The sequence below is a fragment of the Candoia aspera genome, chromosome 5, assembly GCF_035149785.1.
Source record: "Candoia aspera isolate rCanAsp1 chromosome 5, rCanAsp1.hap2, whole genome shotgun sequence".
NCBI lineage: Eukaryota > Metazoa > Chordata > Lepidosauria > Squamata > Boidae > Candoia > Candoia aspera.
The window spans coordinates 64,932,117-65,076,295 of NC_086157.1; the positions used below are offsets into that span (position 1 = coordinate 64,932,117).

Below are 144,179 nucleotides of genomic sequence, written 5' to 3' on the forward strand. Positions count from 1 at the left end.
GCAATAGTCTTAGGAAACTATGTGTGCTCCAGACAATCTATGAAATGAATGGAACTGTTTTAAGAAATAAAGCTATATTTTGCACCAAACAAACTAATGTCTACAACAGCTTCATAAAATGACAAAATGTCAAAATGTACCAATTACATTTATCATATCCTAACTGCATTATTGCCTTAAAATGAGAAATCTATTTCCCTTCTGAGAACATTTTCAAAGCACACCATTGAACAATTTTTCTGGGGTATGAATAATCAGTCCTTTAAGTTTGCCTCCAGTGTAGGTCAAAGCTGTTTTTATGCACTCTGAACAGTTGCATTTCTCTCTGCTTGTGTAATTCAGATGTCAGCCTGCCCAAAATAATCTGTACACTAATTTGACTGCAAAAGAAAAGGCAAATGCTTTTAGCAACATGGACAAGCAATACAGTCAAACAGGCCTGGAAAAAAAAATCATTTTTAAAATATCTTTATAAATGTTGGTTAGATATTAAACCATAACTAAACTATAATACTGGAAAGGAGTATATTATTATTAAACATTTGTTTTCTTGATATGGAAGTTTAAATCACTGCCATTTTTAAAACAAACTAAATACACACAATTTCCCTTCTTTAGGGAGAAGGTGAAATTACTGATCAATTCGTGCCAAAAGAAACATGAGTAAGATTTCTAAATTATAGAGGTCCTGCTCTGTGGTATGGTTTAGTTATCATTACTTACTTACAGTGGACAAATGTTATTACTGGATTCAGCATTTTGCTTTTTGTATTCTAATGAAAAATATTTATGAGGAGCATAATCCATTAGTCTGGCACAAAAATGGCACAAAAAATAAGTTTAAATTCACTGTACAAAGAAGCTGCTTTATTTATATCAGGTATATCAGAAGTAGGCAAACTTTTTGTACCAAAGGATTGTTGACACCCAGATACAAGGGTGTCATGGCCACTGGAAAAAAACCATCCAATTTAAACAATAGTTCAAAGAAGAAGGAGAAGAAGGAGAAGATAAAATAATTGTGATTTTGCCCATGCTGCAGTTTTAATTACAAAAGTAATCATAGTCAGTTTAACTTACCGTATATCAGTAAAGAATAATATGCTGCTGTGTATACTTGAAAGTTTCCTAAGCTGGATCTCTATTGGAACTTTGCCAAATAATCATACCACTCCTTTACTTTCTGATTTATTTATATAGATGTATGATATTATTATTACCACTACTATTATTAGATACAATGTACTTAAATTCACTAAAAATGATATTCAATATCAATAACTGGCATTGATATATTGTTAATATAGCAAGTGTTTTGCTTTGTGAAACCTGATTTCAATTACCTCAAACATCTTATCATAGAATAATATCACACCAATATACAAATTTCAATTATTTCCATTTTCTGTAGAAAAACTATTCCTTCAGCTCAAATCAATAACTACATCCAAATAACGTATAAGGGCTAATCAAGGCTCTTACACTCCAGTTTACCCAAACTCTTTAAGAAGTTTTCCTTGTTTGCATATATTTATACTTAGCAGTTTTTGCTCTGTGGAGTAACTGATGGCTGATGAACATTCATTACAATACTATTTCTTGAATATATTGATTTTAGATGACATCATCAGACAGCTACTGTTTCTAGCTAATATGTATTCTGCAAACTGTGCTCTGGCTGCAACCTATCCTTCTCCTTGCTTTCCTAAGAAATTTCAAATGTCAGCTGACGTTTTTTTTAATGCTGAAAATACCTGGGCAGAAAGTATAACATTCATGCTGAAGCAACATATATTAAAGTTCTAAAATCAATGTGCAATTGAACAGAGAAACAAAATGCATAGTTGTCATGCGCTGCCTGCCTCTGAATAATGCACAGACACTGGTTCGATGGATCAGGCTCTGGTTTATTCACAGCGCAGTTACAGCGTCGGAAGAAAAAAGCTGAGAGTGACAGGAGCGCGCCGGTGCGGGGTTTAAATACCCCGCGCCGGTCAGCGCCCCCTCACTCGCGGTCACGTCACCCCCCTTTGTCCAATACGTTGCCCTGCCGGTGGGTGAGGGGTTGTGAGGCCCCGCTGGCATTCCGGGATCACCCATCATCGGGTTTTCTATTCATCCGGTGATTGCTGTCAGCTGGGCGATCTCCGTTGTATTGGCGCTGATGGCTTGGGTGTGCTCTGTGATCCGTTTAGTTATTGTTTGTTGGCCGTTAGTCGTTGTGAGTTGATGGCTACTTATCTTGAGCCCCTTCTCCTATTTCCTTGCTATTGTCATGTGTGCCATTGCGCTGATGACTTCAGCTCAACGGCACTCATGACAATAGTTCATACTCAGTCTTTCAGTATGCTGCCAATATACTGTCTTGGGTTCTATTCCTTATATTTTGTGACCTTTTAGTAAAATAAGCTTGTTATCACTATCATAATAAGTTATAATATTTAAACCAACCCCAAACTTTGGGGAAAAAACTATGCAACTATTGAGTTGGAATATGCTTGAAGACCAGACTGTTTCATTATAAAACAAGACATCATGCTATGAGTTATTTTCCTTCAGCACTTTTCCCAAAATGGTAAAGCAGATATATCATAGAAAATAAGCTGTTCCATGTTTTGCCTCTAATGTGCTAAAGGGCATGCAAAGCCAGCAACATAACATTGTCCATAACTTTGTTTCCTCTGTAGAGCTTCAGTGAGCTTACCAGTCATTACAAAGACATTTTCCTGAATCAGAGAATTTTTCAAAGGCATGATCAGTCTTTTCTGAATTGTTTATTGTAGGCTTATCCAGAAATTATAACCTAACCTGAGAATCCTCCAGCAATGAAGAACTTGCCATCTTTACTCAGAAGAAAGTTTTCTTATTTGTTTTTCAATCACAATAAGTGTGTGTTTGTGTGTGCACACATTTTTGTGTGATATCTGTTGTCTTTTGCAGTGCAGTGAATAAGCTAATTGGGTATGATTATTCAACCAATTCGGTATCCATCTTTTTTTTAAATCTAATTTAATCTAATGGTGCTATATTCCAGTCCGCTTTTTTGTGTCTTATCTATTAGAAATGTATAGGAGACTTTATCAAATGCATTTCTGAAGTTAAGAAATCCTGTGACATTTTCATGGACAAATAAACTGGTCACCCTATCAAAAATAAAGTGATACATAGGGAACAAGGGGGCAAAATTACAAAAGCAGTGATATCATAAGCAAGCCCCACACCAAGCATCCACTCATTAGGGCCTGACACAAATCATCTTAATCAACTTATCAGCACTGCAGAGAGCAAGCAAGGCAACAATAGCTATGTTTACCAGAACGTGATCTGGCTGTGGCAGAGGGCTGATGATAAAATCCTTCAAGGTCAGATCATGTTGCCACTGATAGAAGCTAAACACTAATTCTAGTGCCACCACTCTTACCAATCAACCAAGGGAAAGCAGCAGTCTCGAATTCTATTCCTGCCCACTTACAACTAACATATCGGCCTGCCAACTATATATCCTAGTAACCCTCAATATATCCTACCACTCAGAAACATATTGTACCTACTTTCATTAGGTCAGTGCCTACTTCCTCTGAGCCTGTTAGTAATGAGAACAGCTACAATCATGTGACACTTGTTTTATGGGCACTGCTTTGGTTATGAATCAAATTCTGGGTAGAATTCAAAGTGTTGCCCTTTACTTATAAAGCCCTACATGGGTGGCATCCACATATTTCTACTCCTTCAACTGGAATCTCCCCTTTGTGTTTAATCAACCAAGCCAAGCAGGGGTGCTTTGGTTCTCCTTCTGTGAGGAGTGGCTAAAGATGGACCCAAAGGCAGGCTTCCAGAAATATTGCCCCACTCCTGGAATAGTCTTTTTCCAGAGATCTGAGTGGCCTTAAATTTCCTGGCATTTAGAAAAGCTGTAAAAACAGTCCTGTACTGCACAGCCCTTGGGATGTAATTTAAACTTGTCCATTATTAAGGGGCACTGGTTGGTTGCTTCTGTTTATTCCTATTTGTTTTTTGATAGTTTTATTGAACAAATTTACTGGCTTGATTGTTGTGTGTGTGTGTGTGTTGTTTACATCACTAATTTTTGGCCCATGCCAGCATATAAAACTTGTAATCAATTAATACAATACAATACAATACAATACAATACAATACAATACAATACAATACAATACAATACAATACAATACAATACAATACAATACAAAGGAAAATAGATCACTTATTTTTTCTCAAAAAAGGAAGGAAAACACAGTAACTACAAAAGAATAGCAACAGAAGAGGGCTGTAGCTCCAGGAGCCATACAGTCAGCTCCTACCTATAGCATGGTTCTCAGAAGCATGATAGTACCGACACCCATTGTGAACATTTCTAACCAGCTACTACATGACAATTTTGAATCCTTTCTAGTTCTGAATAGAGCTTTACTGGTGTTATAAGTATCCTGCAGGGAATTTTTAAATTCTGGGAATGAAGCAATTTTTTTCTCTTTTGGTTGCCAAACCAGCTGCATTGATCGTCTCAATAAACAAGTGCTGTTTTTTTCCACTTTTTTTTTTTTCATAGACTCACACTGTTCTTCCAAACTCAACAGGAAGGGAGTCAGACTTTTTTTTTTTTTTGCCTTTTTGCAGTTCATGAAGATTGCATCATGTTTTCACCATTTTTCCATAGGAACTTCCTTCTAGAATTGTGGCAGGGGAAGGAAATCTTCTGCTATTTCTCAGAATCAGCAATATGCATATTACCTGGAAAGCAGTTTGAAAGGGCTTTCCCTAGACCACAGTGGAAATTATATGGTTTCAACAAGGCCACCCAGTTGGTTTTGTGCAACATCAATAAGCACCTGTTTGCTGAGGGTGGATATTACCCAGATGCAATCAGTATCACAGTATATGCTTATTACTTCAGAAAGCATAATATACTGTAAACCTAACCATTTCTCTTTTTGAATAGTTTCTGGATGATTATTCCAAACAGATGTCATACCAACGTTTTACACAGATATAGGTCTATGTCACAGATTATAATTTCATAGCATCATCACAAAAGACATGGATGATTGGAATTTGGAGCCAAGTTGAAAGTAAAGTGCACCATCACCAAGTTGTGTTTCTATGTACATCCAGTGTTAGATTATTTTGCACTTGGACAAGGAGTTTACGGAGAATAGGACTATAAGGATAGGGTTGTGCCTGAAGGCTTCATAACAGCAACTCAGCCTCCTGACCATAGAAGGCCATCTGATGACGTAGTTTTGGGAAAGTGTTACTCGTTGGCATGGAAGCAGAAGCAGTGTTTCAGAAAAGCTGCTCCTAACCTACCCTTAACCCCCAGTTCCTGGAAATAACCTAAAACAACAGAAGCTCCCATTTTCCCTGATAGAATGCCAAAAAATGGCATTCTAGTCTATCCTTCTAGTCTTGAAATCAGACCACTGATCAGAGAGATGGAAACCTTATCCATAAAAACAACCCCTTTTTTAATCTCTCAAATTATACCTAGTATTACATCTGAGATATACTCTAGTGAATATACTAGAACAAGATTTTAACAATTTAAAATCACACACTTTATCCAGCCATAGTAAATGGCATGTTACACAGGCATGTTCTTTCAACCAAACTTCTTTAATTGAGATCTGTTTAAACCTCTCACTGTATCCACTATGGGAATTGGTATTGGGAATAGACAGAATTGATAGCTTTGATTTTGATTGATTTCATTGATTGGTTATGTGCCATCATCAAATCAGTGACCACCCAGGTAGATCTTGATTACTAGTTTAAGCTTTTTAATAACATTTGTTAGTTGGAACAGATGTTATACTTTTAAGACTGTAGGGCAGGCTAGAAGGGAAAATAGCACAAAGATATTTCACTTGTTTCTCCTCATCTGATGCATTGAGAAGGATGGGGGGAAATAGGAAATAGAATAGAATACTTTATTGGCCAAGTATGATTAGACATACAAGGAATTTGACTTCAGTGCAAGAGCTCTCAATATATTTACATAACATCAAAAATAAACAATAGTAAAGTAATAATGTTATTTACTAAAACTATACAATCAAGAAAAAAAAAAGATTGAAGGAAAATAATACTATGGCTATTAACTAACGCACACTCATATTTAAAGGGAGAATTAAAGGACAGTATACTGCATCTGTTGTCTAACATATGTTCACATTTAACAGAGCATTCCTGGTCACATCTTAGCAGTCATGTCTTACCATACATTATCAATCATTATATAATGACTGATAACGAGTGATATTCCGGCTTTCCAAAACTCTGTTGCAAACCTTTCTGCTAACATACGTGCACATTTATACTGAAACTGACTTGGTGGCCTGGCAAGATCCTAATTTGTCCCACAGAACTGAGGATATAAATCAGGTATTTTTAATATACCAAAAAAGTTCTCATGCCCTTGGCAGAAATGCATGTGCTAGATTCAAATGGGATATTTTTTTTAGTTTGTTAAGATAATTTTTTAATATACATAAAAGTTGCTCTGAACTTTACTTTCTTGGTGCTAAAAAAAGAGCTCCATACTCCATTAAGAGAACATCAGCCTGTCAGTGCTACAATTGTTTATATTTTCCTTCTGATATCTATGAAGGAAAATCTTGCACAGCCTGAAATATAACTTACAATGCATAAGATAAATCTATCCAGTAAAATTTGCTACCTGACTTGCATTATGTAGTATTTTTTTAGGGGGTTTTTTTCTGCGTAAAGAAAGCTGGAAAGCATTTATGAAGCTAATCCACTTCACATCACTTACAATCAATATCATTGGCAGGCCCTGTGATTGCTGCATTTCTCCTTCAGGATATGAGAAGAAGTAAATTGGGTAAAGTCAGACAGTGATTGTCCACTGTCTGGCTTTACCCAATGGAACGTCATCAGTTCATACTGATGCAGCCTAACTAAAAAGAAACAAAACCATCAAACTGAGATGGAAATCACAGTGGCTATATATAAAACATGATTCACCAAGTATTTTTTTTTGGCTTAGAAAATCATGATAATGCTTTGGCACTTGTTTGGATCCATTCTTCCTTATGCTAAAAATAGATATGTTCAGATTAAAATGGTGAACACAAATTCTTTGTTGCATTGATTTCAAAGAGTTTATTTTGAGCATGACTACCTTCACACAGCCATCAGTTTCATTCCCCCAGAATTTCAGAAGCATTTTCATACTGCTTCTGCAAGTTTTCTCCCCACTATCACCTTGCAATGCTCAATACTTCCCTTGAGCCAATCAGCACCCTCTCCAGCTGACCAATGTGAAAACACCCCAAAAATCAGTGCTCTACACTCAACCATCCAACCACTCTTGTATTTATTTTGAAGTGAGGATAGAAAAGCAAAATTCCTGTCAATTTAAGAAGACCACTGAAGCCATGGCAAGAAGCCATGGCACTTGGAATTCAATAGGGCATGTGAAGAGCTAGGGATCTGGGAAGAAGAATAAGGTGAAAGCTCCTGCCAGTGGCAAACTGTATAGTCCACAACTCCAGTGTTAACACTGCAAAGTTGGCTTCATAGCATTAATACTGAAGTTGGAGCTGAACAAAAATTGTCTCAACTACAGAAGAGTTCAAAATTTAATTAATATGGGAGAACAGCAATGCAGATGTCATAAGCACAGATCAGATTTGTGGGAAAATGTTAGATGAAATCTAGTCATTTTGTTGAAAATCGCAACACTTCATTTTATTTTATGTTAATAAGCATTTACTGTATATACAAAGATCAGAACTGAACATATCCTACTCTGTTAAAATTTGCATTCCCAGTAATAAAAATAGTCATAATGTATATTTGTTTCTTTCTTTGTTTTACATTATTTATATCCTCTCCTAAAGGACAGCATACAAAGCAAATAAAAATAAAACATGATGATAATTATATCAAAATCAATCAAATAGATACCACGCATAATATATTATGTGTGGCCAAAAAAAGCTTTAAACCATTAGATAAATAACTTATAAGACCAGGGTATTCTTAACAATTAGCTCCAACAAAATAATTCAAAGGATTATTATTCCTTCAGCCATTCTCATGATCCAGCTGTAATGGTTCCCTATTCTAAAACACTGTCAGACTCATGAACAGGAATTCAAAGATATCTGATTTATTAAAGAATAGTATGCAGGATCACAGAGAAAGCTGAGAATGATGAAAGCGTGCCAAATTCAAACTAAAAACCCTTGGTGCAAATGAAATCCCTCCCCCCGTAGAATCTTCTCAAGTTCACAATCCCAGGTGCTCCTAACGGTTTCTGATGGTCTGCAGGAAAAGGCCTTGAACAGAACATAACCCAAACACTTTCCATGGTAATGAATACAGAGCTTGGTACAAGGTTTCACAGCAGCTCCCTCCCAAACAGAAACGCGCATCAGCGCCATGGCATGTGAAACGTTATGATGTATAAACTACATTGAAACAGTGAACATGACATTCTGTCCCCCCAAAAGAAAGAATACATTAAGCAACAGGCTTCAAAGGGTAAGCAAGGTGGAAATGGCGAACTAAATCAGGAGCATTAACATGGTGGGTAGAGACCCATTCAGGATGAGGAAAGTGTTTCCATCGGACCAGATACTGAAGGGTGCCTCGAAGCTTGCGAGAATCAACGATGTCCTTGACTTCAAAGTGTTGTTGGCTGTCAATCATAATTGGAGCGGGAGGAGGAGGTTGAGGGTGCCACCGTGGTGAGTGTTGCAGAGGCTTAAGCAAGCTGCAATGGAAAACAGGGTGCAAGCATTTCAAATTGTGAGGCAGTTCCAATTTAACAGTAACTGGATTGATAAGACCAACAATAGGAAAAGGACCAATGAATTTGGGAGCAAGCTTTTTAGAGGGTTGAGGTGATTTGATAAATTTAGTAGATATTGATCCCCAACTTTGAAGTTGTGTTGTAAAGAGTGATCCTTATCAGCTTGAGACTTGTAAGCAGCTTGGGCATCAGCCAAAGCTTGCTGAACGACTGGCCAGGACTTAGACAGCTTAACAGCCCAGTCAAATGTAGAACATGTTTGGGAAGGGGGCTGTGGCAGTTCAGGGATGGGAACAAAGTCGTGACCAGAAACCATGCGAAAAGGGGTTTGTCCGGTACTTTGATGCACAGCATTGTTATAAGCGACTTCAGCAAAAGGCAATAAGTCCACCCAATCGTCCTGATGGTAGTTAATGTATGCTCTAAGAAACTGTTCAAGAGTGGAGTTCAAAATCTCAGTAGAACCGTCAGTCTGAGGATGGGAAGATGTGGATAGATGTCATGAGTAAGGATGGCGAGCAGGGGGCTCCCATCCAGACTGTTAAGCGCATGCGTAGCACTGAGGAATTGGTCAGCCATTCAAATAGACACAGATCGGGACCGCCTTAACCTTTGGGGTTTATATGTCTGGGTTTTTCCCATGCTTCTTCAGTTTGTTAGGATTCCTGTTATGTACTAGCAATAAACATTAGAGACCAGTTCCTTGTCTCAGCGTGTTTCCTGGCTGTTAGGACAATAGTGCTTGTTTGGTGCCAATCAATTTTAAAAATGATTTCCAAAACTGGGAAGTAAACTGTGTCCCGCGGTCACTGACCAAATGGGAGGGGCTACCATGGAAGCGGTAGATGTGGTGGAGAAATAGGCGCGCCAATTGTGGGGCTAACGGGATGGATGCACATGGAATGAAATGCGCTTGCTTGGAGAAAAAAATCTTTTACAACCCAAATTACAGTTTTCTTCTGACTGGGAGGAAGATCCACAATAAAATCCCTAGAAATCTTGTCCCAGGGATGGGACGGGCTGGCCACTGGCTGTAGAAGCCCCTGTGGTTTCCCCCCCTTTCGTTTTGACATGGCACAAACAGGACAGGAAGCAACATAGTCTTTTACATCACGTCTCAAGGTTGGCCACCAAAATTTATGATGAACCAAATGCAAGGTTTTGACAAAACCAAAGTGTCCAGCAAGTTTATCATCATGGGAACACTGCAAAATATCAGCTCTTAAAGTTTCAGGCACATAAAGGCGGTGTTCCACCCACGCCAGACCGTTTTCAAAATAAATATTGTCTCTATTAGCTAGCAACCAAGTGTCAGATTTCAGTGCCTGGAGAAAGTCCTTCTGTAACTGATAAGGAAGTTGCACTTTCTACTTGCCAGACTGGGCTGGGGGTGGGGTTGCCTGCGCACGGGTCTGGCTGTCATGTTCATCATTCCAATGTTCTGAATACATCGTAACGTTTCGCATGTCACTTTCCTGATACGAGTTTGCAGAGTGGGAATTTCCAGCTGTGCCAGGCTGTAATCTCCTTACTGTAACTGTGGAATGTATGTTTGGGTTATGGAATGTCTTCAAGGTTACTTTCTCAGGCCGATGTGGGCAACCGCTGCTAACACCTGGGAGGGGGTGGTTGCTAAGCGGGAGCAAGGGTGGAACCGGGTTTGAGGCGAGGGTTTTTAGTTTGTATTTGGCGCGCTTTTGCTCATTCTCATCTTCCTTTGTATTTGCACACTATTCTTTCAATAAATCAGTTTTCATTAAGAACCCACTTGTGAGGCTGAGTATGTCAGAATAGGCAACCATTACATAAAGCTGAGAATCTAAAACTCTTACCACTAACCTCCTTCCAGTGTTACTATGAGGAAATAAAGTTAGTGATGACTGAACCTACTTCCCGCTCGGGAGAGAGTGAGGATTCCAGCGTGGGGGAAACGGATTCCATGAGGCAAAGAAGGGAAAGGACCCTCACGCCGGAGTCGGAGGAGCTGTCGGAATCCTTGGACGCCAGCTCAGCTACTGCGAAAGCGGTAAAGTCCAAGGTGGTCAGAAAGGATGAGGGAGCCCGGTCCGGAACGCCCCAGGCACCTGGGAAGCCAAGGTATCTGCTGTCCCCAGATGTGGCCATAAGGGTGAGGAGTGGGTCGGACGTCTCCGAGGCCAGTGAGAAATCACAGAGATTGGAAGCCTGGGTAAAGTCTCTAGAAGACATGATGGCAAGGATGTCATTTGCGAGGGGCAGCCAGGATAGAGGAAGAAGGGAATATCGCTACAGACGGTCATCTCCATCTGTTTCTCCCTCCTCCCCCTCAAGTGTGAGGAGGAGGAGGAGGTACTGGGGGGGATCGCCACCGCGCAGTCCCCGGCGGGCGTCCCCATCGCCTCTGCGGCGGGCTGAGGATGCAGGGAGGGGACAAAGCAGGGATCAGAAGAAAAGTCCTGAAGTTGGAGTTGCGAGTCCCCCCACCCCTCGGGAGAAGAGGTCTCCAGAACCCAGGAGGAGGACCGGGGGGAAAGAGAGGAAGAACAGCCCACAAAGAGCCAGGTATAGGGATTTCAATGTCAAATTTGATGGGGATTCCACAAAACTGTCATTCTTCCTGACTAATGCGAAAAGCTATATGGAGGAGTTTGGCAGGCTGTTTCCTTCGGAAAGGGCAAAGATAAATGCTGTAGCTACCCAACTGGAGGGGAGGGCAGCTGACTGGTTTGTCCAATTAACTGAAATGGACGCCCTGGAGTTGGATGATTTCAGAGTCTTTCTGTGGGCGCTAAAAATGCATTTTGCTGACCCGTTAGCAAAAGAAAAAGCTAAAGTGGCTCTGAGGGAACCGATCCAAGGATCAAAGTCTGTGGCAGATTATGCCCTAGAATTCCAAGCCCTAGCGGCCAAGGTGGATGATAGGTCGCCAACCACTCTAATAGAAATGTTCAAAGACAGAATGAGACCCAACTTACTGAGATGGGCGTTGGGAAGGGCAGATCCGCTCACCCTATATGACTGGATTCAACTAGCGGCGAATGTCGAGCAAGCCCAGGCTAGGTTCGCACAAACCAAGAGGGGTCCCAAGCAAATGGCCATGACGAGGACGGCGAAGCCACTGGCCACCACTGGCAGAGCGGGATGTACGGCTTGGCAGGAGGAGAGGGAGAGCCGTTTCGCGAAAGGGCAATGCCTGCAATGTGGGAAGGAGGGGCACCGAGCAGCGGCGTGCCCACAGAGGAAGACCGAGGAGCGTCCGGCAAAGCCATCAGGGAAATCCCCCTCCGTGCCCAGGAAGATGAAGGCAGCGATGGCTGAAACCGAGGCTGAGAGCGTTCCTTTCTATGGGGATGAGGGGGAACTTGAGCTGTCTCAGCCGGCGGGAAATGCCAGCCACCTGCCCTAAGAAGCGCCGCTGGGCAGGTGGTAGAGGAGGGGCACGACCACGCTTCGGTGAGTGGAAACTTCCCTACCCTGACCGTGAAGGTAAAAGTGGGGTCACAGACATGGACTGTAGAATTGTGGGCGATGGTGGATTCGGGGTGCTCACGGTGTTTAATGCATCCTGACGTGGTAGCTGCATTAGAGTTACCCACGTTCCCTTTGAAACGGCCCATGATCTTCACCCAATTAGATGGATCTACAGTGGGGGGGGGAAACCGGTGACTCACTCCACAGGGATGGTGGCATTGCAAATGGGTAGCCACTGGGAGAAATTGCCTTTTGTGGTAGCGCCTGTGGGGGGTCCATTTGTCATTTTGGGGATGCCTTGGTTTGTTCAGCAAAACCCACACATAAATTGGGTGCACAGGACTGTGACTTTTGCAGATGGATTCTACAAAGCCCCTGAGGGGGATGAATTGGACAACAGCGAGGTGGAGAGGGCGGCAGCAACAACTCCGCATCTCCCTACTGGTCCGCTAGACGGACTGCCGGAGCAATACCAAGACTTTGCAGATGTGTTTGGCGAAAAGGAGGCGGATCAGCTACCACCGCACCGCAAAACTGACTGTGCCATAGACTTTATCCCTAAGCCAAAAATTTATGCTATGACCCAGAGGGAACTGGCAACGCTAAGAGAGTTTATCGATAAAAATCTAGCCAGGGGTTTTATCGAACCAGCCAGTTCCCCAGTGGGTGCTCCTGTTCTATTCAGACCAAAGAAAGATGGGACTTTGAGGTTATGTACGAATTTCCATGGATTGAATGCAGTCTCAATATTAAATAAATATCCCGTCCCGTTGATCAAAGACATGTTATCATATCTGGCGAAGGGGAAAATATTCTCCAAGTTGGACCTGAGGGAGGCATATTTCCGCATTCGTATATGGGAGGGGGATGAATGGAAAACTGCTTTCAATTGTCCTCTGGGTTCTTTCCAGTATAAAGTGTTACCTTTTGGGCTGGCGGGAGCGCCGGGAGTTTTTATGCAACTGATCAATGAGGTCTTGCATGACCATTTATTCAAAGGGGTCTTGGTGTATTTGGATGATGTGTTAATCTATACTGAAACAATAGAGGAACATATAGAACTGGTCAGACAGGTGCTCAGCAAGCTTAGGAAGGCTGAACTGTATGCTAAATTGTCCAAATGTGCTTTTCATAAATCTCAAATTGACTATTTGGGCTATAGAATTTCTGACAAGGGTATTGAAATGGATCCAGCCAAGATTGAAGCCATTCTGGCATGGGAGGCACCACACACACGGAGGCAGCTCCAAAGTTTCCTCGGCTTTGCGAACTATTATCGGTCATTTATCGAGGGGTTCGCAGAGATAGCGTTGCCCCTCACTGATTTGCTGAAAACTAAGGGGCAAGGGGACACACAGAGATCAAAAAATCCGGGGGCATTACTGAAATGGACGCCTGCATGCCAGGTGGTTTTTGACAAGCTTAAGAAACTATTCACAGCAGAACCCATTTTGCAGCATCCAGACCCTAACAAACCATTTGTGGTGCAAGTGGATGCCTCTGATTTCTCCATTGGAGCACTCCTGCTACAGGCAGATGACTCGGGGTGTTTGAAGCCTTGTGCTTATCTCTCCCGTAAATTCTCTGAGACTGAAAGGCGGTGGCACGTTTGGGAGAAAGAGGCTTTTGCTGTTAAAGCTGCTTTAGACACTTGGCGCCATTTGTTGGAGGGGGCTACCCACCCTTTCGAGGTTTGGACTGACCACAAAAACCTTGAAGCACTCAGCGCACCTTGTAAGCTCAACCCAAAGCAAATCAGATGGGCTCAATTCTTCAGCCGTTTTGATTTCAAGTTAAAATTTATCCCGGGGAGAAGAAACTTTCTGACTGATGCACTTTCCCGCAGACCCCAAAATTCCAGCACTGTACCTGATATAGTAGGTACACTGTGGACGGACCCACAGTTGACTCGCGCGCAACAGCCAGACGCTTCAATTTCACCCCGTCCGGGACGTTTGCCAGTTCCCTCAGACTTGCAACAACAGTTTCTTTCCCAATTGAAATCTGACACTTGGTTGCAAGCAAATTTACACACTGTTACTTTTGACCGTGATTTTGCTTGGAAAAACGATCGTCTCTATGTGCCTGATGCTTTGCGCAAAGACATTTTACTCCGTTGCCATGATGACAAACTCGCTGGACATTTTGGGTTTGTGAAAACACTCCACTTGGTTAGACGCCAATTCTGGTGGCCAACACTAAGGCGGGATGTTAAGGAGTATATTGCTTCCTGCCCTGTATGTGCTAGCTCCAAACGAAAGGTTGGCAAGCCCCAAGGGTTGCTTCAACCAGTAGCCAGTCCCTCTCACCCCTGGGAGGAGATCTCTATGGATTTTATCGTGGATTTACCTCCAAGCCAGAGGAAGACTGTGATTTGGGTTGTGAAGGCCTTTTTCTCGAAACAAGCCCATTTCATTCCATGCGCTTCCATTCCCTCAGCCCAACAACTTGCCCACCTCTTCTTTGTACACGTGTACAGGCTCCACGGGAGCCCCTCCCGTTTGGTGACTGACAGAGGCACACAATTTATTTCCCAGTTTTGGCGGGCTTTTATGAAATTGGTGGGCACCAAGCAAGCGCTCTCCACTGCGTCGCATCCTGAGACTGACGGATCTACAGAGGCACTTAATTCCACACTGGAGCAATATCTGCGTGCTTTTGTGAACTATCAGCAAGATAATTGGGTCGATCTCCTGCCATTTGCTGAGGTCGCCTACAACAATGCAGTGCATCAGAGCACTGGTCAGGTGCCATTTCGCACTGTCTTTGGTCAGGATTTTGTGCCCATCCCAGAGCTGCCGCAACCAACATCTCCTCCTCCTTCCCCTGCAGACTGGGCAGCACATCTGGGAGACTCCTGGCCTAAAATCAAACAAGCTCTCGCCGATGCCCAGGCTGCTTACGAACACCATGCTGACACCAAACGGGCACCTCAGCCACCCTTCAAAGTGGGGGATAAAGTTTACCGCTCCACAAGGTTTATTAAATCACCCCAACCATCTAACAAGTTGGCACCAAAATTCGTGGGCCCCTTCCCTATTGTGGCTCAAATTAATCCTGTTACTTTTAAGTTAGATTTGCCTCATAATCTTAAACGTTTGCATCCCGTTTTTCATTGCAGCTTGCTCAAACCCTTCCACCAATCAGATCGCTGGCACCCGCAACCCTCACCACCTCCTCCCATTATGATTGATGGCCAGCAACACTTCGAAGTCCAGGAGATTCTGGATTCTCGACGCCTTCGTTCTACTTTGCAATACCTGGTCCAGTGGAAACATTTCCCTCATCCTGAGTGGGTTGCTGCCCGCGATGTTCACTCCCCTCTTCTAGTTACCCGTTTCCATTCTGCCTATCCTGCTAAGCCTGCTCCTTAATTTCACATTTTTTTAAGGGGGGCGGTATATCATGTTCATCGTTCCAATGTTCTGAATACATCGTAACATTTCGCATGTCACTTTCCTGATACGTGTTTGCAGAGTGGGGATTTCCAGCCGTGCCAGGCTGTAATCTCCTTACTGTAACTGTGGAATGTATGTTTGGGTTATGGAATGTCTTCAAGGTTACTTTCTCAGGCCGATGTGGGCAACCGCTGCTAACACCTGGGAGGGGGTGGTTGCTAAGTGGGAGCAAGGGCGGAACCGGGTTTGAGACGAGGGTTTTTAGTTTGTATTTGGCGCGCTTTTGCTCATTCTCATCTTTCTTTGTATTTGCACACTATTCTTTCAATAAGTCAGTTTTCATTAAGAACCCACTTGTGAGGCTGAGTATGTCAGAATAGGCAACCATTACACTGGCTCCGAGTGACAGCAACCAAGCCCAGTTGTGGTTCAGTGAGAACAGTCCCAACCACATCTGCCACCTGGTGAAGGTCTTGAGGCAAATGTGACAAAACATCGGCCAGAAAGTTTTTCTTTCCCAGGATAAATTTTAACTGGAAGTTAAAGCAGCTGAAAAACTGAGCCCGTCGAATTTGTTTAGGGCTGAGACGCCGGGGGGTGCGGAGGGCTTCCAAATTCCTGTGATCGGTCCAAACCTCGAAAGGGCGTTTAGCACTTTCAAGGAGGTGATGCCAGGTTTCCAAAGCGGCTTTTACAGCAAACACCTCCTTTTCCCAAACGTGCCAACGGCGTTCGGTTTCAGAAAATTTCCTGGACAGATAAGCGCAGGGTTTTAAGTGATTTTCAGAATCCCTCTGTAACAAAATAGCCCCAGCTGAGGAGTCAGAAGCATCAACGTGGACCACAAAGGGGCGTTCAGGATCAGGGTGCTGTAGAATAGGCTCAGCAGTGAAAAGGGTTTTCAACTTTTCAAATGCTGCCTGGCATTCAGGCGTCCAATTCAGCATGGCTCCAGGGTATTTTACTTTGCGTGTCTACCCCAAGCCCTTGGTACGGAGTAAATCAGTGAGGGGCAAGGCAATCTCAGCAAACCCCTGGATAAACTGGCGATAATAATTACTGAACCTGAGGAAACTTTGCAATTGCCTGTGGGTGCGGGGATGTTCCCAACTTAGAATCGCCTGAATTTTTGCAGGGTCCATCTCAATACCCTTGTCAGACACCCGATAGCCCAGATAGTCAAGTTGGGTTTTGTGAAATTCACATTTGGAAAGTTTGGCATAGAGTTTGGCATCTCTAAGTTTGTGTAACACCTGTTTGAGGAGGCGTTTGTGTTCCTCCTCGGTTTCGGTGTAAATGAGAACATCATCTAAGTAAACCAGGACCCCTTTAAACAAATGATCATGTAAAACTTCATTAATCAACTGCATGAAGACTCCGGGTGCCCCTGCTAACCCAAAATGGGGGACTTTGTACTGAAACAATCCTAGTGGGCAATTAAAAGCAGTTTTCCACTCATCCCCAGCTCTTATGCGAATGCAGAAATAGGCTGCGCGAAGATTGAGCTTGGAGAAAATCTTGCCCTTTTACAAATGAGCTAACATTTCCTTCATGAGCAGGAGAGGGTACTTGTTCACAGTAGAATTTAACCAATAATCCGTACAGAGTCGAAGCATGCCATCTTTCTTTTCCTGGAATAACACAGGGGCCCCAACTGGGGGAGTAGCAGGCTCAATAAATCCCCTTAACAGATTTTTGTCAATGAAGTCCCGTAATGCCTCAAGTTCCTTCTGAGTCATCGGATAAATTTTCGGCTTGGGCAATTGAGCATTGGGGACCAACTCTATTGCACAGTCAGTTTTCCGGTGGGGGGGTAACTGATCTGCTTCCATCTCCCCAAATACGTCTGCAAAGTCTTGGTATTGATCAGGCAAGCCTTCTAAATGTGGCAAGTTAGGGCGCGGCATGGCGATCGCTGCCCTTCCAACCCCCGCACGTGCAACTCTCTCCACTGTAGGAGCTTGGTAAAAACCATCTTTAAAAGTCACCGTTCTGTGCTCCCAGTTTATATAGGGGCTTCAATAGGTCAACCAGGGGATCCCCAGAATTACCAAGGGATTGCCAACAGGTGCTACAACAAATTTCAAAGTCTCACAGTGGCTGCCCATTTGCATTGCGACAGTTCCAGTGAAATGGGTTGCCGCCCCCCCCACCGTTGAACCATCCCACTGTGTGAAGATCAAAGGCTGCTGGAAGGGGAAGCTAGGCAGGTCCAAAGCAGCAACCAGATCAGGGTGAATTAAACACCTGGAACACCCAGAGTCAACTAAAGCCCATACCTCTGTAGTTTTTGTGCGGGAACCCAATTTCACTTTTACTGCTAAAGTGGGACAGTCAGCACTCACCATAGCATCTTCACGCCTATCCTCCTCCACCTGCCTGCAGGCACTCTTCATGGCAGGTGGCTGGCGTTTCCCGCCGGCTCCTTAGAGTCGTCTTCAGCCTCTCCCGAGAAGTAGATTACTTCCTCAGCGTCAGCTGTCCCCTTGGCTGCTGTCATCCGCCGTGAGGGGGGGGGGGCTATTTGGCCGGCGGCTTCCCTGCTCGATCTCCAGCTTTGGCTTTTGGTCAATCAGCTGCTCGGTGGCCCTCCTTTCCGCATCAGAGGCACTGACCCCTCGCGTAGCGCCGGTCTCTCTCCTCATCCCAAGCTCTATAGCTTGGCCGGGCAGCAGTCGTAGCACTTCGGGGTCCCCTCATGGTGGTGGGTGGTTTTTCAGATTTTCTAGTTTGCATGAAGGTATGCTGAGTGTGCTCAGCCTTGCCTGCCAGACAGATCCAGTTGTACAATGATTCTGGGTCATCTCTACACAACGCCCACCGTACGATGTCCTGGTTGAGTCCCTCTTTAATCCGTTCTATTAGGGTTGACTGAGACCAGTCAGGGATTTTCCCAGCTAGAGCCTTAAACTCTAGGGCGTAATCAGCTATGGACATTTGGCCCTGGGTAAGATCCTTCAGCACCTTCTTAGCTCTTGCCTTGGCCAGAGGATCCTCAAAATGCAGTTTTAACACCCACATGAAATCATCGAAATAATCAAGTGAAGGGGAGTCAGCATCACTTAACTGAGCCGCTCGACCCTTCATCTTGGTAGCAATGGCAGTTATTTTAGCCTCTTCAGAAGGGGAGTATGCTCCAAACTGCCTCATATAACTTTTAGCATTAGTTAAAAAGAAAGAAAGTGTTTCTCATCGTAATCTAGAGATTAAACTAAACAAACAGATCAGGGCAATCGAACCACAGTATGATTATCAGATTGTTTTCTGATAAAGTCCTGAAAATTATTATCAACTATTAGGTTTTGTGGTTGCTATGCAACATCATCAACTCAAGCAATGAAGAAGCAGCTCTTTGAAACCTGACTAAAAAAATCAGTCATAACTTGGAAACTTTTATATATACTAGGACTGCTGATATAGAGAGGTTGTTTTACAGATTTCCAAAGTGAAAAAAGAAATTAAGTCACCAGCAGGAGAAGGAAAACAACCAGACCACCTAGTATTAATGACAGGTCAGGCACCTACCTTTAATTGAGTACTTTCAGAAAACAATAAATCTACAGTCTTTAATTTGTAATGAGTTTTGACACGCCTTGACATAAGTTTTGGGAATGGCTAAGGGGACAATTTGTTGAAAATAACCAGCTTGTTCTGTTCAGCATTTCAGTGCTAAACCTGGTGTGCCAAATGAAAGAAAAATAAGAATATAGCATAGTATTTGCTGACAACCTGATCTTAAAACTCAGTTCTTTGTTTTAAACAAAAGACCCATCTCGGAAAAAAAGTATGCTTTTGAACAGTACAACATCATGTTCAAATTGTATATACTAATGCTTTGAATGCACTGCTAGGTAAATGAATTCCACTTCTTAAATTGGAACAAATATTGACAGAAAAATATTTTGTGGCAGCAAAATAATGCAGGGATAATATCAATATAAACCATCAATAAAATTGGTCTGTACAGTACATCGCTCCCCATTAGCGTTTTTAGGCATTGGATGAGATATTGTAAGCCTATAGAAAAAGAGCTTAGAGTGTAATTTGACCTTATATCATGATATATGGGCTGAAACCTAATTTTAAGCCGATTAATATAGCAACTAGGCTGCTAACTGATACAAACTATAATTCTCATACATTAATTTGATATATATTGATTGCTAATCACTTCAGGCTCAATTCATTGAGTTGTTCTTATATTAAGTTGCTAAATAGTTTAGGGATTAGCTATTGTAAAGCTGCCCAGGCATTAAGATATGCCAGAGTAAGGATACTTCTGAAGTATTTGTATTCACAGAGACCCACAAATAGGACATGCAAGTTTATTCTCCTGAATTTGTTAAGGGTCATATTATCAAATGTACTAGAACTAGAATTATTTACTGCATTTCAGAAAGGAATTGAAGCATTTAAGTTTGGCCTTTTAAAATAGAGAGCAACAGATTTGAAATGCTTTTTCCCCCCCAATGATTATAATCTGTGTTTTTGTCGCTCTGTATTCTTCTCATTTTAACGTTTTATTGTGGACTCCTTGGTGCTCTCTGAGCCTTGTTGTTTTGTTTCAGACATTTCATTGCCAGACTAGGCAACATCTTCAGTGCAAAGAGGGAATGGGCCTTGCTTTCAGTTTAGGATTAACACCAGATGAACCATCAAACAGCACAATACACCCTAATCAAGGAACTATTAACTTAGGCAATCAACCAAGCAGCAAACAACAGCCCAATCAAAGAACTCCCAAGGAGAGAACAAATTCTTAAATTGTAAGACAAAGGTGCCATTCAAGAAAAAGCAAAAAAAACACCCCCACCAACACAAGCAGGGCAAGCCACGGTATATAAACTGAGAGCAAGGCCCACTCCCTCTTTGCACTGAAGATGTTGCCTAGTCTGGCAATGAAACATCTGCAAGAAAACAACAAGGCTCAGCAAGCACCAAGGACTCCACAGTTCAACCCTGAGCTGCAAATATTTGCTTCGATTGGTAATGTTTTATTGTTCAATGCTTTGGTAACAAAGGCAATATGTCACAAATAAATATAAGCATACATACCCCTTTTGCTTTTTCTTGAATGGCACCTTTGTCTTACAATTTAAGAATTTGATCAACACAACCACTTTCTATGTGTTTACCTTCTTCACTGTCCCCGTTTTGCTAAGAGAATGCTCTTCCTCCCCACACTTTTCTACTCCATGAAATATCTGTGGAGTCACTAGAGTCAAGTTGACAATATTTGTCTTTAGGGGAAAAAGAAGGCTAATTGGTTGGTGTTTAGCAGACCAGATCATGTTGCTCCATTCTATTGTGTTAATGGAAATGAGTGACCACAGACAGATGTATCAGTCTCTTTTAAAGCATTCAGCTAAAAGAGGGAGAACATTTAATTAATGTTTGACAGTTGATTTGGAAATTGTTTTGTTTCAGGTTTCAAAATGTGGACAGAATCTCTTTTCTCTGAGGGTAATCTTTGTAATGAATTGGAGAAGGTAATATTTGAAATTTGCAGAGGCTTTCCCTAAAGTTAAAAGTTTTCTTTTTCTTAAAAAAATGAGTGTTATCTTACATCTTACTTACGGAGAAAATGATTAAAATGGCAAACTTGTGTGCTCTCTCTCTCTCTTTATCCCTCTTTCTCTTTCTTTCCCTCTTTTTTTTTATGGCTACACATTTTCTTTTAGTAACAACTGGTTGGTAGTATGAAGTTTGACTGAGTTACATAAATCTGACAACCCAACTTACATCATCAGTTATCATACTCTAAGCTATCATGTACAGTGGGGAATAATTCTATTAAGTTTTTAAATTTATTTTATATTTAAAACTTGTTTTCTGCTAAGTAAGTATATTTTTGTTCAGTTTGTCACTACATTGGTAAAGAAATAACTGGAATAGGTCTTTCCTCATATTACAATAATACAAAATCAATACTTTTATCAGAGTCCTGTGGACATTTAGTGTGAGTATTAAAAATAATCAGATATATAATGACATCTATTCTGAAGTACGTTAAAATGCTTTTGTTTTTTAATAGAGGGAAGAAATAGAATCATTTATTTATCATTTCCATTCCACCTTGCTTGGGGTGGAAGGGGCGATAGATTGTCATGGGGTGGCTGGCACCATGATGCGGCCCCTGGAAAATTTAACAAGACTGTGATGTTACCATCTTGGGTTTTAGATTTTATGCTGTATATTTTACAGCTTTTACTATATTTGTATATTTATATCTTATAATGTATTTTTAATTGATATTTAATTTTTGCAGTTTTAATTTGTTGTAAACCACCCAGAGTTGTTTTTGAGATGGGTGGTGGTAAAATAGGATAAATAAATAAATACATTTATTTTTACCTATCCAAATTTATATGGCTACCTATTTCAACGAGTGACTCTTTGCAGCGAACAGAATTAACATAAAATAAAAACAATTACAAACATTACAAAAGTTAAAATACAAAGCAACCAAGAAACAGCAAATCCAAATTACTAACACAAGCAAGAAGTAGGTTCCTGCACACACCCAGGGCCCCAGGTCTGGGCACAGGACAGGTTTTTAGGGCCTTACAGAAGGCCAGCAGAATTGGGGCTATCTTGATCTCTGGCTGGAGAATGTTCCAAAAGGTGGGTGCTCCAGCAGAAAAGGCATGCCTTCTAGGCCCTGCTAACCAGCATTCTTTGGCCAACGGGACCCAAAGAGTGCCCATCGTGCATCAACCTATTGGCACAAACCTAATGCTTGCAGCCACTCATATTTGTTTTCTAAGAATATTATTATAATCTACATATAGCAATAACACGAGAAAGCTTTTTGACAAGCCATATTTCCATTTTTAGAAAATTAAAACATTTTTTTTAATTAAGTCAGAGGGAAAGTGGGACCTGACATATGTGATATAAGGTATCCACAGTCTCATTGATGCCCATAGGGGCCATACTACCTACCCCTAGCTTCTATTCATATTGTGTAAACTTTCTGTAAGAACCTGTATTCAATATTGTATTTTTAAAAAAATCACTTTGTCTAAACTTTATCTTCAGACAGAATTAAAGGAAAACCATGACTATTACTCTATTAAAAATAACAAGTAGATTATAAGATTAAAAGGTACGATTAAAGTACTTTCCTAGTGATGGGACTCAATTTCCAGGGCCACTGCATTTAACTTGAATATTTGCACAGATGGTGCCTTCTGTCTATGTTATGTTGGCTGGTACTATCATTATTTTTTATATAGTATTTTTGGTTTCTGTCTGTTTTGCCATTCAGGTCTTTTGGTGACTGTTTCCTTTTTAACTGCAAAATAAAACTACTCTCTTTTCAAAGATTAAGTTACCATCCAGTGACCCTCCTTTGTTAGCACCATCTGTCTCACAAAGAGAAAGGTTCTAGTAGCCGGGATAAAGCTATGAACCCCAAGAACTCTTAGACCCTCTGACCAGCCCGTTATAATTTCCATTATGTTGAGAAGACTTTAAATCATTCAGGGTTGCGAAGGGTAATTTTGATCTTCCTTTTTCCCCATCTAAAGGGCATTAAAGTAGAATACAATCAAAGCACAACAGTTTCCAAACTTTAAAAGATTCTTCCTTGTTATTAAACTAACTGCATATTTTATTAGCAATGAAAAATTAAAACAATTTATTAACAGTTAAAAATTGTTAATAAATGAATGAAAAAAGTGTGAAGATATTTAGATGAAGAGAATGAGTAATACACTCCTGTACATATCTACTCAAATTTAACTTCCCAGGTAAGTAGGAATAGGATTGTAGCTTAAAAGTACCTAGGAATAAATCTCATTAAATTTGTGAGGCTTTGCCTGAGTAGAGCTATAAAATTGCATTGTTAATTATCAATTGCTTTTTCCCATAAGAATCTTTCCCCCTATGCTATGCAACACAGAAGGTAATGGAATTGATATAGAATTATTCTGTGCCCATTAAATCAGTGCCAGGCCAGAATTCTGCCATTGCATTCTGAATGAACAGACATTTCCAAATGCTTTTCAAAAGAAGGGACTGAATGGCTGACCAGGACCAAATCTAGTTTTTAGAAAAAGGCACAGTTCCTATGTCAACAAAACTCTATGCTTAAGCACTTCTGGCCTTGATTATCAAATTGGAAAAGTGATGTTCCAAAAAGGCATGCACTGTCCATTTTGAAAGTCATGGCTTGTAATATTGAAATCTGATAATTTATAGTTCAGTTTGACTTCTAGCCCACTGAATCCAGTATAACATTATAAAATAATCAATTTTATAAAATAAAATAGATCTAAGGCCAAACCAATGGAATATTACTTCTTATGAGCAAAGATTGTTCAAGACACACACAGAGATTGCTGGCAAAACTGGAAATGGTATGATATTGTATCGTCACACTTTCAGTAAATATTAGACAAAATACTGTTGATCTAGCTTAGAAAAATAGAATAGACCTATTGCACTGAGTGTTTAAAAAACTTTTTTTCCTCAAAAAATGCAGGAACATAGAACATCACAACAACCAAATGTGCCAGAGAATTCTTCAACAATGCACACATTACTTCAGAATTACATATTGTATACAATCATCTATTGGGCTGTGGATTATAATGGCATCAGGCTCAGAGGTTGTGGACGTTTAATTTTCCAAGCTGAAAGAACCTTTGTAGGAGCAATAACTTGTGTGTGAGTTGTAAATCTTGGATGAAACAGGCCTATATAAACGTAAACATATCACTTGAAGGTAGTAAACATGAAAGGAACAATGATTATTTCCCATTAGGTTCAGAGGACTGCAGTAACATTAAATTCTTCCCCTCTCCAGCAGGTCAGATGACAATGGTGGACTGTAGAAAGATACTTTGCTTGGAAAAAAGAAGATAAAGAATAAATGGATTAGTATAAAATTCCAAGCAACATAATTAGGGAAAAGGAATTGTGAGAAATTAAAACAATATCTATACTTTATGCTAGAATTGTAAAATTAATAGTTGGAGTCACAAATGAAATAGTGCTTCTATTTGAAGCATGAAATACACCATATTCCTTACATTGAAAGATTTTTTTAAAGTTTGAATAAGGAATGCTTAATTATTGGAAAACTGCCTAGCGCTCTCTACCATGAACATTACAAAAGATGCATACAGCTAGTTAATATGGTTGATTAAATAAAATTTAAAATTTATCCATTGTATAATGAAATGTAGTAAATATAGGCAGAAACACCTCAGCTGTAGCAGCATTTGCCAGTCTTGTTTGTATTCAAGAGCCAAGCAGGCTTGAACATAGTTAGTACTTGAGGAACCATCATTAGGGAATATTAGGAATCTTGGCCCTCATATTGAAGTTGGAAGTAAAACAAAATCATAGGTGACAGGAATGGCAAATCATTTTGCCCAGAAACCTACAGAATTTGGCAACCTGGAAGGATGTATCTGACCAATGGTCAGACAGGAGAATAAGCAGATAGAAATCAAGCTTTCCACCAGTGAATTTCTTCTAAATAATGTAAATAAAAAGAGATCTAGGTTAGGGAGAGACAGCAATGAAGGAATATATGGCTTAAGGACTCTGTTGACTCATCCTTATAAACACATGTATACTGACATAGGAGTGTATTTTTGTAATGTCCCATCAAGGTGGCATCCAGCCTGGACAAAGTGAAGGTTTGGCAGAATTTCAAGACAGTGATTGATGGGATGTAAGATGCTGAAGTGAAGAGGCTTGCTTGTTCCTTTGACAAATCTCATGTACATTTTCTTTCTTTGATGAGAAAAAGATGGTAGTAAATAAGATGTGCTTGATGTCTCTTGGTTGCCATCACAAACTCTCCAATCTACAATATTTGAAATATGAATGACTGCCTTACATCAAAATTAAATCCAATTAATACTACTGAAGTTGCTAATTTTCAACATGAACTCAATGGATGCATATAATGTGCAGTGTATAGCAAGGTTTCATTATGCATCTTGCTTTTTATTGAGTCTATGATTACATTACCATAACAAAGATACTAAAATTGTGCAGTGCACAATAAATGGAGGTTGAGCTGAATGAGTTATACTGAGATCACAAGTTCACTTCATGTGAATTATGAGCTAATACAGAGAGTTAAGTGTTTTGGCAGGGGTTAGAAGCCAGATCAGTTTGTTCCAACACTGGTACAGAGAGTCTGAATAGAATTTTGGAAGAATTCTTAAAGCTTAATTATGAAACATTGTTTTAATTATGGAATAGGGAAGTTGCATGATTTCTATCACCTTCACTTCAAAGTGAGAATACACAGCAGTTTTCAAAAAGGAATCTTAAACTCAATGGAAATACAAATACATACTGACACAGGTATATAAAAGGAATAACACATGTGTTAACTAGGTTATTTCAATTGCAGACATCACAGATCACCATATAACTGTCTCTTTTTAGGAATAGATTGCAAGCATCTGAAAGTAAAGGCTTTGTTTCTTTGGAAAGGAAGGCATTCCTTTGACACTATATCGAATGTCTTATGCTTCTAGCAGTGCATATTAAGAAGAGCAGGTGAAAACAAAGCACATTTTTTCCATTCTGCCAGAAGTCTGCACTTTATCCAGAGCATATTTGGAAAGTTGTTAAAAGTTCATAATTACACAAAAGCTACCTAGCCAGCTAGCATGCATGAGTAACAGACAAAATATATATGCATGTTGATACGGTAACATATTGCTATTTCTTTTATTTACAAAAATTACTGGCAATATTAAACCAATATCTTTAAAAGAATAGTCATGCAATAATTAAATTAAAAACATTTAAAATAGGAGTTAGCATAAAGACTGCACAAGATGGAAGGAAACTTAACTATATGTATATATACAGTAATTAGCTTCTCTGACAATAAAAAGCAGCTAAATAAATAATTGGACACAGGAGATATATCTGATAAGTCAGAAATGTTTTGTTTATTTCTAAGTTTCATAGAAAATATGTTTCTTGTTAAGTCACTTATTGGTTGAATCTTGTATTCTTCTATGTCCCTGAATCTATTCTGCATTAAAAAAGAAGGAAAGAAAGAAAATAACTATTCTAAAAGTCAAAGAGAAGCCAATCATTAAATTACAAAAGTGTCTGCATGGGAGGTCAAGTGTATGTGTGTGACACAAACACATAAAAAAAAGGTGCAAGCATCACAATGGCACTGTGCTACTATCATCATTTTGATGAAAGAGGTGGATTCTGAAGAAGCCTTTACCTGAGAGCAGAAATTTTGAAAAAATACAGAGACTCTGAGCAACATTCTTGACCAATTTAGATGTGATACACATATGACTCTAATCTTAATATTTGCTGTTACTTAAAAAAAACAGCAGTGCATACTTGATTTCAGTTGAGGCTATGAGGGTGGATAGAGTGGCTAATTACTGTATTTGTGCCATCTTGGTTCCTTAAAAGTTGTTATCAGCTTGATATGGCACAATATTATATATTTATTTTATTTAGTCCCCACAGCAAAGAACACACATGACAGGGATATCTGCAAAGCATACTAACAAAGGAAAACAATCAGTGCTGATTTTTAAAAAATGGTATCTGGGGCTTGAAGACTACATTTTCACCGAGATGCAACTAGCTCAAGAACTTAGCAATTCAGTAGGTTCATGCATTGCTCCCTGTGTGCATGATATATCTAAGCATCTGACTGGCCTGTGGGGAAATACCAAGGAAATTAGCAACTAACAACTTCTTGTCCAACTTCTAAAAATTCATCACAATGATTTAATATTAGAAGTGTGAGCTCAGGCTTTCCTCAAAGAAATAAACATTTTCTTGAGGAAATACATTTTATGATTGATTTTACATACAGTTTTACTTATTTCTTGCATAACTATGCACATTGTCCTGTAGACAGATATTAAAACTGAATTTTGAATATTTGCAATTCATAAGATTGAACTATTTTTTTTTCAGGTTTATTTTTTGTCTACATTTGCAACACTGAAATAAATTGCTAGGTGAAATTGAGGAATAGTGATTGTAGTTACTTTTCCTGTATATTAACGTATTTTAGGTATGCTAGTGTGCAGTAGTTAAAATACACGCTCCCCCCCAAAAGAATGCGTAGCACTTTAAAAAAAATCTGTAATCATTCAAAATCATCCAAACAGAATCTGAAAACACATGGTGTGATGCTCCCTGATCAAACATCCCCAGAACATCTGATTGGACTCGCATGCATGAATGGAGTTAACATGTGTTGGGACTTGCAGGTTAGCAGAATTGGGAGGGGGAACATGCCAGGTGTGTGAAAGCATCTTGTTTGGACTGTCTCTGGTATCCAAGGTCAAGCTGCCAGGCCATTGAAGACATCTGCGTGAAGCTGAACTGACTGGCACGAAGAGGAAAACTGCATGCCTGAGAAAGGGAGGGGGTTTGAATTCATTGGGCTGTTTAACTTGGGGAAAATGCAGGAACTTTCATTCGCAATTTTTTCACTGTTCTGTAGCTACACTCCATTAAAGCAGTTTCTGCTATAAGCACGTATGAATCAAAATTGATGGCATCCTGAGTAATACAGTCATTACACATGGTTCGTGTCCTGTTCAGACTATGAGGCGGCCAGACAGAATTATTATCAAATTCTTTATGTAAAACAACTATTTATAACAGTAAAGTCCTGATGAATAAATAAAGCAAAGCAATCAAGACCACCCAGGCAATGACGGATGAACAGGCAAGGCTGCAGGATCAGACTGAGGCAAACAGCAAGGCAGAATTCAGCTAACTCTCTGATCAAAGCTGACTTGGTGAAGCTACAGTGCATGGCAAGGCAGAAGCTGGAGGCAAGGTTCTGTGAGTTGGCACGCAGATAGGACCGGGCTAACACATGGAGGCTAGAAAAGACTGGACTGGAACCTCTGGGCAAGGCTTGGCTCTGGAGGCTAAGCTGGGCTGGAATGGAGAGTCTAGGTGAGGCTGAGATCTGAAAGCAAGGCTGGACTGGACTGGAGAGTCTATGCAAGGCTGAGGTCTGGAAGCAAGGCTGGACTGGACTGGAGAGTCTAGGCAAGGCCTGAATCTGGAGCATACCTGAAGTGCGCTGGAGCAATACAACGAGGCTTGGAGCTGGATGCGAGACTGTGCTCTGCAGGAACGGCAGGGGGAGGCTTGACTGGAGCGGCTTGTGCAGCAGGCTGGTCCGTGGTGGCAGAAGACACTGGCGCTGGTTCCACGCTGGCTACAGGCAAGGCTTCTGATACTGGTAAGTTGTCCGCAGTTGCTGTGAGCTTGGAGGATTGGTTGTCTCCGGCAAAGAGCACTTGCCTTTTAATGCGTTCCTTTCCGCACCTTTTCTCTTCTGCAGCCAATCGAGCTGCCTTCTGATTCATGCGCTTCTCATCTCTCTGGTCTCGCACACTGATTGGAGGATTCGAATCCCCCTCAAGAGTTTGTCCAATCCATGTTTGCAAATTCTCCCGCTCTGCTGAGTCACTTCCTGGTTCAGCTTCTCCAAGTCCCTCCTGATAAGTTCGTTTTTTCCTTCTGACTCTAGATGAGTTTTGTTTTCGGAGTCAGAAGCTGGCTCAAACCTCACAGTACAAAACCCTATTTTGAGTCAGGAAATATCCCAACAGAAATTATGTAAACTCTATAGTTGATATAAAAACGCTTTTAAAAAATAGATATTCAAGCATCTTGAACATCTTTTAGGGGGGAGATGGGCGGTGATAGAAATGTGAATAATAAATTAATAATAATAAATAAAATCTTATAAAAGATACAGGAGAAAATGGCAATCCCAGTTCTGTCCATATATATGATGTCCAACCTGTTAGGCTTCCTTCCACACACCTGATCTGGGGCCCTTTCTTCCCTCCAAAATGTTGAAGGCATCCCCAACCATGAAATCCATCTTAAACTCTTCTAAATTTGTTAGGCTTTAAGACGTTATAAAATTTGTGGGTTTTATTTTATTTCTTGCTTATTTATTTTTATTTAAACAATTTATATGGCCACACATTTTATGCAACATAACCCTGGGCAGATCACAGATAAGAATAAAAAGAATAGAAAGGATAAAAAAATTCAGAAACTTCTGGTATCTCCAAACACAACACATCTGCACACAACCACAAAAACTTTCCTGGGCTCCAGTCAACACACTACCCCAGTGCTTGTGAGAAAAGCTAGGTCTTGAAGGTTTTTCAGAAGGCTAGGAGTTAGGGGTCTGCTGGGTCTCAGGGGAAAGATATACAGTATACAAAGGGCAGGGGCTGCTACTAAGGATTGCTTATATATTTGAACATGTCTCTGGAATAAGTCCTAGTAGATGGAATGGGACTGATTTGGGGGCAACCAGATATTGGATTGTGATAATATATATATATATATATTCAAGTAGAAACTGGCCAAATGTAATGTGTTACTTGATTTTTGTGCCATCAGGTCAGTCCTGACTCCTGCAGTTTTCTTGGCAAGGTTTTTCAGAAGTGGCTTGCCATTGCCTCTTTCCTAGGGCTGAGAGAGAATGACTGGCCCAAAGTCACCCAGCTGGCTTCATATGCAAGGCAGGACTAGAATTCCCAGTTTCTAGCTTGATGCCTTGAACCACTACCCCAAACTGGCTCTCAAATTTAATGTGTAAGACCCAGTTATTCATACACATATTATTGTTACATTTTTAAATCACTCGTTTCTTAGCCAACAAAAGGTTTTGAGAAAAGGCCAAAGGCCTATCCTATATGCCAAATATTGGCCAAATTCTCTGAAACATCCTTATAATTTATCACAAGTTTATATATTATTTTTTAATTTTTTTTCTCATCCAACCCCAAGGCTCAGAGCAGGTCATACTAAGATATGTCTTCCATTGTACACAATTTTGTCCATGTGATTGCTTTCCTGTGAAAAACTTTTCTCCTGGCTATCCTATATATGTGTTCTGCAGTGCTACAGTTCTACCAAAACTGCACCACTCCACATTTCTCAGTATGTATTGTTTGGTCCCAAGCCAAGTATATATCTAGTAAATCTATGCCATCTGTAGATACAGTATATACATTTAGCAACCATGAAACAGACAAATAGTTTCATTTGCCCTGCTACTGGGCAGAAATGTATGGATGAGGGTGACAAAGTGGTAGTTGCAAAACCAGCTTGCTTCCATCGTCTTTGAAATATGAAGCTGCGCATATTGAAATGGCATGTTTAGTTCTGAGCATATGGAAAAGCTGATGAAGAGAAGCTGACACAATCTTTCAGCTATTACTATGAAGCTCATTTCTTTGGGGAAATATCATTCAAGAGAATTTTAGGTGAGCTCCTTAAGTTTTGGCTTGGCCAAGTCCCCTCATGCTGATACCCAAGTGGAAAAACGGAAGCACTAATCACACTTCAGTTTTCAGCAAAATCTCAAATTGTATAGGAATGCTGATTTTAAAATCAAAATGTATTTTCTGGCAAAGCAAAAAAAACATATACAACTTATATATTAGAAGTGTGTGTGTGTGTGTGTGTGTGTGCATATGTGATGTTTGATCCAAGGGCTTTTCATGTGAAACATGCCAGTGGCCCTTGGACTAGGTCCAATTATTGAACTTGGGGGATTTCTAAAAAAATAGTATTCTAGAACTTTATAAAAGAGATCTCTGACCTTATGAAAAATAAAACCTTTTATACAGCAAATACACCTGGATTTGCTTTTCCAATTTGTCTTTTTTATATAAAAAAGGCATGATTGTTTTTCAATCTTTCTACTACATATGAATCACATTTGAAATCATTAGTTCAATAAGAGAAGAACATGAGGTAGGAAGTCCTAGTTTAGAAGAATAAATGGTCCTCTTTAACATGTCAAGCCAATCATGTTAGCATATGAACAAAAACATGAACAACTTCTCTCCAGGCTGTATAAATATGGCAGCAATAGATAAGTAACAATTTTCCACGACTTCATAATATTCTCAAATCTGCCAACTTTATTTATTACATTCCAGAGCTAGCAAATGTTCCTCATTTCATTTAACCCATCCTTCTTCCAATTAAGAGTTTAGTGTAGAATTTTATATGGTAAAATATAAACTTGGACTTCCTGTCCAGCGAAAGCCATTTGTGAGCTTCATATATACCAGTTATCCGAACAGGTTATTTCTTGCGTTGAGTTTACATTCTGGACAGACATCTAGTCAGGAGTAAGTCTCAGTGAAATCAGTAAGGCTTACTGTGATTAAAATATCTAATTATTGTATCAACAGTGAGGGCTGCAATTCTATACTTAGCTTGGAGCACCAGTGCACCGCTGAACTCAGTTGGACTTACATCTGAGAAGGTATGCATTCTCTCTTTCCCTGCTGCCAGAAAAAAAAACATATACTTGGCAATTCTACAGTTCTTGGATTTTCCAGCCCAGCTCCTGATGCTTTTTCCATGTTCATTTTCTCCCACTCTCTCGCTTTCTTCTTTTACTTCCTCCAGCACACTTATCAGACATTGGTAACTTCTACAGCGCTATTGAGTAGATTAGACATGTAATGCTGTATGAGCAAAATCTTCCCACTCTAAGTCATGTTGGTTGTGTCACTGAAGAGGGAAGCTTCATGGATAGAACAGGACTGTCTGTGGTAAGGAGACCCTACATACCAGTGAGGGCTTCCACATGAGTTGGAATTTAGATTACCTAGCCTGATTCTTTCCTTTTAAGGTTAAATGTTATCTCTCCATTTAAGGTTAAGGGTTAAAACCTTACTGAGATTAGTGAGTACATTTTTTTTCAACAATCACTAATGAAAAAAAAAATATTTTAGTAAAGATTTATTTATTTTTTAGACAGAGAGAATGATTGTTGCAAAACCTGCTTCCTTAACTACTACTCCTGCAAGATTTATGTGCCTGTATCTCCCAAATTTTTATTTAAAATATATTAGAAAACTCAAATTTTAATAAAATAATAAACAAAAGCATGGCTTTAAATTCAAGTATTACAAGTGCTGTTTAAGTTGGATTAGTACATGAGGTATCATATCCCAGTTACACATCTGAGGGTGAATCCAATTGAGTTCATCTCTGAACTGAGGAAAAAAAAAAGTATCACTGGAAGAGTAATGAATGGTCGGAATGAAAAACTACGGGCTAAAAGCCTACTGAGCTACATTCCAAGAGTTCCATCTAGGAAACTGTTAAATGTGAAACAGCATTTAAAAAATAGCTGCCAAGACTTGCTATTTCATAGTTTCATGCAGGAATACAAGAAAGTGATACAAGCTGAGGGGGAAATAATGTAAATTTTACTGGCAGACACTTCTTCCAATAATGTTCAAGTAAACGATTATTATAGGTGGCTGCCACCAGTCAGGTTGAATCTCCTGGTATTCTTTCATGGGTGAGCAACTTGTGGCCCCAAGTTACTTTTTTGAGGACTTCAGACTCACCTCCAACCATAATTGCTGAAAATGATAGTGTAGTGTCCTGACATTTTGAGCTGGGAAGCAGATGAAAATGGGAATAAAAAGCCTCAAGCATATTACAGTTTTAAAAGACCCCTACCCCAACTTACATATAACTCATCCCATTCATACTGTATGATAGAGCAACATTTAATTGTTGTGGTAATTATCAAAGTCTATATATTCCTGCCTTCGAACATAGGGAATGACTTTGGAGAGTCGTCTTTTGATTGTAGTTGCCCTCTGCGGAACAAATCTCTCTAAGAGGCTTATTCCAGATCAGAAGACACTGTATTAGGTTTCAAATGAGCTTTCCTGGTGGAACCTAGATTTGTTATGATTACCTCAATCATAAAGCTGATTTAAATGTCTGAGAAAATACATTAAAAAGATTTCAGGCATTTAAACATCTTAAGCCTTTGGAACTAGGCAAGTTATGTACAGTTCAATCTTATGTGTCCCTGTTTGATTTTATGACTGCTTTATTAGAGCAGGACAGCACTGAAAGCTGTCCTTGGGGTATCTATGTGCTGAATATATAGGGGAAGATCTGAATCAAAATAGAAATAGAATCTACTACAATTTTTTTTAAAAAAAACTGGACTGTAGAAAGATGCTTCCATTGTAGTTCTTGTAATTTCTAGTCTAAGACTGAGTTAAACAAAAATTGGAGACTAAATATTGAAATAGATAATCCTGCCTTTAAGCATAAGGAGATCAACCACATAGGCTGTACATAGTCAGTTGTTTCAGTCCTACATTAATACCCAGCACTGATGGAACAAAAAAGAAAAATGGCTGCAGATTTCCAAGAATAAAAAATGAGGTACACTATTTTTGTATAATTAAACATTTATTAATATTAATCCATAGCTGAATTTCCCAAGAGTTTCAGACAAAAAATTGCCACAGCAGTAGCAGCAGCAGCAGCAGGAAGAGAGGGCAACTGGAAGCTACTGTCTAGAAGGGCTTCTTCTGTAACAAAGCAACTTTCACCACTCCAAATGCTTTCTGATCCCTCTCCATTGTGCTCTTTCATTGTGTGAAAAATGATTTTCACCGAGTCACACCAAGTTAAGAAATAACTAATGACAAATAGATGTTATTAATCTGAGCATGGAGAATGAAGTACATTTTCTCTTCTGTCTTCATCTCCCATTCAGTGAGGAATTAATACATATCTTTATGAATGAAAGAAAACCCAGGCAAAATGAAGCAGTGTGATAACCTAATATCATTCTCTAAATATTGCTTTCTGCAGTGCTGCTGCTGCTGCCCAGTCCATCTGATGCTTAGTACTCAAGCTAGGGCTATCATAACTGGACCACAAAAGTCTGGACAAATATTAGATGGATAGTGGTATTTCTAAACTCTAATTCCTTGTTGAGGTATTGTGGTCATTTGGGTTTCTACAGGCCAGATATGGCAGACCTACTCAAGTAATCATGCAGGCAAAGAAATGGCAAACATGGAAATTGTTTCACAAGTTACTGCTTGCACTGGTGTAGCTGAACGCTAAGTTGGGTCCTGGAAGCCAGGACATCTTCCTGGTTTGGGGGCATGTCCCCAGCCCCTAGAATGCCTCGCCCCAAACTGAAACATCTGTTCATGCTAGGTGGAGTACTCATAAAATGTAACCATAGGGATCCATAGCATTGCAAAAGTATTAACTAAATATATAGAAATGTTAGCAAGATACCCCATTATACACTTATTTCTTCTGAAGCCTGTCTGTGCCTTCATGAGCAAACAAAACAGTGCTCAGATAAATGAACCCCAGAACAACTTTCCGGAGGGGGGGAAAAAAAAATAAAGAAAGAGTATTATGATATACAAACAGCTAACGAAATCAGGGGTAGGAGGAAAGGGAAATGCATGTAAACAGGGAGGTGGCTGACCACAGTATCTGAGTCCAAAGCACTAAAATATATGTGATGGAGCATGAGAGCCAAAGAACCAATAACAACATTCCATAAACACAACTTATTATTGACATTTTATGAGAACTGTTTGTTTGCTGTTGGAAAGTACATCAAGTACATCTTGACATTGTACAAGAAAGTACAACAGTACTAAACTTTTTTTTTTTAATGCTGCTCATTTTCTGGGGGAAAAAAAGTAATTTTTTAAATTAAAAAAAGATTTTAAAAAAACATGAGACAAACATTTACTAACAATACAATCTTACATTGAGCCTACAAAGGAGTATTGGTGATGAAAATCTGAACAATCCACATACCTAGATCATCAAACTGTTTTTGTTGCTGTATTTTGCATAAATTGTAGTTTTTGGATATTATTTTAAAGGCAGTCCCACAAACACAGAGTGCATGAAACCTAAATGTAACCATGGCGTGTGTCATTGAGCTCAAGCCAGTATTTTTTAGAGGCAGCTACACTAATGAGCCAGCTAACTTATAAAAAGCACTTATATCCACAGATCTCACCTAGATCTATACAGTGAGCACCAAATCCATAACAATTCCCAAAATTGCATACCAGTTGTTTTAAATGACATGCTCCATTCAAACAGTGTGGCAGCTTTGGACTTACAGCATTCTTTGGAACTCATTTAGTCAAATATTAAAGGTAGTTTATCAGTGTGGCTATAATTTACAATTGAACAACTCCACTGGACCACTTCCTGAGATATTTTTTAAAGCAGCAATGCCTTAATAAAAAGTCTCTTTGTTGGCATACTAAGTAATATGATATTAATAGATACTAAATTTAGGTATTAGAGGTGCATTGTGAAACAGAACATAATGTCCCAAAGGAAACTAAAATCTATACTAGCCAACATTATTCCCCTACCAAGGTTTGTTTGTTTATTTAATGTATGAGAATGTCTGAGATTTTCTAGGTGGAAAGTATGTACATCAAAGTATGCTTAATTGGAATCTTCCACCCCCTAGTATGTAGTTTGTACTTTTAGATTACTCTCAGGCTCAGATAAAATTCTAAACAGCAGCCCTGAAAAACAATTTACATTTTTTTTAGTATTAGCAAACGAAATGGGAAAGGAATGACATATATACCACTGTATATAAATACTGCTTTTGTTGTTCAGTGTGGGAAAGGTGTTAATCCTAGCCTTCAAAGAAGTATTTTGTGGATTCTTCAGATGTGGCTAAATCTGGAAATTTATTTTCAAAACCACCATTTTGGAATTCTCCATCAGTGGGGTGGATCCTAGAGAACTCCACATGAGAGAGTGCCAAAGGCTTGATTTTCTTATGGAAAATGCAGTTCTGGTAAATGTTTATAACGCTAACTACAGTATAAATCCTGTGGTCTATAGTTTTCTCTTGATTGCTCTGCAACCCAGCAAAGTGTGAACACCCAAGTTGGCAAATGAAAGACATTTCAGCCATTTGAGCTAAACAAAACACCCATAGCTCCACCAAATGCTTTCACACAATGCTATTTTTCCTGTGGTAGGAGCAACACATTTCAAAAATAATAACAGATTTCACTGGGGTTGATCAGAACAAATACATGGGAGATGTTCATAGTTATTTCTGTTAATCTGCCAACTGTATGTGGCTTTTGCAGTGTCTCCTGACTTGGCTTCACTTTGTTCCAGAATCTTGCCTGCCCCATATTATACGTCACATTTGGTGAGAAAGGTGTTTCTAAGTGATAAAAGGTTATATGCTGCACATATATCCCACACCACGAGACCCAGTTTGGTGTAATGGTTAAGGCTCCAGGCTGGAAACCAGGAGACTGTGGGTTCTAGTCCTGCCTTAGGCATGAAAGCCAGCTGGGTGACTTGGGGCCAGTCACTCTCTCTCAGCCCACAACATCAAGCCAGTCAGTTAATTCCTGTCTCAACCAATGACTCAACATTCGGTTGATCCAAAAAAGTAGACCCTGCACCTGCGGGAAAAACACTAGGAAGAAATATATACCACACCACGTTTAGCTACCAACACATATTGTGAAGCACACATTAAAAAGGAGAAAGGCCAATGTGTATTCTTATTCTTCATTCTACCAGTTGCATCACAATTTACAAAAGAAAAGTGAATGTTTTCCTAGCATCTTCTGTTGACCCAATTTTAATTTATGCCAGTTTGGTGCTCTTAATTTTTTCAGATGCTATTCTGGAATGTGTATGTGCATGATGCTTGTTGAAGATACTTCAAATGTCTATTACCAATCTTCACAAATGCTGGATCAAATGGTATGTCCTTTAAATTCCTAAGGCAGCAAAATAGGACATATCATGACTGACTGGCACCACAAATTACAGTGGTGATATCGTTCATTGACTCTTTTTCCAATTTATTTGTGGTAAGGTACAGATGGATCGCCACCTCCTGAGCATGGGAAGATACAATACATGCTCTTTTGCCTCCCATTGTAACATCCAGGAAAGAAACACGAACAATGATTTTACATCACAAATTAAATGTTATAGACCTTTCCATAATGACTCTCATTTACTTAGTTGTATTTATATTGATTGTGGGTGTCCTAACAGTGAGACACACGCTAAGACGAGGAGTAGTTCTCTAATGTTTATTACTGCTACATAAACAGAAAATCCTAACAAACTGAAGAAGCGTGGGAAAAACCCAGACATATAAATCCCAAAGGCTAAGGCGGGCCTGTTCTGTGTCTCTTTGAATGGCTGCTTAATTCCTCAGTACTACACATGCGCTTTACAGCCGGATGGGAGCCCCCTGCTCGCCATCCTTACTCATGACAGTGGGGCTCTGGTTTTCATTGAAATCTGTGCCAGTTACAACATTTGTTCTAAGGCTGTATTCAAATTAATAATCCCATTAGTTCTTGGTTCTGCAAACCTACAACTGTTACGTATTTCTTCCAAACTGGCATTCTTAGCATTTCATAATAAGGTGGCCTTTGTGAAAATTATTATATCCCCAGAGCAATTTGTTAATCACTTATATATACATGAATGAATTATTGTCTAGATTAGTCACAAACTCTGTTATGAATGAATTAATTAATTAAACTATAAGACTATGGTGCAATTTGTGAGCTTGTCTCATACTGTTTTCAGTTGTATCTCACTCACCGGTCCAGTGAAATGTGCTAGGAAGTGTTTGAAGAGTGATTTACTTGATCCAGCCAAACAGATTTACTAACTTCTTGCAGGAATCTACAAAACAATTTATAATCCCTTAATCGATCTTAAAATTGACTTACACAGTAATGTCTTTGAGAATAACTGCTGCATTTGGTCTTTGAAACTGTTCAATGACAATTCATCAGGGGCAAAAGCATATAATTTCTCTTTCTCTTTTTTGACTGGGTTTTTGGGTTAGATGGGAAAATTAGGCGTGCAGAACAATGGAAGAAATGAGCTGGAAAAGATACATGAATACACAAAGTTTCCCCTGATTTGTACATTAAAATGGAGACATGGAATGGAATAGTCTGCTCAGTGGAACACCTGATCCTTGAGGAAACATTCAAATTATATCAATCTGGCTACATGGAACATCCCTATTTTGTGGCTATCATATCCTTCTTACAAACTAAAATGCCTAAGAGAAGAATTGAATACTCCTTTTTTCAATACTATTATGGCAATAACAGGCAAATATTAAGGAAAGTATAAAATGTATTCAGTAGACATCAGACAGCTACTACAATAAAAATTAGGTGCTTACCATGGACTATGATTTTTTTCAGAAAATAGAATTACAGCTGTGATGACAAATGGATGTCGAAGTTTAGGTTTTTATTTTATTTTTCACGAACTCTATCTTATACTTTGCCTTTGCCAAAACTCAGTTATATTTACCCCTGCCTCTGATGAAGATGGAGAGGGATGGAGAGAAAGATGGTGATTCTAATTATAGACTGTTGTTGAGGACATGGGCAGAGCATCTCTTACTGTGAACTCTGAGTGGGGCATCATCAGCTGTGAGGACAAGTGAGAGGAAGAGAGCAACCACAGCATCAACAAAAGTCATCTTCAGCTCACTCACTGCCTACTGAGGCTGCAAAGTCTATACCTTCTTTTTTGCTCTTTTGAGTAAGGTCTCACAAGCTTTTTAAAGGAAGGAGAAAAAAGTACTTCTCTGTTGTAAGGTTTCAGTTGCAAACAAAAAAGTCTCACCACACAGTGTGTTGATCGGACCATTTCCTTTCTTGGAAGTTAAATTCTTTCCTACTGAAGTGTTGGACCAAGACAGTTTAATGATGGGAAAATGTAGGAAAAATTCCAGAAGGAGCAGGAGTTGAAAAATTTGAAAATGTAGAAATAAACAAGCCCCAGGACTGAGGGGATAAAACTAGGAGAAACACCTAGGGATCATCCATACATCCTGCTTTCCATGGGATGAATATGTCTCATTCTTTGTAGAGAATGTATCTTCATGGTGCTGCCTCCCTGTCCTCATTAGCTCTGCTGGGGCAGTCCAAATCAGCTTCAAGTGTTCCAGTGTGGAACTGCTGCTTTCCCTCTTATCCTAGCCCAAGACCTCCTATGCAGACAATCTAGGGTGCAAGGAATAGGATCCTTCTGAGGATGTGCTCTGGTTTGGTAACATACTTGTCTCCAATTAGCCTCTCAGGTTAATGCAACAAATACTAAGGCAAAAATCCACAGGATACATTTTCCTGGATAGTACACAGCTTATGCTATTATTGGATGCCTATGAGACATAAAACAGGAACAATATCAACCATTTATAAGAAATTTTAATATATAGAAGATCATAAAAGAAGGATTTGTACAAGAAAGTTTGGAAGGGAGAATGGAATCAGTACAAACCCATCCTACCCATCCTCCATGTATTTGTATATGTATATATGCACATGCCTTTGCACATGTACAGGTAGAAATCTATATGTTGCACTTTAGTCTACAAAGATATGCTGTATAAATTGGTTTTAAATGATTCCATAATGGGTAGGCTAAATTCACACATTGCACTAAACAAACAAAACACAACACAACAACTGTTAGTTGTGCATGATATGTGAATTTAATCCTCCCTTTAAGGCTTAACACTTATTTTCTTTATGGCAAACTTAAGCATGGCACTAAAAAACATTAGCTATTCAGATTTTTGAAACCGCTTCAAAAGAATAGTAGCTCAAAGGGACATACTTGAAATACTCTTGGCTCAAATTCTATTTGCCCTTTCCTGCATACAGCTGTGCTGTTACCATTCCAGGGGCAGCTATTAAGTGACAGAAGAAAGATAAACATTGGTTCTTATGGTAGGACATTATACTCAAAAGGTTTCAAACTGAAGTTTTGTAAAGCAACAATTGGAATGCATGTCCTACAGAACATATATCTTGTTTTAAAATACTGTAGGTTTTTAACATGAATTCCCCTTCCCTTTCTTTCTTTTTGAAAGAAAGCATTTAACATTTTATTCTTCCCTTGATATTCTTGCTGTGGCTTATAGAAAAGAAGGGGTAAGAGACCATAAGCATCTGATACTTCCTCTAGACAGAGGTCTCCACCCAACATGTGTTTTAAACACACTGCATATTAGGTTCAGTGGTCAAAAATTACCATTTATTTTGCACAGTGATTTGTGTGAATTCAGCATTTGTATTAAAGCTAATATAAGGCATCAAATCTCTGTATGGCACATAGACTTACTGCCAATAAAAGATACATTGAAACTTCTTTTTTTACTATCCCTATTGTAGGGACTATCAACTGATCTTCAAGTACTATGAATATTCACAGCATAAAATTTTGAAAAACCAGAAGAAGACTGGATTTTTAAACAGCATTTTTTCACACTCAGTATCTCACAGAATTCTGCTTCCCCTACAGAATATAACAATATACCCGTTAAACTATTCCTAACCCAACATTAACATTAGATGCGTTTGGCTATTTTCCTTAGTTTGTAGGAAATAGGTGAAACTGATACAGATTTTCAGCCTGTTGACATCTGATACTTTTCTCTCCCTCTCACACACACATGCACATATATACACACACACAAAAGCCACTTTCAAAAACACAAGACTGAAGCCAAAGGCGTTTCCTTTACTTCCCACGCTACACTCTTTCAGGAAGATATCACTGATCATAAAGAAAAGCAAAATCATACTTTTAAACCTTCAGTGTTCTCATGGAAAAGAAGTAAAACTTGTTCTAAAGTAAAGGAAAAGTTAACAATTTTTAGCTGGGATAACAAAATATAGATACCGTAGCATCCATGTTCTGCTTTTCTAAAAAGTTAATTCAAGAGTGTGTTCACATAAATAGTTAAGCCAGATTTTTAATACATTGTTCATGTATTTCACTCAACCAAAAGTAAACAGTCTATGGTTAAGCAAGATGTGTGAACCAAGCCAATGGGTGTGAATTATTCTTTAATTACTGATTTCTCTTGTAGACATATTTCTCACTGGAAAATAAGGTATTTTTATGTATAGCAAAGCACACCCGGAGCTCTTCTGAATGTTATTTCACAAATGCCATTGCAAAAACAGAGCCCCTCAATCAGTTACTTATTTTTTATAAGCATGAAATAGTGTAAGCAAAGATAAATTCATTTCTGTTCAGTTTCAATGAATTTCAATTTTATTAATCCAATCAATTCACAGGCCAATTCTCTAAAAAGCATATGAAACTTCAGTGCATATATAAATTTTAAGCCGACCCTAGAACTCAATAGTCATCCAAAGTTTAGTTCTAATCCTAGACCTCAGGACATAGCTTCTTTAGAACACAGTTGAAAATCTGGCTCACAGAGCAAATGAAGCCATAAGGCCCTTCTGTGGGGGATTTCGGCAGTGCTGCTGGCTCTCAGGAAGAAGGAAGCACATTCCAAGGAGGTGAAGAAGATAAGAGGAGGCACAGTCCGGGAGGCAATGGTGGGAAAACAAAGAGGTTCAGAATAGCCCTTCTCTAGAGCTCTCCCACTCTACCTAACCTAAGGTTATTTCCCCTTAGGTTACGTAGAGAAACTTTAGTCTGGCAAGCTTCTGTCTATACAGTGTGAGCAAATAAAAAAGTTTGAATGGGCTGAACTTCATTGTTCTTGGGCTGGGCCTGACACCTTCCTAGGTAATACCTTTTCTTGGCTCTTCCCTTTTTCTTTATTAAAATACACTAACCATCTTTATTCAGCTCCACTGTATCCTGCTTCTGCTAACAGGCTAAAACTGACTTTGGCAATAAAAAGAAGATGAAATTCCAATGAAGTAATGCTGACTCCATAAACAAACAAAATAACTATAATAAATTTGTGGCATATTTAAGACCATCTATTTCATTACATAATAAACTTTTGTGGATCAAGTCCATATCATAAAATGAATGGGAAAAAATCCTAAGAGAGAGATAAGTACATAGTTGTAACATGTAGAAAGATTGGGGTGGTGGGGGGGAAGGGAGGAGTGACAGAAAGAAAAAGTGATTAAGAATAGGCAGGATTGTTTTGGTGTTTTGATATCTATCTCAAATACTTGAGGATTTGGAACCTTTTATTTTTTAACCTTTGAGTTAGGAAAAGTCAGTCCGGTGATTTCTAACAAAGATTTATTAATATAACGTGAATTATGTTAACAAACTAATGCTATGAATTAAGAAGCTAATGACAAAACATTGAAGAAGGAATTTTATTATGATTATTTGTGATTTGTTATGTTAAATCTAACTAAATGGGTTGAAAGAATATAAATTTCAACATTTATTTTATTTATTTCTGCCTTTCCACCCTAATGAGGTTAGCAAAATCAAAATATAAAAAGTTAAATTATTTCAAAAGTGAAAACACAAGTTACAATTAATGCTAAAATTAGTATTAAAGTGATATGACAGTTATAGATGTTACATAACATCTTTACTGATTTTCTCAATGCTGAGACAGCAGCATTCCTTAGCAAATGGGATTCCTTAGCCCAGAAGCAATGCAGAAGACCCTTTCCCACTTGCCAAAAAGAGGAAAGGTTTCAGGGAGGTGGGAGGTACAGCAGTGATGGCCTGTGTGCAAACACATCATCATGCAAATGCCATGTCTTATGCCCTTACAACAGACATCATGATGCGAGTATGTAAATGCCATTTTTACATGATGATGTCATTGTGCATGTGCTGTCATTTTGATATCATTGTGGTTTGTTATGGACATTGCAGGCTGTGACACTGAACACTTCTTTAAAAGGGCTCTCTTGACTATCTTAACAGCTGGGCAGGATTCATAATGAAAGAGGCATTCCCTCAATCAGGCTCCAAGCTGTTTAGAATTTTGATGGTCAATATCTAAAATGTAAATCTGTCTGGGAAGCATCTGGCAAACATGTAAATTTCAACACAGTCTTTTGTATTATCCCTCATAAATTGCTACCTTGCCTTCTGTGTTTTGCTCTGGTCTTTTAAGACCACGTAGCACATGTTGTAGTAATCAAGCTGAGATGCATCCAAGGTGTGGATAAGGTCATCAAGTCCAACCAGTCTAGAAAAGGTCATAGCTAGCACACTCAGTAGAATTGTTCAAAGGCATACTTTGTCACAGCCACTACCTGAAAATTGAGTGATGAAGGAATATTCCCAGTAAGCGAACTACTCTTCCAGCACAAGTGCAGCCCTGTCCAAATTAGGATGAACTTCAGTTCTAAACTCTTCTATATACCAATGCTCCATAGTGCGTGGATTTAATTTTAATTTGTTCTCTTACATGCAGTCTATTATAAAACTTAGGCAATCTACAGTGCTAAGCACAATAAAGGTGGGTCTCAGTAGTATACAGAAGGCATCCCTAGGAATTTTTCAGACTAAATTATCTGGAAATTTTAGGAAATCATTGTCCCTTTTTAGAATTACAATATCAGGGGAAGTTATGAAAGGAAAAAAAAATGATTATGTTTGTGTACATAACCTTGTATCACTTTCTTGAATTTTGATCTTCCTCTCCCATCCTAGCTTCATCAGCATCTACTCAATATCAAATGATTCCAGATTCATACACATAACTTCAGACCATAGTCTGCTGTTGCACATGACCAAATGCTCTGTATCCTGCTCCTGTTCAGTCATGGAACTAATATAGGAAGACTCCAGAAGGAGAAAAAAAAAGGAAAGAATTCCATCCTTTTTGTTCAGAACTATGTATGAGCCTTTTAGTAATAGATTCATATGGAGGAACTATCACACAGGAGTTTGGCACCCTTGCCCATTGACTATTTGTTTTGCTGCTTGCATTTCTACTTTCCGCTTGCATCACGTTGTGGTTTGTACTGGGATGGTAGATACAGGGTGGAGTCCAATGCACAACTTCACCTGAGAGAAGTTATACTGAATGTATTGGGGCTTGCAGATGAATAGACATGCATGCATAAGACTGTAAGAATCTGGTCTTATGGTAAGGTAACTAACTCCTTTTTTTAAAAAACAAAACTGATACTGGTTTGTATTAGCAACAGTTCTAGAGAGTAGTAAATTGGAAGCTAAGGTTGATGTCTTAGCTGAATTGCCTCATGATCAAAGCCAGTTTTATGTATCACAGATTGTGCTTACTTATGACTTATGAGTCATGAGTCTATAACATTCTTTCATCTTTCCTTAGTCCAAATCTAGATGGAGTGCTTAGGATGACTGTGACAATCATGGATCAAAGCCCTGCCTCTTTTTACATGGGCCATACATGTGACGCACATCAAAAAAAGGTGGGATTTCGTCATACATTCAGAATTGCCATCTTGATTTTTGATCACCCCTGGTTTCAATACAGCCTTATAAGCAGCCTGTGAGATTTCATACCATGGTGATGAAACAGCACACAACTCAATAAAGAAAGAATATCTCAGGGCAGTTGCCTTGGTGGGGAGAGGGTATGAATTCAAATAAATATTAAACTGTAATCCAGATATATTGTGTGCCTTTATATATCAAAACATTGCAAAAAGAGTTAAATCTTCCTAATTTTTTGGTGTTCTTTTGGAAATCAAGGAAATCACAGACCTCCCAAACTGTGACAGATGTCTTGGGATCATGATGAACAACTTGTAGTGTCAAGCTAAGGAGATAAAGGAAAGATTGGATAGATTAGTTTTCCTTCTGTTATACAAAGATGAGATCCTGGTGGTGGTGGTGGTGTTTCTCCATCAAAGCCTAAGGCTCATTTAGGCAAGATGATGCTGTCATAATGGATATTCTTTTCAGAAGAGTCAGCTACTGTTTACAAAAAAGCCCCAAAATATCTTTCTTTTCTGGTACTTTTTGCTTACTAAACTTCTGCTAAGAAAGTTTGAGTAAGAGTCAGTCCTTTTCCTCTACCCACAACGTTGTCTTGCCACCTCACTCGCCTGGATCACCACAAGAGCAATGTCGAAACTGGCGGGAAGGAAGAGGGGGCTGAAGGAAAGGAGAGTGTCCAGTCAGCCTGACTGTTTAAGAAATAGCAGCCTTTCCCGAAAAGGCTGCAGCTGGAAGCGATTCACAGGGAAACTTGGGAATTCTCCCCTTTCTTATTCAAATGTCATCTTCCAGGTTTTCCTTGCCCGCCTCTCTTCTTCCTCTCTTACCTCCGTGACCCGCTGCCCCCTCTTCCCCCCACCCCTCACCTCCCCCTTCCGAAGGAAGCGTGGGAGGGGATGTTTCGAAGCTCTCCCTTTAAGAGGCAGCCTGCAATGACGAATTATTGAAATTGCCATCGCAGGATGGCATTCCGCTATAAATGCATTGTTCCACCTCCTCTCATCTTCACAGCGCTCGCCGGGCTCCTCTGGTTCGCCTCGGCAGACGGGGACTAACTGCCACCCGTAAACTCAGACAGGAGGCTTGCCATTTAACCTGGGACATCTCTTCCCCTCCCGCTCCCTTACCGGCAAGCGAGGGCTTGTTTTCTGCCCGCCCGCTCCCTCTCCTTCCTTCCGCCAAACGATAGAAGAAGGATAACAGCAAGTATAAAACAGGAGGAGAAAGGAAACAAGGGGGGTCCTTCGGTCGGAGTGGCTGGAATTGCCGCTGGCTTCCTCAGTCGGATGACTCGCTGGCTGCGAAGTGTGAAGTCTTTCAACTTCTCTCATGCCCGCGGGCGGCGGGAAGCGCGGCGCCTCTCTCCCGCAAAGCCAGTGAGAAGAACCGAAGCAATTGCCGCCGCCGCCGCCGCCGCCTTTGCAAAGGTTCGCTCCCCGCGCCCGCGCCCCCGTCCCCTGCCCGCCCATCGAATCACCGGCCACGGAGCTCACCACCATGCAACTGAAGATTGTTTGCTCGCTGCTGCTGCCGCTGGTTGCAAGCTTACAAGCTGCCACCGCCGCCAGAGTTTCCCCAGCAACTTCAGCACCTGCCTATGATAAAGCTTTGCAGCAATTCAAAGCGGCGGCAGCAGCAGCAGCTCCAGGGACGGCTGGGATTCTCCAACCCTTTCTCCGGGAGCAGCGACCCAGCGAGGTAGTGGAGAGCATAGATCAGACCTACTCTGGAGGAGGCAAGGTGGGTTACATCGTCTACCTGGAGGGGAAGCGCTTCCTTTTAGATCTGGAGAGGGATGCGTTGCTTGGAACCACCGAGCAGCTTCTTCAGGGCAAGGGTCACTGCTACTATCGGGGCACGGTGGATGGGAGTGCCCAGTCTCTGGCGGTCTTCAATCTCTGTGGTGGCTTAGATGGCTATTTTGCGGTAAAGCATGCCCGCTACACAATCAAGCCTTTGCTCCCGGGTAAAGCTGTGGCAGAAGAGGAAGAGGCCTTCAGGGAGCGGATCTATGGGGATGTGTCTGTCCAGATACTCCATCTGTTCTTCAGGGATCACTTCAGCTTTGAAACACTGCCTTCCCGCCCCAACTGTGAGACTCATGGTTCCTCCAGGACTCCACTTTTGGATCGAAAGAGACTGATTCAAGGGCAGGAGGGGAACCTTGAGATAGATCTGGCCGCCAGGATTGCACATTCCCCTATCACCATTGTCCCTCCTGTGGACTACAGGAAGAGAAGGAAACGGTCTATATCTAGGGCCAGGCAGGTGGAACTTCTCCTGGTGGCTGATGACTCCATGACCAAAAAGTATGGCAAAGGCCTCCATCACTATTTGCTGACCTTGGCCACTATTGCTTCCCGACTCTATGGACATGCCAGCATTGAGAATCACATCCGCCTGGTGGTTGTGAAGGTGGTGGTGCTGGGGGACAAGGAAAGGGGCCTAGAGATCACCAAGAATGCAGCCACCACACTCAAAAACTTCTGCAAGTGGCAGCACCAGCACAATCAATTGGATGATGATCACGAGGAGCACTATGATGCGGCTGTTCTTTTCACCCGTGAGGTAGGTTAGGGAAGAGGCCATAGCTGAGGGAGTCCATGAACACTCATTTCCATTTTCAGTACCATTTCCCTGTTTCACAGCAGGTGTGTCAGATGATTTTCCATGTGGCTCTGTCCTGAGCTTCATGAAGTCAACACTGAGTTGCCGCTGTAACTGAGATTTTTATTTAACTTCTGTTTTCTATTCATGCTAGCACTTTACATATGCTGCTCTAGTGAAATAATAAGGAAAACCTAAATGAAATTTAAATGTCATTTAATTACTTCTGAGAGTTCCAACAAGTATTTCACTTATATGTTGGGAATATGTTGGGCTACTACATAGGTACCTTGTTTATGGGCTTCCTTGACATCTGATTGCAGAAGCATCAATAAGGGACTGGGAGGGTGAGCAAATGACAACAGTATCATAACTGGTGCTGCGAGCCACATGCCTCTTGTTAGGTTTAGTCAGGAACTACTAAGTAAGCTGGAAATTGATCTTTGACTGTGGCATAGAATAGCCATGCCTAATACTTGGTTATAATGACACAAAATCCTGATATATACGTGCTGCACATATCTTTCAGTGGGCTCACCTAGTATTTATTTTTTTATTCCACCTGGAACCTGATAAGATATTCTACACATCTTCTATTCTCTGTTAGTGATTATAAGTGATTCTGCTTATTCATGTTCTGGAACAATTCTGTAAGCCATAGAATGTTTTCCATTTTAAAGTTGGTGTTCAAGAGAGATACATTAAGTTTCTCTTAGGGATCTAATTTAACCAGGTATATTGCCATGAACCATTGCTGAAATATTTTAAAAATTAGCCTAATGAAATAATAAGATATGAATATAAAAATCAATAATCCATCAAATTGCATCCCTATACTTTGTCCCCTTTAAGTGCTTTAAAGTTATTATATAAAAATGGGACATAAATAAGCAAAAGGATTCTGACCTCTTTGGATCAGATCCAGATCTGGATCTGTTGAGATTAAGTGGGAACAAATTGTGTGATATAGTCTTAGAAAGCTCACAATGTCCTTGCTTAGCTGCTGGTGATTTAACATGGCATTTTCAGCATGGAGAGAAGGTAGCAATAAAATTGGTGAGGCACATCATGTGTAGCTCAGGAGAGAAGAACATAAATTCAAACCACATGTAAACACAGCCGCAGAGAAGTAGTGCACCAGGTTAGGTGAAGGGTGGGGTTGCAGTGCCTCATTATCCACAAGATAGAAACTGGTTTCTCGGTCTGCCAAGTCATATCCTTGCCACTTTGGGGATGAGTTCTGAATGTTATTTTGGAAAGATTGGCTGAACCAGTTCAGGGGCATGGCGATGGTGGAGTATGTGGCACTGTTTGTGTAATGGAACCTCTTTATTTAAAAAAAAGAGTCTGAGTTTTTGCTCCAAGTATCTTGTTTGGAGTGTTCTTCTACTTTTCCTTTAATTCAGAAAAACACATAACTTTCCATCAGTTCCCTTCCTCTGCTACATCACTGGAGAGTGCCAGAAAAATAAGGGCTTGGGATAGTTTGTGGAATGAGTTACTCTGGTTGAGGGAGTAAGGAAAAAAAAATATCCAGGCTGTGTACTTTTTCTGTTATTCTAAATACTTGAAATATTATGATGTTCCAGTCGTGCTGCACTTGTGCTATATGTTCTCGAAGTAAATATAATAAAACCTTTTGAACAGGAAATTTCAGGACAGAAAATTGCCCCCATGTTTTGCATGTTTAACTCCAGTTTTAAAAACACAATTTCATGCACAGTTAAATTCAGTTGACAAAAATATCTAAAATTAGGTAACAATTTGTTACCTACTTTACCTCTCTCAGTGACCTATTTCACATCTTGCACCAGTCATAATATGGTTGTTTGGTGTTTTTGTTTTGTTTTGTGGTATTATATGGCCTCAGCCAAATTTTCTACAATCCTGGTTAAGCAAAACATTGTTTAGTAAGATATGTGGATTCAGCCATTCTCATGAACCAAGAAGGTGACAACTATCAATCTGGCTACAACAAAAAGCACCATAACTACTCTAAGGATGATCTTTTAAAACAAAAAAACAAAAATTGATGTGTACTTTGTGTTGAATGAACATGAATGTGGCAAACCGGTCCAGTAAAGAGTATATCTTTCCTCACATATGTCATATTGCACAAACTAGGAATGTAAGCCTGTATTAGTTACCTCATACAACTCCTTTTACATTTCTTTATTAAGTCATTGAAAAGTGGGGGGGGGGATAGACTGCTCAGATGTATTGAAAGAGGAGAAGGATTTTTTTATATCCATTGCACTAATTTGCATTGTAGGGGGCCATATTAGTCTTTTGCAGTAAAAATAATGAAGAGTCTTATGGTACCTTAAAAGACTAATCAATTTGTTAAAAATGATGTTAAAATAAGTTGGATACCATTATATTCTTCATTGTTCCTCAAGTTACATGATTTATTTTATGTGCATCCATCATGATACTTAGCTTCAATGAGTTTTAAGAAAGATGTTGCCAAAGCATGCCTGCTTCATATATTAATGTTTCATTGCTACATTATTGTAGTTATAATGGAATTCATACTATGTACATTCTCTCTTCATTGTTATCTCCTTGTTCCATAGTTAATTAATATTAAAAAGGGTTATAGGTTTGGCAACAAGTGGGTAGTATAACTTAGTTAGGTTCATAGGTCAGATTTCTTTTAACTGTGATTAGTTGAACAAGCTGAAGTAGCCTGATTTACACATAAAACCAAGGATTTAATTATGATTTACAAACCATGCTGATGAATTACACATCATGCTAAATCAACACTGCATAATGGCACAGCACCATGAAATAAAAATACTGTAGTATCTGTTCATTTCAACCAAGATACCTCGATTTGTTTAAGCTGAAAATTGTGCATTTTAAATTCACTAGAGATTTGCCAGAATTTATTTGCTTCAATTGAAAAATTATGTTCTATCTAGAGAGAAATAAATAAATATGCCTGGAAATGAAGAAATATGTTTAGGTCCTCATCTAATGGCATTTGAAGGAGAATGAATCACTGTTCACAGTGCAGAATATAAACATGACTAAGAGTTTAAAGGTAAAAATGTCAAAGAAGCAGCTCAAAGGGCACAGGTTTTTGTTTTTCTTTCTGAAGCCTGCTTTAAAAAAAAACAGCTGTTTTTTTCAATGAGACAAGAAGCATCAGGATGAGTATTCAACTTCTACAACTCTCTTTTGAATGTATGAAGTAGGTTCCTTGGCAACTAGATGTCTATTTTTTTTATGGCTCCAAATGCAGGTCTGTTGAGTTTCTGTACACTGACATGCTTTCTTCTGAACAGTTTGTTTTTCAGTCATGGATAAAATGTATGAAGTGTATATTCCATTCCTGTTCATTACAAAGTTAATATTTGCATATATTCAAAGTAACACATTAAAGTTGAGGCATGCATCATTGAGACAGCAAAAGGTACATATAAAATTTGCAGATTGCTACTGGATTCAATTTACTTGCTCTTGCTATCATATAACAATGCTGTGTCAAAAATTGGATTGTGCTTGATAAATAACTGCTTTTTTAAAAAAAGACAATAATTAAGCACATGATTTCTTTGATCTTTCTTAAATTCAACATGCTTCCAAACTTTACCTTTTGTCTCATTTACTGTCAGATTTTAAACAATGGTCATCAGAGAGCCAGTTTGGTCTAGTGGTTAAGGTGCTGGGCTAGAAACCAGGGGTCTGTGAGTTCTAGTCCTGCCTTAGGCATCAAAGCTGGCTGGGTGACCTTGGGCCAGTCACTCGCTGTCAGCCCAACTCACCTCACAGGGTGGTTGTTGTGGGGAAAATAGGAAGAGGAAGGAGTATTGGGTATGTTTGCGGCCTTGAGTTATTCATAAAAATAAAGGTGGGATAAAAATTAATCAATCATGCAAACATTCATGGATCTTCTTTGGTTGCACTAAGGGCCATTTTTCATGAGAGAGCTGTGCCAACCTGGGACAGATGACCCATTCCCTGTGTGCCTATATTTGTGGGACTTAGAAGCCAATTCATTGTTGACTCAGCTTCTGTTCAAGAAGGAATACTGCAAAGACAGTCTTGCAGTATTTCATCTAGAGGAGCATGGCAGGCAATGTTGGAACTCCTGCCTTATCTAGTTCCTGGGATTTCTCCTTCTTCCACAGTGTCCAGTGTTTAACAAACTTCAGGTTTTGCTTTATCATCCAAAATATTTTCTGTTTATATGCCAGTGTATCAAAGGCCAAGAAGTCCTATTTATTAAAAAAGACCTGGTTTGGTAAAGGAACTGTACATATAATTAAATACCTTCTCCTTAAAATAGGCCATTGATATGTGGGACAAAAACAATGGTTTTATTTTTATAGTGGTCTTAACCCAGGATTACCTTGTTGTTTATTAGTTCAGTCACTTCCGACTCTTCGTGACTTCATGGACCAGCCCATGCCAGAGCTTCCTGTTGGTCATCAACACCTCCAGCTCCCCCAGGGACGAATCCATCATCTCTAGAATATCATCTATCCATCTTGCCCTTGGTCAGCCCCTCTTCCTTTTGCCTTCCACTCTCCCTAGCATCAGCATCTTCTCCAGGGTGTCCTGTCTTCTCATTATTGGCCAAAGTATTTCAGTTTTGCCTTTAATATTATCCCCTCAAGTGGCTTTATTTCCTGGAGGATGGACTGGTTTGATCTTGCAGTCCAAGGCACTCTCAGAATATTCCTCCAACACCACAGTTCCAAAGCATCGATCTTCCTTCTCTCAGCCTTCCCTATGGTCCAGCTCTCACAGCAATATGTTACTATGGGGAACACCATTGCTTTAACTATGTGGACCTTGTTGTCAGTGTGATGTCTCTGCTCTTAACTATTTTATCGAGATTTGTCATTGCTCTTCTTCCAAGGATTAAATGTCTTCTGATTTCCTGACTGCAGTCAGCATCTGCAGTAATCTTCACACCTAGAAATACAAAGTCTTTCACTGCCTCTACATTTTCTCCCTCTATTTGCCAGTTATCAATCAAGCTGGTTGCCATAATCTTGTTTTTTTTCAGGTTTAGCTGCAAGCCAGCTTTTGCACTTTCTTCTTTCACCTTCATCATAAGGCTCCTCAGTTCCTCTTCGCTTTCAGCCATCGAAGTGGTATCATCTGCATATCTGAGATTGTTAATCTTTCTTCCAGTGTTTTTAACCCCAGCCTTGGATTCCTCAAGCCCAGCATGTCGCATGATGTGTTCTGCGTACAAGTTGAATAGGTAGGGTGAGAGTATACAGCCCTGCCAAACTCCTTTCCCAATCTTAAACCAGTCTGTTGTTCCGTGGTCTGTTCTTACTGTTGCTACTTGGTCGTTATACAGATTCTTCAGGAGGCATACAAGATGACTTGGTATCCCCATACCGCTAAGAACTTGCCACAATTTGTTATGGTCCACACAGTCAAAGGCTTTAGAATAGTCAATAAAACAGAAATAGATGTTTTTCTGAAACTCCCTGGCTTTTTCCATTATCCAGCGGATATTGGCAATTTGGTCCCTAGTTCCTCTGCCTTTTCTAAACCCAGCTTGTGCATCTGGCAATTCTCGCTCCATGAATTGCTGAAGTCTACCTTGCAGGATCTTGAGCATTACCTTACTGGCATGTGAAATGAGTGCCACTGTTTGATAGTTTGAACAGTCTTTAGTGTTTCCCTTTTTTGGTATGGGGATATAAGTTGATTTTTTCCAATCTGATGGCCATTCCTGTGTTTTCCAAATTTGCTGGCATATAGCATGCATTGCCTTGACAGCATCATCTTGCAAGATTTTGAACAGTTCAGCTGGGATGCTGTCATCTCCTGCTGCCTTGTTATTAGCAATGCTGCTTAAGGCCCATTCAACCTCACTCTTCAGGATGTCTAGCTCTAGCTCACTGACCATACTGTCAAAGCTATCCCCGATATTGTTATCCTTCCTATACAGGTCTTCCATATATTCTTGCCACCTTTTCTTGATCTCTTCTTCTTCTGTTAGGTCCTTGCCATCTTTGTTTTTGATCATACCCATTTTTGCCTGGAATTTACCTCCAATGTTTCTAATTTTCTGGAAGAGGTCTCTTGTCTTTCCTATTCTATTGTCTTCCTCCACTTCTGCGCATTGCTTGTTTAAAAATAATTCCTTATCTCTTCTGGCTAACCTCTGGAATTTTGCATTTAATTGGGCATATCTCCCCCTATCACTGTTGCCTTTTGCTTTCCTTCTTTCTTGGGCTACTTCTAGTGTCTCAGCAGACAGCCATTTTGCCTTCTTGGTTTTCTCTTTCTTTGGGATGTATTTTGTTGCTGCCTCCTGAACAATGCTGCCAACTTCTGTCCAGAGTTCTTCCGGGACCCTATCTACTAAGTCCAGTCCCTTAAATCTATTCTTCACCTCCACTGCATATTCCTTAGGAATATTAGTGAGCTCATATCTAGCTGATCTGTGGGTCTTCCCTAATCTCTTTAGTCTGATCCTAAATTGTGCAATAAGAAGTTCATGATCTGAACTACAGTCAGCCCCAGGTCTTGTTTTTACCGACTGTATAGATGTCCGCCACCTTTGGCTGCAAAGGATGTAGTCAATCTGATTTCGGTGTTGTCCATCTGGTGAAGTCCATGTATAAAGTCGTCTCTTAGGTTGTTGGAAGAGAGTGTTTGTTATGCAGAGTGAGTTGTCTTGGCAAAATTCTATCAGCCTATGTCCTGCTTCGTTTTGTTCTCCCAGGCCATGCTTACCTGTAATTCCAGGTGTCATTTGACTGCCCACCTTAGCATTCCAGTCTCCTGTGATGAAAATATCATCTCTTTTAGGTGTGTTGTCCAGTAGGTGCTGCAGATCCTCATAGAACTGCTCCACTTCAGCTTCTTCAGCATCTGTGGTTGGGGTGTATATTTGGATCACTGTGATGTTATATGGCTTGCCCTGAATTCGAATTGAGATCATCCTATCGTTTTTTGGATTGTATCCAAGCACTGCTTTAGCCACTTTACTATTAATTATGAAGGCTACTCCATTTCTTCTGTGGTCCTCTTGTCCACAGTAGTAGATCTTGTGGTCATCTGATGTGAAGTGGCCCATTCCAGTCCATTTCAGTTCACTGACGCCCAGAATGTCTATCTTTAATCTTGACATCTCACCAATAACCACATCCAATTTGCCCTGGCTCATAGATCTTACATTCCAGGTTCCAATGGTGTGTTGATCCTTAGAACATCGGATTCGCCGTTCACCACCAGCACCGTCGGCCGCTAGCCATCCGTTCGGCTTTGAGCTAGCTGCGTCATCACGTCTGGGGCTAGTTGAACTCATCCTCTGTTCCTCCCCAGTAGCATTTTGACCATCTTCCGACCTGGGGGTCTCATCTTCTGATGGTATACTGACATATCTCTGGTTGTACTGATCCATTTAGTTTTCACGGCAAGAGTACTGGGGTGGGTTGCCATTACCTTCCCCAAGGATTGCATTTAGTCTGACCTCTCTGTCATGACCTTTCCGTCTTGGGTGGCCCTTCACGGTTTAGCTCATGGCATCATTGAGGTGCTCAAGCTCCAGCACCACGGCAAGGTAATGATCCTTTGCTGAAGCAGGATTACCTATGCCACCACAAAATTTTCTATAGGAAAGTGTTTCTTCTTTGATCTTCCTATCAAGTATGCTGAACACTTTAATCCTGAATGAATATCTGCCTTTTCAGGAAGGCTCTATCTGCTAATGTAATATGCTAATATTATAATGATATAATTTGGTGTTCAAAGCATAAATTGATGTGACTGAGGGTGGTTATATAAAACAAATCTTTAAATACCTATTACATTATCTAAGAATGACAAACAAAAATGTTAGCTTTTTTTTTGCTTTTATAATTTATAATATTTTATAAAATCTAGATTTGGAAAGAACCATTTGGCTACCAAATCTATTGTCCTGTTCAGTGCAGGAATTCAGATTAATGGCTGCCTGACAGAAGTTGTTCAGCTTCTGCTTTAAGACATCCCATAAAGAGAAGTTCATTATCTCCCCCGCAAGGAGTAATTTAAATCACAGGAAGTAATTTATTCCACTGTCCATCTGCTCTCACTGGTAGGGAGTATTCCTAATATTCAATTGTATATGTCTTCCTGGGATTTAAGAACATAATTCCATGTCCTGCACTCTGCAGTTACAGGAGACAGCTCTTTTTAAGTTTTTGACAGATGCAATAATGTCCTTTTTACTTGCTAAACATACCTAATTCCTTTAGTGTCTCCTCATAAGATTTAGTTTCCAATCCCCTTATCATTCTCGTTGCCTTCCTATTTTGTATTTATTTTAATTGGCCTGAATTCTTCTTAAGGTATGCTGTAGTGTACAGAACATGGCAGACTACTGAAGGTGAAGTCTGACATACTTTATTCTGCTTCATCAGAATAATTATTTGCTGTCTTTTAAAAATTATGTCTGTTGATGCAGTCAAAAATTCCCCACTCCTAATTAATTAGACTGTATTCATCATGGAATTATTTAAATGGAGATAATACACCTACAGCATACTCGCAACCTGCTTGGGAAGTTAACCTGATTTTTTAAAAAGAAGGAAGGAAGATTAGATTGGTAAGACTTGTTTTTCATAAATTTGTGCTGACGAGGTACTTAGACCTATTTTTGTAATTTTCCAATTATCAGTATCAAATTGATTGGTCTGCAATTCATCCAATCATTCTCTTCTATCTTTTTGTAGAGAAGTGTTTATCTACTCCAGACATCTTATTTTTCACCTGTTTTCTAGGATTTCTCAAAGATAATTAATAAACATTGTTCCAAACCATCAGCCAGTTCCTTTAGAGCATTAGCATACAATCCATCTGGTCTGGGAGATCTGAACACTTTCCAAGTCAGTAGGCATTCTCTGACTATATTTCTTTCAAGTTCAAACTAAAGTATTACTCCTTCAACCTTTTCTTCTCAAATGCTCATGTACATATCCTTAGAGGACAACCACAATAGGAATCAAGTATCTCTACGTTTTGTTTTATTATATGTTACCTTCAGCCACCTCCACCAAGTGGCTGGTATATTATTTCATTTCCTGTTACTTTGAATACATCTAAAATGTTCTTGATGTTCTTTTTAGCATCCTTCAGTCACCTCAACTCATCCTGACCTCCTCCTGTTGTATTCTGTTGTATTTGTGATTGTACTTTTAGTATCTCTGCCTGAACTAGTCCCTACAGTTTTCTTGGCAAGGTTTTTGGCTTTGCCATTGCCTTCTTACTAGAGCTGGAGAGAGTCTGTTCCAAAATCATCCAACCAACTTTCATGCCTAAGGTAGGACTAGAATTCACAGTCTCCTGGCTTCTAGCCGGGTGCTTTAACCACTACGCCAAACTAGCTCTCAAGTTCTCATTTACTTTCCCTTAAAATCAAGAACTCTGTCATTACATGGACATTTTCTCCCAAATTCCTGATAGTTTCATTTTGTTTCCACTCCTACCCTGGAGTGAACAAGAGCCAGGTTTGGGGCTTTTTGCATGTTTTAGGGGATGTTAAGGGGAAAAAAAGCCTTGCAGATGCTTCAGATACTATTTCACTCTTTAATACTTTCCCAAATCAGTCTGATTTTTCTTGTTTTATGAAAAATCCTAAGGCTTCAAGCTTTCATAGCTGCCCCCAAAGGGATGAAAATACTGGATTTATTCATTCTTTTACCATCTTGATCTTAATGGCCATATTAGCTGTCACCCTTCTGAGATAATCTGTCAATAAAAAAAGTGTAGTCCCTGGCCAGCAGAAAGGGTCCACATTTGTTTTACCTAATACACTTAGAATAGAGACATAAACCTGTTCAGCAGTACTGATTAAGATGAGTGCAGAATTTATTATTTCTTTGTACCTTCCTCCACTCTCTGAAGCAGAAAGTTTTAGGTTGGAAAGACAGGTCAGAGATCTTCTGGAAGGGCTACACTTAGTAGATTTTGTCACCCAGCATATGTTAGGTAATTACATTCCCACAAAAGTGCTATTGTATACCTTTTTGGACAAAAAATGATTGTGGAAAACACCATCCACAACTTCTGTTTGTTGGGTGGTTGGTAGGAGATAACATTTTCCACTTAGTTTAACCATTTATTTTTCTGTTACTTCCATAAAAGTTTTATGCTGCATATTTTAACTTTCTCCATTTTGCAGATAAAAATTTCTCATGCTCTTTTCTAATGAGTGGTTTCTTCTCCCCCACCCCCCAGCCCTATCTTTTTTAACTGTTTCCTCACAATCTGTATGTACACATAAGTTAATTAGGTAACAAAGGATATGCCTGGTATCCTTTAACTGAGGGGGAAAGCAACAGGGGCTATCAGACAACACATATTCCCAATAATCTTTGGAAGCCTCCAGAACAATCTGATTCATTTTGGATAAATGATATATCATTTAGTTTAAACCTGCAAATTAAAATGTCATCCTTCCTGCTTTCAGTAGCTATCAAGGAGCTATCAAGAAGATACCCACTGAAAGCAGGCAGGATAACATTTTGATTTTTACTTTCAAACTAAGGGATATATCTATCATTCATCCAGTCTGCCCACACTGCAGTCCATGCCTGCAACACTCCACGTCTTTATTCCTCCATCTGCTATTTGTATGACAAATCTTCTATAGGAGGCAAAGGATTAAATTCCACAAGAATCCAGGTCCTTACTGGGCCATCTCTACACACATCTCTACAGGTGTGATGTGATGGTTGTAAATAAATAAATGAAAGAAATTCTCCTAATTATACTTCTTTGAGAGCTAAAAGTAAAAGACTTAGGACACTTCTAACATGACATTTGCTGCAGTCTGAAGAGCTCTCAATGATATTGCAGTGTTGGCTAAATTTGAGAGCTGTAGGGTCTCTGCCCCACCATGCTTCCTGTTTTCTAAGTTTGAGGTCTTCAGACTTCAAGGGAAAAACATCTTGATGGTTTTTTAACTCCTTCTCACAGAAACTTGTGGGATTTTTTTTTTTTGCATATGACCAGACAAATGTAAACAACATTGGCAGCAGGAATAGCAAGCAATTTATTTATATTTTGAAGGAGTGGGTAAGGGAGTTTGTTTGTTTGTTTGTTTGTTTGTTGTAGGATCTGTGGAAGGTCAGCAGTCCTTGCTCTTTAATTTGGGAGGTTGGCAGAAGTGAAGATGATTGTGGATTTTCTTCAGATTGCTTTTGAGGAATTTGGGAATTCGGGAGAAGAACCAACAGCAGTGTAAAATTGCCCGTAATGAATTTTAATAAATTATCTGCTCCTGTCCCTAATATGTATGATTAGCTAATCTGGGCGCCAAACACCATAGCAAGCATTTAATTTTTACCATGATTTGATTCTATTCAGACTACTGTTCACAAGAAAAAAATAATGAAATAAGCAATATGAGCAGCCAGTTCATATCTCTAATTTATGTAGTATGACATAAGTGTACTCAATACATCCCATAAATTACATATTACATAATATTTAGTATGTAAGATCACAGTATTAGATATTTTATCTGTTTTGTGAAAGTGTATGGTGTCTGATTTTCCTAATATAGTATGGTGTTACTAGTGTAAACTATATGATTAGTTATAATGGATGCTGAGTGTGTTTTCATGTATATATCCGGTCTATGCAGGCCATCCTGCTATTCCAATTGATCAGCAGATGTATAAAAGTAAAAAAGGGAGAAGACAGAGTAAAGTGTATAAAGTAACTATTCTTCCTTTTAGTGGTAGCTTATTAGAACAGTCCTCTCAAAGAAGTAGTCAGATTGGATACTACCATAGGCAACCATGTAAAAGTCAGAGAATCTCATTGTACTAGCAGAGTCATGGGTAATTTTTAAAGCACACTTAGACACAGCAAACGTGGCACTTTTTTTTTTTAATTCAAATGGATTGTCCAATTTTCCTAATGAGGTCCAGACACTCACTGCTTCCTGAACTCAGCAATATTCCAAATCTAGCACCTTTCTTGAATAAAGTTGAACCAATACAGTTGTAGAAAGATATGGACAACTATAGAATAACAGTAATTAAGAAACGGTATCTGAAAGGCTCTGTATAAACTTTGCAAAAAGATTTTGAGTAAGAGGTTACACATAGGTGGCTAAGCATCCCTACAGGATATTAATAATATAGATTGTTGGTGTATATAATTTTCATGGAAGTGGTAAATTAGTAAAAGGAATCTTTGAATGAAACAGGATAATCTAGGATTTGAAGAAGTAAGGCATCCTGCTGATAGATTTCTTGGCTGGTTTCTTGTAAAAACAACATTATTGAAAAGGCACTTACTTAACCATGTACTCTATAAAGAATGGAATTGGCATGATTGGAATGATTCCTAGAGAGCATCTGAACTGTTTTCACAGGTGCTGCTTTTAATCAGAGTTTTGCCACATTTACCATCATAAGCCATTCTTGAAAATACTGCATAGTGACTCTCAAACATCCACAGTGAGCAATCATGCATTCAGCCATTCACTTTGGTGGCAAGAAATGCCTTGTACAGACATATAACACTGACACTGGTGACATCACTGAAAAGCTTCAAGAGTAGACTCAGTTCTTTACATTTGGGAGGCTTGCAATACACAAAGGCTTCTATTTGAGCTGGACCCCTGGTAGCAGAGTTTCTAGGTAATATGGAAGCATTTGCATGTAAGTAAAGGCTATCTGCTTAATGAACTTTGCTGTTCTTGGGGATAACTATTCACTAAGGTCGGAGTACAACTTAGAGAAGGGAAGTGCTATTTTCTACTCTCTGGCTGTGTTGAAGTCAGCACAGAAATATATTTCCGGAGAAGACTATTGCTAAAGAGGGTTATTGCTAGCCAGTGAGTCCAGGAATCTTGTTTAAAGCACCTTTCAGTATATAGATATCAATTGGTTTCATTTTCAAACCACTTTATTGCTTTGGATTTTTTTGCAGTTTATCAACTGAAACCTGTATTCCAGGTGATCCTATTATTTAATGTTCAGTACTCTGGATATGATAAAGAACAGGATTCCACCTCAATTACTTTTTTAAGAATACATTTACCAACTTCTTTAATCTTTCCTTATAGATTTAGTTTCTAAGCATTTAGTGATCTTTGTCTTTTTTTTTTTTGAACCCGCACCAATTTATCTGAATACTTTTTGAAGTGCGGTGACCAAAAATGGACATGGTACTCGGGATGAGGTTTTGACCAGTTCATAGTAGATTGGAATAATTACTTTATATAACATAGAAATTATAGTCCTGTAGATGCAACATAAACTTGCATTTTGCAGCTACAGGTAGTCCTTGCTTAATAATGGTAATTGGAACCAGAAACTCCATTGCTAAGTAACAAGGTCTTAAAGTGTAACATCACGTGACTGTGCCAACTTATGACTGCAGTTGCAGCAGTACCAGTTGTCATTGTTAGGCACATCCCATGTGATTGCAGTGTCTCCCAGTCACGTGATCACCATTTGCAACCTCCTGCCAGTTTTTCCATGACTTTGTTTGTCAGAAGCCAGCAGTGAAGGTCGCAAATGGCGATCATGTGACTGCGGTATGCTGCAACATTGTAATTGTGAGCTGGTTGCCAAGTGCCTGAATTGCGATCACATGACCGTGGGGATGCTGTGATAGCCACAACTGCAAGGACCAGCCAGAAGCCCCCCTCATTCAGCACCATCATAACTTTGAACAGTCGCTGAATGAGTGGTTGATCACTGAGGACTACCTGTATATTACACTGCTCACTCATACTCCCTGCTAATGACACTTTAAGATGAAAGCAGATTTGATAAATTCCTACTGACATCAAGAAGGCTTAAATCATGACTAACATCCCTTTTTTTCTATGGGTTATAAAGTCAACTAAGTTAATCTATATGTAGCCAAGTGGCAGCACCTTGACCTTTTGGAAAACCATGATTTAGCATGCCAGGAATTAGCCTAGCCTCATGATAAGCCTGTGTGCTTTCCCCCTTACTTGGCATCCTCTGGTGTAATCACAAGATAATCAAAATTATTCACTTTCATTTCAGAATAAGAACTGGTTAGCTGGTCATTTAAATGGGGGAAATGGTACTATGAAGCATTTATTAAATACGTGTCTTGTTTAAAATAACTGAAGTATACTAGTACTTTTTAAAAGGTAGATACTCTTTTTGATATATTGAAGATGGCTTTTGTGTCTTCTTGTTGGCTTTTTCATCTTTGGGTGGATTATTTTTACATTATATTTTCATGTACCGTATGTCACATGAAGGCAAGTTCCATTTGCCTTCATATAGGCTGTACGTCCCTTTTCAAAGCTTTATTAAGTTACTATAAGGATATCTAAAGATATACAGTGCTATGTTGCTACCAAAGTACTATCATGGATTCAGGTTGCCTTAAAGTTGTATTTTTATCAGATCCTTATTTTGAATAAGAAATAAGAACAAGATAGCACTACTGTATGACATTGTTTGACAAGACTATTAAATACAGAATGGAAAAGTTGATTATAAGAAATGAATAATTGTATTATTGTTTATCTTTAAAATGCAGTTAATTTTGCAGCTCCTCAAAATGCTTTTCTTTTAAAGTTTTCCTTTGCTCATTATTATTTTGCATATGTACATTTTTGCATTGAGATTTGGGAATGTGCGGAGGCAGAAGAAAATCTCACATTGTCTAAATATTTGTATAGTACCAATTGTGCCAGAAAGGTCAGATCAGTGTCCATCTCTGTTCTTAGTACCTGAGCTTTACCCATCTGCCATCGTCCCAGAGTGTTTTCCCTGGCCAAGAATATCAGATCAACAGGAAGCATTTCTTTTCCTGCCAGTCAAGAAAAGATACCCACAAGCCAACAAGTATGTTTCATTAAAAGATGCTCACTTTGAAGCAGCAAAAATAAAATCAAAATAAACAGTTTTGCTAACACAGGTGTCCATAAAATATAATTGCTTTAAAATATATTTGGTGAAATAAGTTCTCTCCTCACCCTAACTGGACATTTAATATTCCCAAGTGTACTAGGCAGCAAGAGGTACAGGAACCCCCAAATAACACAAACAGGCATTGCGTAATGGCTCCTAACACCATTAGAATAACATTACATGTTTAGAATTGCCATTTGCTGTCCATTCATTGTGTGAAAGGTGAAAGGTCCCCTGTGCAAGCACCGAGTCATGTCTGACCCTCTGGGGGGCTGCTTTCGCAATGTTTTCCTGGCAGACTATAGCGGGGTGGTTTGCCATTGCCTTCCCCAGTCGTCACCTTCCACTCATTGTACTTGTACTTATAATTGCTAAGTTTCCTTATGGGAATAAAAGACATGATGGAATATACAGTTAAAAGTATGGCATATGATAGGATCACTGCTGACAACTGCTTAAGTTCTTCTATGAATTCATTTGTGCCTTGCCCACCAGAGAGAATTGTATTATTCTTTTCTTCCTATTTTATTATTATATGGAAATTGAAAAGCATACCTGGATATGAGAGCCAGTCTGGACGAGTGGTTTAGGTGCCAAGCTAGAAGCCAGGAGACTGTGAATTTTAGTCCTGCTTTAGGCACAAAGCCAGCTGGGTGATTTGGACCAATGATTCTCTCTCAGCCCTAGGAAAAAACCAACTGCACGGATTCATCCAGGCAGTCACCAGGATTGAAGACTGACTCAAAGCTCCCCCACCCCACACAGATATACTTAATTGATTTAGTTTAATTCATTAATTCCTTATGATGTAAGTTGGCACTAAAGTGACAGTGATTGTATTGCAGTCATGTTCCTACACCATACTGAACTTTGGCCTTCTAGCTGTAATAATCATTAAACAGAGTGATGTCATTTACCTTTCCAGACCTGAAGTTAGCCAGTTTGAAGAAGTTGGAAGGAAAGAAAGGGAATACCCCAGCAAGAAGGATTCCTTTACACTCTTCTAACCTGGTGCTATCCCTGTTCCATGAATGTACAGTACAAGGTTGGAGGCTATCTATAGGAAAGACTCAGAAAGGCTTAAAGTGTATACAGTTGTCAATACTGACCATCAATAATCATCACTGCATCACAAATACATTGTAATACTATTCTCTGGTCTAGCATAGTATACACAGAAAACAGTCTACGCTTCAATTTCAAGTGATGCCCCAATGCCAATGCTACAGTTTACAGTATTAGGAACATTGAGTTCTTAAAATAATAACCTTAGAAATGAAGGCAATTAATTCAAAAGTTGGCATAACTCTTTGCAATAAATGGACAGTTTTTATTTGATTTTAGCAAACAACAAGTAGTCCTTAAATGAAAATCCCAAAGGCAGGTCTTCCAACCTAGTGCTGTCTAGACTGCTGAAATAACAATTCCCTTGATTTCTAGCTAGGAATCTTTGGAATTGCAGTCGCAACATATTTGCAGGACATAATCTTTTGAAAGCTTGCTCCAAAACATAGCTATCAATGTCTTTGTCCTTCTCTTGGCTATAATCCTTATTCGGCCTTACTGTTGGCAATAAGGCTGCAGCTTAAAGCTGTCAGGCCCTGTGGGTGCAACTATGCTTCAAATGCTTTCTTTCCCTTCCCTTCCTCATAGGATTTATGTGGGCATCATTCATGTGATACTCTGGGAATGGCTGACGTTGGAACCATATGCTCTCCTGAGCGCAGCTGTGCAGTGATTGAAGATGACGGCCTCCATGCGGCTTTTACAGTGGCTCACGAAATTGGTATGCAGCGCCTTTTTTTTTTTTTTGTTCCCTTGCCAAATACAACACTTGTAACAGCTGCATTAGTAACCAAAATACCTTACAAGTAATTCCAGATTTTCCCCTGATTCAGATATTCAGTTGGGGATTAAAGCTGTGTACATATGCATGCACTTTGGGGTTAATTAATAGGGAACTGAAGACAAGTAAAGGTACACAAAAGGATCCGTTTCCAACAGTATCTCTTCTAAGAACTGTCTGCAGTGGCAATTGGAGAGCTCCTATCTGTACAAGAACCTTTTAAAGGAGCGTGTGTCCTATCTCTAAAGAACTTAAGCACGCTTATTAGTAAACTGCTTACTCAATATATATTTGTATTCCTGCAAAACTAAGTTAAGCAGTTGGTCTGCTTATGTTGTACTACCTTATTCTTCTGTAGGCATGAAGAGCTAATCAGAAATCTTGATGAAAGGAAACACTTTTTATATAGGGATTCATTATTATAGTAATACTGTATAATGTTTAGGATAAGCTGGGTAAAGGATATAATATAATTGAATATAATTGAAATAATCAGCACTAGTTAATCTGGAATTCTAAATAACTACAAAATAGACCTAGAAGAACCAATCACTAGGAATATTGAAAATATTATCTGACATAAGAGCTTGGTTGATGTTAACTTTCTAAAGCTAAAGCTTGACAAGCATTCACCATACAGTATAGGTAATTATAGTTCCAAGAATCTACTTATGACATTTGTAATTTCATTCCTATCATTAATTTTTAAGGAAAAAGTTTAAAAGGATACAGTGCAGTGATGGGTTGTTTGCAGACATCCTTGGCTTAATTTGGAAGTGGCTCAAAAATAGTGGTTCTGACATGATATGCTCATTTAAAAAATAATCCCAAGGCTTCAAAATTGTCCTATAGTTTGTTTTTTTAACATACATAGAAAGTGCACAGAGAAGAAATGTTTTGCTTTTTTGCATTTGTATATAAAAATTGTTGCTTTTCAAGATCTAGCCTTTTACAAATTCATGTCCTTGTTTTCTGTCATGGAGTACTGCATATGAAAATAGATTTTGTCCCAGTAAACCTCTCCCAGTTGGAAGCAGAAGTTTGATGTAGGGAAAATAAAGGCATTAGTCTACTGAAAATTCTGCAAAATGCTCTAAGAAGACAAAATACAGAGGTTGTAGAGCTGTTGAATTTCCTTCTCACTTCCTGTGGCCATTTCAAGGCACTTCAGGCAATCAGAGCTTAGCTTTGATTGTATCCCTCCACTACCACACACATAAACATACACATGTGACAGAAGGATGGCAGATACCACACTTAACTGATGGTTCTTGGCTTCCTTCAGTGGCCAAACACTAATGTTATTCAGGTAGTTCTATAAACAATCTATATAAGTTCAAGAAAAGATCAACAGGTGGAACAAATGAGTACGATGCTAATTGTGTTGAATGATACGTTCCAGACAGTACAGTAAAGATAACATGCCATGAAAAAAAGCCCTTTATTTCTTCTCTTGTTAGTCTTCTTCATATATTAAAAAATGTACAGAAGTCTATAGGAAACATCTGCTGTAGCTCCATTCCTACCCCCTCCAATGTTTCTGAATTTGTGGAGAAGATTTAAGGGAAAAATGTACATTATTATTTCTGTCCCCATGAACATAAACCTTGATCGTGCAGGATCTCTTCTCCTGTGAAGATTGCTATTGCATTTAATCATAGAAGACTGAACCCAAAAGATTTTGATCCCTTTGAAAAATCCCATCAGGTTTTATATGCTGTTGTTGTTTTTTAGGGCCACTTTATACATCGCTCATAGAATTTGCTAGTTTTGATACATGAACCTGAAAACATGTGACCAAGTGTTTCCAGAATTATTACTGTGTAAGCTCTTTCAAAAAATAATGTGAGTCTCAGAAACCTTTTTTTTTTTAAATTATTGATTTGTTTGATCACCCTGGCATTTTCGTTTGTTCCTTTTTTATTGTTTTTGTTATACTTTGGCATGAAAAGAGCAAGTAGGCATATAAATTAGTCAACCATCTGGTCAGCTTCACTGTTTGTTAACATTACACAATAGAACCCTTAAAATATTAGGACAGCTAGATGTTTGTTTGGGTTTTTTTAGTTGAAAGTGTATCTTCTTTTGAGAAGCTATAAAACAAAACAAAATATAAGACACAGAATATGACCATTTGCTTCAGCAATGCATGCCTTCTTTCATGGCCTACCATCAGTTGCTTAGTCAGAGAACAGTTACGATGAATGATATAAATAATGCAAAAACATGCAAATTCAATTATCTATTTCAGAGAATATTTTGCCTTAATCTAGCTATTTTCACTCATGAGCAAGATGAGCAACTTTCATTACCAGGCAATATAATTTTAATTACATTTGAAATGGAAAAGAAAAAGATAATATATTTTAATGTGTAAATGGAATATCATTCTCAATGTAAGGGAAATATAACTTACTATATAGATCAATCAACCTCAAGCTTTTCTTCCTGAATGAAGCAAATGATGAAGTGATTCATTACACTATTTTATATACTACCCATTTCCATAGGAATCAAAGCAGAAAAGATACAAACAATAAAAACATGAGCAAATAACAACTTTATACCTAATGTAGCCCATACTCCATTAAGTGTTAAACCCTGAATGAAACATCCTGGTCTCAAGGAATTTGCAAAAAGTTTGGGACATTTTTTTTTTTTTTTTGGTTTGCTAGATATCACAGAGCATAGGGGCAACTACAGAGAAGGCACATTTGCAAACTTCACTTGGGCCAGTGGTCATTAATAACACCCCAGGACCCAAGCCATGTATGACCTTAAAAGTGACAATCAGCACAATGAGATGGTCCTGGAAGTTAATTGGCAGACAGTAGAATAGGCATTACATAACAAAGTCCGCTACCACTAGACTGCACTTTGGACCAATTGATGTTTCTTATCTTCAAAGGCAGCCCCAGTGTGTTGCAGTAATCTAACTTTGAGGTGACAGGAGTGTGAGTCATTGTAGTTAGAGCTCCACAATCCAAATAAGCATGCAACTGATGCAGCAGCAGACCTGGGTGACCTCCCTGCCACAGTTACTCCCTACTGCTTCAGTGGGAGCTCCAGGTCCACATGGACCTGTAAATTATGGACTTTTTCCTTGGCAGGAGGAGACAAGTGTCCTAATCTGTAAGGTTTGAGAAGACCATTGTACACTGTTAAATTACATGATGCATCTAATAGAGAGCTAGTTTGGTCTAGTGTTAAGGCAATGGGCTAGAAAACAGGAGACTGAGAGTTCTAGTCTCACCTTAGTCATGAAAGCTGGCTGGCTTGGGCCAGTCTCTCTTTCAGCCCAACTCACTTCACAGGGTTGTTGTGGGGAAAATAGGAAGAGGACGGAGTATTAGGTATTTTCACCACCTTGAGTTATTTATAAAAATAATAAAGGCAGGATAGAAAATAAATAAATAAATAAATAAATAAAATGTAGCATGTAGTGTTCCTTTTCTTTTATGTTTTGTTTTACTGCTAGTGCTGTGTGCATGAGTTGGAGGGTGATCCCATACAGACCACCTTGCCTGCAGAATTAGCCCCCACAAGGCAGCCAATCTGCATCTGTTTTATATGTGGTTAGTTTTTCTGCATATGTATATGTGGAAACAGTGGAGAAAACCATATTTAAAAAGCACTTAGGAAGAGTTACATAGCTACAGAAAAGTTGGACTTCAGCAGAGACCAGATGGCAACAAATGTCTTTGCCCATATTTTTCTTGAAATTTAAGACCATCCAACACTTAAAGCCGAATGAAGTTTTAAGTACAACCATACTTTAGGCTATAGGAAACATTAGTGAGATAAGAATTGTGAAGGTGAAAGGTGTCCTGTGCAAGCACCAAGTCATGTCTGACGCTTTGGGGGGATGCCACTTTCGCGACATTTTCTTGGCAGACTAAAGTGAGGTGGTTTGCCATTGCCTTCCCCAGTTGTCACTGATGAAAATTAGCAACCGCTGAACTTCTTGAGACTTGTGCTATAGGTAATTTAAGGAAGAATAATCTCAAAACCTTGCATAAGAAAAAAAAGGTAAGACCAGGAGAGACTGATGATGAATTAAATATGCTAAGACTGGGACACCATATCTGAAAGCAAGTAGCAGAGGATATTAATTTTATCTTTGCGTAGACTTTGTGATTTACAAACCTAAAAAGTAAAAGGCACTGTCTATGGCAGGACAAGCATGTTCTGACTATGCTTGTTTGCATTCAGTATTAAGACTCCTCCTATAATCTGAACACAGATAATTTATTATAAGTAGAAGTAGCATTCTTGCAGCATCTCCTTATGACAGCACAAGAGAAAAAGAAGACCACCTTGGTTATTACTCTCTTTTAGTTGGACCTTTTCTACTATTCAGAAAATTATTAACCACAAAATTATTAAACATTTTGATGTTTAATCCTTTTTATTGTTGTTATATCTGCAGAAATGCTTGGCTTTTCCGTTGCTGAGTGAAAAACTTTACTGGCATGAGATGTACAGTTCCTACTTACAATTCTTATCCTGCCTCTATTGCCTCTCTTTCAACTCATCATAGTGTGACCAGACTTCTCTCCAAAATAACTGGGTGAAAAAGCTGAAAATATTTTACACACCCTGAAGCTGCCCCTGAATATTGTCAGAATAAGATGAAAATGGTACTTAAGCTTTACTTTAAACTTTCTTGTTACAATTAGTTTATCTTGAAATTCATGGCTAAGAAATGGCTACAAGAATTGTCCATGCATCTCTTGATTGTAGTCAAAATTCTACCATTCAAAAAACAGTTTTGATTTTGTGTGTGTGTGTGTGAAATGCTATACTGTGAAAGAGTGTGATATGCTTATAGTAACCTTAGATATCTGTAGCAAACAGCCAAAGATTCCCAAGTTCAGAACTTTCATTAAATTAATCATTCTGCAATCTTTAATCATGTAGAATGATTTACATCAAGGGGAACTTCATGGGAAAAACATTTAGAGCCTCAGCCTCAAGTTAAACACTTCTTTGTTCTTCTAGCTTCACAGAGGGCTTGTCCACTACAGACAAGAGAACGAAACAATTGATGACATTTTTTCAGCATTTTAAATTTTCCTTGATACAGGAACATTCACATAGCAAGGCCTAAAGAAAAGTGGCTCTGCTCACCAAAATTATTTGTGGTGTTTTATTTTTAGAATGTAGCTCAAAATGGATGGCTCTGCAAGAAAAGTGCTGTAGTGTTTACCTTTTCACCTCTTGCACATTATTCCAGCCATGTTTTTTCCATTGCAAGAGAGAGAAGAAAGAGTGGCAAATACTTGGAAATAACCTATGTGACAAGGCCAATCCTGACATTGGACAGAGCACTCATTGCTCACCCTGTGTCTGAAGAGAACACAACCTAGTGAGCTGCATAATGCCTCTGTTGGTTAGAAGAGTTATCACTGGTTTTAGCTTCATCAGAGTTTCACAGCAGCATCTTTTAAAACTTTTTCCAGAATCAGAAAATGAGTGAAGTAAAAACTCTAAGCCGTTTAGAGGATCATGGCTATTGAATATTAGGAATTACTGTTCTTGAGTGAAATAGAGTACAAATAAAAGGATGTCATTTCATGTATATGGTGTTAGAATATTGCACTTTTCTTGGCCCAGGAAACTGAATGACAGTAGATTTTACTGTACAGTAGAAGCAAGCAGAAACACTCAGGGCAGTTTCCACATTTTCTACACTTAATACTAACGTATAATTTACATTGGCTAGTATGTTGTTTAGTGTTTCAGATGGCTCTCTTCTTCTTTTTCTCCTCTGCATTAACATCTCCCATGTATCCTGAGAATGACATAATGAGACAGCTTTGCTGAAATATTTACCAAATTATCAATATAGTCATCCCACTTCGAGAAACCTATTAAAAGCAGACTCTAATTCTTCATCAAACCAAACACCTGTTCTACATTTTTTCAATTGTCCAACTGGTATCCTAGAATATAGCCTGTAACTGTAAATTGTCATGGTCTTCAAATTTGTCAGAGAGTATCATCTTGGCAATTCCTAAAAATCTTTCTATCCATTACAATTTTGGAGGCAGAAGGTGGGATGGGAAATGTAAATGCAGCATCCAATGTCACTGTGGATTCAAAGTTAGGAACAGTACAACAGAATGCTTTATATAATTACTGACTATGAATATTAGTCCATGGGCATATAAATCCACCCAACTAACTTTTAATGTATTGCATATGAAGTTTAGGGCTATGTAATGGTGTAGGATGGAGGATGAGGCAAATACAAATGGAAAATATATCAGAGTGGCTCAGAATGTAAAGACTAAGAATAAAAGTAGAAGCAATTTAAAATATATTCTAAAAATGCACTGTACATGAATACAAATGTAAAAGGTATTGTATGTGAATAGGAATCTCAATTCTCTATGGGCTTGTCCTTTTTAGTGACAAATCACCCACATAAAAAGGGAGATGGGTGGGCTTAGGGAACCCAGAAGTTTGAAGGATTAAAAAAAGTGGGAGAGAATCCCTGACATTACAAAGAACTGAAACAGGCCAATGAATATTGAACATGGTCAAGGGCTATAAACTGCAAACTTGTGGCTGGGCAGAAACGATAGAAAATGAAGCAGTAAAGGCAACAGAGGACTGTCCTGAACAGAACCATTGTATATTACAACAGTTCATTGCAGGTCCTACTTCTTTATTATTCAGTTACTACAGATTATTATTTTTATTCATAGAAAACAGTCCTTTTTGTAACAGGTTTATTGAAATTTGCGCTAGATGTGTTGTGATTCAGTTTTTTATATACAATGATAAGCTTAATACCAGTGTGCACTACTTTAAGTGTACCCAACTTTCTATATGCAACTTGATATTTGAGATGTGCAGGAGATCAACATTATCTATGTGATTTTCTTTTTCTTTTTTTCTTTTTGCTTGTTCTAAAATCCACAGTTGTGGCTGAGAAGGGTATCTTTTGAGTTGAAAGCTTGTCAAGTTATCATAGATAAGAGCAAGCTCTAGGCTAGACAGGAGCAAATCTTCTGAAGTCTCATGGGAAGAAGAAACTATTGTGAAAGATGTCTAGCTTTCATCTTAGCTTTCCCTGGTAGAGATAAAGTTTGGGCAAATATCCAGGTATATGAATGGGGCTCTGTGGCTTATTTTAAAACATACACATACCCAAACACACAAAACTTGGAGACTATAATTAAACCACAGCTGTTCTGCTGACATTTGTGGGAAGAAAATATTTAATGCATTTGCATTGTTGCTACTTTGTGAAGTCCCCAACTTAACCTCTGATGTGAGCAAGGCATTTGAACTAAGTCCTCATAAATAAGCTTACTTTGGTAAAGGGAAAAGATGAAAGCTCAGCATTTAGCTTGAGTGAGATGTGAACAATAAGACAGGGACTTCAACCTTGAGTTTAAACCATGGGCACATATGCAAAAAACTGCTAGCTAATGCCAGTTCATATCCTGACTACAAATCCTTGGCTTGCAAGGTTCATCATTGTCCCGCCTGCTAAAGCTTTGGTGGTTTAAAATTGCCTTCAACAAATTTTCATCTGTCTACGCTGGGACTGTAACACCTGGGGATTCTGGGAACTGTAATCCCAAGCAACATGGAGGTATCAGGTGGGGTAAGGCTGATCTTTAATATTAACCTTTTAACATGAAAGGTAGCCTATCTTATATTTGAAGAAATATACCCATTTCTTTTCACAGGAAGTTTCTCTTTCATGCTGTTCAGCTGTTGGGGACTTTAAGTGCTTTTGAAAAGCAGAATCTGAAACGGAGGCTGTGAAGTAGGCCATTTGAAAATCATGGAAACAATTTTGTCAAAGACCAAAGGAACGCCTCAAACCTCACAACATCTCCATTTGAGTTTTGGCTGTGGTTAGAGGTTTTATGCAGTTGCACTGATCTCTGTGCACATAGTTTCATGAACAATTAAGAATAAGAGAGACTACATTTTCAACAGTTACACAGCAAAGTTGGAAAGTTTATGAGCTAATACGCAGAGTGATATTGACTTCCAATGTTTTGGCAACATTGTTTTAAAAATCAAATCACAACAGGTCTATCTGAAATGTGTTCCACAAGTTTAGTATCAGTTCTACCAGCCAATGCCATAGGAATTGGCATTGCCAATGCCATAGGAAGCTAAAATGTTTGCTTAGGGCTTTTCTAGATATCTTTTCTACCAATAACAAGTAGAGGCAAAGCAGGGTGATTGCTGGGTAGCAGTGAAATATTAGATTTTGACATTTCTGCAATATGACATGTTCCCTTGTGGCAGAATTCACCAGCAGTGGGAAAAGAGCATGCTAATCCAATAGGCATTAGTATAATTGACTGGGAAAGGAACTATTTAGGATCCTGCTGTGACTTTTTGTGTTCTGAGGCTTTACATAATGACATACTGTACCAATGATTTCCAGTTTGTAAGTTTGAGGGGCCTCTCAGAAAAGTGCCCTCATTCAGCCCCACCCTCATTCAGTAGGTCCTGGAAGGCTCCCTGTGACTGGTGGCTAGACATAGCAATGCCCCAAACAGATATGGGGCTGGGGAGACTGTTTTCTTTTCCCATCCTTCCTAAGAGAGAGGCAGTGTTGGGTGAGTGCTGTGAAATACAACAGCAGTTAGATCCTACTGGCTGCTGCTCCTTGAGTCCCAGACAATTAAAAAAAGCTAACTAAAGAGGGGGTCCAATAATATCAATGACAAATCACTCCAGGCTTCTGGAAACCTGAAAGTTGTCCCAAAAATAGCAGATATCAGTGTCAGCTCTGATTATCCTCAAGATGGTTATACTACCAGGATGATTTGTGTTTGTGGTAGTAGTCCAGCTTACCCGGCTAGGCATTTTCCAGGTGTGCTGAAACTACAGCTTCCAGAATTCCTAGTCAACATACTGGTTGAAATTCTAAGAGTTATAGTCCCAGGACATCTGGAAAATGGACAGTGGGGATCAGGAAAGCTGATCCCATGATATACCTTGTAAAGAGGATGATTTTTTGGTGTGCCAGTTGCAAGGAGCAGTCCAAATGTGTTTATCTTCAATTAAACCAAAGCTGCATTCATAGCAAATGCATTTATTCATTTATTGTGCAGTTACTGCACAGATTGTAGCATTAGAAGGATTAGATAGTAAGTTGCTGACTCTTCTTATAGCCTCTATGATATCTACTGGAAACTTAGGCAAAAACCTGGATGCACTAAAAAAAACCCCAAGTGCTTTATGAAAGCTGTGAGTTCCGAGGTAAAGATACTACTTGACATGCAGCATTCCTAGCATGTGGTGTCACTTAGCAAGCTGTGCTGTAGTTTACATATGTCTGTAACAGGATGATAGATGCAATGGGATAAAATCTAGTAACCTAGTTAATATTCCTTTTCAAAGGTTCTCATGTGATCCTAAGAAACTGTGTTGCTGTTATAGGAGTTGCAGACTGCAGCCCCTCATGTTCCAAAGCACCTTTCTGTTTTTGAATCCAAAGCATACACAGCCCTATGATAATATTTCTTGGATATTGGTATGTATTTTTATAACTATACAAGTCTCATAAAGACATTAGATTACCCTACCTAGATCCACAGAAATTCAGTGGTTAAAGGCACTGAACTATGAGTGGAAAGACCCAAGTTCTAGTCCTCAGGCATGGAAGCCAGTGGAGCAACTTGGGCCAGTAATTTCTCTTAGACCTAGACTGGAAAGTTGAAAACTATCCTAGAAGAAGCTACTGGAAAACCACTTCCAAAAGTGCTATGAATAAAACTACATGGACAAGGAGTCAAATTGACTCAAAGGACCATAACCTAGATGCAAGTAGGGTTTCCAAAACATTTTGTATGACAGAATATTGTGTTCCTCCACAGTCAATTTGCATTAGATTCTGAATCACATTATTTGGTACCTGAAGCAGAACATCTCAAAAGATAATCTTGGAACAGTCAGATCAGGATTATCATATAAGGAGTTCAGCCTTAGAATACCTAGCTGACTTTCTTGGGCTGAGTTTAAAGAGGGCTGGGCCTGGCTTGTGCATGGATCGAAAACTATTGGGTTGTACCAGAACTAAAGGATACAGTGGGAATTTGAACAGCATCCTGGAAGAAGGAAGTGATAACTCTTGTCAGGAAAACTGCATGGATATAAACTGCATAAAGTGGAGGGGATCAAACTCTACTGAAGGGAAATTTTATCGTTACAGGGAAAACAGGATTTTAAAAATCATTTTCTGCTTGATCTGTGGACTCTAGGTAATTGGTAACAAGCAGAACATCACTATAACTTCTCTCTTGTGCTTTCCAAGTTCAGCTCAGCAAAGCATTATGTGCATGTTGGGTTCATACTGTTTTACTTTTCTCTTCACAATACTGTATATGCTTCTCTTCTATTAAAATGCAATTGAAGCCTATAGGGAAAAAAATCTACATAGGATAATTCATACTGTTAGAGCAAAAGGCTATTTTATTATAATTTATTTCTCAGATTTATATACTGCCTTTCCTTCAAGAGCTGATTTTAGCCCTTTGAGATAATCCAGACAGGAAACCAAAACCATGAGTACTAATATTAGCTTTATTGTAAGGTTACCGTAACAGAATCTTGCAAGTCTGAAAGTATCCCTCCCGTCCCTCACTTTTACTCTCCCGAAAACTAGACAGGGTCCCTTCTGAGATGCTTTCTTCACCCCCATTCCTTGTGTGGGCTGAGATATCTCTTGTCTGAGCATTTCCCTGGCTGTGGCTATTCCTCCTGTCTCCCAAGGTTATTCTCACAGCCCATTACATACCACATGGGAATCTCCATTTTAGTTTCACAATTCAAAGTTGTATTCAGTTCGATATGCAGTATGGCCACATTCATTACCACATTTTAACATATGCTGAACTGAAGTGTTTGGCTTGCTTCCTTTTCTCAAAACAAATGAGCCATCAAGCTAGGAAAAAAACTGATATGGGGGACACAATAATTTTTAAAAATATTTTCTGGCCTTGGAGAAATGGGAACCATCATTTTTATGGAGTGCATTATTATAATATAATGCCTTTGAAATTAACCGGGGCATGTTTGTCAATAGATACGTTGATTGGGAGTTCCACAAGTGCACACTACTGATAGCCTGAATTGTTTCAGACAGAATACCCACAACCTCCCTCATCTGGCAAATAAGATCTCATGCTGTGATGGATGTCATGTCTTTGTTACAGAGAACTTTCTTGCAGACTGAAAATAAGACCACATATCTCCACACTCACTTGAAAATCAGTGCTCCCAATCAACACTATCAAATGCCTCTGGTGACAAAACTCAGGAATGTTGCATGGGTTTAGCACACTGGAAGTTCCGCTTCTAGTTCCTGAATATAAGGTCACAGGGGATAATGAGTCTCTATTGCATGGGTACTTATGCACGCTATGCATGAATGCATGCAACAGTTTAAACTTTCAGACAATATTAGTTATGACTGAATCTATCTGGTCACTAAGAATTGACACCGACTTGATGGCACATGATTAGTCAATGACTGAATTGGTTTAAGTTCATTCATACTCCAGTACTAGGAGTATTATAACTTTATTTATTTTGTTGAAATGTCACTATTTTGGTAGAGGGCGTGACAACAAAGTGAATAGAAGGTTAAATTCTATTGTTCTACTATTCACACTCTTCTGCTCCTTTTCCTGGCAAAAATATAATTTCCATGTAGTTGTTTGCTGTTTAAATTTGTTTTACCAGTGTATCATTGTGACTCACTCTGTAGAAGTGATGACAGAGATCCAATCCATCATCTGAGCATAACTCTATGATTATATCATTCTGCTTTTCCCTGTTGTTTAGTTCCAAGCAACAGTGGCTCAAGAATTAATGCTGGAGATGGTTAATTATGGTGTGGTCAGCCATAGTGACCACATCCTTATGGCACTGGAGTCTCTCAAGCTTGCATCTATACCAGAGAAAAATAGTTCTCAGGACAGTGAAAAGGGTTTGAATTGCAGTACATAATTTGCCAATTATCCAACTTGCAAATCATGGGTATATTTCTTCAGTTCTCATCTGAGAGATCCAGTACATTTTTTTCAACACTTGTTACCTGCTTAGTATGCATTTGGGGTGCTTCTCTGTGCCGTTACTTTGCCTGGCAATTATCACTGAAGGAATCTATATACTACTAAAACTCTTGTGTCTGTTTGTTTGTTTGTAACCTTCAGTTGGGCAAAAGAGTGCATCATAGGGCAACAATTTTTGAACCAAAGTACCTCAAATCAGCTAACTTACAGAATGCATTCAGAATCCAGGACCCATTACTCACATGGGATTGAAATTCAGCAAAGTTCTGGCTGCTTCAGCACTACCATGTCTTCTGATTACACTTCTCAGAAACCTATAGATTGCGTGACATAAAGGAAGATGGAAGTGGTATATCCCTGTCCTTTTTCCTGCCTCCCTGTGGGCCCTGCACCCAATCAGATGAAGCAAAGGCCTGACGGGTGAGCAGCAATTGGCTGATTTGGAACCAAGGCCAAAATTTGAAATCTCTTAATGTGGGTGGTGGGTGGTGAGGGAAGGATGAAGGAATGACTTGGATGCCTGCTGGTGAGGTAGGGCTGGCTCAGGGGCACCAGCAGTCCATGGGTGAGCCATCTTCCTCCCTGGAAAGAGAGGGCTGTTGGGGATACACTGGGATAGGGAGCAGGGTTGCAGTTTTCCTCATGGTCTGTGGCTCCCTTTGTTCCCCCTCTGCCCAGAAAAGTGGCAGGCAGTTCTGCAGGTCAGCTGAGCAGGAAGAGTGATTTCTGATACTCCCTGCTGGCTTCCTACAAGCAAAGTCAATGGGGAAACTGGCAGGAAGTTGGAAGTCGCTCTCTCTTCCGCTGCTTTTTTTCCCACTTGTGGTCATTCTGTTTCTCTGTTTAGGAAAGAAAGTATCTCTGAAAGGATGAGCCAACGTATACAGGTTGTCTAGTAAGTGTGAGGTTTGAGCCTGCTTCTGACTCCAAAAATGAAACTTATCCAAAGTCAGAAGGAAAAAATGAAACTTATCAGTAAGGACTTGGAGAATTAAAACCAAGAAGTGTCTCAGCAGAGCGGGAGAAATTGCAGATGCTGATTGGACAAATTCTGGAGGGAGATTTGAAGCCTCCAATCAGTGCTTGAGAGAGGAGAGCAGAGAAGCGCACAAAGAAAAAGAACCGTGATTGGCTGCTAAAGGAAAATGGCACGAAAAGGAGCAAATAAAAAGGCAGGCACGCCAAGAGAAAGCTGCTGGAGACAACTGATTCTTCGAGCTCACAGCATCTGCAGAAGAGTCCTTACCAGCATCAGAAGCCTTGCCTATAGCCAGCATGGAACCAGAGCTAGCGCCTTCTGCCGGTGTGAACCAGCTTTCTGCACAAGTTGCTCCAGTTGAGCCTCTCCTTGCCGTTCCTGCTGAGCACAGCCTCACGTCCAGCTCCAAGTGTCACCGCATTGCTCCAGTGTGATCCAGGTGTGCCTTCAGATCTCAGCCTTGCCTAGACACTACAGTCCAGTCCAGCCTTGTCTCCATATCTCAGCCTTGCCTAGATGCTCCAATCCTGTCCAGCCTTGTCTCCAGAGCTGAGCCAAGCCTAGACGCTCCAGTCCAGTCCTGCCTTGTCTCCAGATCCGAGCCTTGCCAAGACATTCCAGCCAAGTCCAGTCTTGCCTCCAGAACCAAGCCTTGCCTAGATATTCCAGCCCAGCCTTGTCTAGCCTCTGTGTACCAGCCTGGTCCAACCTGCGTGCCAGGGTGCAAATCGGAGTGTCCAGCCTCTCCTTTGTCACTTGCTCTAGCTCCTTCAAGTCTTGCAGCTTCAATTAGAGGATTGGCTGAGTTCTGCTTTGCTGTCTTACCACGGTCTGACCCTGCAATGTTGCCTGAGTGTCCTTTGCAGCCTGGGTGGGCTTGATTGGTTTACATGGTCTAATCTATTGCAAAGACTTTTGCTATTGTAAATAGTTAATTCAGTAAATAATTTTATTAGTAATTCTGCCTGGCCGTTTCATAGTCTGAACAGGACAGTAACGTACAGTATCTACAGCTACTATAGCTTGATCTTTTCCATGTAACCATGTATTCTTTAAAGAAATAATACCCACATGTTTGTGTCTGCATTGTAGTGTTAATTCAAAAGAAGATATTTGTATGTAGAGATCCTATTCTGAAATCATCTCTGTAAGGTATCATCAGATTTGTCAGAGTAAACTGATTCACAGAGTCAGAAAAAATCTGTGATCATCAGAGCATATGATTTGGTGACATAGGAAGGAAAGTTGCAATCCAGCACACACATGCATGTGTTTTAGTCATTTGGATTTCAAAGGCCCCAAGTGTATCCATGCTCTTCCAGAATGCATGGAAGGTATGCAGTGGTATGATTGGTTATTTGTAATTTCAGGGAAATTTCAGGAATGAAAATGAAATGGAATGATTTGACAGGAGAGGGTTTTTTTTGCCAAATTGTGTTTTACAAATGCAATGCTCCCCTAAAATCAGGGAGATAATATAAAAGGCAGTAGGATTAGGAACTGGGAATAAAGTGGTAGGGTGGTGATGACGCATATTTGGGGATGTGCCATTTTATGCTTACCCTTGCTCTTCTCAGACAGAGTCTCTCATAAATCTGGCAGAGTTGCTTTTGAAGCTGAAGTGATGTACTATTTCTAGGCCAAAAGTTTAAAAGTTTAATAATAAACTTATTTGGTAAATATAATTCTTTAGAATGAGTTGTGGTAGAAAAACTAAGAATCCATTATTCAAGTTTCTAAAACTTTCTAAAGCAGCAGTGCACAATTACCTTTTTTTAGGCTGAGGGCCATATTGTATTTCTTCTTTCTACCTGAGAAGTGGTGGGTAGGGTCAGGAGAAATATAAATCTGATCAATTTAAATTTAATTATAATTGATCTGATTATTTCCCATGAACTTCAGAGTTATTCCTTGTTGTGCATTAATTTCTATTGATAATGATTTGCAGCACCTGCATATACTTTCACAATATAAAGTATGTACCTGCCTTAAAGTAATAGGATACAATCCCATTTGGAAAGCTGTAAAATGTAGATTCCAACAGTTACAATAAAAATATAAAGGGCCACAAAGTGTTCACCATTTTTTTTTTCATACAGTACCAACCTACAGTCTAAGAATCTTAAGTAAATGGCTAAATATTTTCATTTGCCAATTTCAGAATGAAAACACTGTCTTGGAATTTATATTTATAATTAAAACATTATAATTGATTATTTCCTTCCCAAAGGGCACCTCCTTGGACTTTCCCATGATGACTCCAAATTCTGTGAAGAGAACTTTGGTTCCATGGAAGATAAGAGACTTATGTCTTCCATCTTAACAAGCATTGATGCTTCCAAACCATGGTCCAAATGTACTTCGGCGACAATAACAGAATTTCTGGATGATGGGCATGGTATGTATTGATATTGGCACTGGATAACATGCTGAATTTTGAGAACCTCCTGAGCTTTAAAAATTAAGTTTACTGTTCAGTTTTAAATAATCTGATAATAAATACGTTAATGTTCCTTCAGTGTAGTATCTATGCTACTACAGAAATGATTGGTATCTGACTCCACTGACTAGGCACAAGTCAGTGTAGCACACTTAATGCTTCATTGTTGCTCTCTGAATTAACAGTAATAGCAGCAGATAATAATAACAACAACAACAACAATGCCAGTTTGGTGTAGTGGTTAAGGCACCAGGCTAGAAACCTGGAGAATGTGAGTTCTAGTCCTGCCTTGGGTGACCAGTCATTTTCTCTCAGCCCTAGGAAGGAGGCAATGGCAAATCACTTCTGAAAAACCTGACAAGAAAACTGTCCAGGTGGTCTCTGAGAATTGGACACTGTTGAACGGATTAAAAAAAATACTCAAGAAGTAAATTGAAACCTTAGTTAAAGTGGGACTTGTCCAGGCATTTGCCAGGTGTCAGCACTGACTCGAAAGCACGCACAAAAAAATAATATAGCACTACCAGATCTGACATGCAAAATCCTGATGACAATGAGATGGCACAAAGAGATACAGAAAACTCTCTTTGCCGCTCCTTAGAAGTTGTTTCAATTTATGCAACTCAGATCTAGTAGCCCTAGATAATATATACTGTAGACGTATTAAACAGATGCAAAGTAATGGTAACAGCAACTAATTATAATTTCCAATATATTAGAAATAAGGAACAGGAGGATAACTGAAACAAAAAAGTTACTCTACATACCTAGTTAAGCAGACATTAGAACCTAGCTTTCCTAGACTATTAATTACATGCTTCATACAGCTTCATGGAGCTCACAGCTTATTATTAGCATACAATATTATTCATCAACTTTTTAACAGTTACAAAATGTTCTTGAAACTCTTCTGTGCACTCATAAAGCAACTTCAGTTCTTAACCATCTTAAATTCCAGAATGCTTAGATAAAAATGACCTAACTGAGAAGTGGATCCAGTTGTTATGGCAACTAAAATGCTTATAGATGAAAAAAAGAGTTTACATGCAAAACTCTAGAAAGCAGCATCGTGTGGGAATATTTGCAGCACTGTGTGCAATCAGATGTTTTATCCCATTATCATGTATTAATTTTTGTCTCTCATTGAGCAATTATTAAACATCAACTTGTCTCAGTCCACATTCTATCTATGAATAAAGAACTTAAGTGCTATTTTTACTAATTACACCTATGGGCAAGGATAAGATTGCTATGAAATTTCATAGCAATCTTATCCTTGCCCATAGGTGTAATTAGTAAAAATGTGGCTATGAAATTTCATACTATTCAATGGAGAAAATTTCCTTCTATATCTTCTCCCCCCACTTTCTTCAATTTCAATTCATTTCTGAACTCCCCTAAAAGACATGGAGGTACTTAATTTAACCTCCTAGTGGTTAAAGTACTTGCTCAGTTTTCCTTCAGATGACTTTGAGCCAGGTAATGTCCCTCAGTTTACATGACAGAAGGATTATGAGGATTGGAAGACAAAAGTGTGTGCCGTATCTTGAACCGATTAAAAACTGGTAACAGAGACTCCAGCTACCAATCGGCCTATATTTCCAAGGTATAGAATTCAAAGCCTAAACTTGGTTTTCCCTTATAAGTGCTTTTCTTCAGAGATATTTAGAGCTTACCTCCTGTGTCCTTGCTATCCAAGTGTACATGGTTCTAAATATATTCCACCTCCCTTGTGAACAATCTTTTTGCCTTCCGCAGACTTCAACACAGATGTACTCAGAAGTATTATATATACTGATATATTGATAGTTTTTTTCCCCCTGGAAAATTAGAATGAGCTCTACAAATTAACAAAGGACAGGATTCTGCTGTTACTGTTTCTCTGGATGGCAAGTCAGATAACAAAAACTGATAGGATTGTAATCAAAAGCCAGCCACTGAGAAATAATAGATAAGTATCAGTATACTTAGAAAAACTTTGACTTCACAGTATCAAATCTAGATTTTTCACTTCTGGTTATGAAATGGTGGAAAGGGCAGGTCCTACTGCCAACTGATAACAGAATTTGTGTTTCTTTGTAACAGGGCCAAGGCAAAATAGAGGTTCGTGATGGGCATACACTTTTGGTGGCCTAGTATGTTTAAGAGGGTTGGTGAATGAATATTAGGAGTGTGGAAAGTTTGGACTGTCCACTGTGCCATTGGAATCACTTTACAAACCTCATCTGTGGTAATGATGGAGGCTGGAATGGTGGGAGAGAACCTACTGTCAACTGGGAGACTCTTGCAGCTTTCAGAGGTGCTGTTTCACAAATAGCCAGATGTAAGACCCCATTTGTGAACTTGGGCTCTAGGGAGTAGATGAGATTGCTGCTACTGTGCTTCCCTCCCTGCTGTGTAGCAGTCTGAACTGCTCGATGTTGTGGCTGGATTGGCACTGGATTTTTCCAGACTCATCGTTCTGGGAAAGTTTCATCTGCCTTCCCTGAGCTCAGAGTCTGAAGTGACTTGGATGTTCATAGCCACCATGGTGACTATGGACTTGACCCAAGCTATTAAAGGCCTGATGCACAATGAGGACCAAGCTTTGGATCTATTTTTGTTTGTTTGTTTGGGGGAATGGCAATGTGATCTGGAGTTGAGAGTATTGCTGTTCGTATCTTGTCAGGGACAGGTGACCATTTGATGGCCCTGGAGTTTTCTATACCCACTCCCCACAGTAGAAAGATAGGAGCCTTTTCACTGGAACACTCCAGATATATGATAGCCTATTCTGTTTCAGAGAATAGGCTATCATATTGGAACGTGTGGAACTGTAATGATATGTGAGAATGACCCTGGAAGACAAGAGGAAGAGAAGGGACCCTCCCTTGTTTTCCAGAGAGTAAAAGGAAAGGAGGGGATAAATACTTTCAGGCTTGCAAGACTGGTGTTAGCCCTTCAGGGTAGTCCAGACAAGAAGCACAGTAATGAATACGATCTTTATTGTAAGGTTACATTAACAGAATCTTACAGGCCAAGGCTGCTGCTGCTGCTGCTGCTGCTGCTGCTATTATTATTATCCTCATCATCATCATCTAATTTATTTATTATGGCTACCCATTCCAAAAGACTCTAAGTGGCTTACAATATCCAGTAATGTATTGAGTAACAATAATATCACAGGTAGACTTAAGCAATAAAAAAACAGAACCATAACCTTCTCCAGTGAGCTATTCCTTGTCTTACTCTCATTTGCAATTACCGTTTATGTTCAGACCTCATTACACCATTAGCTGCTTTTTAAAAATTACAGTAATAATTCTGCAAAAGTCAAGGTTCTCCTGTGTGTGCTGATACTTACCACTTACTTTTCAGTGGCTGTTTTGATTACAATTCTATCAGCCTTCACTGTCTAATTTGCTAACAAAAATGGCAATAACTGCAAAATTCTGTCTCTAATTGGTTCTCTTCTTACTCAGGAAGAGGTTAGACCACTAAGCTCTGAATCATTTTCAAGTGATTTATGAGATCTAATGAAAATGTAGGTCATACATTATAAATAATGAAATAAATTAAAATAACAGAAGAACATGAAGGTTATTTTAATGAATTGGCATTTGCAACTGTTCTTCAAGTTTAAGTTTGGTGGTGTTGTTTTTTCTGTGTGGTTACAAAGGGAGGGAGCAGAAGAAGGAATGACGTTCTTCTTCTTTTTGGGGTAATGTGGCTACCCAAGTCTTCTAGCTAGACAGAAAGCAGAAGTGACTGCTTCTCCCCACTAAGAGAAAGGTTTTCTTCCCTCTCCCCAGTTGGCAGATTGTAGAAGTAATGGATGCCCTTCTATGTGGTGTCTGTAATAAAGGAAAATGTTTTGCTGTATGTTACTAAACATAAATGCTTACTTAGATAGTAATAGGAATCTTTCATTACCTGTTCATGTAGTAGCACCATGTACTATAAGCTTAACATTCTATTTACAGTTGCTGGAGTATTTCTCAACCACAGCCTGCAGGATTGCTTGTGGCCACCAGCTGTCTTCTGGGCACTGACACTTGTCTTGTCGGCCACTGTAGCATTTCTCTGTCCACATGCAGAACAAATGCCAACTTCCAAAGCAGCAGACTTATTTTTCTGTTTATTGTTAGAATAAACAATGTGGTAAGTCAATATTGAGGGTCACATGCTAAGCTACCAAAAATACTGTTTTTAAACCATTAATTGGGTCTTAAAAACAATAAAGATGCTTATTTGTAGTTTCTAAATGTGTTTCTCCAAAAAAAGAGAAAGAACAAGTTGTTTTTTGGGGGAAAAAAGAACTCTGCTCTCAGTTTTAATCCTGTCTTGATAGGTGGCCATTGTTAAGTTTTGGATCATGATGCCTCCTTTAAGTTTTGTCCAGAGGTTCTTCAATCACTTGCTAGAAAAGACAAAAAAGAGATAAAATTTTCAAGAATTAGATCAAATTTTGAATATATGTCTCAGATATTCTTTTTAAACACTCAAGTTCTAAGAGAGATCTTGTGGGATAAAAACTTGACTTTAGCAGCCATAGCCGTTTTCTTTCCCTTTACTATCTCCCACAAAGCAGCTTTGAATACTCAGAGGGCTATAGCGTCATATAGACTTATAGGCCTTCTAAACCAAAACAAGTTCCTTTTTAGGTAAAAACAAATCCCTGAAGAGCAAACCTGAAGGTGCTGTCAAAACCTTTGGTTGTTGTGATAAACAAGGTCTGAAAAAAGGAGGGAACATCGCCTTTTTGATATTCTATGATCTCTCAGCAGCTTTTAATATAATTGAATATAGTGTCTCATGTAAAGTTCTGACACAATTGACTCAATAATGACCAGACTCATGCATTCATGTAAAATGCAGATTTCAGATTTATTGTAGATGTGTACAGAATGGAAGCAAAAAGCCACGACTAAAAATCCCCACACAAATTACCTAATTAAAAGTACCCAGGCAAGCCGGAACCCCCCTCCACATTCCTTTCCCCCTTGCACCAGCAGTCCAGCAGTCCAAGTCCAACCATCTCCGACTGATACGACCTTGAACACCATCTTTAGATTAAACAGTACTCTTTCCCACTCTCAGCAAATCTCCACCTCTCAACTAATTATTGACACGCATTGACTCTGATGGCAGAGAACATGATCAAACGATCTATCAGATTCTGACATCTCATTGGATCAGTTCTTGAGGTTGATTGACACAGCGATACAATGGTTTTACACATACATACCCAGCTGATTTCAGAATGTAGGTGCAAGGTTAATCTCAAAGATGACATCCCATAATGGTCTCATCTCTTGTAAAAAGTTTGCCAGAGAATTTGGAGTGCTGATGATAGCCCGTACTATTTTCTTTTTCACTGATATCTAGGTGCTAAAATGATATCTGGACTTGATAAAGAGCTAGATAGGCTAGCAAGATTTGGAAAGAGGTTCTCATATCTCACTAGTGAATATTTCATTTCTTCAAAGTACAGTTACTTCCTTACTGAAACAGCAGAAAGTTCTTTCATTTCATATGTAGATGGCTTCATTGCCTAGAGTGCCTTTTACAAAATTTGACTGGATCATCAGTTTTCACAATTCCTGGATAGGGATTACTAGGGTAGAGTGGTTCATATCCTAGTACTCTATAACTTTGGATGCTCAAATTCTTGCTTCCTTTTTCTCCTTTTCAATCAAACATCTTTGTTAAGCTTGACATCTAAAACATACTGTAGGTCCTAGGATATCACAGCAAAAAAAAAAAATCAACGGAATTAAGTATTTAATTAAATCTTCATTAGGTTAGGCTTTCAGTTTGTTCCAGTGATATTCTTTCATACTAAGCTATCCACCATAAGTTACTCCTTATATATACCACAGGGCAATGAATTCGGCTGTCTTTTCTAAATGGAATTGTATGCCTTCCTTCCTTTCTGGTCTTCTTTGTGTGTAAAAAAGTATTTGTCTGAGGAGTGATATTGACTGTGGATTTGTTTCACTATCCCAAGGAAATTGCTTGAGCATATAGTTGCAAATGTCATTGGTTGTGAATTTTGTGTGCAGATTCGGTAGAGTGACATCATCATAGTGATATAGCTCTCATTGCAATGTGATAGGTAAGTTCTTCAAGGAAATGTAGAGTTATTGATTTATTGAAAAAGAAAGTTTTGAAGATGAGTCCTTACCTGTATCCTAATTATGTTTCGAAAGCATAGAACTTGAGATTTATTATTTATAGGCTTTCATCCATGATCAAATGGAAGGCAAACAGGTTGTGGTAAACAGTTTTGGCTGAAAAGAAATAAGGATTCACTAAATACCAGGCACCCACATGAGAGTCTTGTAAGATATTTCTCTTATAAGGGCTATAAACAAAGCAGTCAGTCAGATTAGTCATATACTTCTCTTCTTATATAAGTGCAAGTTATGGGGGGGCAGGAATAATTCCCTTTATTCATGATTTTCAGGCTCTAAATGCTGTTGCTTATTTGGTCCAAGTACCATGCATAAGAACAAAAAAAACTATGCTTGGGAACCATGAAGCACAAAACGACAACAAAAACTAATTACAAAAACTAAAAAGTCTATCCCTCTCCCATCATCAAGCAAAAGAAAAAAAAAAGCCCACTATTAACTAGCTATGCTCTGTAGCTTCACAAAAAGAATTGGAAAGAGAATTGTGTATTTGAACTATTCCATAGTGTTTATTACGTAGAACAGAATTCCCAAGACAAGTCTACAAGCTATTTTCAAGAAAGTGACCAGTAAGTCAAAGTCTATCATCATAGATAACAACTTTTCCCATTTATTAAAGATGTGGATGTTTGCTGTTAAATGTTGTGGTTGATCTTGCTTTTCAGTATGCTTAATGAATTCCTGCCATCAATATTCCTGCCATCAGTATTCCTTTTCCTGTGCCAATTGTGTTTGGTTTTTGAATAGAAGATTCCCATCCACTTTTATTCTTAAATGATTTTGTTGGCTACAGTTTTATGTCATGCTTATTCTGGCTTTCCTTTAAAAGCTTTACCTTTTCAGAAGTGGTGTTGCCTCAACATTCTCAAATGGCAGTTTTGGTTATTTTTTAAATGTTTATAAATTCCACTGATTAATATGGAAGACCCCACTCACAGTCACTTCGGGTAAATGGAAGCAAATACACATGAAAAATAAAGTTCCATGTCCTGTTCTGTAGTTCATACTATCAGTTGTAAACTGAAATGTACTCAAAGCAATGGTGTGTGTGAAAGGGTGATATATAGCATAATTTTTTAAAGGGACTATGCTAAAATAAATTAATCATGAATGGCAGCCTATGAGATTAGTTACATCATAAAGGCAGAGATTTTACAATATATAGACAAAATGGGATATAATTACAAGTTGCCATACATTCCACAAATCTGAGTGGTAAATAGATTTAGAAGAAAATCTTGATAATTTTATCAAGTTGGAAAGCTCAGTGGTATGGCAAGTATCTTAGAATGGAACAAATTATAAACAAGGTTGTTGTTTCAGGTAACTGTTTACTGGATCAACCACGAAAACATATCTTAGGTCCTGAGGAACTTCCAGGACAAACATATGACGCCATTCGTCAGTGCAAGCTGGCATTTGGGCCTGAATACACAGTGTGTCCTGGAATGGATGTGTGTTCTCGTCTGTGGTGTGCAGTAGTTCGCCAAGGTCAAATGGTGTGTTTGACCAAGAAGCTTCCTGCTGTGGAGGGGACACCATGTGGAAAAGGAAGGATCTGCCTTCAAGGAAAATGTGTTGATAAAACAAAGAAAAAATATTATTCGGTATGTTGTTACTTTAATTATTAACCTATGTAAAGTTGAGCAAGGCTTAATCACATTAGGCACATTTAATTTAATCGCATTAATCACATTTAATTGAGGTTTCAAATGGAATGACCCCTCGGCAGAATGAAATGTTGATCAAGAATTCCCACTCTCCTTTATTGGGGTGCAATTGATACTGGATACTCTCTTTTGCTCTCTTTATTGAAATATTCAGCTTATCAACCACTCATCATGTCTTCTGGCCATATGGTGTAGCATTCTAAATACTTGATAAGAGCTTCCATCTTTAGTGCAACCAAATTTACTGAAAAGTACCAATTGAAGTGAATACTTGTAGCTCAGGGTTGAACTGTGGAGTCCTTGGTGCTCTCTGAGCCTTGTTGTTTTCTTGCAGATGTTTCATTGCCAGACTAGGCAACATCTTCACTGTGAAAAGTTGAACAATTTCTGAATAGACTAGCATGATTGTATGTTAAATGATTGACTGAACATTCTCCATGCATTCGTTTCTTCTATTCTCTCCCAGTTTCTGCATATCTGGAGAGTACTATCCTAGGCAAATTTTATGAAAAAATGGGAAAGCCTGGAACATTTGTTAAAGTCAGTAACTGACCCAGGATCAAGTGCCTTTATTTTAAAGACTACATTGTTCTTGCCATGCAGAACCTGGTTTTGGGATCTAAAGTAACTTGTACCGTTAATTTCATTTTCTTATTTACTTATTTATTAAATTGCTCTGCCACCCATCTTGCACAGGACAACTCTTATTCATTAGAATGGCAAAAACCTATTATGGACAGTGAAGAAACGGCAAGAGTAGCAAATCCCCTATCTAGGCATCCTTTCCTTTCTTCCATTTCAAGGTGGATATTTTGTCAACTATAAATTATAGCAGATCTCTGTAATTATTTTGACATATAACCTAATTATGACATGTTTTGTTCTTCCATTATATTTTCTTGCTCAAAGTCATCTTACATTTTCCCCCTATATTTTAGCTGGTAAAAAAGGGAGATATCTAAATGAGGTGGCTAAATGATCAAAGGAAATGAGCAATAAACAGTATAGGAGACAAAGCAATTATATGAATATGGAAATCTTGAACAACTTCTAAGTAATATTATTGATTGAGTTTACTCTCCTTTAGCTTACTGATTTATTTTATGTGAAAGCACTTGATAAAATGTTTTTAAAGGCAGCTTCATATACAACACATTTTAGTAATATGGTCTGGATATCCATAGGATATGGGCTAATGTCTGTTTCTTCTAAATCAAGAAACAGCTTTCAAACTGGACACTAATTTCAAATCAGTTAAGCCAATTAGCTTCAGCCAATTAGCTAATTAGTGACACCTGCACTTTCACTGATGAAGCTGACTTCAAGAGATCTTTCAAACGATATGTCTGGCCCTAAAACCACAACTCCACCCAACATTAGTCTCATATCGCAGATCAATTTTCCCCAACTGAGGATATCTCAAAGCTCTTTCCATGTACCCGTCCAATCCGGTCTGGCAGGATGGGCATGCCAAGGAATGCCGGCTGGTGGAGACCAGGACATGTGCCTTTTCTGCCATGGTGCCTGCCCTCTGGAACATCTTCCCTCCTGAGATTAGGATGACCCTGACCCTTTTGGCTTTTTGGAAGGCCTTGAAGACCTGGCTATGTGCCTGGGCCTGAGATCCCAAGTGTGTGAAGGGCCCCGTTTCCTGGTTGTGCTGACACCAACAGTTTTTAATATCTCTTGGCTGCTATTTATATTTAATTCTTTTGTACTGTTTTAATTGTTTGATTGTTTTTTATGAATCACTGGTTTGAGATGGGCAGCTATATAAATTGAATGAATGAATGAATAAATAAATAAATAAATGTACCTGTAAAAGGTTTCCACAGCTTTATAGCTGTATATTTAGCATCATGAATGTTATCCTATATGGCCTGATTTCTCAGACATTATTAGAGCTACAGCAGAATGTTTACTTTTTCTTCTATTTATCTCCTTTTTATCATGCTATAAAAAAGTCAGATGAAGTAAGAAACTCAATTCACTAATGTGCATAGCACAAAAATTAAGGAATATGAGAAGCTTCTCTTTTAATTATAATACTAGTTGAGGAATTTTGCAATAGTGCACACTTAACAAGTTCTATTCCAGCAAGAACATCCATATTCCTTTGTTAAACATTCACATACTCCTACACAGAGTATGACCTAGTTGTATTCTATTCTTATTTGTATGTGTATTCTTATCTGGGAGGGAGTGACAATTCTTAGTGTACTGCAGACTCCAACACATGCAAACACACACAAATAAGTAATATATTCTGGGAAGGGAGGGAGGGAGAGAGGGAAGGAGGAAGTCCAGGAGTTAACCAAGTGATTGGCAAGAGAAGGACTTGGACAACTTCTCTTCATAAATATTTAAAATACAATAATAACTAATCTATATAAATAAATAATAAATCTATAACAATAGGCTAAACAAGTTTCTAAACACCATATAAAGGAATTAGGCCACCTAAAATAATAGAGATCACGCTACATTTGAGCATCACAATAAGCCAGAAACAACACTGGAGTGATCATGTATGCATACAAATACTTTAGCCACAAATAACTTACCATGTCAACTAAAAAATTCCAGAAAAGGGATGCATAGAATTATAAAATAGGAACACAAATATAGGTGACTGATATTTGATTTCTTTTTTCCAGCTGTCATCAATGGCATTTTATAATATGCTGAAATTTATGTTTTAGGCTTCAAACCATGGCAACTGGGGATCCTGGGGACCATGGGGACATTGCTCTCGTACATGCAGTGGAGGTGTTCAGTTTGCCTATCGGCACTGCAATAACCCAGCACCTAGAAACAATGGTCGATACTGTACAGGAAAACGGGCTATCTATCGGTCCTGTAACATCATGCCCTGTCCTGCCAATGGTATGATTTCTATAAACCAAAAATAATAGCACATGTAATACGAAGGCCAGGTTAGGTTACAGCAACACTTGGGTAAAAGGTAGACCTGAATCTATTGGTCCATATCTAAATTTCAAAGGTTTAACAATACAACAACAAAATTAATCTTTCCTCTTCCAATCTTAAACTATATGGCTAAACAGAATAATGAAAAAAGATAATGAAATTAAGATATCAGATATTGAGTTGCTGAGGGAAAAGGGCTATGAGCTAAGTTCATATGGGCATTTAGAGAAAATCCTGGGCTCAGACTTATGAGGGTCTAAATTATTTGCACCAAACTCCACTTGGCAAATATCCAGGCTTTAAGGGGAGGGAGGAGTCCCACTCTACTTCTGTGTATGTAAATCCAGTGTATTCAGTTATCACACAGGTATTTGTAAGGTTATAGGAAGCATAGTTGTGATGGTTAAAAAGAGACATAAAGATTGTCCTTGCCAACACATTGGTAATCTCACCACAACAGATGAGATTACCAAATCTGTTAGCAACAGGCTAAAAAAGTAATTATCCTGTGCCAGCCCTGTATCACAAGTATGCTTCCTATAGCCTGTGAAAGAGGATTGAAGTTGGTAGTAGAAGGAAGAAATTTTAGTGGCAGCAGCTTGGGCATCTATATGGCCTCTATAAGAGGCCTCTGAGGTTAAACGTAGCTTATATGCTGCAGGTGGCTCACGTTTGTTGTAAAGAATGGCACACAAATCATCATAAAATGATCCTGTGGAACATCATTAGTGATGGGTCAATTGAGATTCTCAGTCATCCAGGTGGAATTGTCTGTAGGTTGAGTCATGGCAACTGGATTTCTTTCTTTTTGGTTGAAATGTTTCGCTAGTGATGGGCATGGTAGACAAATGGTTTTTGGTTAGATAAGAGCCTTTGACTTTTAATTGCTTTGTCCTGAAATAGAACCTGAGTCTTCCAGTATTAAGATGTTAGAAATAACACACATCTGATGCGTGCATTAGCTCTGAGATACTGTACTCATACGTATGAATAGTAATGAATGAGTTGTTCTTCTCCAGCTAAAGCTTTTCGTCAGGAACAATGTGAAGCACGAAATGGTTACCAATCAGATGCAAAAGGTGTCAAAACCTTTGTTGAATGGGTTCCAAAATATGCAGGAGTGCTCCCAGGAGATGTTTGCAAACTCACCTGCCGAGCTAAAGGAACTGGCTACTATGTAGTTTTCTCTCAAAAGGTAAAATAGCTGCTATGCGTGCTTATAGAATATCTACATTTCTGACATTTTATGTATAGAATATTCACTAATAATATCAATGAAAGCATATAACTGTTCTTTCAGAGCTTAGCATGTAATAGCCCTGGCTGGCTTTCCTTAAACAGTCAGAGAGCCCAATATTGGGGAAAGCTGGTACAACGTAAAGTTAGATATTTTTATTATTATATTATTATTGGATGCAAAATATTATTAGATGTATTGCCAGAGTTCTATATATATCAGTAATGTTCATGTGTATGTGTAAACTAAAAATGAAAAAAAAATCAATTTTAAACATAGTTATGTTACTAAACAGGTGACGGATGGAACAGAATGTAGGCCATATAGTAATTCAGTGTGTGTCCGTGGAAAATGTGTACGAACTGGATGTGATGGCATTATTGGCTCAAAGCTCCAGTATGATAAGTGTGGAATCTGTGGTGGAGACAATTCCAGTTGCACAAAAATTATAGGAAACTTTAATAAAAAGAGGTAAGAAAGAAATAAACAATACAATCTGTCACTTTTCACCTGAATTCCTTATTGTCTTAGGAAATAGCATTCATGCAGAATTCAGGAAAAATGTGTATTATACTGTGTATCATATCTCAAACATACGGTCAAGAATATTGTATCCTATATTACAATGGTCCCATACTTGCTTATGAACGTTTTAAAAATATGTATGTAGGGTGCACTCAGATATGCAGTGGAACTCAACAAGGGACTGATCTGTTGCCTGAATAAGATTAAGAATTTAAAATCTTTGCTATATCAGGAAAAAGACCCATTCTGTGACATATGGTGGTCAATCATGTAAACCTGAGAAGCTCAAAACAGGATAGGAGAGTTAAAACTTTTGTCCATGTCTACAGCTGCTAATTAAGGTATTCTGCTTATGATTCAAGAGACAGAAATCAAGACTTGCAGCCACATATGTCCTTATGCTAAAAAAAGGTAAATGGTAACTGTCCTATCTGATAGACTGCATGGACTATGGTATTAAGAAGTACCATACTTCTTAATGCCATAGTCCATGCAGTCTATCAGATAGGACAGTTACCATTAAGAAGTACCATACTTCTTAATGCTCTTAGTTTGTATGCTAATTAGTTGATATACTCTACTACCTGTACAGTTTTAATATATTCAGTTGGGATAAATACATTCAAGTAAAAGCTTATTTTTATACTACAAGCTCAGATGGTAATGTAAAACAGAAAAAAAAATATGAGGATTGTAAAACTCATGTTTCATTTGAGGTATCACTATCAAATGGAATTTTAAATTGTCATTTTAGTGGAACCTTGAGATTACTTCTACTAAAATGTAAATAAACAGAGAAGTAGTATATTTCATGCATCCTATTGGTTTTAATTATTTTTTAGTGGAGACAGATAGAGGACCCAAATTCGTTCAAATTATTGAAAGGATGTTAATTTATGCTTGACTAATGTATCCTTCTTTTGTTTCAGTAAGGGTTATACAGATATTGTTAAAATACCAGAAGGAGCAACACACATCAAAATACGACAGTTCAAAGTGAAAGACCAAAGTAGGTTCACTGCTTACTTGGCTTTGAAAAAGAAAAACGGTGAGTATCTTGTCAATGGAAAATATATGATCTCAACTTCAGAAACCATCATTGACCTCAATGGAACAGTTATGAACTACAGCGGATGGAGTCACAAAGACGATTTCTTGCATTCCATGGGACATACAGGCACCAAGGAGATCTTGATGGTACAGATTCTTGCAACAGATCCAACTAAACCGGTGGATGTCCGCTATAGTTTCTATGTGCCAAAGAAGCAAACCCAGATGACAAATTCTGTCACTAGCAACAACAGTAGTAACAAAATTAGCCCATCACTTGCTCAACCCCAGTGGGTAACTGGACCATGGCTTTCTTGTTCTCGAACATGTGATACAGGTTGGCATACAAGAACTGTCCAGTGTAAAGATGGGAATGGAAAATTAGCTAAAGGTTGTCTTCTATCTCAAAGACCTTCAGCATTCAAACAGTGTTTATTCAAAAAATGTTAACCTGTGGTTGCAGACTTCTTCAAAAGGAGTCTTCTTGAATCTTATTCGACATATTGACATAAGATCTACCTAGCAACAAAAGAAAGACAATGTTTCAATATTCTGTCATATTCTTGGCAATTTTTCCTGGCAGAACATGCCTATTTGGACCAAAAGGAGATATGAGCTGGTCCTGTGAGGTGATCTTAATATGTCAAAAGCACTAAGTGTTAGCTGTTACGAGCCCTTTGTATCTGCAATTAAGAGGATAAACCAGTGAAGAGGTGATCATGGGATATCCAGTTACAGAATCATCTCCCTTTTCTCACCTACCTCTAACACAGTATGTCTTTAGACAACTTTTCAAAATTACCCATGATTCTACAATAGCTTATTTTATACTATTTGTAAATATCTTTGCTTTGGTATGCCACTTTATATCACTTGATTTTCTTACAAAGAACAGCAGCCTTTATGTTTAACACAAGTGATTGACCAAAGTACAGTAGATCTGCAGTCACTGTGGACTCATATGCCTTTTTTTAAAAAAAAGTGGCTGTGGGTATTTTACTGGAAGATGAAGAGCTTGCTGCTTTAAAGAAAAAAAAAAGTAGTATCTTTCTGACAACAGGAAATGCATTTCTATTCTAAGAATTTCCTGACAATAGAATTTATTCTATATTAATGCCTTTCTAATGAAGAATTTTGTATAGGCCCACTCTGCAGCAGTAAAAAAAAAGAAAAAGCTGCCAGTATGCTGCTTTAAAATTTGAAAAATAAATGTACTTTATTTTATCCATTTAGAATAATGCACCTCAGAAATTATAAACATAATGAAAGATGTGCCACAAATAGAGATAGAGGGAATTCATTATGTGGAAACAGCACACACAACACAATTTGGGAACTTTTTTCCCCTGTCAACTGCCACATGTCTGTTAAGGGTGATAGCCAGCATAGGATAGGACTAAATCCAGAAGCGGATGAAGCCAGAGTCCAAAGTTCTTGGGACATTAGCTTTTTGCTGTAGTATTTCTACTACCTCTTTCCCTTTCAGCCACTTTTCCCTCTTCTACTCTATCTCCTTTTCCATCTAGCAGTTGCTGTAGGAGAGGCAGATGACTCTTGTTAGAGATCTGTATTAACTGTTGACAGAGAGGTTTTGAAAACAGTCTGAGATTACATGTGGGTTACTCATCCCCAATGTATGGGAAGGGGAAATTTTGGTGAGACACTGGGTCATGTCATAAGTGTCTTCCAGCTCAGATTTATGGAATTTATTCACCTCTGTTTTCCCTGTTAGTTTTGAAGTGGTTTCTACTGGAAATCTAACAGCATGCCATGAATTTGGCTTGTAGGGAAGAATTTCACAGTGGTTAAAACAAAAACAAAAACATTGGTTTTCTTCATGTAGCAATTTTTTTGTCCAGTTCTTCTAATATTTGGCTGCATGTTACTAAGCACCCCAATCCAGAGATTTGCACATGCTCAGATTGGGTACATATATTATGTGCACAAACTGCCCCATAATTTCAAGAAGGATACATAACCTTTTGCACGTGTATATCAGTTCCTTCAATGAAATGAATGGGGTGTTCTTTCAGGAGCACTTCAAAACTCACCTATAATGCATGAATGGGAGGAATACATGAAATATTTTTGTTGCTTTCAAATTGTAGATGTATTTATTTTTTAAGTCATTACATATTTTTTTAGATTAAGGCTTTAGGTTCTACCTGCTTTGGGGGAATAAGCCTTACTGAATTCAGAAAGAATTACTTATAGACAAATTTTTAATTTTAAAGCTGAAATCCTAAATGTACATATTAGGGAGTAATAAACAAAATGAACCTTTTTCAGATTGAACATCTATAGGATTGCACTGGAAAGATCATAAGAAAATCAAGCCATATTTAGTTGTGGGAGCTGTATCTTACTGTCCTAAAATTATTTTCAGAGAGAAAACTATTTTTTACAAAACTAAAGGAAAAGGAATTTTCCAGTTTAGAAAAGTAATATAAATACCTCATCTAAATCAAGAGAAATTGACATTTAATATATAGCATTTGGCTGAAATATTAAAATATAGAAAACAGAGACTATATCTTTCTTACCAGTGCCTTCCACAATATTCTAAGTACAGACAAATCAAGCTGCTTTAACTTCCAATGGAATTTCATTACAAATTTCATTGGAGCCACAATTATATCTTAAATACCCAATTTTTAAATTAACATTGCAATCTAAAACCTTTGCACTTATATACTTGCTTCTATCACCCGCCTTTAATATTGCTGTGGACGGAATGCATCATTTTAAGCATTTGTTTTCTGAGGCAATGATTTTAAGGGGGAAGAAATCTGACTTTGTTTAGCCTATCTAGTTATATAAGCCCTGTTTATGTGAATGAAGCCTACAGCTTTGAGATTTCCTAATTCAGCAGACATTTTAGGTCAGTAATAGAGTTATCACAGGTGACAAATAAATAAACTGACTGAATTAGAGGCAATTATCCATGATGTAAAACAGTTGCATTTTCATATCTTCAAGCCATCAAGTGATATGAGATCACAAATGTAAACGCACTTTCTTGGTGCACCATAGGGATATCCTAAAAACAGTTGTTTTGTGACTGGTTTCTAGAACAGATCTTTAATTCTTTAATCAAATTGTAAAGAAGTGCAATTCTATAGGATTAGTTATGAGAGAAAATCACCAGGAATGCACATTTCAAGGTATTTCAGAATATAAATCCAATCAAAAGTAATGCAATGTGCATGAACATCTACATTCTGTACATTTAGATGAGTAACTGCACATATGGTTTCTGAATCAGAGATCCACAAAGGCACAATATTTCATAGAGCGATCTTCTCTGGATTGTGCCACAAAATAATAATTTTATCTGTTGTTGGCTTGATAGAAATATTATACATACTATAAGACACATAATACAGGTTTTCAAACTGAAAACACACTTTTATACTGAGATAATATGCATCCTTTTCTTTAACTTCCTCAGAATGCAGCCAATTTCTATGATGATGATGATATGGAGAAAAGGCAGTACAAAGTAAAAACAAAAAGCTCACAATTTAGTTCCAATTTTTAAAATTTATTCTTTTAATAGTTAAGAATAAATTGTATTTCATACTTTGTTCAGATTCTATTCTTATTTAAGCATTTCCTGAAATTCCTTGTTACTAGATTTTGGCATAATAGATATATATGGAGTTGTAACAGTGAAGAGATTTTCTCCTGTGCTTGAGGTTACCACATTACAACAAGCATCACACTGTCAGGCAGGAAAGAAAAATCAATGGAAGAATCTTTGAAGTCGGTAGGTGTCATGCGCTGCCTACCTCCAAGTAATACACAGACGCTGATTCCGTGAAACAGGCTCTGGTTTATTCGCAGTGTAGATACAGAATAGGAAAAAAGCTGAGAGTGACAGGAGCGCACCGGTGCGGGGTTTAAATACCCCGCGCCGGTCAGCGCCCCCTCACTCGCGGTCACGTCACCCCCCTTTGTCCAACACGCTGTCCTGCCGGTAGGTGAGGGGTTGCGAGGCCCCGCTGGCGTTCCGGGATTGCCCATCATCGGTTTCCCTATTCCTCCATTGATTGCTGTCAGCTGGGCGATCTCCGTTGCGTTAGCGCTAACAGCTTGGGTGTGCCTCGCGATCCGTTTAGCCATTGTCTCTTGTCCTTCAGTCTTTGTAAGTTGATGGCTACTTATCTTGAGCCCCTTCCCCTGTTTCCTTGTTATTGTCATGTGTGCCATTGCGCTGATGTCTTCAGCTCAACGGCACTCATGACAGTAGGATGCACTCAGATAGTAGTCTAAGTTACATAGCATGTGTAGGATAGCTAGTTTCAAGTAAAAGCATGAGAAAAAATTAGGTTTCAATTCTTTGCTATTTCATGATTAGAATTGTATTAACATGTGAGAGTCATTGTAAATTTGGTAAGCAAAAAGGAAGTTGCAAACTTAAAGAGGTCTGTATATTTCAGCTTTTTCCCATAGGCCTGCACTTTCCTACACTTCTGTTTTTGTTGCATCTTCGCCTCCTCCATATTGCTTTGTTTGTTTGTAAATGTGAAGCTGGTGCGAATTATATTACCTTATAGTTTCAGAATGATTTGGAAGCAGGCCAGTTCCAAGGACTCAGTTCTAGTTACTACTCGATTATTCACATTTTCTCTGAAAATCTTACTGGCTAAATTGGATGAAATTGAATGCTAAAGTCTCAGCTAATTACCAGATTTCGATCATTGGTAAGACCCTTTTCTGTGTTCCTGAACAATCACCTAAGCCAAAAATTAAAATATGTATATACAGTTTCTAAATGTAAATGCTAACACCCAAATCACATGTTAGCATTTCATGGAACACATGAGAAATAGTGGCCAGAATACACCAACAAAACCTACTCAAATTGGTTGAATATGCAGTAACTTTCCCTTTAAGTAATTGCTGTAATAGAAAGGAAATGATGAAAGAATGTTGGCAACTGATGACAGCCATACAAATATGAACACGCAAAAAGAAAAAAAGCAACATAGCACTGAAAAAAAAATAATTTATTGTGCTTTTTTACAAATTGGTATGTGAATGGATGTAATGAATTTATTTATATTATTTAACATGAAATGCCAATTGTAAAAGTTCTGTATTTAAAATGTTTTCCAATCATTACTTTGTCTATTTTTTCCTCTTTCCTTTTTTATTTATGTCTTATATTTGAATGGAAAGCGCTATGTGAATTTACCACACAGCACTGGTTGCTTTTATATTGTTTTTCTTTAAATATTTTTTAAATTGAATGTGTGTAAATGAATGTGGTGCATGCATGTGTGGGTATGTGAAACAGTATGAATAAAGATATTTGGGTGTATGGAGGGGTGGCTGTATCACATTATATGAACATACTGAAGGCATACACATATCAGATTGTCCTATTTTTCAATGGTTTTTACTTCCTTAAGCTTCAACTTTGAAACACACACTTTTCAAAACTTCACCCTGTATAATTTGGTGGAATCAGGAAAAAAAAAAAGATTTAAATCTTTTAAAAGCCTATTTATGTCACCTATGTATCCTGAACAGTTGTTTATATGAAGGAGTTCCCAGGTAGTTTATTCAGACAGTGCCAATCTCCTTTTTCCCTCAAGGAATTTGAAAATGAAAGGTTTCAGCTTTACTCAGAATTGCTTTGTAATCAGAGAATTCCTTAATACAAATGACTTCCCATGTAAACATCCAGGTGGTTTCATTGGCAGTTATATTAATAACGTAACGCATGAAGTTGGTTTTCCACACATAAGTAAGCAAGAAGCAAACTTTTGGCCAGGTAGTATGGGAGCTGGGTTGTGTCACAGTTGGACACAGCAGAAGTCTCAAAATCAGGAAGGTAAAGTAAGTTTCCTTAAAAAAAAAAAGGCACTATTTGCACTAAATATACTGTATGTGTACATCACTAGGGCAGGGCCACTGTTCAGATTCAATATCAAAAAGGAAATCCAAAGTGTACACAAATACAATCATTGCACCTGTTTACAACTCCCTGTTACTCATTTTTCATATCTATACAATAATTTCTTCTTTTAATTTCAAGGTAATATTACAGTCAGTAGGACCAAAGGAAACAGTTTATTATTCAGTGATTTCAGTAGAGTTTAAATGGGCCTATAATTCCAGCTCACATTTCTCCATAGAAAAAGTGGTTTATACAGTTCATTTTGAGTTCAACAGGATATGCTACCAAACAATAATCTCTGTTTATGATTCAGGGTGATCTGTAAGGGTACAACAGCTGCTTCCTAGTGCAGATAGAGATTTTTTTAATTAAATGGCCAAAATCTCACTTGTTTGGTACAAGTCAAAGAGGTCAAAGAAAATGTGAAAATACTACAATCCCTATGCCAATTGAATAGTAATCTTACATAGCTTATAAGGATGTCTACTGAAGTCAGCAAGATAACATTACTAATGCGCATAAAAAATAAAGTGATTAGTGACTTCAAATTCATGATTTGAAATATTTTTGACTCAGTCTTGACACTGCCATTCCTTCCACATCCATTTTTGTTTATTTATGAAGAGATAATCGCCCTATACATATGGTTTCTACATATTACTGATGGATATGGATCAAGACATAGAAAGGCCACTCTTGCTGTATTGATAACTGATGCACATTCTGTGAAATAGCTGAAACAACTGAAATTAGAAGCAAACTGTACATTACAAAACAAAATTTTCAATTCATGTCATCTAAGCAATGCCAACTTTTTCTAAAAACAAATGCCCTATATTTGTGAAGATCAAACATTTCAGAATTTCAGAATAAACTTGAATGTAATGGAAATGGACAAGACTTTGAGCCCTGATATGCAAATATGCACAAATGACCAGGCTGGCTGGTGGGACAGCTAAACAATGTTTATGCCATATATGCTGTATGTATGTGTGTGTATACACACACACACATATACAGTGTGTGTGTGTGTGTGTGTGTATATATATATACACAATATATATATATATACATATATATATATAATATATGTAAATATAAATATTGTGGCATATGACTATACTTTAAATTGGTAAGCAAAATAATCTGTGCAATGCTTGTGGATATATTGTGTACATTTTTTTTCACTTCATTACTCTATAGATAGAATTAGTTCATTTTACAAGACTTAATGTCATCTGTGTAATTGTTTATAAAATTATAGTCATTATGCCACATCTATTTTACACTAAGTAAAACATGACTATGGTGCCTGGGTAATGGAATCTGTCACTCCAGAAATTTGAAACCAGACCATCTCATCTCAGCTAGGTTCCTGAAGGAAGGAGGATACAGAGGAGACTTCAGAGGTCCTAATGGTCACCAACTGTAAACAAGAGTTTGGGGGCAAGGATATATCAGAGTGAAGCTCTGACCCTTTACCTAAGTCTATATGCCAGCAGTCAGTGTGACTGGTTTAAATAACAATAAACTAAAGAAGGCAGAAGATGATAATAGAAGAATACCTGCAGTGGTAACTACTAAAAGTCAAACAGCTGGTTTGACTAGCAGAATACAGTAATATCCCAAAATTAACTGAACTTGCAAACCTAAGCAAATTTCATTTTAACAAATATAAAGCCAAGTCTGAGAGTAGCTGCTACAGATACTCTAAAGCAGACCTGTATTGACTAAGGGCCAGAAAGTAATGTTGTTGTTTTTTCCTGAGCAGCACATACCAGTTTTTATTAGAAAAATTACTATCATTAATGGAAAACACTGTGGTGTCATCAATATATTGCAATATTAAACACTAATGGCTAATGCTTAGTCCTCTAAAACAGATGACTAATATATACATAGACTATTTCAGTCTTAATCAATTCTGTGCTGGCAATTCAAACCATAATCTGTGTCATAGATTTACACAGTTCCCATATACTGTCTATTTTTCTTCATCTGGGGATCACAATCTGTAATGGGAATCAGGGCTCAGAAACAAATTGGGACCAAATGTAGAGTGGAGGGAGAGACTGCCTAAGAAAAAGTTACAAGATATAAATACTCTTTGTAATCACTTCTTGTAAAGGGGTTTGGAAGAATTGCAGAAAACATGCTTTTCCTGCCCTGTTAAATAGGAATGAACACTGAGTATAAAAGGATTACACATACAGAGGCACTATTCTGGGAAGTTTTGCTTTCAATACTTTTAGTCAACAATAAACCACAGGCAAAGGAAGTCCCCTTTGCTGGAAATATGAAAGTGCTTTACAGAACATAATTCCAAAATCTAGGATTTTAGCATACCTGTGACTATGCACTGACATATCTATAGTACAAAAAATGAAACACTGGAATAAAAACAAAAATCATTATACTTACAATATATGCCATTTTATACTCTCCCTCCAATAACAACAAAGCAGCAAGGATATATATGTAATGGATTAAGGGAACTCAGGCATGCTGGCTAGCTGAGGTGTCTTAAGGACTCCATAAACACCATGTCTGTTTCTGCAATGAGCAGCAAGTGGAAGGATATGGGATAAAGGAAGTTAGGAGTTTCTTTGTTCTCAGTCATTCTTGCCTTGAGGCCTTTAGGAAGCAAAGTCTTGGATAGAGTTCAGGCCCAAACCTGAAAAGTCCTGGAAGCACTGGAACAAGTAAGGTAAGGTTGGCAGGGACTGTTTAATCTATTTCATGGCGGCCAATTATTTAAGTGATGCTTGCCAAATTGTAGATAATTTTTGTTCTGCTCCAATTTTCAATCTTTATATGCTCAGATGTTCAGATTACTGAGTGAAATCTTTAGAATGCAAACATCAGTATCATGTAGCTTTTTGCAGTTAAGCTATTTTCTTAAATCCTTACTTCATTGCTTTTAAAACTCATTTTCTTGATTCCTCTGGTCTTGGGTTGTAATATAGGACCATACATTGCAAAACCACTTTGACTAGTACATCTTGGGGAAATAAAGAGGACATTTCTGTATTCAGTACCAAGTTGTAGCAACATGCCTGAATGGAACTCTTTCACTTTGGGGAATAGCTATAGCCTGATAAACTAGAATTCAAGTAGAGGAAGTGAGCAGTAGAGTTATTAGAAAATGGTCTCACAGGCAGGTGTGAGTGTTCATGTTAACTCTCATTTCTCCTCCCAGCTACACTATTATTACTTAGCTACATTCAACTCCAGTACACATTTGCATAACTAGCAAATAATTTGCTTGAAATTAAAAGTGGACTGCCAATATTAGGGAATTAGACCCCTAGATATGAGCTAGATCTGGGATCTGAGCAAGCCAACTTTAACTAACATGAATTAAAGGAAAGGCATTTTAGTTTAAAATTATCATATTGGCTCATATTAGTAACTATTTCATGTATTGAATTGGATTTGGATTCCTTGTATCCTCAATTTCTTTTTTGTCATACAAATCCAAACATTTGGATATCTGGGTTCTGAAAAAATCCACCTGAATTTTTTGTTTGTTTCGTTATTCTTAAAGTAACAGTAGAAATAATTTATGATATATACACACCAGACATTTCTTGTTCTGTATTTGAGCAACTCTTATTCCTAAAATGGCTACAGTGTGGTTAAATAACTAAAGTCATTGACAATGTAATTTCAACCACTAATTGGCTGGAATCTTTTCATGAATCTTAGGAAATCTCCTTTAAACCTGTATTAATAAATCCAGTCCCAAATACTAAACAGTTAAAAATCTTTTGGTTGCTATTTACAAATAGTTGCATCATCTACTCAGGTAAATACAACCTTTTTTTATTAATTAGTTCATTATTCAGTTATCCAAAGTATGTTATTCTTTTTTTATTTTTCTGAGATATATTTTTTCTTAGCATACTATTGTATCTAGTTTGTCTCCAAAATTAAAAAAGATATAAGGCAAATCAACTACAAACTAACTTCATAATGTAATCTTTCCATGTTTCTCAGTTGTAGTTTTTTTAACTTTTATTCCTACCCTTTTATGTGCTTAATTAACCTGAAAATTTATTAATTTAATTAAATAAATAAATCATGAATTTAATTAATTAACCTGAGAATGTTACATTAAACTTAATTCTGACTAGAGAAGTATAAAATTGCATTAAATAACTCTTTGAATGCAAAGTGCCTTACTGCTGAACAGATAAATTTCAGCCACTATTATTCAGCTGTAAAATCTTGTAACCCTTGGTATATTTTTATTTTTTAACTACCAAAAATGTATGAAGAGGCTTTTAGAATGTTTGATAAATAAATTCTTTTGGGGAAAAAATGAGAATTTAAATGTATACTGAAGTTCCCTTTTCATATTAAAATTATGCACATTTTTCAACTATTTTTGTATATATACTATATTTACCTATTAGCCTGAATGAAAAAAAAAATCCTAATGTATATGCCAAACTTCTTCAAAACTTTTATTAGAACTTACGACTGCATTTAACACATGAGTAGTGCTAATTTGTAACTCATCATGAATAAAAAGGTAGCTATATTCTTTTTTCTGTCTAGTGTTTCTTTTCTAGGTACAGATCATCTTTAATTCATCGTCATATTATTTTTGGGTAAATATGGTAGAGAGGGAGAAAGGGAGAGGAAGAGGGAGAGAAAATTTTGTGGTATTGTAATATTGATGTGTTCCAAAAGCCTTTAGTATTTAATCATAGCTATGTATTCCTAATACAGAAAATTATCAATAGCCCACACCCAAACCTTTTTACCAGTTCACATACATATATTCTGTTTCTGGACATCTATCTTCAAATATAAAATTCACCTTAAGATGTAATTTTTACTGTCTTCACTAGGAAGTAGGTATTACAAGTTTGCATTCTAAAATTCTTTCTAGACAAAGGACAATCTGAACTAAATTCTTGATGTTTTATCCCAAATGCTATTAATCTTTATGGAGTTCACTTCTAATTTAGACCATTGCTATTTTGTGAGCCAGCCTTATTTTTCCCTGATCAGTTTCAGATAATGTGGTAATACAAATACAGGAAACACTGATCTTAATCAAAGCATCTGAAAATGCTGCTTCCACCTGAACACACTGAATGAAGGAGAGTTCACAATCTCTGAGAAACTGATTCTACTATAAAAATGTTCTTATTTTATTTATTTATCTATCTATCTATCTACCTATCTATCTAATTTGTCCCCGTCCATCTCCTCCCATCAGGGGACTATTGTTAGGATTATTTTTTTTTTGGTTTTCTAATACTGAACTGGAATCTGCTTCTTTTAAATGAAATCCATTATTTCATGAGCTGCACTTTTTAACAAAAGAGAACGTATTTTTCCTGTGTGAATCATTTCAGCTATTTGACAAATTCCATCATGTTCCCCATCTTTATTTTTCAAGGTAAACATGTTCATCTTCAATTTCTCTTCATAGGATTCAGATTATAGTCCCCTAATCATGCTTTCCATGAACTGATTCGTTTTTCTGAATCCTTCTTCAAATGTGGTGGTGAGAATTGGACACAGTATTCAAATTAGGGTCTGACCAAACCAGAATAAAGGGAAGTATTTACTTCTTGTGGTTTGGAAACTACCTCTGTTGATACAGCCTACAATTACTTTTGCTTCTTTTACAACCATGTCATACTGCTGACATACCCAGTTGCAATCAACCACCAAGATTTTTTTCACACACATTGCTAAGAATCTCTCAACAAAAATCTGGGCTTTTGGTTTTTTTTATTTCCTAATAGAACTTTACTTTTATATAAAATTTAATAGTTTTCAGTTGATTTTCTACCCTATAAATTTGTTTTGAATTTTGTTTGTTTTCTATTAATTGTCCTAATTTTGTGTCAACTGCTAATTTCATTTTCTTCACCTCTTCATTCAGCTTATTAATAAAAATTCTAAACAGTACAGGACCCAGGATGGAATTTGTGGCTCTCAATATTTCAGTGCAGAGTAATATGAAAATATTGATAAGCTACTCTTTAAGTACTATTTTCAAGACAGGTGTGTATCCATTTAATTACCATGCAATTCAGCCCACACTTAACTTGCTAACTGGAATGTCATTGGGTACTTTATCAAATATTTCACTAAAATGAAAAAAATAGGTTTAGTTTGGCAAACGTGTTCTTTAAAAATCAAAATCTTGACTACCTGAAGCTATTAACCAGATTACATATTTTCTTTTCCTTTTATTTTGAAGAAGTGTTTATTTTTAGCATCTTTCACTATCTTCAGCTCATTCTGAGCTTTTCTTGTTCTATCCTACCTGTATATAGCTTTCTTAGTATTCTGGTCCTCTTTCCATCTCCTACAGTAGTCCTTTACTTTTTAGGACATCAAACTAGCCATATTTTTTCCTTGATTTTTTTTTCTATATTGGAATTATAAGCAAATGTACATTTAGTATCTCCTTTTAAAGAAACTTTTCCCCCTGAATTTATTAAAATCGGCTTCTGAAGTCCAATACACTCAGATTTAGTTTCTTTTAAATCAATTACACCTTAGAGCAAATAGCCTCCCAGATGTAAAACAGCCATCAAAATAAAATTCTATAATTTAAGCATAGACTCATGCAACATTATTTTAAGAAAGTTAATTATACTTTGAACAATTGCTTTGAACGATTTTGGGGATCCAACTCAGCTGTCCTGTTTCCCAACTTGGTGTTCCCCCTCCCACTGCTTTGTATTGTATTCTTAGCTGTACCATTTGTTTGAGGATTAACGTCTGAGTAATACAAGTTCTCTTTCAGATGTGAAACTTTCTTTAGACTTAATACTTGGACTGGGAAACAGTAAATCATGAATCAATGGTTTACTGACATATAATAGTCATGAACAAAAGCCTACAAGAATAAAAATTTTGTAAAACATTCTAGTATTTTAATTTGCCATTCATTCAGCTGTTCAATGTGCTATACAACAGAAAGAACCTCTTATGGAGGACGGCCAGAGAGACAATTTCTTCAACTATTTACCAAGCTTGCCATGCCTTCACAATGCTGTTTCACTGTAGAAACAACTGTGCTACTGAATAAAAAAAATAACAATTAATTAGAAACTTATACTAGGCAAGAACTTCAGAAGCATCATCAAGATTTAGTATTTTCTTTTAAAGAAGTACTAAAGCAAGTACTTGCTTTCAGTACTTGGTTTCCTAAATTTTATAAACTGAGAAAGTGATCCTAGTGGCTTGAATCAGTAATTACAATTTTGCATTTACTATTCAGGATTCACCATTATAATTCTGTCATGAGTACTGATGGTGAGCAGGAGGGGGCCCCAATCCAGGGGGGAAAACGCATGCGTAGTACTGAGGAGTTAAGCAGCCATTCAAAGAGACACAGATCAGACCTGCCTTGACTTTTGGGGTTTATCTGTCTGGGTTTTTCCCACACTTCTTCAGTTTGTTAGGATTTTCTGTCTAATGTAGCGGTAATAAACACTAGAGACCTATTCCTTGTCTCAGTGTGGTTCCTGGCTGTTAGGACATCAATCCTAACAAACCCCTACTCCCATTGAAAGAGGGAAGAACAAAAAGAAAAAAGGAAGAGACATTTGGGAAAATGTCTTCGGAAAACCAGGAAATTCGGCAGGCCATCCAACAACTGGCATTGCAACAACATCAACAACAAGTAGATCTCCAGATCAACACATTACAAGCAGCCATGCTACAGCAGTTACAACAACCAGCTCCGATTAACCCACAACTGGTGCCAGCAGCAGCTCTGCCAGTAGTCTTGAGATCCCAGGGCATTCTACCAGAGAAGTTTGGAGGAGAAGCAGGGCAGTTGAGAACCTTTCTCACACAGTGCACAATGTTTTTCGACAGCAGACCGGTAGAGTTTCCCACAGACAGAACCAGAGTCACCTTCATTTTAAGTCTGCTAAAGGACCCAGCAGCCAAATGGGCTATTCCTGTGGAGAACAATGACCCAATTCTCAACAACTACCAGAATTTTCTGGCAGGGTTCCAAGCACACTTTGACGACCCGATCAGATAGGTCACTGCCAGCTGGGAAATTCGGAAGCTCAAGCAAGGCAACAAGAGGGTGGGAATCTACATTGCTGATTTCAAGCTGTTAGCAGGGGATCTGGACTGGAATGAGAGTGCCTTGAAAGACCAATTCAAACAGGGACTGGATGGGGAAATTAAAAATGAATTAGTGTGCCAGGGAACACCAGCTACCCTAGAAGGTTTATATCAGCTGTCTGTGGTCATAGATGCCAGGCTAGGAGAGCTCAGACAGATGCAGCCGGGGAGAGGCAGGGGCCTCAAAGCGCTTCCAAGATTTCTCTCCTCACCATCTCTTTACTCAGGACCAGAGGAGCCGATGCAGATCGGGGCGAGCAGGAGGCTTATTTCAGAGGCTGAGAGGCAGAGAAGGAGAGAGAGAGCCTTCTGTTTCTACTGCGGAGTCCAGGGGCACATGGTAAGAGCTTGCCCAGTGAGAAGCCAAGCAAATTCCATAAGAGCCCCAGGACAAGCAGCAGAACGAAGAGCCACCTCCACTTCGACTTCCAACCAGGGAAACTCCATCGGTCTCCCTTCACAGAGCTCAGCAGGGAGACCATCAATCAATTAAGAAGGGCTCATTCCGAGGATTCCAGGCAATCCTTTTACTACTTACCAGTCATAATGCACGTAAACCCAGAGCACCAGGTCAAGCTAGAGGCCCTCATGGATTCCGGAGCTTCCACCAATTTTATTGATGTACAGACTGTACAAGAGCTCAACATCCCGACCATAGAATTGCCATGTCCCATAGAAGTTGAGACCATTGACGACCAGCCCTTCAAGGCAGGGCCGATTAGAAGTTTCACAGAACCTTTGCAACTAACAACGGGAGACCACGCTGAGTGGATCCAACTTTATGTTACGGCATCACTTAATGTGCCTATAATCCTGGGCACACCTTGGCTGAAGTTCCACAACCCATGTTGAACTGGACTACAGGAGCAATCTCCTTCCCAGCTAAGGAATGCCAGCACCACAAGATTCAAACTGCTCTCCTCTCTCCAGCAACCAATGCAGTCACGGAAGCAGGGGGGGTCCAGTTGCCAGCCAGGTATGCAGATTTTGCAGACATTTTCAGCGAACAAGAGGCCACAGCACTACCCCCTATAGGGACTGTGATTGCACCATTGAGTTGATACCAGGAGCCAAGATTCCAGCAAGGAAACAATATCCCATGTCCCCCAAGGAACTAGCCACCTTAAAGGATTACTTGGATTCTAATCTCCAAAAGGGTTTCATTTGACCATCTACTTCCCCAGCGTCTGCTCCTACCTTCTTCGTACCAAAGAAGCGTGACCCGTTGGCACCGGCAAACCAGGAGGCACCCAAGAGAGTGGTGCATGATTTCAGTTCCCTCAATAAAGTCACGGTCAAGGAAAATTACCCACTCCCCCTAATATCTGATCTGCTGGATCGCTTACAGAAAGCACGCATTTTTACTAGGTTGGACCTCAGGAATGCGTACAATCTGATCTGGATGAAAGAGGGGCATGAATATCTGACTGCCTTCGATACCAGGTTTGGTAAATTTGGGTATCTTGTTTTGCCCTTTGGCTTGTCTAATGCAGGAGCCATATTTTCCCAATTTATGAATTAAATTTTCTCTGATTTACTAGATAAGTATCTGGTCATTTATCTAGATGACATATTAATATTCTCTGAGGATGCTACAACTCATGTAACCCATGTACGTAATGTCTTACAAAGACTGAGAGAGAGCAAGCTGTTCACCAAGCTAGAGAAGTGTGCCTTCGATTTAACTGAATTACATTTCCTGGGCTATAAAATATCAACAGAAGGCATATCCATGGATCCTTCTAAGGTCCAGGCAATTCTCTCTTGGCAACCCCCCCAAAATGTGAAAGAGGTACAACGATTTCTAGGGTTCTGTAATTTTTACAGGAGATTCATAAATAAATTTAGTGACAGGGCTAAACCCCTCACACAGCTTTTGAAGAAAGGATCAAAATTCATTTGGGGGGAGAGAGAGCAAGCAGCCTTCCAAGAATTTAAGCAGCTCTTTGCATCCCAGCTGCTTTTGAAGCATCCTGATCCCACGAAGCAATTCATAAGGCATTCAGATGCTTCAGATATTGCTATTGGTGCTGTTTTATTGCAATATACAAACAAAACAGAGAATACATTGCTCCCTTGTGCATTTTTCTCCCGCACACTCTCACCAGCAGAGAGAAACTATGATGTTTTTAACAAGGAGTTGCTGCCATTTCAAGAGTGGAGGCACTGGCTAGAAGGTGCAACCTTTCCTTTGAAAGTTTGCACCAATCACAAGAATTTACAGCAAAACACCAGATCCCTCACCCCATGCCAAATCAGATGGAGCCAGTTTTTCTCCCATTTCAATTTTGTTACTCCTTATGTTCCCAGGGTGCAGAACTGTTTGGCAGATGCCGTGTCTCGATCCATTCAGGCAACCCCCGCTACTCACCAGGAGGTATAGGCTACCATATTACAACCTCACAACTTTCAGTAGTGTATGAGGGGGAACAAGACAAAGGTTTTAGCAGCAGGCAGACAAGCAGAGGACCTATTTAGAAGAGTCAGAGCTCAGCAGCAACAGGACCCGTATGCCAGGGCCAGGATGGATGACCTCCAGAGGGCCCGCAAGACACTGCCTCCCCCTTTAATGTGGAGGCAGGAATCCTCTGGCATAGCGGGTGATTATACATTCCCCCCTCATTGAGGGAAGAAGTACTGAGACTTTGCCATGACCATCAAACGGCAGGCCACGGAGGTGTTTTCAAAACTCTCCATAGAGCTCTGAAGGACTACTGGTGGCCTAAGATGACTGCAGGCATAAAGGGCTACGTTGCTTCTTGTCATACCTGTAGACAAGCCAATCCTCTCCCAGGGAAGCCCACAGGACTCTTGCAACCCCTACCCTCCCCCAGTAGGCCTTGGGATACAATCTCCATGGATTTCATCACTGATTTACCCCCGGTCCAGGGGCTGACTTCCATACTAGTAGTGGTGGACCTTTTCACTAAAATGGTGCATTTTATTCCTTGCAAGGGCCTCCCATCTGCGCAAGCCACAGCACAGTTGTTCATGGACCATGTTTTTAGGTATAGAGGCATGATAAATCACTTGGTGAGTGACAGAGGCCCTCAGTTCACTTCCAGGTTCTGGAGGGCCCTTTTCCAGTCATTAGGGGTCCAGATCCACCTATCATCATCGCATCATCCAGCTAGTAATGGGCAAGCTGAGAAAATTAACCAATGGTTACAGCAGTATCTCAGGTGTTACACCACTTATCAGCAAGACAATTGGCCAGCCCTGCTCCCCATGGCAGAATTTACTTATAACAACTCTGTGCAATCCTCTACCAAGATGTCTCCTTTCCAAGCACTCTACGGGGTTAACCCTCAGGTGTTGTCCACCTCCTCCCAGCAGGGAACTGTTCCAGCCGCGGCTGATTTTCTTAAAGAGCAACAAGCCACACAGGAGTTGCTAAAGGAGCAGCTGAACAGGGCAAAGAGTGCTTACAAGAGAGCTGCAGATGCTCACAGACAAGAGGGGCCAGTGATTGTAGTAGGAGACAAAGTGTGGCTCTCTACCAAGTTTTTGACCTCTACCAGTCCCTCCAAGAAGTTGGACTCTAAGTTTGTGGGCTCTTTCACTGTGGTACAGCAGATAAATCCAGTGGCTTATTGCTTAAAGCTGCCAGCATCCACGAAAATCCATCCAGTCTTTCACAGAGCCTTGCTAGCCAAAGACCCTCCCCCAAGTACCTTATGATCGCAAATCCCCCCCCCACCTCCAGTAATTGTGGAGGGGGAGGAGGAATACGAAGTCGAGGAAATTCTGGACTCTAGGAGAAGGGGAAGGGGCATCCAATATTTAATACACTGGAAAGGGTACCCTGAGGAAGAGCGCACATGGGAGAATGCCAGAGATGTGCATGCACCAACACTGGTTCATCGATTCCATCATCTTTTCCCTCACAAACCCAAGCCTCGCACTCTACCAGAGATTCCTCACTTGACTGAGCAAGCAGAGGAATCCCAAGCAGAGGAGTTCGTAAGTTGGCAACCTCCACCCCTGCCTGAGGCTCTGAGGACAGAGTGAGAGGAGGAGGGAGAGCCACAGCCCTCCACCTCAGGCTTGCATTTCCCAAGGGGGAGGGGGGAAGAATCTTGTAATTATCTAGCTATTTTCCAGCAGCAGCCACCTGGGCCAGAAGCGTTATCAGACCTGGAGAGCAGCACTGATTCATCCTTGGAGAAATTTTCCTTTGAAGAATTTCCATCGTTGCCCAGTTCCCATGGGAGCTTGGAGGGGGAGATGGACTCTCATGAGACCTCAGGAATTGAGGGGGCTGAAATGGAATGTGAATCTGGAGGGGAGGGTGATGGCATGAGTACTGATGGTGAGCAGGAGGAGGCCTCTATCCAGGGGGGAAAACGCATGCGTAGTACTGAGGAGTTAAGCAGCCATTCAAAGAGACACAGATCAGACCCGCCTTGACTTTTGGGGTTTATCTGTCTGGGTTTTTCCCACGCTTCTTCAGTTTTTAGGATTTTCTGTCTAATCTAGCAGTAATAAAGCACTAGAGACCTATTCCTTGTCTCAGCATGGTTCCTGGCTGTTAGGACAAATTCTATGTAACATTCTACATTAGAGAATCATTAGATAATATGGTGACAAGTAATCTTTGAAAATATACAGTTGTTGGTGGTGGTGTTGCTGCTGTTAAGCTGATAGTAAATGGCCCACAATGGCAGAAACAGAATTGTTAAGGAGAAAAAGAAATGAGATTGCAATTTCAAAAAGATAGGTGACTTCTGAACTTCTGGAAGTCCAAATCCAATTGCATTGACTCTTCAGCACTTCATGATTTACTGACCACAAGGCAGGGGGGCAAAGGTAGTTAAGAATTTATATCCTTTGTGTATTACTGTGCCTATTCATTAAGAGATTTTTCATCTAAGGACACTTCCTTCTATCTTTCTTCCCAGAACACTTTTTTTTGCCTCTCTTCTGCTAGGATATAGTGAGCTAAGCACTAGGTTTAGCTTATGCCTAAAATGTCCCATAAATAAATTCCTTCCTGTTACCATTATAAAATCTGCTTGACAAATCCTTGGGCAGGTTAGATTCCCATTCTTAGAAATGCTCTCACAGAGAGATAATGCTTCAAACATCCCAATAGAGTTAAGTATACCATGAAGAAGTTCCATAAAGCATGGAAAAAGTGTGTCTCCTGAGCAGCTAAATAAAGATTAGAGAAGATTAGAGAAGAAGAAGCAAAAAACGCTTTCAGAAATGGCATCAGGGAAATTTCAGCCCATGGAGAAGCTGGAAGGACCAGAATTCTCCCACTCATCATTCAAAATGAAAATGCTCCTGAAGTCTCAAGGAAGCATCTTTATGCTAGACAAGGAGAGACCCAAAGATGAAGAACAAAGGACAAGGACAAAAAGCCCAGGATGCAGCAAATGGCAGAGTAACTGGGATGATCTTTCTGACAGTAGGTGATTTCTTTATTGTGAATTTAAAGATTTTGATTATGCCAAAGACATTTGGAAAACCCTTTCATATGTATGAGATCCAGTTTCAAAGTGCATGTCTTCAGAAAGTTATGCAACAAGTGTCAAGAGGAATGGGAGGATCTAAATCTGCATATAAATCAAATCAAAGATGTGTTTTTGCCTTTCAGGTGAGCTTGAAAGGCAAAAAAATAATAAATAGTATTATGGCTTTCATTTTAAATTTATTGTCCATGAGTTACCAAGCTGTGGCATGTTCAACAAAAATTAAAGAGAAAGCAAGTATTTTGTGATATATTTCTTGAAAGACTGAAAAAAGTCTTTCAGCAGTGGTTGCACTGCTAGGGAAATTGATGGTGCTGTCCCACAGATTACGTTTTTATGGTTTTTAAATAGTTTTTATTTTTAATGTTTTATTTTGCATTTTTTTCTCTTTTTGTATTGTTTTTGTTTTTAACTTTATGAGCTGCCTAGAGTCATGGAAGTGAGATGGGTGGCCATATAAATTAAACAAACCAACAAATCTGTTAACTCTGAAAACACCGTTCTCAGTCAAGAATCTGCTTGTATGACCAGGAGAAAAATGTTTCATTTGCAATGGCTCAGGTTATTTGCAATTAAATTGTTCTAGGAAAGGCAGAAAAGACAAACCAGTTAGACTGCATTCCAAAGATGACAACTCACTTCAGCCTAGTAAAAAAAATGCCATGAAAAACCCAGAAAACTGGGTTCCTGGGTTTTTCTTCTGAACACTTCTTCTTAGCTCCTACTGACTTCCTAATGATTTCTAGGTTAGGGTTATGCACAATGTTGAGTTGTGCATAACTATCACAGCTTCTGGACAGGAGATCTACCAGTGTCTTCCTCTGAAACAGACATCTGACTAACAGCCTACTGATTTAATAAGGAATAAGCATTATGACAAATCAAACAATCAAAATCTATGCAGTTAATTGTAAATTTGCTATAAATATGCATGTATGTTCTCATTGTATACATGTAAAGATCACTTGACAGACTCCAGATTTGATCATTATCTTGTATTAAATTACCATACTCTTATCTTGTCCATGTTGTAAATTATATATTGACAAACTTGAATCAGGAAAGCAGTTTCGTTTATTTCTGTATGACAACATGCTCTTCATGTGGCAGTGCCAATCACTAAAGCCTGCCTTATCATTAGGCAGAACAAGGTGGACAACTTTGGCAATACATGTTGTAGGGCTGACATGCTGTCCTAAGGTTTGGAAGGTTGAGCTGTAAAGTGCCTTATAGTTTACCCTACATCATCAATGCTAGCTTATTTAGCCATGAATGCTGAAGTGGGATTTTATCAGTCTAACTGGCTTTTATATATAAAATTTTCCACTTATATTTATTTATAAATTTTATAAATATATTAAATGTTATATATTACATTACATTATTATGTTATATATGAAATGCTCCACTTATTTGCCACCGGAAGCAAAATGTTTGAGGCAAACCTGAATAATCATCTCTATGGGACTGAAATCATGTATAAGACACAGCAAATGCATTTGGGCAGACAAGGCAGTAGAAGAACATAAGAGTCTGATAAAATATCAGTGCAAACTCCAGGTGGTACCCTGAGCCTTGAGAGAGATCTATAGGTCTGCAATGTGTAATTATCTAATATAGCATTCATAATATAGTAATAATCATAACATTAGTTATTCTTGGGTTGTATGAGTCTTTGGACTGGAATATTGTCTATCAATTTCAAGCACTATTTCATGGACCTGCATAATTTTTTTACTTTCACTTTCTGACTTGTGAATGGAACATATTAATTCTTCATTCTTGAAGGAGTAAACAACTGTTACCATTCAATAAACGGTAACCTATCAAGGCAATCCATATCTGTAAAACCATTCAGCATATCAGTACAAAATTGGCAAACATCTACCCTCCTTGTACAGTCATATGCAAGTTTTACCACGTTGTTTCTTCATCACAGGGATTGTTTTCCTGAAGTAAGTGAGCCATCTGGTGGTTTAAACCACTAACTTCACTTCTCATTTTTCTTTTTCTTTTAACAGATTTTTCAATTGCTGACCTCAGGATGTTCAGCACATGTTTTGAATAGGTATGCATCTTTAAAAGTGAATATGCTACAATAAACATTAGCATTATCGATGCATTTCTTCATGGTGGCTTGAGTTTCATCAACAGAATTAGAACTCGGTATACAATTCTAGAACTAGCAAGCACTAATAATACAGGAAGAACACAGAGGATTCCAACTGCATGCCAATTATTTTATGGATATTCCAGACATCCCCCAGGAGCTAACAGATATGGGGTTAATTTATAAAACCACTTGATATGAGAAAAAAAAAATAGCCTTACTTCCTCCAAAACAATTCATGTGCTTGTTTGACTGAACAATGGTTTCAAGAGTTTATTTTGCCACATTACAACTAAATGAACTAAAAGAAACTATGTACAAACTCTTTCATCTTGGATGTAACTGCTGACTCAGTGGGTACCTTTCTCACAGTTTAAACCATAATGGGTTTAGAGATTGCACTAATCAGTATGACTCCCTTAACTCTGGCTTAGCACAATGTTTGAACCCAATTATTATTTGTTAAACATGATTTATAGTGTAATATTTGGGTGAACCTTGTAAGTATTTCTTTAAAAATAGGCTGCACTGAATTACAACTGTTGGTACATTTACCTGGAATATATCCACTGGAATTCAGCAGGACTTGCTTTTGGGCAGTGACATAACAGGATTACACGTTATGTTAGTTTTCTATTATTCCTACCTAAATCAATTATTTTAAAATCATGACTCAAATTTAATCTCATAGATTTCAATGGGACTTAAGCATAGCTTCATTTGTAACTAGTTTAACTATGAGGAAGAAAGCTCCTTTAAAAGCATAATCTCACTTTATTAGACAGCCCAACCATAGGCCGGCTAACAGATTACTTGATTATTGAAATGTAAAGTTCTATACTGCATATAAAAATATGCCTCATATATATAAGGCAATTTATACCACAATCCATGCCTATATACATACAAGTACATAATGATTTCATTGGATCTTAATTTCATGTTTATATAACATTCAGTCTTTTAATACCTAAAATGGTATCAATCAAGGTAATTTCATTCAATTTATAAAAACAATTTCTCAGATAATATACACATATTCACAAACATTTATGTAGCAAAATACTGAGCACAAGTAAAATATTAAGGCTTCCAACAGAAGCTAAGTTCATGCAGTTGCAAAAATATTAGAAAACTGATGGTTTTTAATAGCAGAGTGCCACCTGGTGGAAAAACTGATTTTAATCTCAAAATAGTTTTAAGGTAGTCTGTATTTTTCAAAATATCAAGATAGTACCGAGGTTGTATAGGGTAAATGTGATCACCATCTGAAATAAACTTTTATAAATAGAGATAATTAGATTGAAACCACAGTTATATTAATGCTAATGACTGATAAGTTATAAAATATCTTTTTTAGGAAAATCAATACTAGGATTTGGGCACTAAGCTTGAAAAGACTTGCTTCCTATTTAGTATGCTTATGGAAACAGCTAAAACAATCTGTATTCGTTTTGGATTACATTCTGCAGAATTCAAAGGCATTTATTTTCAAGCAAATGTGTACAAGAGTGGGTTTCACCATTTTTCCGAATAAATTAAGAAAATATTTGTTCCAACCAAAACTTACAATTTTATTGGTGGCTCCAGAAAAATAAAAATGATAGCCATCTTTGAAATAAAATTTCTATTTCACTTTTCTTAGACTTTACACAGAACTTTTAGTCTGTTGCTAACATTCTATATTAACATTTTTGGAAAGGAAAAATCCAATGCGCTAGAATTCTAAATTTTTATGCGGATACAAATATACCTTATGAAATAATTCTAGTTTCTCACATTAATATTGCTTGGCTCAGTGGAGAAAAAATAATCCTCTACATATTTAAAATACATTATCCTTGCCCAACAATTATTAAGCAAAAATAACAGGTGAACAAAACTTAGTAATATTATATCTAATCAGGTAACACACTGAAAGAAAGCTTGACAATGATGCTTAGTCAAAGGGTTTTTAATATAGTGCAGCTTTTATGGGCAGAAGAAAAACACTATAAAAATGGTGGAAAAAGAAAAATTATAAGGAAATAATAAAAGATGAATGATTATTGCATGAAAAAGCCTGTTTTACAACAAAAATACCCATACAGGAAATACTAATTATACAACAAACATGCCCAGATATATATTCAACTGTGATGCAAGAATAGCCATGGCCTTTGGATCTAGGGAGCAAATCCTACAAGATGGCAACAGTGAAACATGGTCTTTGTACAAAGGCCAAATGAAGAAAAATCCTCTGAACATTACTCTCGTGTACAGATGATGCAACAAAAAACTTTGGACTCAGAAGCATTACTTATTCCTATGTGTTTGCAGGGAAGAATATCTATCCTAAGTCTCTAGAAGAGGCCTATCTTAACTGGGGTGGAGGTACAGAAAACATGCAGTCAAAACAGAAATCCCAAGCATGATGCATAATAATTAAGTGGATTAGCTGTACTGCTAGAGCTCATTTGGAAAGCTGTTCCTACACAAATGTTTTTGTTTAAGTTATCTAAAAAGCATACATACTTCCCAATTGTATAGGTATACAACAGCCTATACATAGAGTCTATAATAGTACAGTAGACACTATGAGAACTATAAAGGAAAATAACCTACAGGTAACCTGTCTGCTTACAACTAATCAAGTTGAGTACTTGCTATTCCTTTAAACTATTAAGTTTCTTGGAACGAAATAACAGCTTTGATTATTTGAGGTTCAAAACAGACACTATTATGCCTTGCTTCCCCAGTCCTTCCTTCGAAACATTTATCATCCAATGTTTCAGTAAGTGAAATAAGCACAATGGAAAGTTACTTCATTTGGAGGATACCTATGAATGCAAGATATGTAGTGCCCACAAAGTCACCTGTTCTATCGATGGATCTTGAGCAATTGTGCTACTGTTGCCTAATTTTTAGAAATCTTTCCAGAAACTTACAATGACCTTCCAGAAACTTGCAATGTCCATCTAACATGTAAAATATCTTGTACCCTTTCATTCGCGCTCTGCTGTCCTAAAAGCCTTGGCTCTCAAAAGGGCATGGAATAGCCAGGGCGGTGGGGGGAAAAGGATTTGGCACGGAACTGGGTGGAAAGGACTCAAGGAACAAGAAACAACCGCAGTAGGTGCCTCCTACGCGGAAAATCTGAGTTGCAGAGGAGCGCGAGCGGGGCGAGAGAGGGTGAAGGCCGAGCACGCTGGGTAGCTTTTGGGAGGGTACCGTGAGCAAGTAAGGATGAGCAGGTATCTTCCCCCTCCTCAGCCCATCTGCCCTCCCTCTTCGCGCAGGCTATAGCAAGCCACCAAAGCTGGAGGCGGGCAGGCGTCCAACTAGGAGTGTTGCCGCCATGACTTTACGCACATATGAGCTCAAGCCTTGCCCAGGAGGTTCCCGCCTCCCAGAAGAGGGGGCGGGGCAGATGAAAGTGACTACATATAAGTGGAAGCACGCGCCACTTTCGCTGCCGTACTCAAAGCGAACTGCCGAGGTGATTCCCAAAGCCGGCGCTCGTCCCTCTCTAGGTCTCCCTCAGAACTTGCAAGTGAATTCAAGGCGCGGAAGAAGCCCTACAGCGCGCTTGCTCGCCTTGGCCATTACAAGCGGCACATCAGCTCAGCTTTAAGCGGTTCGAAGGACATTCTGCCCGGTGGTGCTAAGGCGCTGCTTGCTATTTTCAACCGTCTTTTTTAAAACTCATATCATAATTATTAATTTCCTTTCTCTAACCGCGCGCGCTTCGTGCAGCATGAAGGGAGCTAAGGCATGTCTGGCGCTGAGCGCGCTGTTGCTCTCGCTGGCCGCTCGAGGCAGCCCTTCGCCGCTACAAGAGGAGCTGGTGGTGCCCCAGAAAGTGGATTCTATCGGGCAGCAGCAAACCGCCGGCAATCAGTTCTACCACTTGGACGCCTTTGGCGAGCACTTCAGTTTGGAGCTGAAGCCCGACAACAGCTTTTTAGCTCCGGGTCTGACGTTCCAATACGTTGGCAGCCGTCCCCAAGGCCGGAGGGAGGAAGAGGAGTCCCACCAATCGCTCGGAGCGAACTTAGCCAGCTGCTTCTATTCCGGTACAGTCAACAGGGACCCGGACTCTGCCGCAGCCCTCAGCCTCTGCGGGGGAATCCGCGGCGCGTTCTACCTGCGCGGCTCAGAGTATCTCATTCAGCCGGCCAACGTCTCCCACGGCCCCGCAGAGGAGCAGCCTCAGCTCCACGTCCTGAGCCACCTTCGGCAAAGCCGTGGCCCCCGTGGCGGCGGTACTAAGTGCGAGGTGCCTGACTCCAACGAAACTTCGGCCTCAGAAGGGTGGCGGCGAGAAGAAAAGCAGCATGCGGAGTACGCGACCCGTGCAGGTATTTATACCCCTGCACAGCACCTCTGTCAGGGAGCTTAGCTTTGAGAACGTCAGTGACGATGCCGCGGAGCACGCATGCGCCCAGAGGGAGAGTTTTCAATACGTTCAGAGTGGTCCAAAACCCACATTTCGACATGCTATTGGTCAGTCTAAAAGCTGAGGTCATAAGTGGAGGGATAAGCAGCATCAGCATTAGTTTAAGCTGAATTTTGGTAGTTTGTGGCTTGTTTCATGTTGGAAAGTGGTGGGAAATACTATTGATTCGGGGTATTTAAATTAAAGAAATGACTTTAATTCTCCGATCCCAGCTACTTGGTGGGAAGTAAAATATTTTGATTGCAATAAAGAAAAATTCCCAGTAGTCTCAGGTTACAGTCTTATGAATGGGAGCAAATCAGGTTAAATACGTGGGATTAGTTTCTCTATAAATACATGTAGGTACTTAAAATGGAGAAGTCTTGGGTGTGGGGCTGCCTTAGGCTAAGTAGTATTTACCATACAATTAGTATAAGACATTCTTGTACAAAACATTTCAGACATCATAGGATAGTTGTTGACAGCTTGTGCATATCTCCTCCACAGTAGCCCTTCTGAACCTGTATTTTGTGGGTTGCACCTAACAAATTCGTTTATGTAGTTGTCCATACTTAATGCAATAAGGAAAATACAGCTGCAAAACATCCTTGTGACAATGCGCTAAATGAAAAAATTGTGTCTGAGTTTGCGTGACAAGTTTTACCCATGGTTTACTGAATTTACAGTTTTCTGGATTCAAACAGTGCAGTGTATATACAATTCATATGGTCTAGGGATTCATATTAAGCTAAAAGGTGATTAGCTGGTTTATTATTCAGTTTGTAAAAAACACAGATACTGTGAATACTGTAGCATATAGCTATTTAAAGGTACAAGTGAAACACACCTGAAATCAAAGGATTTGTTGTCTGGTTGAACATTCTTTAATGTCTATTTGGAATTAAATTCCACTGACTTAAATGCACCAAAAGAAAGAATACATAAGATTCTATATTTATTATAACATCGTCAGGCAAAGGGTAAAATAGCAATTCAGTTAAAACTTGATTTGCATTTCTAGGTTTACCAATGCCCTACTCACCTTCTGAGTAAATAGGATAAAATAAGACTTGCACACATTCTTAATACTTTTTTTTTCTTTAAGTTAACATGCATGTTAGTTTTGAAGTACGTTCTCTGGAATTGCCTGGAACTTAACATTTTCAAGCAAGCTTCTTTAGGATTAGGTTGTAACTTGTAAATAAAAATACATTGTATATATTTTGTATGCAATTTCTGATCAGTTATATGGGCTGTTTCATTAAAATTTTGGTTTATCTTAATTGGGAAATAGTCCCAATAAATATGGGGTTATTCTATTCTCTTGAGTTGCTTTCAGTTCCATTGGTGAGAATAAGTACCTAGAATCTAGGTCCTAGTTGAATACCCCAGGGCAGTTACTTTTCAGTTTTACATTGTAATTTACACTATGTTATGTTTTATATCTATCTGGCTACCGAATAATACTCACTATAGCTGATCTCAAAAAGCTAAGCAAGGTTGGACCTAGTTAGCATCTATAGGCCAGACTGAAAAGTAAAAAAAAAAAAAAAAATCCTAGAAGGCAGTGGCAAAGTACTTCCATATTTTTGGCAATAAAACTACACACATGTGTTCATGTAGTCGTTAGGAGGGCAAGTTCAACTCAAAGAGGACTTTAATGTTTTAGGTTCTGTTCACATAAAAGTATCAAAAACTACAGTATTTGCTATATGACAGCTTCTAATCTGATGTCTTCTGTATGTATTGGATTCCATCTTCCAGAATCTATAGCCATTGGCCCTTGGAATTGTAATTTCCATCTTGTAATTGTAATTAAAATATTTGGAAGATTCCATCTTGATGAATACTTGCAATTAGGGATGTACAATATTTGCCAATCTGGGTACAGGCCATTCTGAAGAACTTCATTCTGAACTTAATTCAGACTATGCTGTTTTGGGATGCTGTTTGGTGCTGATTCAGGGAAAACCCACCCTCAGATCCCCTTGCAATGAATTGTTATAGTTTATTACTTGGCTTTCCATGTAGAACCCCACAAACATACTCAGGATATTAATATGCAGTGTCTGTATATGATAACAAACATGGTTTTATTATGGGAAGGGAGATGATACCTTTCAAGTAATTCTTTTTAAAAAGTGAGGTGTCTTTCAAGTTAGGCTGCGTTCCCAGTGATTTCATGAACACATTTGCGTAGCTACATCAACAGCTATATAGTAGTAGTTTGCCACTGCCATCTTCTGGGATGATTTTTTTTTTTAACTTACCAATCAAATGATATTCCTTGAAGTGTCTCATCCAACTTCAGACCAGGCATCACCTTGCTCAGCTTGAGCCCAGACTTGTAACCAGGTGCTGTTACTGTAGCTGCAAAGACCTTTTTCTTTTTTTACCGTTGTATATTGTACATACAAAAGTTTAATTGTTCACACATCTTCTAGTTTAAAGGTGGGTTAATTGTCATGTTTGTCTTCAGTTAATAAAGCTCACATGGAAGACAACTCTTTGTTCCCAAAGAAGACTAATTTCTCTTGTAGGGCTATTCTATATTCTACATTCTATTCAAGGCAGATAATGGGACACCCACATAACTGCAGTACTTTTAGCTCCACAAAGTTGAAACTCCTTTCTATTTGATTACTGAAGAAGAACTGGAGAAGGAGGGCTGGGATATTTCCCTTTCCATGCTGTTGGGAAGTTTTGGGTCAGATCCAGGCAAAGTCTTTCAATAATTTTGACCTTTGAGGAGGATGGCTATGAAAATTTATTGGCAGCAGCAAAGATTTATGTTGCAAACCCTCAATGGAAATATTTCTTAATATGCCGTCTGAGGACTTAACCCTTTGTAGTATATATTTCATTAACATTTAAAACAAATCAAAAAGAACAGGCTGGTTAGGTCACCTTTGGGACTCCCATTCTGTGTTGGCAGTGGCTTATGATTATGATTTGCCAGTTGTATAAATGCTGTTGGGAAATGGTGATAATATATATTACTTATATTTTACTTTTATTTTTTGAAATACAGAAAAGAGACATATAAGGAAGAAAAGATTTGTGTCAAGCCCCCGCTATGTGGAAACTTTGCTTGTAGCCGACCAGTCTTTGGCAGAGTTCCATGGCAATGGACTGAAGCACTACCTTCTCACACTCCTGTCTGTGGCTAGCAGAATGTATAAGCATCCCAGTATCCGGAACCCTATTAATTTGGTGGTGGTGAAAATAATAGTCATCTATGATGAGCAAAAGGGGCCTGATGTATCTTCAAATGCAGCTCTCACTTTAAGGAATTTTTGTAACTGGCAGAAGCAACATAATCCTCCCAGTGACCGGCATGCGGAACATTATGATACTGCAATTCTTTTTACCAGACAGGTAAGGAAAAATACTGGAAAGACTAGGAATTTAAAATATTTGAGTGTTTGATTAGGAGACTTTATTGTTACAGGACCATGAACATCCAGTTTCTTTTGAACCCTTTCAGAAGATGTTCCAGTTCTCTCCATTGCCAAATAGTTGTAAAAACTGAGTAGAGGCTATTGTCATAGTTTAAAATATGAGATAATCAGATGGTTTACTTAAAGAATTCATAGAAACAGCACACTACTAAGTAAATATCTGTTGTAGCATGATTGTAATGATGTTGCAAGTCATCCTACTAATTTGTGCTAGTCCTGGTATATTTTCCAGATTGAATGACAATTTTATTTGTTGAAAGGCTGAGCATAATGCTCTTTCCATAATGAAAAGGCACATTGCCAAAATAATATCATTTCTGTCAGGTTTAAGCCTATGACCTAATTAATAATGAAAGTACATATTTTCTTTTTATAGGATCTCTGTGGTGCCAAAACATGTGACACTCTTGGGATGGCTGATGTGGGAACTGCTTGTGATCCAAACCGCAGTTGCTCTGTCATAGAAGATGATGGTTTGCAAGCTGCTTTTACTACTGCTCATGAATTAGGTAATTGAGATTCAGGGGAGATTTGCGGCAAGCTTATTTGTTTTAAAAACATGCATTATACATATTGGTCTGTAGTTAAAGCTTTGAATCAGTGTGGTTCTTGCAGTTACTGTGGTTTAGTTCTCACCATGGTGCCTAGGCTCTGCCACGTCAGACAAAAGTATTGGTTTCTATCATTGTCCAACAAAAAAAAAATGTATATGTATGAAATCTAGATCCAGGCAAAAGATTAGACCTTTCTCCTGGACAGTTAGCTTTTAGAGCAGTGTTTCTCAACTCAGCAACTTCAAGATGTGTGGACTTCAACTTCCAGAGCTGGCTGGGGAATTCTGGGAGTTGAATTCCACATATCTTAAAGTTGCTGAGGTTGTTAAACACCATCCTAGAGGTGAGAGGTTTTTTATGCATTCAGGTGAATTTCACTTGTAATATAAACCAACAGAAGTCCAGGTTTACCAACACTGGGACAAAACTATGAGCCCAATAGTTTCTCAGTATATGTGAAAATGACTACTGAATATTCATTTCCAGTGATGAAAAGTAAATTCATTCAGTTTTCAGAGGGGAAAGAAGTGGCTAAGATTTTAAAATACACCCACACAAATCATATGTGTTACTTTGAAATCTGTGCATAGAATTTGTAAACCACAGTTTGATTTCAGAAAAACATTTGGAAAATTCTTTAAATTATCATATACAATAAAAGAGGAGATAAACATTGGCTTTCACCTTTATATCAATTATTACATGTCAACATAAAAACTGAGTGTTTAAGATAAAATTAAATATATAGCATAATATCATTAAAATGTGTATATAAGATTTCAATACTTCTTTGATACATCAGACTCCAAACAATGTATAATTAACAGTTGCATGATAATGTAATAAATTACATAGTAGTTTACTAATTACATAATATAACAATCAACAGTAGGGCAAGAATTATAGCTTCAAACAAAATTCTTATTGTGTCACACTCAAACCAAAATCAGTCTTTCACAGCCCTCCAGAAAAGCCACTCTTGATAAACTTCAAAAACACCATAAAAGTAAGGGCCACTTAGGGGCAAACTATTCCATAGGAGGGGAACCACTAAAAAGGTCTGTTTTCTCTCCCATTATATCTTCAGCATAATGAGCGAAGATCTTCAGCAGGCATTCCTTGCTTACTCATTTTAGACAAGCATAATCTATCTGAGATAGAAGGCATCAAAGGTACCCAGGCCTCAAACTATATAAAGCTTTATAGATGACAGTCCATGCTTTGAATAGAACTCAGAACAAACCATTAGCCAATGGTGGTATCACATAGCAGTTAATGATTCTAACCAGTAAACACACACCAAATTGCAAGTTTTGATAATAAGTTCATCATTTTCTTTTTTTTTAAAGGCCATGTGTTTAATATGCCTCATGATGATGCAAAGCAGTGTGCTAGTATTAATGGTATAAATAGTGATTCTCACATGATGGCATCTATGCTTTCCAACTTGGATCGAAGTCATCCTTGGTCTCCATGCAGTGCTTACATGATAACTAGCTTTTTGGATAATGGTAATGGTAAGTTTTAAACATGCTGCTTACATTTCTAACCAAATTCTATTCTAATGACAAATTCTAATATTATAATTAGTTGCTTTCAAGTATTTTAGGCATCTCCAAATCATCTAGAAGAACATTAAATTATAGCCATGCAAATAGGATATAATGTGCCCCTGTATTAGTCCAGAAGAAGAGCTTCATGAGAAAGACTAATACAATTGATATACTGTATCCAGCCATAACAAAAACGTACATATAAATGGGTCCCAAAAATTACTAAATATCAGAAGGCTCTGATTTGATTTACTTAACATTGTTGTATGCCACCCAGAGTCACTTTGTGTGAGATGGGCGGCTTTCTTTCTTTCTCTCTTTCTTAATTATGGATTTTTTATCCTGCCTTTATTACTTTTATAAATAACTCAAGGTGGAAAACATACCTAATACTCCTTCATCCTCCTATTTGCCCCACAATAACAACCCTGTGAGATAAGTCGGCTGAGAGAAAGTGACTGGCCCAAAGTCACCCAGCGGGCTTTCATGCTTAAGGCAGGACTAGAATTCTCAGTTTCCTGGATTCTAGCCTGGAGCCTTAACCACTAGACCAAACTGGCAAATTTGATAAATAAATAAATAAAATATCACAATGACCTGTTTCCTGGAAGCATTGGCCTAATAGAATGGAATAAAATGGTTTGGTGATAGATCTTGGTATGTGCTTATGTTCAAACATAAGTTCTCATTTAATGTTTTGTAATGAATTATCAAAAACTTCCTGGTAAACATTAATAGGTTAAATGCCTACCAATTTGTTTCTAGCACTTCTAAATTGGAAAAGCATGTAAGTGGCCAGTACCTTAGTGGGAGACAAGCTGGGAATACCCATGTCTTAACACTGAAGAGATGCTTTCAGTAATAATGCTCAGTGCTGAATTATGTGGTCTACAATCTTGCTTCATATAACCTTCTTATATTTGTAAGCATTCTTAAGCTAACAGATGGAAATTTAAACCAGTAAAGTTAACAGATTGGAATTGTGAATTCATGGGTCAGACATTTGAACATAGATATTCTAGTTTCTATCATCTTTCAGTGAATGATTCTACAAAATTTAAAGGAAAAATAGTCAAATGTCACAATACAATTTTTCTTTGTTCTTTTAAGGCGAGTGTCTGCTGGACAAACCTCACAAGCCAATGCCATTCCCTTCTGATCTACCTGGCACAATGTATGATGCTAATAGACAGTGCCAGTTCACATTTGGGGAGGATTCCAAACATTGTCCTGATTCAGCTAGCACATGTACAACTTTGTGGTGTACTGGTACTTCTGGTGGACTGCTTGTGTGCCAAACCAAACACTTTCCTTGGGCAGATGGTACCACTTGTGGAGATGGAAAATGGTGCATGAATAGCAAGTGTGTTCATAAAGCAGACAAGAAGCTATATGATGTAAGTCATTATTTGCTTGTGGTTGAATAGATGAAAAATATTCTGAGTCACTCAGGTATAATTTTTAATTTAAAGAATTTCATTTTCCTTATTTTATTTAATAAATATTTAAAAACAATAAGAAAAAATAAGAAAAACAAAAATAAGATAGCAAACAGATTTATAAGCTATATAAATTGAATAAAAAAATTGAAGTACCATTTTATTAGTGTTGCATATAAAAGTTATCAAAACCATGATTAAAATGAAGTTACTATTTAGTAATTAACAATTAATAAAAATATCAAGTCAGAACAAACAATTACCTATTTTGGCAATCAACAGTGGAGTAATCTACAAATGATAAACTAAATTTGAGGTACAAGTTATTAGAAATATCCAGTATATAAGTACTCAAAAGAAATTTCATTAGATTCAGTAAGTGTTATAAGTAAATCTGCATAGGATTTATTTCCCTTCACCTGTTTGAAATAGCATGATTCGGTGTTGCCTTGCCTGTTTTTTTTAAAGCACTACAGTCATAATATACTACAAAAATAGGATCTTAACCTCAACTGTTTCTAAATTCTGCCATCCTCTTATTGCTCCTAAAATGAATGCTTTATCAAGCTGAATTAACATGTAAATTTGTTTCTGTGTTTCAAATTGTAGACCCCTGTTCATGGTGGCTGGGGCTCGTGGGAACCATGGGGGGAGTGTTCAAGAACATGTGGAGGAGGAGTGCAATATTCTGTGCGAGAGTGTGATAGCCCAGTTCCAAAGAATGGAGGAAAATATTGTGAAGGCAAGCGTGTACAGTATAGATCCTGTAATATTGAGAACTGCCCAGAGAATAGTAAGTTTTACAGTTATTTTATAAATGCAGTTATAAAATAAAGCATGAGTCTCCCAAGCCTGATCAATGTCTTTTCTATTTACAGGCAAAACTTTCAGGGAGGAACAGTGTGAGGCTCATAATGATATTTCCAAATCTTTTGGAACTGGCCTTGCAGTGGAATGGACACCGAAGTTCGCTGGAGTCTCTCCCAAAGACAGATGCAAGCTTGTTTGCCTTGCAAAAGGCACTGGCTATTTTTTTGTTCTTCAGCCAAAGGTCCGTACAAGTGCATGTCATACATATCAAGAGCTTTATATATGTGCCTTAACTTTGACCACTGCTAGAATTGATGAATGACACATTCTGTATATGCAAGTTAATGTGTTACTGAAATTTCTATACTCTGCTATTCAAGATTTACCCAAATAATAATTATCTAATAATTTAGCTGTTCGTATACCAGATTTTTTTCCAAATACATTGTAAATGATATCCATATTGTTCTAAGATCCATCAGTTCTCTTTCTAAATGTCCTAAGAGTAAAAAAAAAAATCAATTGTTTCCGATTCTCGGAGACTGCCTGGTCATGCTCTGCAGTTTTCTTGGCAAGGTTTTTCGGAAGTGGTTTGCCATTGCCTGCTTCCCAGGACTGAGAGAGAGAGACTGGCCCAAGGTCACCCAGCTGGCTTTATGCCCAAGGCAGGACTAGAACTCAGTCTCCCAGTTTCTAGTCTGATGCCTTAACCACTACACCAAACTGGCTCTTCTAAGAGTAAAGAGACCTTCAAATCAAGCTAGAGCCATGGTGACTTTGTTGAAACAACCATGCAGTTTTCTTTGCAATAGCACAGAAGTGATTTGCCACTGACTTTACTTTTTTCAGCTTCACAGTCTGTCTTGCTTCATCCCATCCAAGTACCTGGCCTGACCCTTCTTGCTTTCTAATCCAGACAAAGTTGGCCACCTGCTGAGATCATACTCAGTATTCTAGCAATATACAGTATAATTACTAAACATTTCACTTCTAAAAATCACACAAATGCTTCTGATTTGGTTTCCATTATGAAGTTACTAAGAAAAAAGTATAACATAAAGCATAAACACCTAAAGAGAGTTGATATTTTTCATAACAGAAAATCTCAATTAGTTTTATAATCTCTGAAGTGCTGTGCAAAATGTTTCTAGTTCGATTTCTTTTGAACATTAAAGTATCCTATTTCAAGTTCCAAATTGTTGTTTCATGAGAGAGTGTTTCTAACTTGAAGCACTTCTGAAATAATTGAGACAGCCCATGTTATATGGTAGATGGTTTGTTTTTCTCTCAATATGCTATTTTGAGTTTGAAATTGGGTATTTTCAATATCAAGATGATTTGGTTTTGAAAAAAAAAATTATAAACCGCTATTCTTAAGAATTAATTAAAAACACTGTTTTTTTGGTTCAAGGTGTTGTGTTTTTAGTTCTTTTATTTTTTATGCTTCTATCCAATTTTAAACCACCCTGAGTTGCTGTTGCAAGTTGGGTGGCCAAATCGATCATGATGTAAATGTAAGCTTTTAGTGTGAGAAAAGCTAAAAGATCAAGATCTTGTTTTTGTCATTCGGGAATATAAATACATTTATGTAGACTTATCTTCTTCAACCTAGTACAATTCCCACCATTTTCTATCAGCCTGGGAAAGGTTGATCTAGAGAGATAGTCAAAAAGCAGTTAACTGCCTTTTAGACCCTTTGCATGCACATCTATGTGCATCTAGCTGCTCAAAACAGGATTTTTGATGCCTGTTCTGACAATACCTGTTCAGCGGTATGGAGAACTCTAAATATGGACTGAAAATTCTTCCTCCTCCTCCCTCCCCAACAAGTTCACAGTTTATTTCAGAACTGGATTGCCAAATTGTGCTGCACCCTATTCCTACTACAATATCAGAAATACATTTTTCCATAACCAATTGTCTTTGGGGCTTGAATATGTATTTACGTATTGATAATGTATCTGTCATGCTGGATTTCTGTATAACGTATTTCAGAAGTGTTTGTTGACTTGATGTCTCCTAGCCACCTTGTTCACAAACTGCCATTTTGATTTTATTTACATTTCAGACACAAGATAATTGCAGAGAAAGGTTGTGTTAGATTGTCAGAGTGTACTACATTTGTGCAATTTTTGACTTTGTTCATACATTAAGCTAAACCATGGCTTTCTTGGTCATAATTTATTGAATGAACACTTGGTTAAGTTCATACAAGACAATGAATTGTAAACCATGATTTATAAATCATAATAGCATTATATAACCCGCATTAAGACGATGTATGAACTCCAGGGACAGTCTGATTTGAAATGAAACTTAAACGTAATTAACTCTGACTGGATTGTGCCCAGAACTTTAAAAATTAATGATAAACTTCTAAAAGTCTTCCTTGTTTTAAAGGTGGTAGATGGAACTTTATGTAGCCCAGATTCCAATTCAATCTGCGTCCAAGGGCAATGTATAAAAGCAGGATGTGATCGCATCATAGGATCCAGTAAGAAGTTTGATAAATGTGGTATCTGTGGAGGAAATGGATCTACCTGCAAGAAAGTATCTGGAATGTTTTCTAATGACAGGTGTGTTTTCAGACTTTGCGAGTTTGTTACTCTTCTCATTACTATGAAATACGTTTTTTCATTTGAACTGTTTAACCAAATCAGTTTAGAAACCAATGTTTCATACTGTAAATCAACTACTTACAAGTTTTATTATAGTATATTCTTTTAATTATAAGGTTATCAAGATACATTACTGTATTTTTAGATTCAGCCTAGTTCTTGCATGTGTTTGGAGTCCTTAATAATTAAGAAGTGCTGGTATTAAACTATAGCTCTTCTTCTTCCCTGTAGACCTGGTTACCATGATGTTGCTGTGATTCCTGCTGGGGCAACAAACATAGAAGTGAAGCAACGAAATCATAGGGGTACACGGCAAGATGGTAGCTTCCTTGCAATCAGAGCTGCTGATGGTACTTATATTCTCAATGGTGACTATACACTATCAACAATGGAGCAAGATATTACCTATAAAGGCAGTGTTTTGAGATATAGTGGTTCATCTGCTTCTCTGGAAAGAATTCGTAGCTTCAGTCCACTGAAGGAACCATTAACAATACAGGTCCTTACTGTGGGTGATTCATTTCGATCTAAAATCAAATATACCTATTTTATGAAGAAATCAATACAGTTGGGATCTGAGGAGCCTTTCAGTAAGATTGAATCTTTCAATGCAATCAAGGAGACAATTTTATCTGAATGGATTATTGAAGAATGGGGAGAATGTTCTAAGTCATGTGGTACTGGCTGGCAGAGGAGATCTGTAGAGTGCAGAGACCTTAGTGGACAACCTGCCTCAGGTTGTGCAAAAGAACTCAAGCCAAGTGATGTACGACCGTGTGCAGACACACCATGCCCACGATGGCAGCTGGGAGACTGGTCACCATGTTCTAAGACATGTGGGAAGGGTTTCAAAAAGAGATTATTAAACTGCATTTCCTTTGATGGTACCATTTTGACATATGAAAGCTGTGACCTTTCAAAAAAGCCAAGACATTTAATAGATTTTTGTATTGTTACACATTGCAGCTAAACTATAATAAAAATCTAAAGATATACTGTGTGTATATATATATATATATATATATATATGTATATGTATATATATATTCAGACCAAAGCACTGAAATTGAAGTGAGAGGTAGCAACTGTAATTTGTATGTGGAAATTCACAGTAGATTCACTGGGATGGGACAGTGTGAATATTATTAGATGGTGTTAAATCATGGTGGAGTGATAAGGAATCCTGTCAAATGAACAGTAGATAAAAATGCCAGATTATTTGCTAGCAAACTCAGAAACACACATTTTCTCATCTTAGTTTGCTTATGTTCTGTTTAACTTGTAACAATGGCCAAAACAAATTTAAACAAACATGTTTGCATTCTAATGAGAAATGTCTTTATTTTGCTTCTGGAAATTGTATTGTGGTACTGATGAAATTCCTTTCTTGATCTAAGTGGGGAAGAAAAGGCAGTTCTTTAATTATTGGCCAGATCTTGCCTGCCTTATTTAAAGAGAGTTTTTCAAGTATATTTTTCATGGAGAGGCAAAACAAGTAGTACTGGATACTTAAGAGAATTAAATACATTCTAATATTTGTAGTTTTAAGAGATAGCTTGCAGTTGATGGAGTTAGAGTGGCAACACCTTCAAAGCCACTTACTGTATCAGTTGTAAAGGTTTGGATAGTTCTTTCTCTTTTTCTGATTTATGCCACATTTGCTCTAAAGGATTGGCAAAATCAAAAGGAGCTTTGGAGCATGCACAGTTTCTATATGAAAGCTGGCTTCTTCATGAAGAAATAATCCTGACAGGCTGCCATTTCACATACAGTAACAGTTGCCATGGTGGTTAGCACTAACATGCATACATATGACCTTTTGCAAACATATAAAATTCCACTATAAATGGAACATGTCTTATTACAGCTTTCCATAACCTGATGAATTCCAGATGTGCTCAGCGAGCATAGCCAAATACTGTGCTGGTTGGGAATTACAAGTGTTAACAGTCACAAAATATCTGGAAGACACTAAGTTGTCTCATAGCATACAACTTTACAGTGCTCAGATCACTGGTAAAGCAGGGACGATTAAGCTGCGGGATAGCAGGTCCATCCACAGCAGTTTGCCGATATCTGCATATTTAAAACTATGTGCTAGGCTATACACTATGAGAGAATGTCTCCTCATATGTAGTAAAATATCTTACTAGAAATTATATATACTTTAAAAGTATTTAAATTCCCTTCTAAGAAGGATTATAATTGATAACAAATGCATTATACTGTAATGAATGTATTTATTTTTATATTTCTTGCCTAAAAGAATTTCTTAAGTTATCACCTTTTTTAAAAAAAAGGCATATAACAAGATAGAGTATTTATGCAATATAATATGTAACTAGAGATAATAAACTATGAATTTTTGAAATTGTATGAGTTTTTAGTTTGTCTATTTTTACATGTTCATAAGAACAGCTTGTTTGAAGTTTCTCAAGTAGCGTATGTTAAGATGTAATATTTGTGCTTGTCAGTGCCATGCAGCAGAATGAGGGCGACAGTGAATTAAGATATAGATACCCCCTTGTCCCAGTAGAATATACTTTGTATATCAGCTGGCCCATTAATAGGAACAAATGCTATCATAATCCACCTTTCATGCCTATATGGATTTAACATACATTCAAATTTAACCATTCAGTTAAGCCTTTTTAGAATGCAAGTTCATGTGTTTACCCCATACACTGAAGTCTGAAAGTCTTGCTGTAGAATTGTGAAAATTATTGGAACCATATGGTGAAATAGTTCATTTGATTGATGCTGTAAAAAGTGCCTGTGCAGCTGGATTTTAATCTTCTGCTGTTAAGAAATCTGAAAATCAGATTATGTGATAGATGATTGTACAGAATCAAAGATTCTTAAGTGGAAACCAAATTCCCCTGAAATACATCATAGGAGAATCTTTGGGTAAACATTACTAGAGAAAGCACACTAAGGCTTACAAGGGATTACCTTTTTCCAGTCCTGCTGGAAGATAGAGCATTCACTATGATCATTCTCCTAAATTTTGTTTTTAAATGTTTGAAATCTACTTTATGCCCCATAGTATTAAGAACACTTTGTAACTTCCCAAGGACATCTCTTCCTTTGTTAAAAAAAAATTACATTTCAGGGAAATTGCTAATGGGGAAAGTCCTTTGATTGCTCTTGTTTCTCCTGTCACAAATCCTATTATCTTTCACACTGTTGTTGAGTTCACACATCATGCTAACCTATAATATGGCTTGCTGTTTTAGCTTGGTGCAGAGCATAAACCAAATTACTGAAGTTTCTAAACCGTGATTTATGGTGTTGCATGATGCGTGAACCCAGCCATTATACTTTATTCAGTAATTCAAGGTTCTTAGTGTGATAAATGAATCTAACCTATTATTATTTTAGACTATAAGCTTCTTGGAATAAAAAATAATCTGCTTGTAAAACTCTGCAAAGTACAATCTTTGCCAAAGTGGCAGTTTTTTGTTAGAGGATAACCAGCTTCCATTTAGAGTAAGTGGTCATGGAAATAACCAGGCCCCAAGACATGAAGGGTTTTGTAGGTTTTAAAAGCAGACCTTGAGCAACACCAACAAACAATGCTGCTCCAGTAGTTCTTGTGTAATATGACAACATTTATTGTTCTTGTTAGCATGCAGGAGGCTGCACTTTGTAACTTTTTTTTACAACTTAACTTTGTAAAGTTTTGGGGCAGTCATGCAGAGTAAATTACAGTCATCCAAGGATGAGATGGTAAGGCATTGAGTGGCCATTGCTACTGCCTTCTGTTTCAGGAAAGGTCAGAAATGATGTACCTTTGGGAGCTTGTCAAAGGCACTCCTGGCTACAGCTTCCACCTGCTGTTTCAGCAGAAGCTGTGAGTCCATGAGGAGCCCAGCTCTTTCCGAGGAATAACAGCCCATCTAGAGCTGTTGATACTGTCCCAGACTGTTGGGTTCGGAATCAACAGCCATTCCATCCTGACTGAGTCTTGGTACAATTCTCCCAATCCAGACCATTACATCCTCCAGACACTAAATCAAAATTTCTACCACATCTTTCGTTTGTTTGGGGGTATATACAATTGGGTATTGTGTGGATATTGATCATACTATTTCCCAAATCATTAAGTGATCTCTCCCATCCTCTTCATGTAGCTTTTAAATAAGATAGGGGAGAGGGTCAAGTCTTGTGGTACTCCACTTCACTTCCCTCATGTCTTCCCATAGCATGGTAGCTCATCCTGCCATACCCCATATACACTAACTGTTGACTCAGAAGTTAGCAAAACCATGTAAAAATGACTCCTTCAACTCCTAACTCTCACAGACAGACCAGAAGGAAACCTTCGTTGATAATACAGGTAGTCCTTGCTTAACAACCACAACTGGACCAGAATTTTGGTTGCTAGGCAAAGCAACCAATTTGATGGCCTTTTTTGTGGGGGTCATTAAGCGAATCACCATGGGTGTTAAGTGAATCACGTGGCCATTAAACGAATCATGCGGTTCCCCATTGATTTTGCTTGCCAAAAGCTGGCAGGGAAAGTAGAAAATGGAGATCATGGAATGCTGTGATAGTCATAAATGTGAACCAGTTGCCAAGTGCCCAAATTGTGATCATGTGACTATGGGGACACTACAACGGCCGTAAGTGTGAGGACAGGTTGAAAGTTGGGGGGGGGGGTTGTATGATTAAATGATTCTATAAAACAGCTACTAATCAGCAACCACAGACCACAGTGTGGTGACACAGGCAGATGGAACCAAGCCCTGAAGCAGACATAGATATCAATTCTGTCCTTCTGTCTATTCTGGCAACATTATTACAGGAGCCCTGAGAAGATGCAAGTGGTTTTATCTACAAAGTATACATCACAGGCACCCACTATTTGTTCTTATAGCCCATTGTTCCCCAGAAGAGACCTAAATACCTTAAAACTGATATTAAATGGCATTCCACAGATGCGATTGGCAAACAGAAGTGATTACCCTTTGCTGTCCTTACTGCCACACTATAGGTCATACCAGTGTCCAATTGGATTTGTTTATCTTCTACGAGCACCACTCCAAGCTTTTCTACTGGCACTTCATCTTGTAAAATTCCTCAGTAAGCCGAATTTATCTGGGATCTGTGCATAAGGGAAGGATGTTCAGGATCTCTCCTGTCAGGAGCATTTGTCATGCCTGTATTCTAAAGGCTGATGAGGCTTTTAACAGAACTGCCTTCCAGATTGCTGGAAACTCCTCAGGCACATTCAATTATTGCAAAGGGTCAAGTCCATAATAGCTTGGGAAAAGTCCATAGTGGCCATGAAATCCTGAGCTGCCTCAGTTCCCACCCCCAGGAACAGCAAGTTTATATTACCTAACACCATAAGCCAGAGCATATCAAGAACCCACCCCTAAGGTCAAACAACTTAGGCAGGGATGATGCTGTACAGCTGGAAGGAGTACAACAATAGCATCCCTAGCTTGTCCCTTTGACCTAATCACACATAAGGGCCTCATATGTGGGCACTTACAAAACAGATATTGTAGTTTATTGTACTGGTCAGTGACCATAATAAAATTGAACTGAACAGATATTGTAGTAACTATCAGGATCTCATGACATACAAGTGCTATTCCTCTACTTGTTGAGTGTGAGTTGAGGGTAATGTAATATCTGTAACTCAGTTGGGCATATCCCATTCTCTTTACTCTCCTACTTTTCAGTAATATACTGTATGCCAAGTCTACCTTTCTAGTCCCAATTAAATGGTTTTCAAGGATGGGCATATTAAAGACTTATTATTTTATTTTAGTGCCTTCAAGCCACTGGCAACTGCCTGGACAGGGCCCTGCAGTTTTTTTGGCAAGGTTTTTCAGAAGGGGTTTGCCATTGCCTCCTTCCTAGGGCTGAGAGAGAGAGAGACTGGCCCAATGTCACCCAGCTGCCTTTGTGCCTAAGGCTGGACTAGAACTCATGGTCTCCTAGTTTCTAGCCTGGTGTCTTAACCACTACACCAAACTGGATTTATTAAAGATGTACCTGGCATTTAAAGTCTCTAGCAATCCATATATCTGGAAAAGGACTTCAGCAATCTGGTTACTTGACTCTGAAGGCTTGGAAATGGGGATTGGCCACAGATTTTCAATGACCCTTTCCTGTAACAATATGTACTATTTCTCCCATATATTGTATCTCCTTATCCATCACTACCAGGATATTCCCATTTTCCACATAGCTCTTCCCCCATCCTAAGCATTCCAAGGATGAATGCTGGCACCAACATAACTTTATTTATTTATTGGATTTGTTAAGACTGCCCAACTCCAAGAAGACTCTGAGCAGCAAACAATAAGTCCAATACATAGATTAAAAACACATTAAAAACACATAATTGCCCAGACCAAAACAAAACTCCCCAACATGCAAAAACTCAACCACCCTAGCACCAGGACTGGGAACTGAGGCAAGTCTTAAAAAACTTCCAGAAACCAAGGACAGCAGTAAGGGAACTCAGTGCAGAGAATTGAGTGCCGCAGGGTTCGGTTCTCTCTCCTCTCCTATTTAACATTTACATGAAACCGCTGGATGAGATCATCCGTCACCATGGGATGAGGTATCATCAGTATGCTGATGATACTCAATTGTATATCACCATCACAGGTGAGATAAGTGATGCCGTAGCTGCCCTTTCCAGGTGCCTGGGGGCTGTAGGCATCTGAATGGGGAACAACAGGCTTCTGCTGAACCCTGGTAAGACAGAGTTGCTGTGGGTTAAGGGCTCTGCCATATCCTGGACTTTGTCATCTTTGGTTCTGGATGGGGTTGCACTGCCCCAGACAGACCCGGTCGTAACTTGGGGGTCCTCATGGACTCATGGCTCCTGCTCAAAGAGCAGGTGGCAGCCGTGGCCAGAAGGGTCTTTGTGTTGTGCACCAGCTACGCCCATTCCTGGACTCAGATGCCCTCTGAACAGTCAGTCATGCCCTTGTTATCTCCCATATAGACTATTGCAATGCGCTCTACATGGGGCTACCCTTGAAGAGTATCCGGAAGCTTCAGCTGGTCCAGAATGTGGCCGTGTGGGCTATTTTTGGTGCCACTAGAAGGGCGCATATAACACCTTTACTTCACGAAATGCACTGGATACCAGTTTGCTTCCAGGTCCAATTCAAGGTGTTGGTTATCACCTTTAAAGCCCTACATGGCATGGGACCGGGTTACCTGAAGGACCGCCTCTTCCCCGCTTCATCAGCCCGTCCCACCCAGTCATGCGGAGAAGGCATGCTGTGGACCCCGTCTGCAAGAGAATTCTATCTGGCAGGGTCCAGGAGGCAGGCCTTCTCTACAGTAGCGCCCGCCATTTGGAATGTCTTGCCCCCAGATGTGAGATTAGCTCATCACTCCTAGCCTTCCAGAGGGAATTGAAGACCTGGCTCTGCCATCGGGCTTGGGGCAGGGAGGAGAATAGTTATACTTGGGGTTGGCTAGTGCCTTGAAGTGCCCCTCCTATGCAATGACTGAATGAGACCATAGCCATTGGGATTGTATTATATTTGGTAGTTTTAAAAATTGTTTTAGTCTATATTTTATATTGGAATTTTATTATATAGTTATTTTTTTATGTTGTAAACTGCCCAGAGCCCCTCCGTTCGGAGGAGATGGGCAGTGACAAGTTTGATAAATAAATAAAAATTTTCAAAGTCCAGTTGGTTTTATAGACTCAATATCAAAATGTAGGAGGTAGCCAGAAGGAAAATAATTAAGCCAGCTCCAAGATTGGTGCATGTTTCCAGCTTGGAAATGGGAAGATTTTCCTCAGATGTCCTGCATAGAGCCCCATCTCCCCAAACACCTCCACTCTTGGATAATTGAAGAGGATGACACTAGACCTTTTTTTCCATGATAATGAAAAGGCCTATGGAGTGGACTAGATCCCTATATGAAAATCTGTTGCTCTGCCATCAGAAGGAAAACTTTCCATTGTACATAAGATTGGACTCCTTATAGTGCGGCTGAATTCTATATATACAGTACAGTTCTGCATATCCAGTAAGCTTAAACTGCAGTCTGTTCTCTACTGATCATCATCTGTCTTTCTTAAACTATCTCAGCTCTCATGGAGACTCATTAGGCAGGATATCACTTTTGTCAGATCTGAAAAAAGTGGTCAGGTATTGTCTCAGGGTAACCAACACTGGCAGAAATTTAGCAGGAAGTTCATAACAAGAATAAGAGAAATAGAATAGAGTTTCATTCTTCAGTTTATTCAAGTCAGCTTTATACTTTTTCAAGGAACCCTGCCAAATGTTACAGGGAAAGTTCACAAGCAGGTCAGGATTGTAGTATTCATCCAATACTGTTAATTCCTAGCATCTGGAAGACAGAATTGAAGAGGGCCAGCATCAGGGGGTCAGAAGAATCATACACCTACCAAGTGATACATTGCTGACTGAGAGTTCTTTTCCTATTACCCACTTACTACAGTATCTGTTTATATTTAATTTCTGAGTCAGTGACAGTGAAGAAGAATCATCAAGGCCTGTTTGCTTTCCTGCTGTTTGACAGTGGGATCTGGGCCTAGAGGAGAAAATTATTGTAGTGATGGAGAGGGGACTCTACTAAAGTTGCCTTTCCTACTTTATTTTTCAACTTAGCATCAACATTGCCTGTTACTATAGACTTCTAACCTTGATGGTAAATTGTTTCTTGATATGGCAGATCACAGTGCACCATGATAGTCTTGATCTGCCACTCTAAACTGACCAAGATCAGGCGAAGGTGTGTTTCTCTCCAACATTGATAATTGACAGCTTGGTGAAGTTCTGTCAGACACACCTGACATGGCTGGACTTCCTATATTTTAAGATTTGCACTGACAGGGTTTAGGGACAGGGATTAGAAAGACTAGATTAGAAAGATTAGAACGATTTGTAGAAGCTTCATATCAGCAGCATCATATCTAAATGTTTTTACAGCAGCATTGATCAAGTGTATTACTCTTTACATAGTGGCCTTCCTGCTAAAGAGTCCAAAGTAATACACACACAATAAAACAGAGCCCTACTGTTATTAAATTAAAAATGTCTAGTAAAAACAAAAACTCTTTTCTAGACAAATCTAGAAAGAATAGCTCTCACGCTGTGTTATAGAGCTTAGGTGAAGATATATTTCTAGTTGTTGTCTATAACATGATACTGAGGATGTTAACCACATTTCCCTGTGGGAACTTCAGAACTGGACTGCTAATGTCTAGAAGGCTCTAAGTTTAATTGTCACTGAATAGGCTGAATCTGCTGATAGAACCACAAGCAGGAGCTCCTAGGAAACTACTGGGAGAGAATCTCTTACTTGGGCCTACATCATAAAGACTTTTGAAAATAAATCACCACTCCTTTACTGGATGACTTATGGCAGCTAATGTTTTGCTGTAGGACTGGGATTACATGATCATAGTTGTGCACATAACAACCTGGTATATGTATTCTGCATCAGCTGCAGCTTCTGGACAATTCATTAAGGTTAGTTTCCTAAAGAAGGACTGCAAAATCCAGTGAGGAGATTATTAGGACATTAATCAAAAGTTATCCTAGTTTAGAAACAGTTATGACAAGTGAATTAGCCAAAGCTGGACATAGAATGAAACCTCATTAGATAATACAGCAATGAAAACCTATAATCAGAAGTACAGCGGCAGAAAGCCTACAAGTCTAACAGTTATAAAATCCTACAAACAGAAATCCTGCAATCACACTGTAGTGACTGTCCACCAGCAGACTTTGACTAAGTTCCATGCTGGTTACAGGAGACATTTTTTTTCCTCTGGGAAATGGGACAAGCATGATCCTGGGTGTATGGCACTCCTATACGAGTAGAGCAGGGATGCCCAGATTCATTCAAACTTTCAGGGAAGGCCAGGTCAGAAAACAGACTCCACAAGCCATACAGGAACTCTACTTTATTGATATAAGCTATAGTAATAGAATCTTGAAAGCCTGACAGCACTTTCCTTTCCCTTCCTTTTATTCCAAAGAGAGTCAAGGTGGAGTCACTTAAAGTTTCTTTTGTCTTCCTTTCCCAGGTTTAATTTTTGTTTTACTAACTGCCACAGTTTTTTTCCAAGGTCATCTCTGGTTCTCTATAGATTCTCTGGCTGGTGAGGTACATTTGACATTTTGAAAGCATGACATGAGAACACCATCACAAAATGGCTGCCATGCTAGCACGGGCAGTCTCAAAACCTCCATGTAGCAGCAGGCAAAATATGGCTGCTTCCCAAAACAACTCTGTTTAATTCCCACCGAGCGCTTCTAAGTGCTTTCTACCACATCAGCTTGCCTTTGTCTTTTTTCTGGGCAAGCAAAGAGCTGGACTGTTGCCTGCTATTTTTGTAAGAAACTTATTGGAGCCTGTGTGGGGACTGACATATTCTTGTTAATAAAGATGATGTCTGAGGCTGGTGTTTTGTTTTCCAGTCATCAAGGGAGGCATCTGCTGAAGCTTGGATAGTAGAGGGTTTTCAGCAACCCTACCAGTGTCAAAATTGAAATTAGTCCAACTTACATTGAAGTTAAGAGATGGGAAAAATATTTTCAGTCCTGATTACAGATGGGAAAAATTGGAGGATATCACAATGTTGTCTCATTTTTTCTCATCTGGAAGTAATAAAATGGTTCTATATTGATTTTCGTCCCTTTGCCTCCCCCTAATAATTTATATATAAAAAATAAAACTTTCCTAAAACTGATGTGATGGATTCAGTTGGATGAAGTCATAAATACTACACCCACTCCTTTCTTCCATAATAGAATTTATGACGGAACGGGTGATGAAACTTTAATAAGACACACCAGTTCAGTCAAACAGCATTGTACTTTAAGAGGGCAGCAGTATTTTTCCTTGAGGATAATAAATTATTCCATGCTATTTCAGACAACATTAAGTCTTTGGGAAATAAATGTGAAGGAAGTGGTTCTCTTGCAGAAAATAACTTACTGACTTTTTTTCCTCCTTTATTCTAAGTAATGTCACATAGTCTTGCTCACAGACTTTTTTTCACAGCAACTGGTATCTGCATTTTTTAGAACACAACAACTTCAAAGCAAAAAAAAAAGACTACTGGGGCTATAGGGAAAAAAAAACCACAATAAAAGCAACATTGTTTTCTAATAATTGTCCAGGCTGCTGCAGTTTTATAGGTTACATACAGTTCTTTAGTGGGCAAAGAAAGATGACTGCATTTCAACTGAGTTATTGTATCTATATCTAACTAACAATTTCAATCCTTGTGAAAAGTTATTTATTATGATATTTCTTTTGCCCTTCTGGAAAGTTTAGATCTGTTCTTATTTTGGAAATTAAAGCTGGAACATACTTATCTTTTAACAGCAATGCATTTGTGCTATTAAAAAATAGAGAGCCAGTTTGGTTAAGGCAATGGCTAGAAACCAGGAGACTGTGAGTTCTAGTCCTGCCTTAGGCATGAAAGCCGGCTGGGTGACCTTGGGCCAGTCACTCTCTCTCACCTCACAGCTCACATCACAGGATTGTTGTTGTGGGGAAAATAGGAGGAGGAAGGAGTATTAGGTATGTTCGCCACCTTGAATTATTTATAAAAATAATTTAGGCAACCTCTAAATCAAATTATTATTATTATTATTATTATTATTATTATTATTATTATTATTTGCTGTTCTTAAACATGGAGATCCTCTTCTTAATATGTCACAGTAAGATTTCTCATATGAATTGGCTGAATATGGCATTTTATTAAAATGGCAATTTCCATTCTCCCACCACAACTCAAGATTAATTTGTTAAATTGGCAGTTTCAAAGAGCAGCCCAAAGCAAAAACAATACCAGTACAGCCATTCCTCCTGTATCAAACTAGCTAGAAAGTCACAATAAGTATTGATTTGCTTGATAATTATATTCTACCTATTTCAACAAAAATCTTAAGGACAGTTTATATAATACAGACATTAATTCACCAAATTATATACTATAAATTTGCACTGCCCAATTTTTTTTTTACCGCAAGCACAGATGGCAATTAAGACTTGTTCTCATAGCCTGCCCATTCATATGAATCAGAAAATCCTGGTTTGCTGCTAAACATCATCAAAAGCCAGGGAGTACAAAGGGAATGAGGACAGAAGATGAATAGTGCACAAGCATAGGCTCTTTCTGATGCTGTTCATGTAATGCTGTTTTCTCTAAACACCCTCTCCTCGTTTAGCGACTGCATTCTGTTCCAATGACTTGGTCATTAAGCAAAATGGTTGCTAAGTGAACACGTGACTGAGAAAGAAAAGCTGCGAAGATCACTGGTTGCTGCCATCTCATTCCGATAAAGTTTTCTTGCAGGACAGTGTCCTATGCCTGACCTCTTTTTTTTGTCCCTTTGCTGGGCAGAGAGATTGCTTAAATAAGCGACCTCTTCCTGAGTTGCTCTTCTTCATAGCGCAGTGTGTCCCTAAAAAGTGCTAACTGCAAGTTAACAAGCTCAACTCTGTGACCTAAATTAGTTGATTAGAACCCTCCAACTAGTGACCGGACCTTAATCAGTTTCACACTGAAGGCTTTTGTTGTGAGGCAAAAGAAATTTGATAGTAGTAAACACATGCCTTGGTTAGAAAATGAAATTTTTATTACCATTTATTACCATTGTATTTGCAAATGTTGCTAACTGAGGTAGTGGCTAAATGAGGAGTGGCTGTACTATTTTATCAGTTATACTTATGCATTGTTATTGTCAGTTACCAAATTGGTAACTCTTAGCATTTTCTAAAGAACCATTTTTAAAACAGGAGGTATTTCATAGCTTTGCACATTTCATTTATTCTATTGTTTTAACTGGCTATTCCATAGTCTTTAAAATTTGTCTTCTTTGAAGTCTATGGCCTTAACTGGTAATATACCCCTGATAGGAAAAACATAGCTTGCTATTTATATTGGGCTTCATTGCTGCCTTTATTTTAGAATAAAAAATCATTTTTCTGGTTCAGTCCAATTAACTGTGTAAACTAATTATTAACTGAAAATATGCATCTAATTGACAACAGGTAAGTTTGATTAAACCAGCATTCTACTAAATCAGAGATGTGGCATTGGTGTCATCCAGATGTTGCTGAACTATAACTTTCAATATCCCTTCTACTTGAAAATTCAAAATTTAATTAGAAATTGGAAGACAAACTTAGCCCTCTCTTTCTTCCCCTACCCCACTTTGGCACAAGTTTATTTTCTGTCTCTGTCCTACCAGAGAATGACCTATGGTTTCTAAAAGAACCAAAGCTTTTTTACCTGGAGAAGGATTGGTTTGGGGAAATCTTTCCTTTGGTTACATGCTAAGGCAAGCATCTCTCCTCAGGAAAATCCTGCTTAAAAAGAGATGTATTGTATAAATCCCTTCTGTCAGAAGTAGCTGTCAATCCTGTGAATATCTGGACATATCACAAGAACATGTCTATGGAAATAAGTCCTAATGAACCAATGGGAGATTATTTCCAAATATACTTATATATAGAATTACACTAAGACTACAGCTATATTTTTACTTGTGAGTAGACTTTATGGAGTTCAATAAAGATTCCTTTGAAAGTTTGTACATCTGCCTGCCTGCCTGCCTACCTGTCTGCCTGTCTCTTTGTCAGATCACACAGAACTAAAATTACAACCTTTCCCTAAACCAACATTATCTAGAAGTCTTGGACTGCAGATCTCAGGATAATCTGACAGTAATCTGGAAGGTACCAGGATGGAAAAGCTGCTTTAGGCCAAGTTAATACAGTATATTATTTCTTTATATACTGTATATTGCTGATAAGTAGGCACATGAGAGCTCAAAGGTATTACATAAGTCTACACTTTGCTGTCTCAGTTCTCCTATTAATATTTGCTGAGTACTAAATTTCCAGAATAGAGAAATGCAATATAAAAGGAAGAGAAAACAGTGGGGGTCAACTCTTCATTGTCATTTGAACTAGGAATGAATTCCATTATACTTTTAATATATTTATTAGTAAGAAAAATAAGTACCTTCAGTAAGATTTTTCCTACAACAAATTATTGTACTTTTGACCCAGAAAATCATATATACATGAAATAAAACCATATTCATTCTGTCTCCCTTAGTTTCTTTTTAAAGTCTACACACAGTTTCCTGTTTTTCTCTCTGTTGTTCTACTGTTTGCATACAAAGAGCTTAGCAATGTTGGCCTTATGTTTCTAAATCATTTCAAGTTGTCTGAGGAAGTTAAAAAAAAAGAATGCTCTGCTGAAAGGAAGATAGATTAAACAACAAGCAAGGATGAGGCAGCTTCATGTGTTATATTTTTTTCTATCCAGAAAAAATGGGCATGCTTCTCCATTTATGTTATGGACTTGTGGTAGGAAGACAACTCTTCCCATGCTTATATAATTATGGTATTTGTTCATTCATTCCTTTTCATTTGTATCAATACCTACTCAAGAACTTTAAGTTGGCTTTCAGTTGACTTTACTTTCAGACAAACTCCTCTTCAGTTCAATATCCCAAATGCAGGGGAAAAAAAGCAGAACAAAAATAGTTTTTAATTCATCTTCAAATTCATGTGGAATGAACAAAGAGGAGAAAGAGGCA

At 38.5% G+C, this 144,179-nt stretch overlaps 2 protein-coding genes across 2 annotated transcripts; both read left to right on the top strand.

The window, feature by feature from the left end:
* Positions 1–45,815: 45,815 nt before the first annotated feature.
* On the top strand, positions 45,816–94,571 carry ADAMTS5 (ADAM metallopeptidase with thrombospondin type 1 motif 5). Its single transcript, XM_063305456.1, has 8 exons — positions 45,816–47,283; positions 63,861–63,993; positions 79,322–79,489; positions 87,031–87,314; positions 90,080–90,263; positions 91,328–91,503; positions 91,841–92,016; positions 93,000–94,571. Exons 1-8 carry the CDS (start codon positions 46,213–46,215, stop codon positions 93,568–93,570), a joined length of 2,763 nt encoding a protein of 920 aa, XP_063161526.1. The 5' UTR covers positions 45,816–46,212; the 3' UTR covers positions 93,571–94,571.
* Positions 94,572–118,207: 23,636 nt separating this feature from the next.
* Positions 118,208–130,577, top strand: ADAMTS1 (ADAM metallopeptidase with thrombospondin type 1 motif 1). The gene is made up of 9 exons (XM_063305455.1): positions 118,208–119,076; positions 122,185–122,531; positions 122,991–123,123; positions 124,518–124,685; positions 125,832–126,118; positions 126,770–126,953; positions 127,039–127,211; positions 129,371–129,546; positions 129,820–130,577. The coding sequence occupies exons 1-9, from the start codon at positions 118,473–118,475 to the stop codon at positions 130,556–130,558; spliced, it is 2,811 nt and encodes a 936-aa protein (XP_063161525.1). The 5' UTR covers positions 118,208–118,472; the 3' UTR covers positions 130,559–130,577.
* Positions 130,578–144,179: the final 13,602 nt, after the last annotated feature.

Excerpts from the sequence above, each read along its gene's own strand:
- ADAMTS1 (XM_063305455.1), top strand. The coding sequence starts at position 118,473 with ATGAAGGGAGCTAAGGCATGTCTGGCGCTGAGCGCGCTGTTGCTCTCG. Across the intron at positions 123,124-124,517 it reads TACTACTGCTCATGAATTAG|GCCATGTGTTTAATATGCCT; the intron begins GTAATTGAGATT and ends TTTTTTTTAAAG. Across the intron at positions 127,212-129,370 it reads TTTTTGTTCTTCAGCCAAAG|GTGGTAGATGGAACTTTATG; the intron begins GTCCGTACAAGT and ends CTTGTTTTAAAG.
- ADAMTS5 (XM_063305456.1), top strand. The coding sequence starts at position 46,213 with ATGCAACTGAAGATTGTTTGCTCGCTGCTGCTGCCGCTGGTTGCAAGC. Across the intron at positions 47,284-63,860 it reads CTGTTCTTTTCACCCGTGAG|GATTTATGTGGGCATCATTC; the intron begins GTAGGTTAGGGA and ends CCTTCCTCATAG. Across the intron at positions 90,264-91,327 it reads CATGCCCTGTCCTGCCAATG|CTAAAGCTTTTCGTCAGGAA; the intron begins GTATGATTTCTA and ends GTTCTTCTCCAG.